The sequence below is a fragment of the Budorcas taxicolor genome, chromosome 9 (assembly GCF_023091745.1).
Source record: "Budorcas taxicolor isolate Tak-1 chromosome 9, Takin1.1, whole genome shotgun sequence".
Lineage (NCBI taxonomy): Eukaryota > Metazoa > Chordata > Mammalia > Artiodactyla > Bovidae > Budorcas > Budorcas taxicolor.
Window position 1 is genome coordinate 15,376,903 of NC_068918.1, and position 144,179 is coordinate 15,521,081.

General features: G+C 40.7%; 3 protein-coding genes and 1 pseudogene across 4 annotated transcripts in view; 3 read left to right on the forward strand and 1 right to left on the reverse strand.

Annotated features, from left to right (window-relative positions):
- C9H6orf58 (chromosome 9 C6orf58 homolog) overlaps positions 1–17,248 on the reverse strand; it is a 21,030-nt gene extending 3,782 nt beyond the window's left edge. The window contains exons 1-6 of the mRNA XM_052646089.1: positions 17,152–17,248; positions 8,280–8,522; positions 6,386–6,472; positions 4,417–4,601; positions 2,357–2,457; positions 1,835–2,073 (exon numbers count right to left, since the gene is read on the reverse strand). Coding sequence (XP_052502049.1) covers positions 1,835–2,073; positions 2,357–2,457; positions 4,417–4,601; positions 6,386–6,472; positions 8,280–8,522; positions 17,152–17,248 — 952 coding nt within the window. The remainder of the gene's footprint in view (positions 1–1,834; positions 2,074–2,356; positions 2,458–4,416; positions 4,602–6,385; positions 6,473–8,279; positions 8,523–17,151) is intronic.
- A 4,934-nt stretch (positions 17,249–22,182) lies between these two features.
- On the forward strand, positions 22,183–23,032 carry LOC128053571 (40S ribosomal protein SA-like; annotated as a pseudogene).
- A 6,589-nt stretch (positions 23,033–29,621) lies between these two features.
- Positions 29,622–73,558, forward strand: SOGA3 (SOGA family member 3). The gene is made up of 6 exons (XM_052645567.1): positions 29,622–30,725; positions 31,211–31,435; positions 33,213–33,371; positions 64,096–64,167; positions 70,643–71,824; positions 73,448–73,558. The coding sequence occupies exons 1-6, from the start codon at positions 29,622–29,624 to the stop codon at positions 73,556–73,558; spliced, it is 2,853 nt and encodes a 950-aa protein (XP_052501527.1).
- An 11,669-nt stretch (positions 73,559–85,227) lies between these two features.
- KIAA0408 (KIAA0408 ortholog) lies at positions 85,228–104,573 on the forward strand. 2 transcript variants are annotated; one of them, XM_052645568.1, is made up of 6 exons: positions 85,228–85,416; positions 91,811–92,065; positions 96,747–97,106; positions 97,195–97,274; positions 100,171–101,503; positions 103,769–104,573. In XM_052645568.1, the coding sequence occupies exons 2-6, from the start codon at positions 91,931–91,933 to the stop codon at positions 103,940–103,942; spliced, it is 2,082 nt and encodes a 693-aa protein (XP_052501528.1). In that variant the 5' UTR covers positions 85,228–85,416; positions 91,811–91,930; the 3' UTR covers positions 103,943–104,573. The 2 variants fall into 2 exon arrangements, with proteins under 2 accessions (XP_052501528.1, XP_052501529.1); XM_052645569.1 differs by lacking the exons at positions 85,228–85,416; positions 91,811–92,065 and adding an exon at positions 94,879–94,995.
- Positions 104,574–144,179: the final 39,606 nt, after the last annotated feature.

Sequence of the window (144,179 nt, forward strand, 5' to 3'; positions counted from 1 at the left end):
CTCATTTTTGAATATCACTATTTGCATTTTACTAATGCTTTGCTTTTAACATACCTGTTTTCCCTATTCTCTGCTCATTTGGAAATCCCAAGGCCTTTGGTGCTGTTACTGAATTTTACTGTCAGTGGGAATGTGAAGCACTGACAACAGTGGATAGATAGTAGTAAGTACCTTGTTACATGATATCTAAACAATTATGATATCAAGGTTTGTTTTTTTAATCATTAGTTTTCCATATTTAATCTCCAATTTTTTTTTTCTGGTGAAAGCCACTCAAAACCACATATTAAATTCAAAGCTAAATTTTGGTAAAATCAAATCTTGTCAAAATATTGCTGTATAGGCCTTCCCAGCTTTCAGGGACCTTCAGTTCTTGATTCAGTTCTTTACCCTTTAATCTCAGCAAGGAAGAGCCAGTTTATATGATCCAGGCCTAGAATACAATTACGCTATGTGATAATTTGACAGAGATGGCTGGGCACATCCTAAAACATATGCATCTCCTTTCATGGAGTAGATTGCCACACAAAACTGTTCTTCGGCAGCAATTTCATTCCTTCCCGCTGCTTGCATCCAAATATGGGATAATGTGACTAGGTCTTACCAGTAGAGTATGAGATGAAGTGAAGGAAGTGTCAAGACTTTCTCCAATACAGTAGCTTTCTGTTGGTGAGTTGTGAATCATGTAGAGGTTGAGGGTTGGAAGAGCTAGAGATGAAAGCATCTTCAGTCAGCATTGTATGAAGGAAAGCTGCCACTGACTGAGAACATTGCCCTGGAACCATTATTGGAGGATGCAAGAAGAGACTTCAGTTGCAGAAGCCCCTAAAAGGTTTGGGTTTGTTATTCTACCTAATGCAAATAAGATTTCAGAAACATATAGTTTAACGTTTACTTTGCTTTTATATCTTTTAAATCTTTCAGATTCATTTTGTTGTTGTTTTAAAAATACTAATATTGGGGGACTTCTGTGACAGTCCAGTGGTTAAGACTTTGCCTTCCAATGAACAGAGTGTGGGTTTGATCCCCAGTCGGGGAGGTAGGATCCCACATGCTTCATGGCCAAAACATAAAATAGAAGCAATATTGTAACACATTCAATAAAGACTTTAAAAATGGTCTGCTCGAAAAAAAAAAAAGCTTTAATTTTTTTTTAGTTTTTAAAAGTACTAATATCTTAATTACGTTTTAAGTTTGGTACACTGCATAAGTGCATGTCTGGAAAACGGGGATGATGTAGTAATTCAAACTTGCAATTACAGATTTCTTTTTTTCACTCTGCTAAGAAACTCTGCAACTGAGGGGCTAAAGCAGAATACTTCTGCTGTGACTAGTAAGGCTGCTGGGAGGGAACTCACGTAAGTCAGTTTGCTGGTTTTGTCATGGTAAGTTTTTCTTTTTTTCTAAATTTAAGAGTGACATTAAGCCTTTAAAAAAATACTGTTTAACAACAACAGAAAGAGTATATCTGGGCTTGTAGATGAAAGAAGTGCACGGGATAGTCTGGTAGCTTCATGGGTCAGGAAGGACCTGTATGGTCAGGGCCCGTAAGATGATGCTCTCTTTCTGTCTGGGCATTGCTTGCCCTGCTCCACACTGCTTTACCCTGTTTACATGCATGATTGCTGCCCCTTCCTAAGCTGAGAGTTTAAACAGTAACTACACGCATGATCAGCCCAACCCTCAGTTAATGACTGCTGTAGTCCTCGGGCCAGAATGGTTCTGGTTTCTTTAAGAGCATGTGTTATGACAACACATATCTCTGATCATCCTTATTTCTTCCTTGCTCTATTCAATGCAATATTGATTAAAGGTATTGTTTATCAGCCTTTACCTGTCACGCTATCCACTTCATGAAGAAGATTTAGACCAAGCAGGACTATGTTCTGAAGGCCAGTAAAGTCACTGATGAAGGGAGCTCTGTCCCCATCCACAAGCACTCTTGGTGGCAGGGCCTTCTGGAACTCAGATACCGTACTAAAGATTGTGGGAAAGCTGGCTGCAGCTAGATAGTCCAAAACCACGCACCAATCTTTCCCAAAACCTGCTTCTGGTTTAGAATAATATTCTAGCCTAAAAGACAAGCAGAAACATGGTACAGTTATCATTTGTTACTCAGAACGGCACCCTCGTCATTTTCTTAAAAAGATCACCTTCTGTTAACAAACTAAGAATGTAATTTTTAGTTTTAGAATGTGATGGCTTGAGTGCCTGCCTTAGATGATATAGGTAACTAATTCCCAAAGATTAAATATAATATTTAATAAGAAGACAGATATTAGGAAATAAAAAGGTATAGATAAGACCAAAAATTATTGGCCATAGTAAGTAGAGGTAACTTGGGATCCATGCTTACCTGTCTTCAAAAATTTTGTAACCGTCTTTCAAGCTTGAGACATGTGCCTCCCACAAGTACTTCAGTAAGTCCTCGAAGCTACTAGAAGGTGACTGCAAATGCTAAAGTAGAGGGGAGAAATGTATTCATGTTTGCTCAACTAGAAGTTTGTCCGCATTTCCAAAATTGGAAATAGCAATAGTCTAAATAGCACTAAATAGACTAAATAGCAATAGTCTACATCACAGGTGAATTTGGTTTCTATGGATTAATTTTCATAAGCCATGAGTGACAGACAATCTGTAAAAACTATAATAATGATTAGGAGCAGATTAGGAGCAGATTAAGAGTAATATTGTATGCATCTATAAGAGATGAACTGCATTCCCCCCCCCCAAGTCAGTATCATTTTTAATTTTTTATTGAACGATAATTACCTTACAGGATTTTGTTGTTTTCTATCAAACCCCAAGAGAACTTTATTTTTTATCAGCTGTTTTTCTGCTGCCATAGTTGAAATTACCACAAAAGTTTAAGAAAAGGTGGAAATTACAAGAATATATAACTTAATAAAATCTTTAAAAATGAACTAATAGTCTATAGAACTAGTAAAGATCTCTTTTTGCATTGATTTTGGTCCATGACTATGCTTAACCAATGTATTTTCATTTGGTCATTGAAAACGTGGTTTTGATTGTCACATAATAGTTTAGTTGTACCTATTTGTGACCACTTATCAAATCATTTGAAAGAAGTTAACTAACTATTCTAAAACCAACCCCATAATCATATTTCTCCCAAGTGTTATTGCTCACTTGATCTGAAGGTTCAATTTACCAGAATAATCTTTTCATTCAGTATGTGCGCTCGCATTTATGTATGGCTTGTTCAGAGTGAGATGAGTGGATAGACTTGCTGTTAACGCTATATTGCTGTTAATGCTCTATTGGTTCAAAGGATGTAAACGACATGTAATGCCTTGATGTCATGGAATGAAAATGAAAGAAAGTGAAAATGGTAGTCGCTCAGTCGTGTTCAACTCTTTACAACACCATGGACTGTAGCCTGCCAGGCTCCTCTGTCCATGGGATTCTCCAGGCAAGAATACTGGAGTGGGTAGCCATTCTCTTCTCCAGGGGATCTTCCTGACCCAGGGACAGAACCCATGTCTCTTGCATCACAGGCAGATTCTTTACTGTGAGCCACAAGGGAAGCCCATAAAGTAATGATATTAATATAACTTGCATAAAAACTTATATTTTTATACCATCTAATACACACAAAAACCTAAACAAAACATGACGCATATATGTGGAATCTAGAAAAATGGCACTGATGAACCTATTTTAAAGGCAGGAATAGAGGTGCAGGTGTAGAGAATGGGCTTGTAGACACAGCAGAGGATGGAGAGAGGGGGACAAATCGAGAGAACAACATTGGCATTGTTCACTATCGGGGGTAAAAATGCATAGTTAGTGGGAAACTGCTGTACCGCGCATAGGAGCTCAGCTCAGTGTGTTCCCTATCGAGTGTGAACATGCGTAGTCAGTGGGAAACTGCTGTACCGCGCAAGGAGCTCAGCTCAGTGCTCTGTAATGATCTGGAAGAGTGGAATCGGGGAGGGGAGGCTCCAGAGGAAGAGAATGTGTGCATAGCATGTGCATGTGTGTGAATGCTCACTTGTGTCCTTCTCTTTGTGACGCCATGGACTGTAGCCCGCCAGGCTCTGATAGAGGCTCCTTTGTCCATTGAATTCCCCAGGCAGTAATACTGGAGTGGGTTGCCATTTCCTCCTCCAGGGGATCTTCCCAGCCCAGGGACTGAATCCATGTCTCCTGTGTCTCCTGCATTGCAGTTAGATTCTTTACTCTCTGAGCCACCAGAGAAGCCTGTGTATGTATATATGAATGTGTGTATATATATGTGTGTATGTGTGTGTGTGTGTGTGTGCACATATGGCTGATTCACAGTGTTGTGCAGCATAAACTAACAGAACATTGTAAAGTAATTATATTCCAATAAAAAAAGAAATTCTCTTACCACCTCCTGAGAGATTAAATAATAAAACTTGAAAAAGGCACCTTGTAAAGGGCATTCCACTTCCTCATCGTCAAAGGAAAGGAGGACTGACAGCTAGAAACACTAAGACAAAACTTTGTCTGGTCCTTGGGTGGTGGCAAAAGCAGCACTTGATCTGATGATATCCCCATTATGCCAGAATCAACCGCAGCAAGGAAGGGCAGTGCACACAGAAAGTAATTCATATCTGTCAAAGAAGACACCTATCATTACCACAAGCACCGACAAATATGATAGAGGATATTTTTAAGTAATCTGTAAGCCTTTAAGCAAAAAGTCACAGATCCAGAAACATGAAAAAAAAAGTCACCGCAGAATATTGAAAATCTCCCTAAGGATCATATGCATAACTCTATCACGTTTCTGTTAATAACCCTACAATTAGAAATGAAGATGGGCTAAAATAGTTGAGCGCTGCTGCTGCTGCTGCCTCTCAGTGGTGTCTGACTCTGTGACCTTTTGGGCTGTAGCTGGCCAGGCTCCTCTGTCTGTGGGATTTCCCAGGCAAGAATCCATTTCCTTCTCCAGAGGATCTTCCCAACCCAGGGATCAAACCCATGCCTCCTGTTGTCTCTTGCACTGAGCCATCAGGGAAGCAAATAGTTGTCTACAACATTTTAACACACAAAAAGTAATTTTAATGAATTTGGTATCATTCATTTTTTCAAAGCATTATGTAAAAATGGAAGAAAGATATCTACTTGTGTGTAGAATGATACACTTCTGAGGTTTTACCATGAAATGTGACTTTTTTCTACATTATCTTCATATGCTTATAGTGTGGATATTTTGTATTTTATGTTTAATGTACAACCATGACATTGTGAAGGGCTTGTCTCACATTAAGTCTTTGAAGCAAAAATGTTGGCTAAGTGTTGGCAACAAATCTTTGGATAACTAAATTAACACAATTAAGATTTTTAAATTGCTCTCTAAATAGAACCTATACCAACAAATTTAGACATACCGATATAGTTGACTGTAAAACTTGTTGTACTGATTACCACTGGTGATGCAGAACACTTTTCATCATAGACGTGCATTTTGAATGCAGTCCTCCGCCCCAGGGTAGCAGGCTGATGTTCCAAACTATTGGAGTCTATGTGAGAAAAAAGAAGCCTAAATTCTAGATGTGTGGCCATGACAATTTCTGAGTCTTTGGAAAGATTCAATTAGGATCATACAAGAAAAACAAGTAAAGATGTATACGATGCATGTCACTCTGCTGATGCTGCTGCTAAGTTGCTTCAGTCGTGTCCGACTCTGTGCGACCCCGTAGACGGCGGCCCACCAGGCTCCTCCGTCCCTGGGATTCTCCAAGGCAAGAACGCTGGAGTGGGTTGCCATTTCCTTCTCCAGCATGTCACTCTAAGAAAGTGAAATTAACTGTGACTTTGTTTCTAATTAGTGGGAAATATCGCAAAGAAATTCTGTGTAAATTAATTTCACCACTAACACACAAGGTAAAACTAAGGAATTAGAAAATACCCTCTGATTATTTGACTATTAGATATCTGACAGAAGCCTTACATTACTAACTGATAGAATGATTTGTGATGCATTAATCTCTGATATTTTTACAAGTTTTCTAGTTAAATATATTTGAGCAAAATGAAGAAAGAAAAAGGTATTATTTTCGTGTTCTCTCCTTTTTTATCCTTCCTGGTCCTGGAGACTTCTCTGATTGGCGGGACCTCCCATCTATCACCAGAGCTGGTCATTCAAAACCCATTGTCCTTTGCAGTCCCTTGTTTCAGTCCCTGGGTAAAATATGTCCTAAGGAATCGTTATTGAAATTGTGGCCATTAAATCCTAGAATGTGACATAAAGGCCATGAGATACATGATGAAGTGGATTCATTTTTATGGAGCAATAGTGCTGTTTTTGTTTTGTGTCCGTCCCTAAGATTTTAACTTGAATTTTTTCTTTGGGGGAAGGTTATTAACCTATTTTGCTATTAAATGAACATACCAGCCCACCAACTGTCTACAGAGATGCACAAACGATCTCCAGATTCATAGCCACAGTCTGTCGTTCGGGTGGGATCAACCAATCTGCCTAGAAGAGAGAGGATACACAGGTTATTTACTATGCACATTTTGAAACTTGTTATAATCATCCCTTGCCTAATTCATTTTGTTTGCAAGCAAGCACAAACATTTATCTTCTCATGGCTTGTGTTTCTCTTCCTATCACTCTTTACCTTCACTTCCCATCTCAGGACCAATTTCTTTTCCTTCATCTAACATCACAACAACACTCCACTTCAGAATTATCTGTTTTGAATATTATTTGCTTTTGTATTTATTCTTTTTCCTAACCTGATTGTTATTGAACAATGATCATTAAAGAACTTGCTAATGCTATTCACCTGCATGAATATGAGAAGTGTGAACTTTCCTGATTGCTCTTCAGACTGCAAGGCACACACACACACACACACACACACACACACACACACTGCACCCAATCACATACACTTGTGACATGCTGTTGTTCTTTACCTTACTTTTCCATACTATTGAGATAAGAGTCGAATTTGTGCTGGTGGACCTAAATTGATATTTTTGAAAATTAGGTAGCTGTTTTCAATGTGCAGCCACTCCTGAGAACCACTGTTTTTGTTCATACTTTTATTCCCTAGTAGATTTCATTTCTTTTTTCCCCAGTGAAATTCGTTCACATTTCAAATTTCAATTCAGATCCTTTTTTTTTCTGATTACTCCATCTGACTCCACCGTGTCCCTTTGTTTTGCACTTAAACTTTTAACCAAGAGTTGTTATTTATTGCTCATTGTTTCCTTTCTGATATCTTTTCTGTTTTAATTGTGTTGTAAGCTCTTGGATGGCAAGGAAACTGTCTGAAACACTCCCACCCCACAGCTGCTTTTAGAAAATGCTGGAGACATATAAGCCCATTATTAGGTAAGTTTAGTCAGTCTTGATCATAATATGTAAGTGTAATGAAAGAATAAGAGAAACATTAATCTACCAGCCCATTCAGCCTTCATCTACTACTGGCCCCCAGGCCCCTGAGACTGGCATGCCTCCCATAGTGCTAATGATTTCTCCTAGATCTCCATCTTTTTGACTCTGGGAAAAGCCTGATAAAGAACTGGTTTGAGTCTCAAGACATCACCTGACAAAGGTGGGTGAACAGCCAACTTCAGTAGCTCCACCATGTGACTCCTCCTTAGATCTCAGATAAACTATAATCTTCTCCCTATATATATATATTTTTCATCAGAACAGAACAAATTTCCTTATCGGTAGTGTTATAGTATGGAGTGAAAGAGACACCACTCTCTTTCATAAGACTTTCTGTCAGCCAAACATCTTATAATTCAGGAATCTTTGGCCCAAACAAATCTGCCTACTAAACACTAGAATGTACTTTATTTTTGAAAAGAATCGGTCTTTTGCAGAGAAACATCCTCATGAACAAGGTCCCTTTCTTGCCTCTCTCCATCTACATGTATAGGTAATCATAGTTAGAACTTCAAGAAATTCGAAGTAATTGACATCATCTGTTTTAATGCATATCTTCTTGACTGTTTTGTTCATCATAGGGCTTAGAATAGAATCTGGCATCTAGTAGGAGTTCAAGTAGAATGCCCATATGTTGGAAATGAAGTCTTTTTGTGTTTGGCAACTACGCTCCATGTCCCACTGCAGTTTCAAATCAAAGCAGGCAACCCAGAAAGATTTATGGAGGAGAAAAAGTAGAAAACTAATGGTTATGAGGGGAAAAGAGGAAAAAGAAAGAAATTGATTTTCAAAAATTGGTTTATACAGAGTTCCATTTCCTGATTACCACATGGTTAGATTGGAAAAAATCATACGAGTAAAAACAAATCATTCTTACCTGTTATATACTGCCAGCTATGCTGCAAAGGTAATCCCCATAAAAAATTTTGTTCATTATCTGGTGCAAATCTTTCAAAATAACTGGCTGTCTTGTTCAGGAGGATTTTATACATGCCCATTCTCTTAAGGTATACCCAGGGATCAATAATGTACTTTCCATTCTCCATACTGTAGTCACTGAACTGACCAGGACTCTCATTCCACAGTGGGAGATACTGATCTGAGAGATTGAAAACTTCTGCTGAAGAAACAAAAATGCAACCAGTGAGCACACAGGCCAAAGGAGCAAGAAGAGACAGCATGCTGGAGCTGGGGTCTGAGATTATGGCAGGGCTTTTGTTGGAAAGTGCAGAAAGACGTCATGGTATTTCCTCATATCAGAGCGTATCACCTTTGTTCATTTCCTTGAGATGGTAGGAAAGTCTTACCAAGGAAAACAGGCTGCTTCCTCAGATATACAGAACAAACTAATGGACACTAGAAGAGAGAGGGGAGAAGAGCGGGGGACATTAAACTTGCATGAAATAAATAATCAGCAATATTACATAGCACATTTTTTACATACACATGCAAATATGGGCTTCCCCTGTGGCTCAATGGTAAAGAATCCGCCTGCAGTGCGAGAGCCCCAGGAGATGTGGGTTCAATCCCTGGGTTGGGTTAGCCCTCCTGCCTTGCATTCTTGCCCTTTTCCCTTGTTTACACAGTTTCTAATCTTACCTTCTCCCAGTGTCCTAAGAACAGCAGTTTGTTGCCATGCTATTCCCATATGCAGAGATTAGGGCTTCTCATAAAGGAACAAGAAATGCTGCTTCTTAAAGGGACAGAAGGGGCCAGAAGGAGTTTTGGCCCCCTCCTCCAGGAGCACTCCTGCCCACACCCTGCTTGCGTCATAGAAGAAATTCTCTCAGATCTACTGAGATACTGTCTCCTGGGTTCAGAGTGCTCAACATTCCCACCAAAGAAAATAACTCTCTACTTGCAGGTTGTGACCATATTTTTCAGTCGATAGCCCTCTTGCCTTGCATTCTTGCCCTTTCCTCATGTTTACACACTTTCCAATCTTACCTTGCTTCTATCACCAGTCAACCCACAACTGGGTATTGTTTTTGCTTTGGCTCCATCCCTTCATTCTTTCTGGAGTTATTTCTCCACTGATCTCCAGTAGCATATTGGGCACCTAATGACCTGGGGAGTTCCTCTTTCAGTATCCTATCATTTTGCCTTTTCATACTGTTCATGGGGTTCTCAAGGCAAGAACACTGAAGTGGTTTGCCATTCCCTTCTCCAGGGGACAATATTCTGTCAGACTTCTCCACCATGACCCGCCCATCTTGGGTGGCCCCACAGGCATGGCTTACTTTCATTGAGTTAGATAAGGCTGTGGTCCTAGTGTGATTAGATTGACTAGTTTTCTGTGATTATGGTTTCAGTGTGTCTGCCCTCTGATGCCCTCTTGCAACACCTACCATCTTACTTAGGTTTCTCTTACCTTGGACGTGGGGTATCTCTTCACGGCTGCTCCAGCAAAGCACAGCTACTGCTCCTTACCTTGGACGAGGGGTATCTCCTCACTGCCACCCCTCCTGACCTTGAATGTAGAGTAGCTCCTCTAGGCCCTCCTGTGCCCATGCAGCCTAGGAACCTAGAATGTCAGGTCCATGAATCAAGGCAAATTGGAAGTGGTCAAACAAGAGATGGCAAGAGTGAACGTCGACATTCTAGGAATCAGCGAACTAAAATGGACTGGAATGGGTGAATTTAACTCAGGTGACCATTATATCTACTACTGTGGGCAGGAATCCCTTAGAAGAAATGGAGTAGCCATGGTCAACAAAAGAGTCTGAAATGCAGTACTTGGATGCAATCTCAAAAATGACAGAATGATCTCTGTTCGTCTCCAAGGCAAACCACTCAATATCACAGTAAAATTCTATGCCCCAACCAGTAACGCTGAAGAAGCTGAAGTTGAACAGTTCTATGAAGACCTCCAAGACCTTTTAGAACTAACACACAAAAAGGATGTCCTTTTCATTATAGGGGACTGGAATGCAAAAGTAGGAAGTCAAGAAACACCTGGAGTAACAGGCAAATTTGGCCTTGGAGTACAGAATGAAGCAGGGCAAAGACTAATAGAGTTTTGCCAAAAGAATGCACTGGTCATAGCAAACACCCTCTTCCAACAACACAAGAGAAGACTCTACACATGGACGTCACCAGATGGTCAACACTGAAATCAGACTGATTATATTCTTTGCAGCCAAAGATGGAGAAGCTCTATACAGTCAGCAAAAACAAGACCGGGAGCTGACTGTGGCTCAGATCATGAACTCCTTATTGCCAAATTCAGACTCAAATTGAAGAAAGTAGGGAAAACCACTAGACCATTCAGGTATGACCTAAATCAAATCCCTTATGATTATACAGTGGAAGTGAGAAATAGATTTAAGGGCCTAGATCTGATAGATAGGGTGCCTGATGAACTATGGACTGAGGTTCATGACATTGTACAGGAGACAGGGATCAAGACCATCCCCATGGGAAAGAAATGCAAAAAAGCAAAATGGCTGACTAGAGAGGATTTACAAATAGCTGTGAAAAGAAGAGAAGCGAAGAGCAAAGAAGAAAACAAAAGATATAAGCATCTGAATGCAGAGTTTCAAAGAATAGCAAGAAGAGATAAGAAAGCCTTCCTCAGCGATCAACGCAAAGAAATAGAGGAAAACAACAGAGTGGGAAAGACTAGAGATCTCTTCAAGAAAATTAGAGATACCAAGGGAACATTTCATGCAAAGATGGGCTCGATAAAGGACAGAAATGGTCTGGACCTAACAGAAGCAGAAGATATTAAGAAGAGGTGGCAAGAATACACGGAAGAACTGAACAAAACAGATCTTCATGACCCAGATAGTCACGATGATATGATCACTAATCTAGAGCCAGACATTTTGGAATGTGAAGTCAAGTGGGCCCTAGAAAACATCACTACGAACAAAGCTATTGGAAGCGATGGAATTCCAGTGGAGCTCTTTCAAATCCTGAAAGATGATGCTGTGAAAGTGCTGCACTCAATATGCCAGCCAATTTGGAAAACTCAGCAGTGGCCACAGGACTGGAAAAGGTCAGTTTTCATTCCAATCCCAAAGAAAGGCAATGGAAAAAAATGCTCAAACTACCGCACAATGCACTCATCTCACACACTAGTAAAGTAATGCTCAAAATTCTCCAAGGCAGGCTTCAGCAATACATGAACTGTGAACTTCCAAATGTTCAAGCTGGTTTTCAAAAAGGCAGAGGAACCAGAGATCAAATTGCCAACATCCACTGGATCATCGAAAAAGCAAGAGAGTTCCAGAAAAACATCGATTTCTGCTTTATTGATTATGCCAAAGCCTTTGACTGTGTGGATCAGAATAAACTGTGGAAAATTCTGAAAGAGATGGGAATACCAGACCACCTGACCTGTCTCTTGAGAAACCTATATGCAGGTCGGGAAACAACAGTTAGAACTGGACATGGAACAACAGACTGGTTCCAAATAGGAAAAGGAGTGCGTCAAGGCTGTATACTGTCACCCTGCTTTTCATAAAGGAACAGGAGGAAAGGGACCAGAAGGAGTTTTGGCTCCCTCCTCTAGTAACACGACTGCCTACAACCTGCTTGCGTCATGGAAGAAATTTTCTCAAGACTCTTTGTGGTCTTCTCTGTAAGAAACAATATTAAACAATATTATTTCTTGCTGTCGTGCATGGCAGGTGAATGGGAAGAGGAACCTGAAAGGGGCTCCCAGGTATTTGACTTGGCCTGAGATACATGTGGGTACAGTCATCCAGTCATGGAGGAAAGGTTTAACTCTTTGAGACTCATCCTTGGAATGGCAGCCTCCTCCCCCTTTCCTCTTGAGCTTAAGTCTTTCTCCAGCTTCACTGTCTTTTGCCTTGAGATAACTACAATAACTCAGAATTCAATGCAACTCATCTTTGCATAAAGGTGGATTCATACTTTTATTGTCATTATACTATATATTGTCACACTGCTTACGATGTATGAGTACATCATACAAAATGCCAGGCTGGATGAAACATAAGCTGGAATCAAGGTTGCCAGAAGACATATCAATAACCTCAGATATGCAGAGGACACCACCCTTATGGCAGAAAGTGAAGAAGAACTAAAGAGTCTCTTGATGAAAGTGAAAGAGGAGAGTGAAAAAGTTCGCTTAAACTTCAACGTTCAGAAAACTAAGATCATGACATCCGGTCCTGTCAGGCGAGTGTATATGCCTTGGTTCTATCTCGTCACAACAAAGGTTTGGAGTGATGGACATTAAAGCCCTCGGCGTGTCACAGCTCTGAACTGAACTGACTGAACAAGCTGGAGTAACAGGTCTGTTTTTACCTGAGGCAAGGATAGAATTGTTGTAGTCAGGCATTCCGGGTGCAGATGGTGGAGTGCAGTTTATTACACGGGCGGCCCAAGGCAGAGTCTCCTCTTAGCCAAGGATCCTGATCAGTTTTTGTCAAAAGCTTATATACCCTAAGTGTAGGTACCCAAACCCACCTCCCCAAATTACCTGAAACTAGTCTGAACAAAGGAAAAGAAAGATACAATCTAAGTTAAGCCATGATTCGTATGCCTTAAGCCTAGGTAGTTAACAGTGGACAATTATCAATAGGCCTGTGGTCATACCCCAATAAGCATAATAGAATTTACGATTTTATTCGGTTACACAGACACTTAGGATATTCTTTTAGGTGATGGAGAGTCTTGGTACGAGCCCTGGGGCTCTTCCTTCTGGGGGGTCTGGTTTTCCAGTTGGTATGTCATTTCCATAGATACTGGGCATATAGCTCAAAGTCCACAGTCCAGCCCAAGATGGAGCGCTGCTTTTAAGATGAAGCCTGTTCTGTCTGCTTCCTCCTTCAGAATATTTCCACCTATCATGAAATCTAGTTGCCTGAAGAGAAGAAAATATCATGTTCAGGTGAGCTGTTTTCTCAGGATTTCTTTTCTTTTCCCCTTGTGCAGCGAACACATAGACACTAAAATCTTCTGAAAGGAAAGAGAGGTGTCTATTTTAATATTTAACCACCAGGGGGCTACAAATTATAAGGACTACAGAAGAGAAAAATAAAACATTCTTGGGCTAGGATTTAGTTTTCTAGCAATCTTGAATTGACAGGTAGGATATCTGCCTCATTTCCCCTCCCAGGAGCCAGTGGATCATGATAGTAAGATATGAATAGTAAGATATAAATATAAATACTTGAGATGAATGAGTTTTAAATTTTAGAACAGGAAGAAACATGGAAAAGTCATATAATCCAAAACACTGATTTTATTGGCTTAAGAAACTGAGGTCCAGTCCAGAGACATTGATTTGCCCCAAATCACATGTTGCATCAAAAATAGAAATAGGCCTTTCTGCAGGGGAGGAATGGAGACGCAGATGTGCGTCAAGTCTTCATATCAAGATTTTAATGACCTCATCAAGTAACTGGAGGGTCATAAATATTAGCCTGATTCCAGTGTTATAGAGCATGGTATGGTGAATTCTCTAAAGATATCCTGTGGTGAATTCCCTAAAGATATTCTAAAATTTCTTCTTACACATCTAACGCTCCAGGAACAAATTTATTGATTACCTGCACCATGAAATATCATTTCTGTAATAGAAGTTTAAGTCTATATTTAAAAAATTATCAACCGATGCTGAATTAATCTTAAAATAGTCAAGAGGTCAGTGTTTTTGTATAAGCTTTCCCTTTCCTAGAAATTGTACTGTAGTATGTAGAAATAATGAATGCTAGAATCATCCTGTTGTAAGTTTCACGTTTATAAAAGAAAGCAGCATGACTGATTGTATCAAAATAGTTGGTGGCACCAGAGTGGTCACAAAGAGGGGAACACGATGTGTCTGTTGAACAAGACGATATTCAATAGGTTATAAAGCGCCATCTCGTGGTCGTCTGGAGAGTTTAGCATTCAGGATCACGCTGTCCAACCAGCTCTGTCCCCTGCGTGAGGCTCCCTCTTCCCTCTTCTCGAAGCAAACTGTAGAGCAGCGCCTCTTCCGTCCTGTCCTTTCGGGATAAAAGGCCCCTAGGACTTGTATATACCTTTTACTTAATTCATAGTAGCAACAATTTGTTTCCCAGAAACAAGACTGTCTCCTGCAAACCTTGAAGTCTGGCTCATTTTATATTGCATTTGAGAATAAATGGCTATTTTCCACAAGAGGATTTATTCCAGGTTTTCTTTTTTTTTTTCAATTCAAAGTTATTGTCAACATCAGCACTAAGAAACTGGTCTAGTAAATATTAGTTGAAATGACCCTTTAGATGTGCACTGTTTTATGACTGGGCCCATAAAATACACACATTTCTGAATGTAAATCTATGTTTCTGGCTTATGATACCTTATTAAAAATAGACAGAACTTCCTCAGTTATTAATATCACAGTGAAATGTGAATAAAATTAAATTCTCTAGATGACCACTAGATGGTGCTATATAACCTACTGAATATCTTCTTGTGACCACCCCACCCCCACCCCACCCCGCCCCCCGCCCCCCATGGACTGCAGCACTCCAGGCCTCCCTGTCCCTCACCATCTCCCAGAGTTTGCCCAAGTTCATTTCCACTGAATTGGTGATGCCATCCAATCATCTTATCCTCCGTTGCCCTCTTCTGCCTTCAATCTTGCCCAGCTTCAGGGTCTTTTCCAATGAGTGGGCTCTTCGCATCAGGTGGCCAAAGTATTGTAGCTTCAGCTTCAGCATCCGTCTTTCCAATGAATACTCAGGGATGATGTCCTTTAGGATTGACTGGCTTGATCTCCTTGCTGTCCAAGAGACTCTCAAGAGTCTTCTCCAGCACCACAGTTCGAATACCATCTACCATCTTGTTTTTACTGCCCTCTGTTTCAGGCTTGTTCCAGATGGCTTTTTAATGATTGCAGGTCCAATTTGAATTAATATTTATTAATGATGTGTATAGATAGTGATCAAATAGTATTGCTATTAGTTGAATGATCTGGGACCAGTCAGCTAGCCTCCTTGTGCCTCAGTTTCCTCATCTATGAGATGAGCAGAAGGCTCCTTGCTCATGTAGGACCCCACGACATGGCCTCTTGGCCTTGGCAGAATACACCAAGGGTGAGCCTATGACCTAAAAGCAGTGACTCCAAATCCTTCTCTGTGCTTTTTTCAAAATAGAATTGGGAAAGCCAGCCAGGGCTTCCCTGAAGTGGGAGGATCACGATGTGGGATGCAAGTACCGGAGAAGAAGGGCGGGAGCTGGCCTGAAGTAGGAAAAACTGCCATTGATAAAGCAGAGACACAGAGATAAGAGGCCGAGAGAGTCCTGCAGGGCCCACGTCCCAAGGGTCGATGAGTCCAGTTGTTTTCTCACATTTGGCAACAGGATGTCCCTCCAATAAATACTCTTTTCTCGCCCCAGCTAGTTTGACTTGGGTTATCATCACTTTAACCAAAAGAATTCTTACTAATCCAGGGACTCACTCATTCTGTTCATTCAAATTAATATGGCCAACCAATTTAAGTCTCTACCCCATAATCCCTTCAAGTCTACCTCCCTTCGTATTTAATAATACCAAAAGAGGAAACAGCACAAAGACAGCAAAAGACAAAATAAGGGAAACAGTTTCAAGCTTGTGACTCATTAGAAGTAAGCTGAACCTTGAAAGGAAGTGCCTCCTCAGAAATGCTAAGCACTTTATAAATGGTTGTTACTTCTTACAACCATCACTTCAGTTCTAAAAATCTGGATGGCTCAGCCTTCCTAAACATTCCCCTGCTGGGCAGTTCATTATTTTTTGGATGGTAAGTAAGTGGCATAACTTTATTCTGGTCCTGATTCTACTCTTTAAAACTAATGGGATAAGCATATATTTCCCAGTACTTATATTCTCAGAAACTCAGGACTAAAGGAATCAGCAGAAGATAGTGCAGAATCTCAAGGCAATAAACCAGCGTAGACCTTGACCTCTCTTTCTCTCTTGCTCTCCCTTTTTCTCCTGCTTTCTCTGTCTCAGTAGAAACGTAGAATCTTGAGTTCTGTTATGCTATGTGCTGCCTATGAAAGCAGAATCCTAAGAGTCTGGGGGATAGGGACATGGAGAATCTGGCGACCCCTCTATTGTTCCATGGCTCTTTTAGACCCAGCAGGAACACACTCTAAATTAACCTGGAGAAGTAGAGAATCTCTCCTCTCCTGATTAGTATGCAGGTCAAATACAGCTGTCTGATGTGTGGAGGAGCAGTATAAAACATAAAAAATAAAAACATGCTTTATAGTCTTTTATGACTATAAAAAAGTTCATTTTCATTCATCCTCTACATCATTGCAATGAAGAGCATTATGGGAACAGAATGATTTTTTTAAAAAAATCTCAATAAATCATTACTCTTCCCCCATAATAGCAGTGTCATCTCTTCCAAACCTTCCCACCTTCTTTCTTGTTGAAAGTGGCCCAACAGTTTCCAGCTCTCGAAGATCACAGTATTATTTAGAATATCTGTGAAATGTCACTTCTCTCCACCCACGGTTGTTAATTCAGCCAATTCACATTTGTCCCTTTGGAATTTATTACTTTTCCTCCATTTCTGTAACTGTTTTTCCCGATGCAAAGAGCCAACTCATCTGAAAAGTCCCTGATGCTGGGAAAGATTGAAGGCAGAAGGAGAAGAGGGCATCAGAGGATGAGATGGTTGGATGGCATCACTGATGCAATGGACATGAACTTGAGCCAACGTCGAGAGATGATAGGGGACAGGGAGGCCTGGCGTGCTGCAGTCCATGGGGCCGCAGAGAGCTGGACATGACTGGGTGACTGAGCAAAAACTTACCTGTTTTCCTCAACCGGATTCCAATGATCTCAGATTGCATTAGACCAATCTGTGTTTTACTCTCTTTGTCTTCCTTGGATTTATCCTTTCTGACCATGGGCACCCTCTCTCTACTCTCTTCTGCAAGGATCCTTAGTGTGTCTCTGCTGCTTTTTCGATCAAAGCAAAACTGTTTTGACATCTGAAATCTTCACGAATACTTATTTACTTACACGTTTGTTTTTTTTTTTAATCTATTCAAAAAGTAAAAACATTTTTGAGTGCTTACAAAGATCTTTTGTCCTGGGTCCTAGAGCTAGAGAAGTGAAAAAAACGAAAGCTCTCCCGTCTTGGAGATTCGAGAGTGGGGAAGCAGACAGGAAAAATTCACTTGATGTGGAGTGTGTTAAGTGGAGATAAGTGCTATGAAGGTTCAAAAAAGTATGGTAAGGAGGGTGGAAATTGTTGACTGGGCACAAGCTTGTATAAAGAAATCAGAATACTGTGACAGTCAAAGTAGGTGACGTTTGAAAAACAACGAGGAGGTGTGGAGGTGCTTGAGGCAAATGGCAGTCTTAGGGTAGAGAGTTCTTAGCAGAAGGGAAACAGTGTTTCAAAAATCCCTAGTCCTGAGTGTGCAGGAAGCATTCGAGGAAAAAGCCAGACCAGGGTGTAAGGGTACAGCAAGGTGGAGACAGTAAGGGAGCCTCCTTGAACCATACGTGAAGCAGGGGCTGTGCCCTGGGAGAGCTGGCAAGCTGCTTTACGGGTTGAGCAGAAGAGCAGTGTGTTCTGGCTTGGAACTCTCACTCTAGTCTCCATGCGGACATTGCTACATAGGAGAGGAAGAGCAGGCGCAGGGCGATCCTCTCAGGGAAGTGGTCGTTTTCCTTTGGACTGTGTGTTAGTCACTCAGTCGTGTCTGACTCTCGTCAATGCCATGGGCTGTAGCCCACCAGGCTCCTCCGTCCGTGGGATTCTCCTCGCAAGAATACTGGAGTGGGTTGCCATTCCCTTCTCCAGGGGCTCTTCCTGACCCAGGGATGGAACCCCGGTCTCCTGCATTGCAGGTGGATTCTTTACCATCTGAGCCACCAGGAAAGCCCTTGGACTGTGGTAGTAGCAGTGAAAGTAGTGAGAAATGAATCTATTTGGAAATTATTTTGTATTCACGGCTGATAAGACTACCTGAATGCTTAAGCAGGCGTGCAGGGAGAAAAAAAGGAGTGAAGAATCTTGAATTAACTAACCAGAAAGTTGGAGTTATTATTAACTGGTCTTGAGAGTGCCTTGGACTGCAAGGAGATCCAACCAGTCCATTCTGAAGGAGATCAGCCCTGGGATTTCTTTGGAAGGAACGATGCTAAAGCTGAAACTCCAGTACTTTGGCCACCTCAGGCGAAGAGTTGACTCATTGGAAAAGACTCTGATGCTGGGAGGGATTGGGGGCAGGAGGAGAAGGGGGTGACAGAGGATGAGATGCCTGGATGGCATCACGGACTCTATGGCCGTGAGTCTGAGTGACCTCCGGGAGTTGGTGATGGACAGGGAGGCCTGGCGTGCTGCGATTCATGGGGTCGCAAAGAGTCGGACACGACTGAGCGACTAAACTGAACTGAACTGAACTGGAAAACTACTGAAGATACCCAACTACTCGTTAACAGAAAGATTCTACATCTTTCATTTCAAACTCTTCATGACCCCATGGACTGTAGTCTGCCAGGCTCCTCTGTCTAATGGATTTTCCAGGCAAGAATACTGGAGTGGATTGCCATTCCCTTCTCCAGGGGATCTCTCACCCAGGGATCCAACACAGGTCTCCTGTTTCTCCTTCATTGCCGGCGGTTCTTTACCCACTGAACCACTGAGGAAGCCTTTCCTTGCCTTAGGCTGTAGATTTCATTTCCTTTGCTTAAATCCCCCTTCTCTTTTGCAATATCCCCATTCAATTGAGAATATTTATGAAGTACTTATAATTTGCAAAACCCTGTTCTAAAAACTGGGAAGGATCTAAAATAGGTAAGATGTGGCCCCACATATGCCAAACAATCTCTATGAGAAGAATATTACATGCATTTGTGACAATAAAGCAATATAATACAAATGTGCATCTTTTTATGGCTAAATAATCATTTGTGAGCAAAGAATAGTGAATGGGTACAGAAACAGTGGAAATGTAACTGTGAACAAGACACGGCCCCTGTTCTTTATATGCTAAAAGTTCGATGAACGTCCAATGCAAAAAAAAGGAAAGAACGACACAGAATTAAGGCAAAAATAGATCACTGTCAACCAGGGGGATTCAATAAATGGGTCAAACCTGTAATTTTTTTCAAGGCCAGCTTGAATTTTATCCTTCCATGAGATTTTCCCTGACTAAATTACCTTCTGGTAAGTTTTCTTAACACCTACATAAAATCAGCACTCAGATTTTTGCTTAGGTTTATATTTTCTCAAAAGTATCCATTAGTTATACTATGGAACATAAACATGAGAGCAGGAACTTCATCTTCTTTAATTTCCTTTAAACTTTATAAACAATAAATATTGTTAAAAAATTAGAAAATATACAAATTACTCATACTATAAAAAAATCTTATATTACTGTAAAATGCTTTTGAAAGAGGAGTGTTGGAAGGGTAGGAGAGTCTTCCCGAAAGTCCAGAAAACTTCCTTTTTGAATATACATGTGTGTGTGTGTGTGTGTGTGTGTGTATTGCATCCCAAATAGGAATACATTAAATGCTGAAAGAATTAGTCAAATGCTTGTCCCCTAATTTTAGTTCGGAGACTTTACATCAGGCGACGGTACTATTTCCACATATTCTGAACAATTGCTGTCAATCATGATGTGTGATTTTCCTTTTATCAGGCAGTGCATGTTACTTTAATTTCCTTTTTCATATTTCTGATTTAAAGCACTATCACTTTGTGATAAAGATTAAAAGAAACAATGTATGGAAATACTATCAAGTTTGGAACATTCTGTAAAGGTAGCTTGTTTTTTAAACTTCTAATATCTGCTTTTATGCTAGTTCTGTCCATTCTTGGCAAGATGATTTTGGTCAAAATGGGGAATTTCATATAGAATGGCTGACACTAGCTTGTTATTTTGCTAACCTTTTTTTCACATTTCAGAGGTATATGTTAATGTGATGTGTGTGTGTGTTCTTTAAACAAAATACTCTTTAGGTTGTTTCAGATCCTCAGTGACACTCATAGTATGAAGTTTTCACCATTTAAAAGTGCTGAAGTTGATAAAACACAGTGAAAGAAGTCACTGCACAATGCTATTTTCACTTTGTCACGTGAAATAAAAAAGAAAAAGCAAAAAAACAAACAAAAAAAAACAGCCAAGGAAAAATCACTCAACTGAAGAAACTTGGTTTGCACACATAGTCTAGCTCAAAATCCATAAAATGTGGTGACTGTAATGGATAGTTTCAAGGAATGTTTTTTCACTTGTGTAACAATTTTGTATTCTTCATTTCTAAAAGAAATTCAAAAGGCTTTCATATTCTTCATTTTTATAAAAAAAGAAAAATAGTGTATGAAAAACAATTGATATTTACAATATCATTCAGCTACATGGCAGAGACAAAAATCAACTAATTATAGTTTTCATACATAGCAACAAATAATTGAAAATATAGTTGAGATATACTGCTTACAATTGAAACAAATATTTTGGAATACCTGAAAATAAGGCCAAAACACAAATACAAGATTATAACCACAACACAAAAGAAACATTGTTAAGGAACATTTAAAATAATTCAAATCAATGGGTAGATTACATTCCCATGCAAAAATACTCTAATATTACAAAGATATGAATTTTCCCAAGTAGATGTATAAAGTTAGATAATCAGTGCAGGATTTCCGGAAAGCATGATAAAAACTAAAGTTCACATGAGAGAAAAAAGGACATAAGGAAACAGAGAAGATTTAAATGAATAAAAGGGGACATGCCCTATCAGATGTCAATGTGGTCTATGAATTTTTTATAATTAAATTAGCATGTGTCAGCACAGGAATAGATCAATGAAAAGAGTGAGTAATGCAGAAGACACCATTATTATTGGAATATGGAATACTATTAAAAAAACAGTATGATTATTAAGAGCATGCGCTCTGAAGCTAGCATGGCTTGGTTCAAGTCTGAGTCTGACACTAAATTGTCACTTTGGGAAAATTATTTACTCTCACTGAACTTTGATAACCTAATGTATAAAATGGAGATAATAACAGTACCTACCTATTTTTAGGATTAAATTTTTAAATAATATAAATACTTGAAAAGTTGTACTGGCTTTCTAGGTGGCTGACTGGGTAAAGAATCCACCTACAATTCAGGAGACACCAGAGATGAGGGTCCGATCCCCAGGTTAGGAAGATTCCCTGGAGAAGGGAATGGCAACTCACTCTAGTATTCTTGCCTGAAGAATCCCAGGGACAGAGGAGCCTGGCGGGCTACAGTCCATGGGGTCACAAAGAGTTGGACACAACTGAAGCATCCTCATTAGCAATCAAAAGATATTATTTATAATTATAATCATCTCAGTAAGACAAAGAACAACTACTGCTATTGATTTTAAGCCAGTGGAGAAAGGATAACTGGTTACTTGCTGAAACCACACTTAAATAACTATGGCACATCGTTCATAAAAATTATTTCCAGATTTATTCAAAGCAGCTAATTTTTAAATTTCTAAAAATTATATTGAATTAAAACTATGCATGAAAACATATTATAACTTTGTAATGGGAAGACCTTTCTAAGCCCAAGTCTGCTGCTGCTGCTGCTAAGTCGCTTCAGTCGTGTCCAACTCGTAGCGACCCCATGGACTGCAGCCTACCAGGCTCCTCTGTCCATGGGATTTTCCAGGCAAGAGTACTGGAGTCGGGTGCCATCGCCTTCTCTGAAGCCAAAGTCTAACAGCTATAAGTATAATTATTGAAAAATGCATATGTGCTTTCCGTACCACCAAGGCAGGAGCTCATATAGCATTGTTCTGGATTCCCATCATAAATTAAAGGGAAACTTTCACAATGTCCGAAGTCTTTGATGTCCTGCAAATGAAGGAGAAGGATGCCCTCAAGTACCTTGCCGCAGGAACCCACTTAGGTGGCCCCAACCTTGACTTCCAGATGGAATGGTACATCTGCCAAAGGAAAGCTCATGGCATGTACATCATAAGTATGACGAGAACCTGGGAGAAGCTGCTGTTGGCCGCGCGTCATTGGTGCCATTGAAAACCCAGCTGATGTCAGTGTCACGTTCTCCAGGAATCCCGGGCAGTCGGCTGTGCTGGAGCCCACCGCCGCCACTGGAGCCACTCCTATTGCTGGCCGCTTTACTTCTGGGAACTCCACTAACCAGATCCAGGCAGCCTTCCGGGGGCCAAGACTTCTGGTGGTTACTGATCCCAGGGCTGGCCACTGGCCTCATACAGAAGCCTCTTACATGAACTTGTTTAGCATTGCTCTGTGTAACACAGACTCTCCCCTGTGCTGTGTGGACATCACCATTCTGTGCAACAAGGGAGCTCACTCAGTGGGTCTGATGTAGTGGAAATTCTGCACCTGCATGGCACCATCTCCTGTGAACACCCATTGAAGGTCATATCTGATCTCTGCTTCTACAAAAATCCTGAAGAGACTGACAAAGAAAAGCAGGAGGCAGCTGAGAAGGCTGTGACCAGGGAGGAATTTCCAGGTGACTGGACTGCCCTAGCTCCAAAGTTCACTGCTTCCTAAGCTAAGGTGATGGGCTGGTCTGAAGGTGTGTGGGTGCTTTCTGTGTCTATTCAGCTTTTCCCCACTCAAGCCTGTCAATGGAGACTGGTCTGCAGCTCCAATTGCTCAGACCACTGAATAGGTAGGAACAACCCTGGAGTAGTCTTAAGTTGCTCTTCCACAAACTCAAAATGGAAATAGGTTGACAGAAAATAAAGTTTCGTTAAAAAAAAAGAAAGAAAGAAAGAATAAGAAAAATATATCCACATATTAATTAAGAATTTTGTGCAAAACACCACAAAATCAGAGGGCAAAAGACAGTCTGGAGAAAATATTTACAAATAGAATATAGAAAAAGCTGTTCTAAAGTTTCACAGTGAAGTATGGGTTCAGCTCAGTTCAGTTCAGTCCCTTAGTCGTGTCTGACTCCTTGCGACCCCATGAATCACAGCACGCCAGGCCTCCCTGTCCATCACCAACTCCCGGAGTTCACCCAAACTCCTGTGCATCGAGTCAGTGATGCCAACTAGCTATCTCATCCTCTGCCGTCTCCTTCTCCTCCTGCCCCCAATCCCTCCCAGCATCAGGGTCTTTTCCAATGAGTCAGCTCTTTGCATGAGGTAGCCAAAGTATTGGAGTTTCAGCCTCAGCATCAGTCCTTCCAATGAACACCCAGGACTGATCTGCTTTAGAATGGACTGGTTGGATCTCTTTGCAGTCCAAGGGACTCTTAAGTCTTCTCCAACACCACAGTTCAAAGGCATCAATTCTTTGGCGCTCAACTTTCTTCACAGTCCAACTCTCACATCCATACATGACCACAGGAAAAACCATAGCCTCGACCAGATGGACCTTTGTTGGCAAAGTAATATCTCTGCTTTTTAATATGCTATCTAGGTTGGTCATAACTTTCCTTCCAAGGAATAAGCGTCTTTTAATTTCATGGCTGCAATCACCATCTGCAGTGATTTTGGAGCCTGTCTGACACTGTTTCCACTGTTTCCCCGTGTATTTCCCATAAAGTGATGGGACCAGATGCCATAATCTTAGTTTTCTGAATGTTGAGCTTTAAGTATGGGTTGCTGGAGAAGGCAATGGCACCCCACTCCAGTACTCTTGCCTGGAAAACCCCTGGACAGAGGAACCTGGAAGGCTGCAGTCCATGGGGTCACTGAGTGTCAGACACGACTGAGCGACTTCATGTTCACTTTTCACTTTCATGCATTGGAGAAGGAAATGGCAACCCACTCCAGTACTCTTGCCTGGAGAGCCGTCTATGGGGTTGCACAGAGTCGGACACTTCACTTCAGTCGTGTCTGACTCTGTGCAGCCCCATAGACTCTATCCTAAATTACTTTAGGATGCCTACTATACTCACATTGAAGTGAAGTGAAGTCGCTCAGTCGTGTCCAACTCTTTGTGACCCCATGGACTGTAGCCTACAACGCTCCTCTATCCATGGAATTTTCCAGGCAAGAGTACTGGAGTGGGTTGCCATCTCCTTCTCCAGGGGATCTTCCCAGTCTAGGGATTGAACCTGGGTCTCCCACATTGCAGGCAGACGCTTTACCATCTGAGCCACCAGGGATGAAGGAGGATTTAGGGTAGGAAGATAAAAAATTCTTCAAGGACTGATATATAAAAATTGAAAATTCTGAGCTATTAAACTAGTAAGATTAGGGAAAATTTAATAACTTAATTAAATTTATGTATATGTAATGTATGTAGAATTTAAATGTGTATAGAATCTTAAATGTATATAGAATTTACGTAATAACTACTAGACTTGTTAAAAATCTTCACTAAGATTATGAGTGAAAATGAAATGGTATTAAAATCAGATGCTTGATAATATTTTGGCTATAATGAGTGGCTAGACATTGAATTATCAAGAGTTGATATTCATGAACATTTACAGAAGTAGTACAACAGAAGTTTGGTATGCAATATGCAATTGCAAACTTACACAACAGCAAAAAACAAGAGTAAATAAAATACCTGTGGTAGAGTAGCAATTTCTGCCATTCACAAGTAGCAGCCTTATCCAGTATATGAATTAACCATAGTTTTTGGTCCTCATGTTAAGTCATAACATGTGTTCACTTGGTCAAGGAGATTGTAGAACAGACCTTATTGAGATGGCTGAAATTAGGCTAAACCAAAGTATAATGTAGTTTGTAACCTGCTTAGAGATTAAAAAGATAAATCATGATGTTTACAACCCAAAGAGTCTATGATTCATAAACTATTATCTGAAATGTAATTCAGATAACATGTTTTTTTACAGCATACATATGTCAGTAGTGATCAAGACAATGGCACATATCCAAGCTAAATTATTCTCCAAAAACAGAGGATGAATCTGAAAACATCAGCTTTTCTCTGTCACTAGCAAATAAAATAGCAAGCCAGATAAATTTCCAATTCAAAAGTTCCTTTTACGGCACATTTACATCAGTAAAGAAGCATCTTAAATACTGCTTGCACTTAATTTTTATTATTAGCTTTAAACCCTGAATTGCATAATACTATAGTATAAAATGACATGTTTAAGCACATTGGCTGTTTGATTTAAGATGCATGATAATCAATTCTTGATTTTTATTAGATGTTTTTAAAGTTACTAATTGCATTGAAATAAATAATATCGACGAAGGAAGAACTGAAATATAGATACCTAAACAGAGTACAAATTCTTCAAGAAGCAGGATGAGGTAGATTTTGTGTCCACAGACTATGTTTATAATATCATTATTTGATTTGTAAAGATTAATCTGAAAAATGTTTTTATCCATTTTAAATCAATCTTGGTATTTCTTAAGGAAATCATGCAAATTCCAAATAAATTGTGATTACATTTTACCTTGCTGTTTTCCCTTTATTTTTGGTATGTTAGTCAAAGTCTGAACTATTCATGGTAGATATCATAGACATCCCATTTCCACCTTCCAGAGGTATTTAATGGATTATATGGAAATCATCCCATTTCTCATCAACATGCTTGAGCCTACCCAAACAGTAACTATTTCTTGATTTTTCTTTGCAGACCCAGCACCTTGGACAGTACCGAGCATAAACCAGGCATTGATCTATTTTGGAGCAGATAAACAGATTCTGTGCTGATGCTATATTTGTCTTATATATTGCTGGAGATACTAATCACCAGGGCTTGAGCATCTTTATGTTTCACTGTAATGATACTGCTTGTATGCAAACCAGTCCTAAAATGTGTTATTTCGTTTTTAATGCAAGGTGTTACACTTGGAAAACAAAATGTTACACTAAAATTCATGTCAATATAAAAATTATTATTTCCAGATATCGATCCTCTTTTACATGCAAAACCAGAATATTAATGTTAGAGAAATTTAAAATAAAAATACTCTTTGTAAAGCAGCGCTTATTTTCATTCTCATCTTCAAGTTCACCAAGGAATTCCTAAGGGTAAGAAAGAGAACTTCCTACTTCCCTCCACCCACTTCACCCCACCAAAACAAACAAAAAAAGAAGGAAAAAGAGAATTTTCCAGTCTTATTTTTAAATACTGTTATTGTGCATCGTCAAGACATATATTCAGAAGACCCTCCCCCCGCTCCTTTAAACTCGTATCTTATAGTAAATACACTCTTGATGATTCTTGTTACCCACATGCACTACTATGAAGATTATGGACCACGGTAATTGTTCCTTGTGTTCACAGTGGACCCTGGAACTTAATAAAGGAAAGAAGAAAATGGAGCGAAGGCAAACCCGTTTGTAAGGGATCGCTGCAAACCGGTTTTTATTCGGTTTGTACTAAATGAGTCGAGGCGTAACAAGAACCCTTTGTCTGCGGGACGACGTATCTGGTGACCATTATCTCCTCGTGGAGACGACGTCTGAAGACTCCGCCCGGGCTGGGGGTGGGGAGGGTGCACCGCGTGGAGAGCTCAACCGAGAATTAAAGTGAGGGAACAAAGAGACCTCCCAGCTGCCGCCCGCCAGCGCCGCGCAGCTGCATCGAGAGATGCGGATCACACCCGGAAGGCTCTTGGAATCCGCCTCCCCGAGACCAGAGCTCAAGTAAATAATTGATGGCGATTGATCCGGCCCAGAACAAAGCTCTGCGGAAAACCAGCGCATCCGATTCCGAGTGGCTTTGGAAGCTTCTGCCAAGGAAGGGATATGCGAGTGCAGCGGGACCTCTGAGCGCCGCTCCGGGTCTTCCATCTCGGGCGTGGTTCCGGCCCTTTTTTGTCTGCCTGCCACCCGCCCCTCCGGCTTCTCTTCCCTTTTGAAAATAGCCTCTCTTTGGTTACTTCTGCCCTGTCCTCCCTTGCAATCCCGCCTCCTCCCCTGCCCAGGCCGGTGAGGTCAGCTCATGAATATCAGTGCACTTCCCGGGGAGCGTCTGGCACGGCGTGGTACCTCGCGGGTTCGCCGGCTCCGAGCCGCAGCTCCAGCACGGCCGCTGACGCCGGAGGAGTCATTCGCTCTCCCGGCCGCTGAGTCTCCGCGTTCACGCCATTGTTGGAGAAAGCGAGTGGGTGTGGAACTGGTGCGAACCGGCCCAGAGTGAAAGTGCTCAGCCAGTCGGTCGCATATACAACACTGCGAAGTGAAACTTTCCTCGTCTCCTGAAGACACAGTAATAAATCCTGAAGTCCCCAGAAGATCAGAAGGAAAGAGCTGTCGATTGACTTCAAAAAGCATCGCCTCTGCTAAGAAGTGAGCAGTTCTGGATTTTCTAAAGGGATGGGGATGAGATATGGGGTTGGATGGGTCAGTGGGCAGATAAAGCTTGAGAGTAAAATTGCTGGTCTAGGCCGTTGCTGGGGTGCTTGCTTGGCGATTTTCGTAAGGGAAGCCTCCAAGAGAGACAGCATCTTGTCACTTTGTGAGAACCACGTGACAGCAGCCAGGTACCTTTGATTGTGGGAGTCGAGTTCCTGGAACTCGAACTTCCTAACCTGGGTTAGAACTATATGGGGGTGAATTAAGCCTTCTCTGGTGGCTTTCAGCTTCGGAGTGGTTATGCCTAATTCAAAATAAAAATAAGGTTGGTTGGCAGTATAACTTATCTGGGTGATCCGCCTTAGTGTGACCTGCCAAATAGCTAGACCAGGTGTTCAGATATTCTGGGAGCACGTTGCTCTGGGAGAAGGTGTAGAAAATAAGTTGATGGACGACTGTTCCTTCACCCTCCCACCATCTTCTTTGTTCAGTGTTATTTTCCAAACCGAGTTGGAAGGAGATTCCTAAAAGAGAATGGGAAATGGAGGAGCTTTCCCAGTAATATTTCTTTATAAATTGAGGTATTACTACACATTGACTAAGTTATGGTACTTAGACAATATCAGGAATAATGTTAGTACAGTAACTAACAAATATCTTCTCTCATAATAGGAGCTTTTTTAAAAAAAAAAAAAACCAGAACTTTCTGCCTAGTCATGCCCTTTTCAGTGCTTTAGAGAGAAATTATATTTCTAAGGAAAAAGCACCTAATTGAATAGCTGAGCAAGCTGAATCAGTAGGGAGAAGAACCAGGAGGCAATGGGTTTTGAGTTGCTGTTTTCCAGATTTTAAAAGCCAGTAATGGATTTATCTTGAAAAAAACAAAACAAAACACCACTGTAGGAGTTAATTGTACCACAGTGAGGATGCACCAGGCTTCTTGGGTGTAGGGTCATTCTGTCTTAATTTGACTTCATGGAAAGGACTGGGCACTTTAAAAGTATAACTTTGCCTGTTAGGTGCCATCTGAGAAGATGCTTAATAATGAAAATGCTTTCTATCTAGCAATTACCTTTAAAACTAAAACGATTCACAAAACAATGAAATTTGGATAGGTGTAGAAAAGTTACCACTTGTAATTTAAGAAATTTTGCACATTCACAATAAATTATTCAAAAAGTATTTTAAATTTATTTCTCAAAGCTAAACATGAATAAAAGAAAAAAAATTCCTTTATGGCTGCTAATGATGAAAACATACAGATGATTTTAATGACGTATTTTCTTGAAACTGAATTTGATTTGAAGCCATTCATTATTTCTATTTTCTTTCAGTTCTAGTCTAAAGGAAGGAAAATGGGCGCATTTCTCTAATTAAAAGCAACAATAAGGGTTAGATCAGTTTGAGAAGAGTATTTACCCATAACAAATTTTCTCTGGGAAAACCTTTTTCATCGAATTGACATTTGAGAATATTAATTAAAACTTTCTCCACAAAACCAGGATTTGAAATGCAGATATGATAGTGAAGAAACCAAAGTTGAGAAATCAGGGTATTGACAATTCTAGCATATGGACATCTTTCCCTTCTGAAGCTTCTTCTTGACCTTATCTTCTTAAAAAGAAGAAGAAGAAGAAGAAGAAACAAAAAACATCCTTCCATCAATTCCTTTTGACTCCATGCTTGCCATAACCTGCTACCGTGAGAATGTTAGGTTCAGCAGCTTTCAGATCTTCGTTTTACCGCGGTAGAGTGGGGTGGTGATAGCGCCTCCCCGGGCGAAATGAGAATTGACAATTCTGCATCCTATTTGTAAAGTCAAGGCTTCTATAAAGCGCCTTTCAAATCTCATTTTCTAGGGCTTCCCCTGTTGAGGGGAATCAGCCTTTGCTCTGTAACAACGCAGATATGCTGTGTGCTTTCCTTCTTTTGTTTCCGTCTCAGATTAGAAAGGAAGGTTGGTGGCAGTGAAGAGGGAAGCGAATGATCTGGTGATGGACTATTGTAAATCACGCCCCTTAGATTCTTCCTAGACCGCCATGAGTCAGCCACCGACGGGGGGCGCTGCCCCTGTCACAGCCGCGGCTCCTGCCGCTACCGGTGCCACTGAGGCTCGCTTGCATCCGGAGGGCAGCAGCAGAAAGCAGCAGCGTGCTCAGTCACCCGCTAGACTGAGGGACAATTCTGTCCGACAGGCAACCTCGACCACCCGGGCCCCAGCAGGGGCTGGCACTAAACTCAATTCTAGTCGACAGCAGCAGCTGCAGCAGCAGCAGGGAAACAAGACCGGGAGCCGCTCAGCGCCTCCGGCCAGCGCCCGGGGAAGCGGAGGCGGAGCGGAGAAGGCCGCGCCCCCGGGGCCCAAGGGGGCGGCCTCGGGAGCTGTCCAGCCTGTAGCTGGTGCTGAAGCAGCCTTCGTGGCGACGGTGGCCCCGGTGGGTGTCAGGAGGCCTGGCCTGTCCGAGGAGCCGCTCCGGGAGCTAGAGCCCGCGTCCTCTAAACTCGGGGAACCCCCTCCGCTAGGGGAAGGAGGAGGAGGGGGTGGGGAAGGAGGAGGAGCCGTCAGTGGCTCCGGGGAAAGGGAGGGGGGCGCTCCACTGCCACCGCCGCCGCCCAGGGGCTGGCGAGGGAAAAGCGTCCGCGCTCAGCAGAGGGGCGGCAGCGGCGGGGAGGGGGCCTCCCCTTCGCTATCCTCCTCCTCCTCTGCGGGCAAAACCCCAGGCCCCGGCAGCAGAAATTCTGGGCTTGGCGTGGTGGCGGGTGGCGGCGGTGCTGGAGGGAGCTACTGGAAGGAAGGATGTCTGCAGTCTGAGCTCATCCAATTCCATCTGAAGAAAGAGCGGGCAGCGGCGGCGGCCGCGGCTCAGATGCACGCTAAGAACGGCGGCGGCGGCAGCAGCAGCCACCGCAGCTCTCCGGTCGCCGGCGCCCCTGCTGTTTGTGAGCCCCTGGCGGTCCCTCCCGCCTCCCCAATGGCGGCGGCGGCAGAGGGCCCCCAACAGAGCGCAGAGGGTAGCGCGAGCGGCGGGGGCATGCAGGCGGCTGCGCCCCCTTCGTCGCAGCCGCACCCGCAGCAGCTCCAGGAGCAGGAAGAAATGCAGGAGGAGATGGAGAAGCTGAGGGAGGAGAACGAGACTCTCAAGGTGAGTTGGGGCGGGAGGCGGGGGGAGGACCGGTTGGGGGAGGGGAGGCGTGGGCCTCGGAGGATTAGGGCGTGTCCTGGCAAAGTGAGAGGCGGCTAACCCTCTCTCACTTAAAGAAGAAGGGAAGGGGGACAGGCAACGAGAGGAGGGGGTTCCTAGGCCCTTTCCGGATCTCAGAGGGCTCGAGATCAGTAGCGTTAGGTTTTTATTTGGCTCCAAATCTGGGCCTTCGTTTCTCTCGTTATTATGGTCTGTTTCACTTTTTCATGGAGAGTACTCGAGTTAGGAGAGCGAGGGAAGGCCAAGGGCCCGTTTCCTTGGTTTCTTGTCGTTCGTTCAGCTCCGTGTCATCCCTGTCCCATGGAGAGGGGCCGCTAAAGCTGAGGATTTGGAGTTGGAATGGGGTGTACGTGCTGTGTGTCCGAGGGGTGGGATGGGGTGGTGGGGCGAGGCCAGTTTTGATCCGCGGCCTGTCCCCGCCTCAGAACGAGATCGATGAGCTGAGGACCGAGATGGACGAAATGAGGGACACTTTCTTCGAGGAGGACGCCTGTCAACTGCAGGAAATGCGCCACGAGTTGGAGAGAGCCAACAAAAACTGCCGGATCCTGCAGTACCGCCTCCGCAAAGCAGAGCGCAAGCGGCTCCGCTACGCGCAGACGGGCGAGATCGACGGCGAGCTGCTGCGCAGCCTGGAGCAAGACCTCAAGGTCTGCGGCGGGCGCGGGGGACGGGGCGGGGGTGGGGACGCGGATCCAGGGCTCTTTGCGTCGAAAGGCCTTCAGTGCGGAGAGGCCAAGAGCTTTAGGGAAGCGGGAGTTTTCGCAGCGCCTATGACAGCAATTCAAGGTCCGAGAAGGGGAGGAGGACGAACAGACAGGTGGATGTGAGAGTCCTGTGTGTACGAAAGGTCTTGCGGAGGGCGAGCTCGGGGTACTCTCCTGGGAAGGAACCGTGATTCTTACCGAGGTGGGAGGAGGGCGCCTCCCTCCCCAGCGGAACATGGGTGTGGCAGAGTGCCGGCTCGGGCCTGGATCTGGCTTCCAGAGAGCCTCCTCCGAGTGCAGGCCGAGTGGATGGATTCAGGCACCGGGAGCAGCGCGGTGAAGACTCCTCCGGGGGAGTTGAAGCCCAGAATAGGGACAGCTCCCGGGAAGATACTAGAGTGGAGATTTCTCTCTGAAAGCCGCCAGCCCTCCCCCGCATCCCCGCCTTCTTCCAGCCCTTCCTTTCTGTACTTAACCATTTCAGCCACTCCCAGAAAGCAACACTGTCTCGAGTGTGGTTCCTTTAGCAAAAGTAATGGGAGAGTGAGCTAAATGAAAGAACCTTGTTCTTAGTGAAGTAGCTCCTTCAGAATCTCTGCCAGTGGAGAAATTTCAGCTTGGAAACGAGAGTGTGGCGCAGGTGCTGTCTGTTCATTGGGTTTGGCTGTAGGCAGATTCATGGACAATGCAAATCAGATGTTATCTTGACTGTCTTGGACAACAAATGAAATGCTATTTCAGTTGTATTAGTTTCATCAAGATATCAAAACTGAATGTAATTATCTTTTTTTTAAGCTATGGGAAAACATTTTATGCAAGTTGTATTATTTCTTTTTCCTTTTTCTGACATTTGTGGAATGTCGGTCGTGCACCAGGCAGTATGGCAAGCCTTTTTCCGTATATTATTATTTCACTTAGTTCTCAAGGGAAAAAAAAACAAAACTGTAAGGTAGAGATTATTAATAACGTCATTTCATAGGTGACGAGATGACCCCTTTACAGAAGTTAAGCGCCCAGCCCCTAGCCCTGGAACTTGGCTAATAAGTGGTAAGCCTGGCTCCCTAATCTAGTCCAGGTTCACTGTCTGTGTCCTAAGTCACTGAACCAAACTACTTCACTTTTGTTCCAAACCCTAAAATTTCTGAGGTAATCTTTAAACAGGAGGCAAAAATGCACACACTATTTTTTTTTAAACTTAATCTCAAAGATTAAAATGTTTCATAAAACTAAACACCTAGAATGATAGGGTCAAAATTCAAGCCCCAGACTCTACTTGGAAAAATTTTATTTTCAAGTGTTTTAAAATAAGTGATAATGGGGGCACCTGGAACGAGAGGAGATTTGTGAAATTTCTCTACAGATAGTAAAACACGATTGAACATTTATAACCATGATATCATGCAGACATTAAGGGAACAGAGTGTAGAACCAGACTACCTGGCTGCTTGTGAGCTCTGTTACCTCGAGCATATTACTTTACCTCAATAAGCCTCAGTTTTCCTCATCTATAAAATAGGAATAATACTCAAACCTATTCTATGGGATTGTTGTGTGGTTAAATGGTTTATAGGTGTGAATGGTTCATATACAAAGCATCTGGAAGGATGCCTGGCATATGGTGGATACTATATACATATTGGCTCTAATACTTTTAATGTAACTAGTCCATTTATTGAATTGTGTTTAATTATATTTTACTGGTAAAAACACTTTAATTTAGGTTGCAAAGGATGTATCTGTGAGACTTCACCATGAACTGGAAAATGTGGAAGAAAAGCGAACAACGACAGAGGATGAAAATGAGAAACTGAGGCAACAGCTTATAGAAGTTGAGATAGCAAAGCAAGCATTACAGAATGAACTGGAAAAAATGAAGGAGGTTAGTAACTGATTATCTCATGTCATGTTGTGTATATTTAGCTCTCCATAGAGAGAGCCAAAGACCAATATGACTGTTAATTCCATTTTTATGATTGTAGGACAGTTTGTGGTTCTCACCCAATATAGTAACAGATACAAGCTTTCATACTAATAAATAAGTAGCAAAGAAATAATTCTGACCTCTGCCCTGCTTCTCACTTGACATATATGAACCGTGACTGATGCTTTCTTTGTGTGTGTCATCTAAATGGATGTTAGTGAAATAAATTACACAGCTATGCCAAACACAAAGGGTATCACAAGTATGAAGGGTTGAGCCTTCAGTTAGTTGAGGGGGAAGGGCTAATCCTGTGAGATTTCTACAGAGTTCGTAGAACCACAGACTTTTAGGATGAAAAAGACCATCAAGGCCATTCAATCTGATCTAATTATTGCCTGACTCCTCCTTATAACGCAGCCCCCAAATGGCCTAATACTTAGAGGACCACCAGCACCTAGCCCTTAAGATCTTCTCTGGTGGTTTAGTTGCTAAGTCGTGTCCAACCCTTGTAACCCCATGGACTGTAGCCTGCTAGGCAACTCTGTCCATGGGATTTTCCAGGCAGGAATACTGGAGTGGGTTTTCATTTCCTAATTTTGTCATAGCATAACTCTGTTTAAGATTTTCTTTCGAGTTGAAATTTATTTACTAGTAAGTTTAATACATTCATCTTAGTCCTTCTCGTTTAAGTAGAAGAATCAGAGTTCTCTTCCACATTAGCTGCTAGAAGATTCCTAGCGAGTTTCCCCTGAATCTTCTCAAAGAACACAATCAGTAATAAGAAAATAACTAGAGAGTAAAAGAAACAGAAAAGATGTATCAAGAAATAATTACCTTTGTGGTAAGTAACAATTTGAAATAAAATAGTATTCTTCCTTGAAAGCTTCCTGAAAACGTATGGTGCAACTTGTGAAAAGCATTATTGAAAATTAGCAAATACATATGTGGTTCTCTGAACATGTAAATGAAAATCCTGATCTTTCCATAGACTAATTGAGATATTGCACTTTCCATTGCTGTGCTTATCTCGAAGTGCTATAAAAATGTAACTACACCCAGGTAAGTGTGTTATTCGCTCAGTTGAGTCTGGGTCTTTGTGACCCCGTGGATGGTGACCCGTTGGGCTCCTCTGTCTGTGGAATTCTCTGAGTGGAAATGCTGAAGTGGGTGGTCATTCCCTTCTCCAGGCGATCTTCCTGACCCAGGGATCGAACCTGGGTCTCCCTCATTGCAGGCAGATTCTTTACCATCTGAGCCACCAGGGAGGCCCTGAGGGACCCAGAGTGAAGGAAAAATTGACATTCTTTTAACAATGTGCAGCTCATTCCCTAGATGTTTACAGTGAAATTCCTTTGGAATGTACATGGTGTGTAGTATCTTCCCAATAAAACTTCTCATTGAGCTTTTACTAGAATTTCTTTTAGACACAGAGGATGGATGGCAACGATTAAATAACATAGAACCTCCTTTCCAGATAAAACCAAGACTTTAAGAAAAGCCTTGTTTCAGGATTAAGACCCTTTAATTTTTCCTGCTCTGATATCATTCAAAGTGAGTTTTATTGGTGAGTGAATAGCTTCCATGAGGCAACCATTTTCCACACAGATCACCAACTCCCAGTTTCCTTAGCAGTGACCTCAACTTGGCTCCAGATTTAACTGTACATGTCTAACCTCAAGGGCAGCTTCTCCAGCAAAACCCAGGTTGTCCTTATTTTGCTTTCTAAAGCAATGCATGTATTGTAACTGGTTCATGATGATGGTGATTATTATATTAATAAAGCTATTGTTCCCTGGGGGAAATAAATGCAACTACAATGTAACAATGAAAATATCAGTAGTCAAGAATATGTGGCAGGAATTTGTAGAAAACTGTTTCAGTGGGATAAACTATTTTATGGTCAAAGTTTCTACTTATTTTACGTTCTCATGTAAATACTTTTAACATGACAAATTAGAGCAAAATCATTGTATTGATACGTGAGTTTTAGCTAATACCTGAGGGTGGCTTTGTGCTACAGTAGAGAAACTGGGAGCCACAGGGCTGTCTTCACTAATAACTAATTGGGTGACTTAAAAGTTGTCCAACTTCTATTTGCCTCAGTGCATTCAGTTGTAAAATGTTATTTTCAGTGATTTCAGTGAGTCTCAGCACCTTCTGCAGTGATCATGCCTTTTATTGTGAAATCTGGGACATTGCCATTTAATATTTTTTTCTAAATTTGAGAGATCAAATATTAACATAGGTATAAAGATGTTTCTTCGATAATAATATACAGTTGAAGTTTGTGAAAAATGGAAAGTTTGATTGCCAGGAAAATGGAAAGCTTGATTTTCTTACTTTTTAAATTAAGGAAGTAGCTGGGTCTGTCCTAACAGAATACTGCAGAGTGGCTTAAATATAGACATTTATTTTCTAAATAAATAGGTCCAAAAATCAAGGTGTTAGCAGGGCTGGTTTCTTCTGAGGGCTGTGAAAGAAGGGTCTATTCCAGGCCTCTCTCCTTGGCTCATAAATTGGATCTTCACGTAGACATGGCATTCACTTTGTCTGTGATCAAATTTCCCCTTGTTATTAGACACCAGTCAGAATAGATTAGGACCTATTGCAATGACTTTTTTAAGACTTGATTGTCTCAGTAAAGACCCTCTCCAAATAAGGTCAATTTCTGAGATACTTGCTTGGGCTAGGATTTCAACATGTAAATTGGGGCAAGGGGTACAGTCCAGCCCATAAGAGTAGCTATTTAATATCTTCTTAGTGACAAGCAAAAAGAAAGCTCATTGTTACATATATAAGGCTTCATTCCTTATTCAGACCTCACTTGCATTCTTCTGTATTCTTTATCTAGGCAATTAAAAATTTTCAAGTCAAAACAAACTTCACTAATTACAAGGGATGCAAAAGAAATGCCTTGTGATTTGGTATTATATGAATGTTTTTCAAGTGACTATCTGAAAAGTTGGGCTTAAGAATGGCATAAGAGCGTTCTGATTTTCATCCTGTGTCTGGGAAAGGGGAAGATTCCTGTAAACTGGCCATTAGCCAGAGAGATGGGACCTCTTCTGTCTTAAAAGTCAAAATAATCTTACTGCCAACAACAACAACAACAAAAGACAGAAACCTGGGGATATCCTCATTGTAAAAATGCGTTTCATTGATTCTGTTTCCCATACTTTTTTCTTATAACCATTTCTTCCTTCAGGATTCTAACTCTGAGTTGGGAAAATACTCTTGCTGCATTAGGCAGTGTGGGTGTATGTTCATGCCAAAAAGGAAATTCTCATGCACCTGGGAGGAATAAAAGCCAAACCCAACCTGAGTTCGATCCCTGGGTTGGGAACATCTCCTGGAGAAGAGAATGGCAACCCACATCAGTATTCTTGCCTGGAGAATCCCATGGACAGAGGAGCCTGGTGGGCTATAGTCCATGAGGTCGCAAAAAGTTGGGCACAACCAAGCAAGTAACACTTTCACTTTCATCAGGACATCAGCTTTTAAAGTAACCTTTTATTTTTAAAATGGGCTCTAAAATAGCATTCAGTTTAGGAATTTGAGTGGTGGTAGGGAAAAGAAATGGAAATAAAGAGGAAGGGAGAGAAAGCAGAAAAATATCTGAAGGATTCTAAATATTGTTCTAATGAGGAAATGAAAAATATTCTGGCAGGAAAGTTCTGTAGTCATATGAAGGTTAGCTGAGGTTGACCTTCATAATGTTCTAAAGTATCTAAAATAGAAAAAGTAGTTTTAAAATATGTTTAAAAATCAGAAATGTTTCATTAAAATAAGATTTTGTAATGATGATTTTGTTCGCGTCTCAAAAGATAAATATAAAAACTGAGGTGCAGTCATAACTGGCTCACTTTGTGCGGTAGAGGTCATGATTTTGGAGCTGACTTGTCCCCCATCTGATTGCAACAACTTCAGTTAATTATCTGCTTTTATGGGTGTAAAACAGAAACATTTTTCAAGTCCTTGGTGAGTGTTAATCACACAATTGTTATCCCTTTGTGGTGTCCTACCAGTGGAGTAAATAGAACCAGGCCAGGCTTTCCATTATGAAGAAAATGTACTAGTTATGGAGCAAAATCATAAAATGTCAAACAGAATATACTAGAGAGAAGCAGTCTTCCAACTCACAGAGTTTGGTTACTTGTATGGAGTCATATAGATGTTGAACAGCACAGCAGGGACCAATAGGCCATCTGCCAGAGTTTGCAAACCATTTACTGAGAGTTTAACTGGCTTTGAGGGTGTTGACCAATTCCTCTCGGGGTTGGTGGCTGTACAAGGTCCCATGCACCTGCTCACATCCATCTGCTTATCTTCTCCCTCTGAGAACACAGAGTAGGCACCAGGGGTTAAGAAGAGTTGAGTAGAGGCAGGATGGAGGTAATTAGCTGATTCTACTGCTACTCGTTGCCTGTATTGAAACAGCTGATGTTCTGCCAACTGCAAACAAGAGGGACCTCTCAGGATGCTGGCTTGAAATCTTAATTGCATTCTCATCGCAATTATAAAACATTGATAGCGACTGGCAATATGCTTTCTTGCAGTAGAAAAATGCCGTTACCTTTATGTAACTTACTAAAACTTTTTCTGTCTTTCAGCATCACAATCAGTGAGATAGAGGTTTTTTAAAAAGTTATTTTATGGAACCAACAATCAACCTTTGGAATTCTGGGTTGGGTTACTGCACCTATAGCATGAAAGGAGAATACAGAGGGGTCAGGGACTTCCCTGGTGGTCTAGTGGTTGAGACTCTGTGTTTCTGATGCAAGGGGTGCTGGTTCCATCCCTGGTCAGGGAAGTAAGATCCCACATGCCAAGCATTGTGGCAGGAAAGGAAAAAAAAAAAGAATATAGAGGAGGCTATTTACAGTATGGAGAAGGCTCTGTGAGGGGTGAGTCTCTACTTCAGTTACGTGAAGGTCATTGACCTTCATGAAGTCTTACTTCTGTAGAAACAACCTTGATTTTCAAAACTTTGAAAGCCCTGTGCTCTTCAGAATGAAGGGGTCTTCTCACGTCACCTCTAAAGTCTGGCATTTGGAGAAGCATTGGTGATAGATGTTTGAGAAATGAATGAACCAAGAGAAGTTCTTTAAAGACCTTTTGTCTTTGAACATAAAAAAGGAGAAAAAGAGTAAATAAGATGATAATGATGAGAATGTTTATTAGATCTTTTTAATTTCAGAATCTGTACTCTTTGAATTGTCTCATTCCCAATCCCAACACCAAAATCTTAAAATAAATTAATTTTCTTAACTTTTTCTGGCTGTTGCTCTGGGGAGCTCTTAACTGGCCTACAGCAATAGCACCATCTATCTTGGCACTTTTATTTTCTGTGCACTTGGTTAATATATCCTATCTGTTGCCATGAACTTTCACTTTAGAACACAACAATAATTAGAACTATAAATTTCAACAGTAGCGTCTTTTAAAAATTTTTATAGGGTACATAGAGGTTATAGCTGTTTACTCAGACTCTCTGTACAGACAGAACACTTTAATAAACAAATGCTTTTCCTGCATGTTTACAGTTACCTACTTATTTTCTTATATAAGATAAAGAACTGATGGTAACCACGTTTGGTTTTGATTGGGCATGTTTAAGTTATGAGGTGCAACAAGAAATTCTGAGTGATAAATCAGCAAAGAAACAGCCCTAAAGACGTTTAAGTGGGGAATTTCCTTGGCATCCAAGTTATTTCCCCCTGGTCCTGGTAGTTAACTTATGATCTGAAAAATGGAATAGTAGTCATTGACCTTTATGGTGAAATTGCCATCAATATTTTGAAATGCATCAATTAAATACATGACTGTAGTCTCATCTTCTCAGAGGCCTTAGTTTGTTGAGTAACAGAGGCAGGAATAAAAGAAACTAAAGTGAAAGCAAAGCATAATGTGGCATCTAAGCATAGGAAAGCTTGTCTTCAAGGTTACCAATCATTGGATTTGTAAAGATGTACTAATTTATGAATTGTAAGCTTTGTTGGATTTTTTTAAAAAATGAAATCACATTTGCAGTTGTCTGCACTTTGAAGTGATTCCCAAGGCTCATTTGGGTAAATGGCCCTTTTCTTTTACCCACATGCCAAGCTCTCAGTAAAAGCAAAGTGGTTCACAGATCAGAACATGCCTATTGGTGAAACATACTGATTTTTTATTATAAATTTCAAATTTATGTTTTTCTCCATGTCAGCAGTACACACCCTATATAATGGATCAGATTACAGTTCCTTTCTTGGCTGGAATTTCGAACTTTTTTTTTTTGAAACAGTAAGGCACTGAACAGATGATGAATTCTTAAATAATGGACGAAGCCTCTGCCCCTTGAGTACACATGCAGTTCCCAAGGCTTCGTAGGAATTGTTCAATAAATGTATGTTGAAACATTTATTGAACATTTCAATAAATGTATGTTCTGTTTGCTGATAAACCATATCCGTGGGAACTAAGTCTCTTCTCTGGACTCTGCCAGATTAACAGAGACTCTAGGGGCCTCCCTCATAGCTCTGTTGGTAAGGAATCCACCTGCAATGAAGGAGACCCTGGTTCGATTCCTGGGTGGGGAAGATCTGCTGAAGAAGGGACAGGCTACCCACTCCAGTATTCTTGGGCTTCCCTTGTGGCTTAGCTGGTAAAGAATCTGCCTGCAATGTGGGAGACCTGGGTTCAATCCCTGGGTTGGAAGGATCCCCTGGAGAAGGAAAAGGCTATGCACTCCAATATTCTGGCCTGGAGAATTCCATGGACTATACAGTCCATGGGGTTGCGAAGTCAGACACGACTGAGTGACTTTCACTGGGGCTCTAGACTGAACTTTGAGTGGCCTGAGCAGCTGACCTGTGTTTCAGTGCATTCATGGAAGCATGTTACCTACATAGTTAGTGAAGAGTAGCTTGCTTCCCTGACTTCTGTATCTAACCTACCTTAAAAAGGGATTTGAATGGTTCTCAGTCAATTGAGCGACACTGTTGTTGCTAAAGCTCAGGGCTGCTCATTGAAATGAACAGTTTAAAATTTTGGTCACAGAAGAATTCTGGGACCATGAAGGAAAACTTAATCCATAGATGTACACTATTAATCTAGGTTCAGTGGCAATCAAGGCAGAGGGAGAAATATTGGAAGAAATTCTCACCTAGCTCTGATCAGATATAAAGGCAACCCCAGGCCTCATGTGAGGCCTCTAGAGCAACCATGAAGAAAATCAATTCTAAACAGACTTTATATGTTGATGGATGGCAGCCAATGGCTGGATGAGCCTTTGTTACAATTGTCAGTTCTCATCTATGCAATCAATAAATAAGGAATTTAAATTTTGCTGAAAATAAAGTTAAGACATTTTGTCATTAGCTGTGAATTTTAGGGTGATTTATTTAAAATAAAAAACCTCATATGTCATGGAGTCTAGAAACTGGCTTTGCCTCATCACTCATTCCCTATGTTGCTGGTAAGTTGCTTCAGTCATGTGTGATTCTGTGCGACCCCATAGACGGCAGCCCACCAGGCTCCCCTGTCCCTGGGATTCTCCAGGCAAAAACACTGGAGTGGGTTGCCATTTCCTTCTCTAACTCATTCCCTATAAGGTTGAACAATAATTTGAAAGGTGTAGGCCTTAGTTTCTTTACTCATAAATGTAGAAATTAAACTGAATACTTTCAAGAAAAGTGTCATTTTCTCCTTGATAAAGTTATCCATCTCTGTGTTCGCTGAAAATTCTATTTGTAGTCAGGATGCCATTTCATTTCACTACTGTTATTTTATTACTGTAATTATTTTTTCATTTATACACTCAATAATATTTACTGACTAGTAATTTAGACCTGCTATAATGTGGCCCTGGGTCCAACCCCTGGGTTGGTAAGATCCCCTGGAGGAGGGCATGGCAACCCACTTCGGTAGTCTTGGCTGGAGAATCCCCAAAGACAGAGGAGCCTGGCGGGCTACAGTCCATGGGGTCGTAAAGAGTCAGACGTGACTGAGCGATTAAACACAGCACAGCACATAATGTGGCCACATAGATGCCCCTGGAGAAGGAAATGGCAACCCACTCCAGTATTCTTGCCTGGATAACTCCATGGACAGAGGCTCCCCTGCCTACAGGCTACAGTCCGTGGGGTTGCACAGAGTTGGACACGACTGAGTGACTAACACACTACACTTTATGGATGCCACAGAGGCTACCGAGATGCAGACATCAGAATGTTGCATTAAACTGGGAGTGTGCATTCACTGAGGGCTCTGCTGAAGGGTTTTAACCACAGGCACCTACAATGCTCTCTCTGGTTGTTGCTACTATTCAGCATCTAAGGAGCTGGTTTACTGTGGAAATCAGAACTGAAGACGCGATGTGAGGGGCTAAGAACAAGTGACGCTTTCTGAATAATCTGTTGTTCAGTCACTCAGTCCTGTCCGACTCTGTGATCCCATGAGCTGCAGCACACCAGGCTTTCCTGTCCTTCACCATCTCCCAGCGTTGGCTCAAACTCATCTCCATTGAGTCAATGATGCCACCCAACCTTCTCATCCTCTGTCACCCTTTTCTTCTCAGGGGTGCCCTCAGTCTTTCCCAGCATCAGGGTCTTTTCCAATGATTTGACCCTCTGCATCAGGTGGCCAGAGTATTGGAGCTTCAGCTTCAGCATCAGTCCTTCCAGTGAACATTCAGGGTTGATTTCCTTTAGGATGGACTGGTTTGATCTCCTTGCTGAGCCCCGCTCAGAGTATCCGGTAGTTTTAGTGCACCAGTGGGCTCAGGAGGCCACTAAGATGCCATGGTAACTAAAGAATTCACCATCTTTTCCAGTTAGTAATAAACCACAGTATTGAATGATAGCACCTAGATAGTCTGAGTTTTTAACTGTAATTCTCTGCAGTGAAATCTGCCCTGGAAGGCTGCCCAGTTCTCACCCTAAGGTGTGTAGTAGGAGTTAATGAGTGCTGGTCATTAGCTAAACATCCAAATGTTTGTTTTATGCTGTTATTGAAATAATATGAGACTTCTCTGATGCTTTTTGTTCTATTTATTTTTTTATTGAAAGATAATACAGAATTTTTTTGTTTTCTGTCGAATCTCAACATGAATCAGCCATAGGTGTATACATACGTCCCCTCCCTTTTGAACCTCTCTCCCCTCTCCCTCTCCACCCCACCCCTCTAGGTTGATACAGAGCCTCTGTTTGAGTTTCCAGAGCCATACAGCAAATTCCCATTGGCTATCCATTTTACATACGGTAATGTAAGTTTCCCTGTTACTCTTTCCATCTCACCCTCTCCTCCCTTCTCTTCCCATGTCTCTAAGTCTATTCTCTATGTCTTTTTCTCCATTGTTCCCCTGTAAATAAATTCTTCAGTACTATTTTTCTAGATTCCAAGTATGTGCATTAGAATATGATATTTATCTCTCTCTTTCTGATGCACTTCACTCTGTATAATAGGTCCTAGGTTCATCCACCTTATCAGAACTGACTCAAATGCATTCCTTCTTATGGCTGAGTAATATTCCACTGTGTTCATGTACCACAACTTCTTTATCCACTCATCTGTCGATGGACGTCTAGGTTGCTTCCATGTTCTAGCTGTTGTAAATAGTGCTGCAATGAACAATGGGATACATGTGTCTTTTTCCATTTTGGTTTCCTCGGGGTATACCCCTAGGAGTGGGATTGCTGGATCATATGGTGGTTTTATTATTAGTTTTTTAAGGAATCTCCATACCGTCTTCCATAGTGGTTGTATTAATTTACATTCCCACCAACAGTGCAAGGGTGTTCCCTTTTCTTCACACCCTCTCCAGCATTTATTGTTTGTAGACTTTTTGATGATGACCATTCTGACTGATGTGAGGTGATATCTCACTGTAGTTTTGATTTGCATTTCTCTAATAATGAGTGATGTTGAGCATCTTTTCACGTGTTTGCTAGCCATCTGTATGTCTTCTTTGGAGAAATGGCTGTTTAGGTCTTTTCTCCACTTTTTGATTGGGTTGTTTGTTTTTCTGGCATTGAGTTGTATGAGCTGCTTGTATATTTGGGGAATTAATCCTTTGTAAGTTGTTTCATTTGTGTTTATTTTTTCCTGTTCTGAGGGTTGTCTTTTCATCTTGCTTATAGTTTCCTTTGCTGTGTTCTCTGATGCTTTTTAAAGGTGAAAGTCTTTATGTTTCCAAGTGTGAAATAATTATTTTGAGATGGCTTGGCTTGTGTGTGTGTGTACGTGTGTGTTTGTGTGTGACAGACTAAAATCTCATGTAGAACCAGTCCTCATTTAACAATCTAGTCCATTCCTTACTCAGGGGTGTAGCTGTACCTGACTTCTCCTTGTGGTGCGTTAGGCTTTGGGATCTAAATTACCAACACTGTTCTCTACCACTGCCCTCTACCCATGGCCACCCTAGGCTGCCTGAGGATGGCTCTGCCTCTAGCAGCGGCATACAATGCATCTGTTCTCTGTCTCAGCCTTTTCTTTGAGCCTAGAATCCCCAAACTTTGATCTGACTTTAATTTAGCAAGTATTTTTAAACATTTACTGAGTGTGTGCATATAGTGTCTATAAGGGAATAACAGTTATTGTCACCATGAGAGTAGTCCCTGGACTCAAGTTAATTACTTTCTGATGGAAAAGATGGTCTTGAAGAGGTTTTATTTGACAGCAAAGTATTTGCATTCCTGTACTGAATACGTTTGGGCTTCCCAGGTGATGCTAGTGGTACAGAACCTGCCTTCTAACAGGCGACATAAGAGATGTGGGTTAACCCCTGGGTGGGGAAGATCCCCTGGAAGAGGGCACGGCAACCCACTCCAGCGTTCTTGCCTGGAGAATCCTCATGGGCAGAGGAGTCTGGCAGGCTACAGTCGATAGGGTCACAAAGAGTTGGACTCGGCTAAAGCGACTCGGCATGCACGCTGGTGTTCATTGTCTCGGTGGTGAGCACTGTGAAGACAGGCCCCCCCACCACCTCACCTAGCGTGATCACTGTCACACTCCGTCCAGCTCAATGCCTGGCTTGCAGTCAGTTAGACCCTGTGCTTCTGTAATATTGTAACAACTGACATTTCATATTTCACTTGCCTGTAACTTTTTCCTGCACCAGAGTGTTAATTCCCTGAGCGTAAGGACTGAGCCTGTCTTATTTCCCGCTGTATCCACAACAACCGGAAGTTGTTGACCACATTTGACAAGCAATAAATAATTTTTAATGAGCGGATGAATGGAAATTAGGAAAGGTGTTTCAGGCCCTCTTTTGCAGAGAGGACAGGAAACTGACTCAGAATCAGGGCTCTTTCTATGGTTGCTGAGATTGTGCGAACAAGATGAGAAGGAAGTAGATGACTAACTCCAGCGCCACCCCACTTCCGGTATTAGAGGTCTCTTGAGACTTTCCTGCCTCCTAGAAATTTCCAGGCCTCTACCTTGCTTCCTGAAAACCCCAATTATTCCCCAGAAGCAGCAAGTCTTCCCTGAAACAAGATTTCATTGGCTTCTTGGAAGGGGAGATGACGCTGACATCCTGGGCATCGAATCTGCAGTTGAACTTCCATGTTCTTTGGTGAGAAAGTGTGAACTGCAGGTTTAGAGAATGGAAGAAGACTGCAGATCCTTTCACTCTCAAAGACTGTCTAAATTTACTTTAAATGGTCAATGTTTGGGACATTCAACATTCAATTCAGCAGTTAATTTGGCCTGGGAGATGTGGAAAATCACCCCAGGGCTGCAGTTGTTCAATAGCCATCAGTGTTGGGTGCTAATTATAAGCCAGTCAATTTTGTGTATCATTGTGTTAACAGTTTCACTTTAGAGATGAACACTTAATGCTCAGAAAATAGGCCATGTCCACATCAGTCCATCTGCCTCCCAACCCATGTCTCCACTGGCCAGCCTGGCCTCAGTGCAGAGTCTCAGGCTGCCGCTTCCATCTTTTTCCTGACCCCACAAATGACCTGTCCTCTACAGGGACCTCAGTACTTCTGGAATCTTCAAGGTCTGCATCTCCAGCACACATTTAGGGAATGCTCTGGGCAAGCATTAAGAGAATACTTTCAAGATGTCTATAAGAAAAATCTCTTTTATCTCACAAAAAAGGGAATCTTTGAAGAAAAAAAAAACACTAAGAACATAAAGCTAGAAAAATGTTTTCAGGTCTGTTGATCCTGCCTGTTCTTTTTACAGGCTTAATCCCTGTGTTCTTTCAGGTAGATTTCTTAATGGCTGACTCTTGTCTAGTCACTAAGTCATGTCTGTTTTGCAACCCCATAGTCTATAGCACACCAAGCTCCTCTGTCCATGGGATTTCCCAGGCAAGAAGACTGGAGTGGGTTGCCGTTTCCTTCTCCAGGGGATCTTCTGAACCAGGTATCAAACCTGCGTCTCCTGAATTGGCAGGCAGATTCTTTACCACTGAGCTACCAGGAAAGCCCGACTGTCAGTTTAATCACTGAGAGTGATTTTCCTTTAATTTATTAAAGGAAATAATTTTATTTTCCTTTAATTTATTAAAGGAAATAATTAAAATAAATAATTTTAACTTATTAAAGGAAATAATAAAAAATATTAAAGGAAATAATTTATTAAAGGAAATATAAAGTGATTTTCCTTTATTTTCCTTTAATTTTTTAAAGGAAAATAAGTATGTTCCCTGTCCAATCTGTTCACAAGGATAACAGGAGATAACATGGAAAGTGCTTGAAAAACCGTCAGGTATGATGTAGACATCAGATTTTGTTGTTAATATATAATAATAATAATATCACATAGCTCTAGATTAGCTGATTAAGACAACTCCTAGGAAGAATTAAGTCCATGTAGTTGTAATTTTAGGTCTTTCTAGGACTCCAATTCTTTTATGTAGCCCTTTGAAACTCTTCTGCTTTCTCTTTTCCCATGAATGTCTGCTACTTTCTGAAGCTCCTAATGACATCTAACTTCACCATAAAACCATTCTGTCTGTCCCGAGGCAGGAAGCAGGAGGTATGTCCTTAGTCCTTGCTGCTTTGCCATCCATTAGCTCACATTTGCAAAGGTTTGGGGGGACCCACTTACAATGAGGCTGCCCTGCCTGCCCCTGCAGCCATCAACAGGGCTGACAGCACTCATCTGTCTGGATAAATGTTTCTCTCCTACCCCTGCTGCTCAATGAACATTATTCTTAAAGAGAAACACCTTAGCAGAGAGAAGAGGGCGCTTGTTTTCAAGCACAAGATACTTTTGATCGTTTTTGTAGCTTTTATTGACTCCACAGCTAAATTCTATGCTCTCTGAATTCAAGAACCATATTTCATTTAACTCACACATGCAGACTGTTAAACATGTAAAAGCTATCAATAAATGCACAGGCAAGGGAAGACGTGTTTAAGAAGACATTGACTGCTGTCAGAGGAGCCCAGCTTTAGCTCCTAAAATTAGAATTTACTCGGTTCCTTTGTTTTCCAGTACTTGTGTTACATTTGAGTAAATATAACATGCAGTTTCACTGTATATTAGGAAATGTTTTCCAAATTGAAAATTCAGTCATATCTTGAATATTTTATACTTGATTGCATTTTAATGGAAATGCAGCCACTTATATGATGTCTGTTCTAATTCCATTTTTATACTTCAGGGTCAGTTAAACTGATCTTTATCCAGATGGTAAACGACATTTGAAGATGACATTTAAAGATGTCATTTAGCTGCTCTCCTGACATTTTCCATTTTATACTTAAATATTTCACTTAATAAGGCCATTTATATTCAGCATGATTCAACTCAGAAGTGCTTAAAATTAAAAATTCAAGTGTTCTATATTCGTTGTCTGGCCAGCTCAGTTATTTCCAATTTGTCTAGCCAGTTAATCATAGTGGTAAATAAAATTAACTACATTATTTTTTCTTTCCTTCACAAAGTAAGCATTCTTCAATTGGCCAAGAGCCTTGACTAATAGTAGAAATAATTAGACAGCCCAACTGATTATTGCCTTCAAGTGCATAATGAGTGTCTAATATGTTGGTATGTGATTATATCCACTGCCTCTTTACACACGGAAGAAAGCATTTTCATAGAACTTCATGAAATGGTAGCCGTCTGCTTATATTTAGGAGAATCTGTTATATGGAAAGCATTGTCCTTCAAGGGTAAAATGCAATGATTGAATTTATTTATTTAGAGATATGGCTAAATTAGAATAATTATGTTCTATAATGATTCAGAAGATAACTTTTAAAAAATATACTTTAAAGATATTTTTAAAGACATTTTAAATTCTGCTAGTTTTTTTTCCTTTTATATCTGAGTATATATTTTCTTTTTAATACATGTATAAGTTTCAGTTTTCACTATTACCAAAACCAAGAATGGAACACAGAATTAAGAATTCTTTTACTTATTACAGTCCCTTGGATTATTTTCTGTGCTGTGCTTAGTCACTCAGTCATGTCCAGCTCTTTGTGACCCCATGGACTATAGCCCGCCAGGCTCCTCTGTCCATGGGGATTCTCTAGGCAAGAAGACTGGAGTGGGTTGCCATGCCCTCCTCCAGGGTAACTTACCAACCCAGGAACTGAACCAAGGTCTCTCCCATTGCAGGAGAATTCTTTACCATCTGAACCACCTACTGTCTCTATTTGTTAATTTACAATGGGATTATAGAATGAGATTACTATTATTCATTGTTGCAGTATCAAGTTTCAATTTAAAGAATATCTTTGCTTCCTGTATAGTCACAGAAACAATTCTGTATATTCAGTCTCAGTACTTATTGTCAATGATTTTAAACCACAACTTCTACGTTTCTGAGACCTCAATTGTGTGTCATCTTAAGTTGATTAGATAATGATCTTGACTTTTTTTTTCAAGGAAAGTTTGTAGATATTTTATTTTCTGAGACTTTGCACTTCTGAAAAATAGCATTTGCTTGACTTCACATAGGAATGGCAGAATGAAATTTTTAAGTCAAAATTTTTTTCCATGTTATGTGTGAATTTTTTTCACATTCATATTACATATTTTGTTCCATTAGCTTTTGTCATTTGTCTTGCAGTGGAGAAGTGTGAGATTGATCTTGATTTTGATTCCTTTGTGTATCAAACTACTTTCTCTCTGCATGTTTCTGGGTATTTTTTCTTTACCCTTTGTATCAATCAGTGTGCTTCAATAGGAGATAAAATTTGCCCTAGATGGCGCAAATGAATAGGATTACTCACAGCGGTGTGGGTAGGATTGAGGGAACATACTCTTAATTTGGGGCTTCCCCGATGGTTCAGTGGGTAAAGAATCCACCTGCAGTGTAGGAGATGCAAGAGACACGGGTGGGGAAGATCCCCTGGAGGAGGAAATGGCAACCCAGTCCAGCATTCTTACCTGGAGAATCCAATGGACAGAGAAGCCTGGCACGCTACAGTCCTTGGGGTTGCAGAGTCCAGCACAGCTGAGTGACTGAGCATGCACACATTCTTAATTAAAGCTGGCTAGGCATTCAGAGAAGACTAGCAACACTTGGAAACCATCAACACCTCTAGAGATAGGCTCATCAATGGGGGAGGGTTCCAATTTAACACCATCCTCACCAACGTTTATTTTCTATCTTTTTTGTGATAGCTATTTTATTAAACATTGAACATGAGATTTAGGTGTCTAAATTCATCTCTTTGCACATGGAGTTCCAATTGCACCCGCCCTGTTCATGGGAAAAACTATCCTCTACCTGTTGAAATGTCTTCGTCCCATACACTGTCATCTCTTTTTCTAATTTTGGTTTCTTTTTAAAAAGTGTTATCACTGAATATCAAATTTTCTTTTTCTATTCCATCATGGCTCAAGACACTGTGTAACTTTTCCGTAGTCCTTCTCACTGCCAGTACTCAGATCCAAAGTTGTGGTGCAACTTGATATGCACAACTCCAACCCAATTCCTGGCAGCTAGTAGACATTTCATTATTACAGAGTGGCCAGTACCAGAGTAAAGGAAGTAAGTGGACGTGTCAGTTGCTTGGTCATACCTGACTCTTTGCAACCCCATGGACTGCACTCCACCACCCTCCTCTGTCCATGCAGTTCTCCAGGAAAGAATGCTGGAGTGGGTGGGCAGACATCCCCTTCTTGAGAGGATTTTCCCTGGTGGCTCAGTGGTAAGGAATCCGCCTACAGTGCAAGAGCTGCAGGAGATGTGGGTTCGATCCTCGGGTCGGAAAGATCCCCTGGAGGAGGGCATGGCAACCCACTCTAGTATTCTTGCCTGAAGAATCCCATGGACAGAGGAGCCTGGTCGGTTACAGTCTATAGGATCTCAAAGAGCTGGACACAACTGAAGCGACTTAGCATGCACAGTAGACATTTGTCTTTTTGGCCTATTCCAAAAGAATATAAGAAATATAAATATTTTCACATTATTTCAACTGTATCTCTAGTAAATATCTATTATACTTGAATAAAAGAATATGTAGGCAGAACCCTCTTATAGCTATCAAGGAAAATACAGGTAATGAAAGAATAAAAATTGTTAATATCCTAGAGGAATAAACCCAAATTAATAATGAAACGTAATATGAATAAATGTGATCTTACCATTTGATTTTTTTAATTTCTACAAATACAAAAAAAGAGAGAAATATATTCATAGCTATTTACACAAAGAAAAGTTTAGGGAGTTAAGCTGACCATAAACTAGACATGAAATCATGTCATATGATGAAGAACTGGGTAGTACATGGGGCTTCCCTGGTGGTTCAGGCAGTAAAGAATCTGCCTGCAGTGCAGGAGGTCTGGGTTTGATCCCTGGGTCGGGAAGATCCCCTGGAGAAGGGAATGGCAACCCACTCTGGTGTTCTTGCCTGAAGAATCGCATGGCAGGCTGCAATCCATAGGGTCGCAAAGAGTCGGACATGACTGAGCAACTGACACACTTTGGGCAGTGTATGGCCTCCCAGGTGGCGCTAGTGGTAGAGAACCCACCTGCCAATGCAGGCGATATGAGACATGGTTCGATCCCAGGTCAGGAGAATTCCCTGAAAGAGGGCAAGGCAACCCACTCCAGTATTCTTGCCTGGAGAATCTCATGGACCCAGGAGCCTGACAGGCTACAGTTCGTAGGGTCTCCAAGAGTCAGACATGACTGAACTGACTTAACATGCGTGCATGAGCAATATATTCAGCCTAGAGAAGAAAACAGTTGAGATGTAATCACTTTCATCTAAGTGAAAGAATATAGTATAGAAGATAAAGTGGATTTATTTTTGAATTGCTTTAAATGATTTCTACTTTAAGTAGATTTGAGATAAAAATAAAGGTATTTTATCCATTAGAGTCCTTTGTGAAGGGATTGTATTGCCTTCTATAGAAGCAAACTACTAGAAAAGTACAGGCAGGGTCTAGGTTGAGTTTCTTGGGCTCCTTCCACATATGTGACCTTAGCGTTCCAGGGCAGACTTTGAACTTTTCTCTGTTACTAGGGATCAAACAGGTTATATGAATGAGTGAAGTTGTCTGTGGTAAGAGTGATGGGACTAATTGGATATTGTGTGTATGTCTCAATATTTGGTTCCAGCCCATGGTTGCCCCTCCATAATCAAGGCCCAACTTTACCACGTCTTCTAATTTTTCAACTGAAACTGGAAATCTTCATTTTTAAAATGGAAACCCTAACCCTAACCCTAACCTTTAAAATTTAGCAACTAATTCCAAAATTTTTAAAGCACAGTTGTGGGCTATCGCTTTTATAATCTGATCCAGGAATTACCCTAGAACCTTGCTTCTACTCCCCTGAAGTGCATTTCAGGACTTACTGAATACTGTAACCTTTGAAGTGCTTCCCAGGTGGCTCTGATGGTAAAGAATCTGCCTGCAATGCAGGAGACCTGGGTTCTATCCCTGGGTCAGTAAGATCCTCTGGAGGAGGGAATGGCAACCCATTTCAGTATTCTTGCCTGGAGAATTCCATGGACAGAGGAGCCTGGCTGGCTATAGTCCATGGGGTTGCAAAGAGTGGGACATGACTGAGTGACTAACCACAACACACACACTGACCTTTGACATTTTATCACGAAATATCTAAATGTGTGATTGTGTAAAGAACAATTTTAAAGCACCTATGCAATACCACCCTTAGCATCCTGTCATCTTAATGGTACTTCAAGCATGTTTCTTACAAGACTCTAAAGTGTATACAAAATGATGTTAAAATCAAACTACATTAAGTAGAAGCTGGTTGATACACAATATAAAAACTGAAAAAATTGTTATTTTAATTTACAAATGCTGGCTGCAATTTTTTTCTTTGCCCTATTAGAGAGAAAAGCCATAAGAAACTGCCTTCACTGCCCAGCTATAATTTTCTAAATGAATTTTAATTGCTAAATGCAGTGGTGCTTAGAACTCAATTCATTAACAAGAGCAATTTAGAAGGGAATATAAATCTCTGCATTTGCTGATGACTTTCATAGCTTAGTAATCATACATTTACAATGGATCAAGTATCTAAGACATAAAATAATTTTTTAATGATTATTATTTCAAAAGTCATTAACCAGGCTCTCAGGTTTGAAAAAAAGTCTCAAATGAGAAAGCTTCCAGTCCTGTATCTGTTTGATTGTGTGGGACTTTCTTAGGCCTTTTTAAGGTATACCTGTCCAAGTGTAATATGGGATATGTGTATCAGAGAATAATAATCAACACTATTATCATATTGACTTTGCTTTTTTAATGCAAGGTGATCTTGCTTTGGGATCAGTTTATTGCTGATTTAATAACTTGGAAGACCCTCTAAGAACCTATACCCTGCATCAAAAGAGGATTTCTTCAATGATGTATGAGATTTTAGTACCAGAAAATCTCTCACCAGTAGCCTTGAGCCCCTTGAAATGTCCTCAAGTAGCTTAGAGAATATAGACACTAATTCCCCCTAAGGACCTGGGAAATAGTTTGATCATATGATAAAAAGCACAATACAATGGAAGGCAGGCAATTACTGAGTCCAAACTTAACTTTTTAAAGGGATGTTTTTCACAGAGGTTTTATAAGCCCCCACTATTACAGTATTATCTCAAGTTTCCTCCCATTTCATTTCCTCCAGTTCTGTAGTAAGCACATCCCATTAATAAGAGAAACATTTGTTTTTCTTTTTTTTCCCTTCTGATAGTCCATGTTCCTTCAGATCTTCTGAATTTTCTGGAATTGAGTTCAGTATTTTGCTTTTCAAGTTTCTGCCTTACCTAAATTTCACTGTGCTAATTATGGAAAGTGGGTTTTAATCTAACAACATTTAAGCACTAATAACAAGGAATATGCTAGGAAGGGAGCAGAAGAGATCTAAAGTGCTGATGACTGGCAACAAAGAATGACTTTTATAAAAGGAAAGACACTATGCAAATCTAGAGCCATTCAAAGCCATGTGGCCCTGAAGAGATAACCCCGATTCCCATATAGGCAAAGGTTCAAATGTTTACCCTTTCATTGGTGGTCTGGTTTGATAGCATGTTCTACAAAGCTCATGCATTGATGTTCCTTGGCAATTAAGAATTTTTACTCCTTTATGGCCAATCTGACCTCTGCTGTAAATATCTACAGGAGCACAAAGGGAGAAGGATGAAGGAACCAAGGAAAAGAAAATTCACTGGATTATTTTATTAAAAAAACCAAACAATAGATAACTAATAGATAGCTATTGAGAACCTACTGCATAGCACAGGGATCTCTGTTCTGTGCTCTGTGGTGACCTCAACGGGAAGGAAATCTCAAAAAGAGGGAATACATGTATGCAAGTATGGATTATGCATAACTGATTCGCTTTTCTGTACAACAAAAACTAACACAACATTGTAAAGCAACTATACTCCAATAAAAATTTTAAAAATTAAAAGAAAACCTTAAAATAGCGAAGAATATGCATGACCCCACCTTCCTAGCTATTTCAATTTGGCTTTGGTTTGAAGTAGTTACCTGGGTTTGATCCCTGGGTTGGGAAGATCCCCTGGAGAAGAAAATGGCAACCCACTCCAGTATTCTTGCCTGGAGAAGCCCATGGATGGAGGAGCCTGGTGGGCTACAGTAGTCCACGGGGTCGCAAAGAGTCAGACACGACTGAGCGACTTCACTTTCACTTTCTTTCTTGAAGTAGTTAGAGCAGAAAGCTAACATTTCCAGCTTTTAAAAGGGTTTATTTAGGCATTCACTGGAGGTAAGGAAAAAATAAGTTTGGAAGCCTAATAACTCAGAAGATAGGAATGGGGCCTGGGCTTATGGGACAGAAGAAAATAAATAACCTTCCGACAGAAGAGGGTAGACTCATTCTTGCAGATGCGGAGCTCTGCCTCTATGACGTGCACTTCCTTATCCGCATACACCTCTCCACTGCGACCGGTACCTCTGATCATACTCAGATCACCATGTTCCCCAAGAATGAAAAATTCCATTTTTTATTTATTGTTTTTTTTTCTGGGAACAAATCTCAGCTTTAAATTGTTGATTAGCTTTCTTTCCCAAACCTTCCAAAGTTTTTTCTCAGAATATATCAATTTCTTTTTCTCTCTTCTCTCTTCTCTTCTTTCCTAAATTCTGGCCTTTGAAAATAGCAAGCAGTAGAAGTTTGGGAAAACTAGTCCTTAAAATTTGGAGAAGGAAATGGCAACCCACCCCAGTGTTCTTGCCTGGAGAATCCCAGGGACGCGGGAGCCTGGTGGGCTGCTGTCTACGGGGTCGCACAGAGTCGGACACGACTGAAGCGACTTAGCAGCAGCAGCTGCAGTCCTTAAAATACAATTGAGAATTTTCTCAGTACAGCTTTCCTTGAATTTTTTTATGTTTCAACTCTGTATATTGACTTAATTAGGACGTCTTGCAAGATTTCTTTTCTTGCCTTGCCTAAGAAGATGATAGAAACAAAAGGACAAATAAAAGCGACAGATATAAATTAGAAACCTGAATCCAGGGAAGCACTGTAAAGATATATACATCATTTCTTTAAAAAGAAGAATAAAAACTAAGTTCAAATAGAAGAAGTATTGCAAAAATATGCTGAGCCAGACCCTGTATTAAGCTTGACTGTTAGGATGAACTTTATTAGCATTTAACTTGTATCACACCTTTGGTGCTAATTAAACACCTTCTTTTATGAAAAGAAGCATCTTAAGAGAAGTATCTGCATTTTAAAACTGGAAGGTGAGCTTTTATGATAACTTATCTAAAACTCAGTTTTATTAAAAAAATATTTTATGGAATCAAAATACTGACACAAGTAGGGGGAAGGGAAGAACAAAGAAAGTATATTGAGTTTTATTTTTTCCTATGTTTTTTGACTCTCCCTTCAACATTTTTTCCTGGCTGCTTACATATGTCTTTTGCTTTTCTGGGGTTTGAATAAAGGATTTGTTTTTTTAAACTCAACTGAATCATTTTTCAATTTCAATGGTGAAAAACATTTGGTAAATGAAATAGCTTTTTATATGTAACATACTATCATAAAACTTAGCGGCATTAAACAACCATCATTTATTTGCCCAATTATTTTGCTCTGTATAGATTATTCTGGTCTCAGTTGGGTCTCCGAACATATTTGTGGTCAGCTGCCAGTCAGTTGGGAGGTTCTGCTTCTAGGAGTTGGCTGGATATTGACTAGGACCATAGGAAATAACTGGGCCACGTGACTCTTTCCATCTAGCACATTATCCCAGACTGTCATATGGGACAGCATGAAACCAACAGAAAATGAGCAGAAATGAGCAAGATCTCTTGAGGGTAGAGTCAGAATTAGCTTGTCCTCTTTTCTACCACATTTTACTCCTACTATATTTTATTGGTCAAAGCAGGTCACAAGGCCAATCTGGTTTGAACAGGTACAGAAAGACTCTGCCTCTTAAAGGGGACACATGCAAATGGGCTGTCTACTGGGAAGGGAAAAATACAGTCAGCTTTGTAAACGTTTTTACTATGGAAAGCCTTTATCACTAATAAAGTCTTAGATCTGATGTATAAGAGACACTGGTTGGAGCCCAAAGGTAGGTTCCTTTATGCCCATCATTTCCAGGTTATGTTTTGTAGAACCCTGGTGAATTATATTACATGGAAACCAACTTAGTTCGCATCAAAATTACCACATTGCTGTTTCCCCAAGGCTAGGGCAAGTGAAAGAGTCAGGAGAGTCATTAACTTGGTTCCTTGCATGACTGAGGGCAAAGGTCACTTAAGAAAGCAATTTGGGGACTTCCCTGGTCATCCAGGGGTTAAGACTCCATCCTTCCACTGCAGGGGTGTGCAGATTGGATCTCTGGTCTGGAACAAAGATCCTGCAGGGCATGCCACATTGCCCAAAAAAAAAAAAAAAAAAAGGAATTTGGAGAAGAGTGTCAAGACTCTGGGGACTTCCAGGGCCAGGGATAGAAGAGAAATTGTTGAAAAGGTGCTGATAAGTAGAAGCCATAAAGGCAGATAGGCCATTAAAGAGTGTTGGGACCAAATAATCTTTACAAAATGATTTTAAGACCTAGAATCTTAATTTATCACTCTGGAAAAATGAATTAGTAAAAAAAAATTTTTTTTAGAAGTATTAGAACAGAACAAAGGTGTATCATATGTCCCATTTTAAATACTTTTCAGCTCATACATATTTTTGCTCTTCAGTCTTTTGTTGAAAAAGTAGAGACATTTTGTTTTTCTAAGCTTTGATGTTTTTCCTTTTTTATTATTTATTTTTTGGCCATGCTGGGTCTTGGGTTTTTCTCTAGCTGCAGTGTGTGGCTTCTCCTGCTGTGGAGCACAGGCTCCAGGGCTTCAATATTTGGCACATGTGGGCTCAATAGTTGAGATTCCTGGGCTCTAGTGCACAGGCTCAATAGTTGTGGCACACAGGCTTAGTTGCTCCAAACATATGGGATCTTCCTGGACCAGGAATCAAACCTATGTCTCCTAGATTGACAGCTTCTTTATCACTGAGTGACTAGGGAAGTCCTGCTAAGCTTTAAATGGAATTTTTAAAGTGAACTTATTTTTATTATTTTGCTTTAACCTACCAGCTTCTTGGTAGTGTGTGTGCATGCTCAAGTGTCTAAGTTGTGTCTGACTCTTTGCGACCCCATGGACTGTAGCCCACCAGGCTCCTCTGTCCATGGGATTTCCCAGGCAAGAATATTGGAGTGGGTAGCCATTCCCTTCTCCAGGGGATCTTCCTGACCCAGGGACTGAACCCAACTCTCCTCCGTTACAGGTGGCTTCTTTACAGCTGAGCCACCAGGGAAGCCCCAGAAAGCTTAGGACCCTGACTCATTTGTTTAGGGGAGAGGGCGGAGGATGTGGTCTTGGGCAAGAGCTCTGGGTACTCCCACCTGCCTCTCCTCTGCCAGGTGTCAAGGATGCAATCAATGCAAGGGAGGGAGGAGGACTTCTCGTGACCCGAGCCACACCTGTTTTCCTCGTGAAAAATACCACAGGCTGGTTAGCTTGGTTAGCTTATAAAAAGCAGAAATTTATTTCTCACTGTCTGGGATGCTGGAAGTTCAAGATCAGGGTGGCAGCATGGCTGGGTGAGAACCCTCTTCCAGGTCACAGACCAGGATACTCACATGACTGAAGAGGCTCAAGAGCTCTGTGGGGTCTCTTTTCTGTCTGCATTTGGCTTTGTGCATGCTAAGTCACGTCCAGCCCTTTTGAGACCCCATGGACTGCAGCCCACCAGGCTCTTCTGTCCATGGAATTCTCCAGGCAAGAACACTGGAGTTGGTTGCCATTTTCTTCTCCAGGGGATCTTCCCAACCCAGGGATCGAACCCGGGTCTCTTGCATCTCCTGCATTAGCAGGCGGATTCTCTACCACTGAACTACCTGGGAAGCCCGAAGTCTTTTTAATAAGGGCACTCTTGAAGGCTCCACCTTCATGATCTGGGGACCTCCTAAAGGCCCCACCTCCTGTCACCACCATCTTAGGCTTTAGGATTTCAAGATAGGAATTTCGAGGAGACACAAACATTCAGACTGTAGAAGAGTCAGACTTCCTGCCGCTTTCAGTTTTCCTTAGATTTTAGTCAGAAATCCTCGTGCCTCACTTCCGATGTTGCCCTGAAGTCACAAGCATTTACAAGATGACTGTGAGAACGAATGGGTGTATATGTTCCTTTTGCCAACTCCTATGTTGAAAATAAATAGGAAAATACATTGCTCCTGTGTAATCTCTATAGACCAGTGCCCCAAACCCCTGGCAGCTGGAGCCCTGGTGTAATAGCATGCAGAAGGATATGCCCAGAAATAGTATAACTCTGTATTTTAATTCTTTTGGAGTAGCAGTGGGATGTAATGTATTTGTTCAGAGCAGAAGTTGTGAGCTGGATAATGTACATCCTGGCTCTAACACAAGCTGAGAGATTTATCTCTTGTTTGCCTCAGATGATGGTGGCAAATTCCTAAGATGGGTAAGATTAAATGAGTGGGAACATATCAAGTATTTGGAGAAGTATGTGGCACACATTTAGTGCTCCATAAATCCTATATTGGGTTTCCCTTGTGGCTCAGATGGTAAAGAATCTGCCTGCAATGCAAAAGGCCTGGGTTTAATCCCTGAAATAGGAAGATCCCCTAGAGAAGGGAATGACAACCCACTCTGGTATTCCTGCCGGGAAAACTCCATGGACAGAGCATCCCAAAGGTGGGCGGCAGTCCGTAGCGTCGCAAAGAGTAGGACACCACTGAGTAACTAACACACGCACAAATCCTATATTAATACACTTACGGTTTCCTTCTTAATTTAATTGCTATGCAAATGGACCTCTCTTTAATTTAAAAACATGAGATTTTTGTACATGTTTATGCATATAACATGTATAAAAATAGAATTTTAGACAAGTTCTTCTCTGTGTTTAATATCCTAAAAACACAAAGATGCCACATATTAAGAAATGACCCAAATTTTAATTGCTGAAGGAAGTCAGTCTCGAAACATTTTAGAACACAAGTCCAACTTATATAATTGCAATGCAAACAATTTTTGGTAAAACTCTCTAATTCTTGGCCTTGACATGGATAAAAAGAATTTCAGTCTTTTGGATAGCTGAGGATGGGAATGCAAGGAATTATGATGTGGAGAAGACATGATTTCAGTATATTTCTCTAGAGAGTCACCTGAAGTGCCTACTTTGAGAACCAATATGAGATTTAGCTCTAGCTTCCTGAACTGGTCCCCTTATAGAGGTTCCTAGATTTAGTCCATGAAGATGGGGAAGGATGATGGGGGGTGGAGGGAGGTAACAAAATGTTATCCTCATAGGAAAGAGACTGTTTAGACTTAACTTATTTTTCCAGCTTTCTCTACCCAAGCGAATCTCTTGTCTTTGTTTCACTGGACTCAGGAAGTTAATAAAAAACTTACTGGAATATGAAAAGATGGTCAAATATTTATTGAAAATTTAAATGTGCTACTTAAAGGTATGTGTGGCCCTAGACGTGCCTTAAAGGCAATATATTTTTATTCAGGGGGAAACCTTTACTCAGAATTCTATTTGAGTTTGACATCCCACTTGAGTGATATTTAAATAAAAGTAAAATAGAAAATGCCTCTTAGGAAAAGATGGGCTAGTTTCAGCATTTCTCCTATATTAATTCAGAGGGCTCATTTTAACATTGCCCACAGGATAAAGTGTGAATTTCTTACTTCCACATGCTGACCTCAATCCCTGAAGCATTGTACTTCAACTCTCCAGTGTCTCTACCTCCATCACTTCCTTTCAGAAGTCAGCAAATCTATAAAGCACATTTATTTCTCCACATCTTTGCCTTTGTTGCTCACTTGGTTTTATTTCTGTTGAAATGTCATGTATCCTTCAAATATCAGCCCTCTTGGATGATTTTCTCTGATTTCCCCAGATCTGGAATCATAGGGAATTCCCTGGAGGTCCAGTGGCCAAGGCTTTGTGCTTTTACTCCCAAGGGCCTAGGTTCAATCCCTGGCTGGGAACTAAGATCCTACAAGCTGAGCTATGCTTAGCTGCTCAGTTGGGTCTAACTTTTTGCGACCTCATGGACTGTAGCCTGCCAGGCTCCTCTGTCCATTGGATTCTCCAGGCAAGAACACTGGAGTGGGTTGCCATGCCTTTCTCCAGGGGATCTTCCCAACCCAGGGATCGAACCCAGGTCATTGCAGGTGGATTCTTTACCATCTGAGCCACCAGGGAAGCTGTACAAGCTGAGGGACACAGCCAAAAACAGGAAAAAAAAAAAAAAAAGAGAGAGAGAGAGAGAGAATCATAGCTGTTTTTTCCCTCTCTCCATCTTTTATTTGTTCTTCATTAATAAATGGAGTTAATTCTGTCTACTGATTTAGTTAATCATCTGCATTCTTTTTACCATCATAAATAGTTAGCCCTTTGGTGGGAGAGTGAAATATTTCCCAATCCTATTTGTATAGCCGTATATGAGGACTTCCCTGGTGGCTGAGATGGCAAAGTGTCTGTCAACAATGCGGGAGACCCGGGCTCAATCCCTGGGTTGGGAAGATCCCTGTATACGCTGTGCCTGCATGCACAGTCGCTTAGTTGTGTCCAGCTCTTTTCAACCCCATGGACTATAGCCTGCCAGGCTCCTCTATCCATGGCATTTTCCAGGCAAGAATACTGGAGTGGGTTGCCATTTCCTTCTCCAGTATATTAGGCTAGAAGTCAACAAATATTATATCTATGTAGTGAATAAAAAACAAAGACCTCCCCACTCCCCCCACCAAAAGTTCTCAGAACTAGAGCATGCTTTCCCTCATTTCCCTTGCATGTCATCCCTTTACTTTATGGGCATTTGGACTGCTTCCTTTGTGTCTTTGTATTTCTTCTATGACAGTCTGATTATGGACCCTCCTTTAAAAGACTAATAACTTGATTTAACAATTAAATTCAATTAACCTAATAATGTAATTTAATCATTAATTATTCTAATTTACTAACAAAATGTGATAAATTAATAATTAGACCTCTTAATTGTCCTAACTGACCTCAGGACAATAGTTTGACCTTCCTGAAATAAAATTGAAGCTTTCTTCAATGTCCTTCAAGATCTGATAGTAAATCCCATGTCACCCTCTCCTCACATTTTGTTACAGCCATCCCAAATATCTCTGTCCCAGCAATGGTCTTTCTACATGGAATGCTTTGTTCTTTCCTCTCCTCTCCATCTTCGGCTGTGTTGCTGCTACTGCTGCTAAGTCACTTCAGTCATGTCTGACTCTGTGCGACCCCACAGACGGCAGCCCACCAGGCTCCCCCGTCCCTGGGATTCTCCAGGCAGGAACACTGGAGTGGGTTGCCATTTCCTTCTCCAATGCATGAAAGTGAAAGGTGAAAATGAAGTCGCTCAGTCGTGTCTGACTCTTAGCGATGCCATGGACTGCAGCCTACCAGGCTCCTCCGTCCATGAGATTTTCCAGACAAGAGTACTGGAGTGGGGTGCCATGCTGTATTACTCCTCATCTACCAGAGTCAAGATAAGATTCTACTTCTTTCTGGAAATCATCTCTAGCTCCCCATTCCATCTCCAGCCCTAGGCTGGATTAAGCCTTTCTTCTTTGTGATCTAGTAAATAATAATAAAGATCAGAATCAAGCTTGCTGGAATCAAGATTTCTGGGAGAAACATCAACAACCTCGGATAATGCAGAGGATACCACTCTTATGGCAGAAAGTGAAAAGGAACTAAAGAGCCTCTTGATGAGACTGAAAGAGGAGAGGGAAAAAGCTGTCTTAAAACTCAACATTCAGAAAACTAAGATCATGGCATCTGGTCCCATCACTTCATGATGAACAGAAGGGGAAAAAGTGGAAGCAGTGACAGATTTTATTTTCTTGGGCTCCAAAATCACCATGGATGGTGATCACAGCCATGAAAATTAAAAGATGCTTGCTCCTTAGAAGGAAAGCTATGATAAAACCAGACAGCATATTAAAAAAGCAAAGACATCACTTTGCCGACAAAGGTCCATATAGTCAAACCTATGGTTTTTCTAGTGGTCATGTATGGAGGTGAGAGTTAGACCATAAAAAGGGCTGAGCACCAAAGAATTGATGCTTTTGAATTATAGTACTGGAGAAGACTCTTCAGAGTCCCCTGGGCTGCAAGGAGGTCAAACCAGTCAATATCAAAGGAAATCATCCCTGAATATTCACTGGAAGGACTGATGCTGAAGCTGAAGCTCCAGTACCTTGGCCACCTGATGCAAAGAGCTGACTCATTGGAAAAGGCCCTGATGCTAGGAAAGATTGAAGCTAAAGGAGAAGGGGGCAACAGATGATGAGATGGTTAGAGAGCATCACCAACTCAATGGACATGAGTTTGAGCAAACTCCAGGAGTTAGTGAAGGACAGGGAAGCCTGGGGTGCTGCAGTTCATGGAGTCACAAAGAGCTGAACACAACTTGGTGACTGAACAACAACAGCAACAAAAGATCCGAAAGACTTGGGTCAAGGCCTGATTTTGCTACTTACCACGCAGTGACTTTAGACTAGTACTTCTCAAACTTTATCATGCATCAGCATCACCTGGAGAGCTGGCTCAACCATGGCTCACTGGTCTCCATCTCTTGACTTTCTGATTCAGTAGCTCTGGGATGGGTCCTGAGAATTTACACATGTAACAAGTTTCCAAGTGACACTGATGATGTTACTGTGGGGACCATACTTGGAAAACCACTGCTTTAAATAATCTAGTTAACCTCTCTCAGCTTTATTTTTACCATCTATGTTCGCGCTAAGATGCTTCAGTCATGCAATGACTCTGGGTTGCACGACTCTGCAATCCTATGAACCATAGCCTCCCAGGCTCCTCTGTCCAGGGATTCTCCAGGCAAGAATACTGGAGTGGGCTGCTCTCCAGGGGATCTTCTCAACCCAGGGACTGAACCCATATCTCATAGTTTCATGCACTGGCAGGCAAGTTCTTTACCACTAGTGCCATCTGGGAAGCCCCTTATCATTTACAACTTAAAAAATTGTGTTTGATATGACTAGTACTCAATGCCAGTTAATATTGCTTCTGCATTATCATTGCTTTCACCACACTAGTAAATTGCAGACTGAACAGACCATTTGTCAAGTAAATCAGGAAAATCATAATGAGCCGAGACTGTGTTAGTGTTATTATTGTACCTTATAAAGTACATTAGTAAGCACTAGATAAACATAAAATGGAATAAATTCAAACTAAGAGCATTCCATAAATATTTAATAAAATGAACTTAGGCACATCTTCATAGATAGCCCCTATACAGATGGTTCCACGAGTCCCGAGTGATGGCTCACTGTATTCCTGGTTTTCTTGAGACAATTTTTGCTGCTTCATTCCTAAATCACTTTCGGTTATGGTGAATCAGTCCCCACAGCTTCTGAGAAAATTATACAAGCAACATGGAGAATTTCTGTAAAAGAGAAATAAGTAACCACGTAGACTATTCATTTGGCTCCGTAGTTACCGTTTTATACTGAATGAAAGCAGTTGCAGCCTGAACATATGCCTGTGTTTAGCACTGGAAATAGGTTAGAAATTAGCATGTGAGGAATTTAACTTGCAGTTCTTGGCAAATTCATGAAGCCTGTTCTTTTGAGAAACTGAGCCTGCCTTTACCGTCAGCCTGTACCGCCATCCTCCTCTTTGACCTCAGAATCTCATATTTCTCATTCACTCATTAGCTCAGCAAATATTTTGTTGCAACATCTGCTATGTGGCAACCATTATTCTCATGGTGGAGATGCCACACTGAGACAAAGTCCCTTCATTACAGAACCTAAAGCACGGCATTTGCCAGCTTGTACTAAATTGTTTGCGTTTGTATCTCTGTCTTCCTCGCCAGGTTGTGAACTTACTGATGGTGGGTACATTATATGTTTGATCCTTGTGTGTCCAGCTCAATATTTGGTACATGATAGATTTTCATACACATGGATTATTACTCATACAGAACGACTTTATTTTACTGGTGGTGAGAAATGGAAACGAGCACCAGAGATCAAACACTGCCGGTCTCAGAGGATTTGGCACTCAATGTGTATTTTTTTTCTGACCTGCAAAGTGTTGTTTGTGTGAATTTCAGTTAAGTAAAACGTGGAAGATTTTACATAACTATCCAAATCTCCAGCTTCTTTTGAAAAAGCCTACATTTCTAATTCTTTCTCATCATCCTGCTCCTTTAGAAAAAGCATGATGCCTCCATTTCAGTGTAACCCCTACCACTCCCAACTGTTTTACACATGTGTAAGTGTGGATATGAACATGTGTATCATGTTTGTTTACATGAGTGAGTGATTAGGAAAGAGTGAGATTCTTCAAATTCTACATAAATCCACCGAGAGTTGGTCTTGATAATCTTATAACAACCTTATGTCCAACCAGAAATAATACTTTCTTCTTTTTTTTTTCTTCAATGATGTACAATGATAACAAGGATTTGCTTTCATTTGCAATATAAGTATATTAAGTTATTGATCTAAATTCTCTCCAAGTTGCTTTCCTGCATTTTTAATAGTAGGTTTCCTATATTTCTCAGATCAACATGATAATTGCCAGCTATTCTTCTATTGTGATATATACTCCCGTCCAAAGTAAAATATATATGGCTTGGGTTTTTTCCCTCTCTTATGATTATTGAACTTTTTATTTGGCTTGGTTTTTTTTTTAATCATAAGAGATTAGAACTCTTAAAACTAAAATTGAATTTAATGTGTAGTTTATCAAACTAAACCTATTCATGCTTTGTTTCAGCTATCTTTAAAGAGAAGAGGAAGCAAAGATTTGCCAAAATCTGAAAAAAAGTCTCAGCAGACTCCCACAGAGGTATGTAGAAATAAAATTTCAACTAGTACATCAAACACCTCTAAATGTACATAATGATAAGCTGCATCTATATGTAGACATAATAACGAGACGTACTTGTGTAAAACAGAATTACGTTATGTGTATCCATTATGTAGCTGTAAATGCTGGAGGCAATATAAAACATTCAGTATCTTTGCTTAAAAAACTAGCACTAACATCCCTGTTACTATTGCTTTTGTATTGTAATCACATAGCAAAATGTCATTAGCCCTTTATGCATTGCTGCATTTAAGAACTATACCCATGGTGCTAATCTTGTTCACCCATAATTAATAAGGACATCAGAATAGCTGTTCCTATAGTATCAGGAGAGGAGAAAGAAAGGAATGTTGTAGGAAAGATGGCAGAGGGAAAAGAGAGACTCATCTTAGTTTTGGAGAGTCCCAGAATGAAGTAATTCTCTACCATGATTGGGAGAGCCAAGAAAAGAAATAAAGGAATAAAAATAAAACTTAAAACATGTCCTCAACATGGGCATGTTAAGAACCTTAGAAACACAGCCACAGTAAAGCCTAGCTTTTATGGTGAGCAGAGGTGCTGGTGGATGTAATAAAGGAGATTTTAAAACAGAAGACGAGATACTTAGGGGCAGCTATGACATTATGGGTCGCTAAAAATACTTGGCTAAATATTTATTTTTAAAGGTGTAAACTGGGATCTATAATACTATAGCATATGTATTTTTTTTCATTCTTACAAGGTATTTTCTCATTTGGTAATAATTTTAACTAAAGCCGTGTTTAAATATTCAAATTTGAAAAAGTTGATCTCACTCTTTTTTAAAAGCATAACATAGTAATTGTTGAGTTTCCTGTTCTCTCTCGCCCCTCTCTCTTCATTTTCCCCTTGGTACTGACATGAACATTTATAGGCCTCAGCAGTTCTAGAATGCCAAGTCTTCTACCAAAGTCATCTCCCTTTTGTAACTGTCTTGTGCATGCATGCTAAGTTGCTTAAGTCGTGTCCAGCTCTTTGCAAACCCGTGGACTATAGCCCACCAGGCTGCTCTGTCCATGGGATTTCCCTGGCAGGAATACTTGAGGAGGTAGCCATTCCCTCTTCCAGGGGGTCTTTCCCACCCAGGGATCAAACCCAGGTCTCCTGCATTGCAGGTGGATTCTTTACAATCTGTACCTGTCTCATCCTCCCTTAATAAGTTCATATATGTTCTGCAGCCACAACTCTCTAACTCTGTCTTGCCATAATTTTATCCATCAATTTTCTTCCCCAACCTCATTTAGGGAGAAAGTGCTTTATACTCCCTACTTTAAAGTCTCAAGTCAGCTTTAACCTACAGTTTATTTTTTTTAACTTATGTTTGAGCTATTCTTATACCTCCCATGTTAAAGTTTATTTATTCTTTTCACCCATATTCTCTAACCCAGGAATCCTTAAATGCTTGTTCCTGGCTCTGTGGACCCCTACTCCATGTGCATGTAGGCACTTTTCTCCAAAAGACACGTGCAGCTTTCGTTAGCTTTTCAGTGGGACCTGGGGCCTGCCTTGCAGGCAGGTTCTTTACCCTCTGAGCCGCCAGGGAAGCCCCCATACTGTAGCCAGGGACCATCTTATTCAGCTTGTGCTCATCAGTGTGTAATGTCCGGCACTCTGGAGTAGGATCAATACACACTTTTGAATACTTCCATGTACCCCTTTTCTAGATGAGCCATATGAAGTTGCCAACATGCTGTTGATTGTGACCTACACAAATGGCAATTTCATACGGTTCAACCTGCTCCTATTGGACAGCTTTGTGTTTTATTTCGTTCACTTTCCCTTATGTATTCCCCACATATTCCTCCAGCGGCACAGTGACTTTATATACTGAGAAATGGTCTTGCAGAGCAGTTAAAAACAGTAACTTTAGGACTGGGTTGCCTACATGGAAATCTCTGCCACAAACCAGCTACATGACCTTAGACAAGTTATTCTTTCTATGCCTGTGTTTCCTCATCCTTAAAATGGGGTCATAACAGAGAGTTGTTGCACAGATTAAATGAGTTGCTATTGTTCAATCACTCAGCTGTGTCCTACTCTTTGTGACCCCATGGACTATAGAGCACACCAGGCTTTCCTGTCCTTCGGTGTCTCCCGGAGTTTGCTCAAACTCAAGTCCATTGAGTTAGTGATGCCATCCAACCACCTCATTCTCTGTCATCCCCTTCTCCTCATGCCCTCAGTCTTTCCCAGCATCAAGGTCTTTTCCAATGAGTTAATTTATTAGAGTGCAGTTTAGCTCTAGAAATGGCTAAGGTAAAGCTAAGCTCAGCTCTCTTCTTTGGGCCCTCATCATCTTAGTGTTCCCCTTCCTCTTATGGTTGTATCTTCTTAAGAGTGAGTCTTTACCATACAAAAAAAAAAGAAGAGATAACTTGCTTTGCATCTCAAAGCATTGTAATGTTTCTTGACTGCCATTAGTTGTGGAAAATAGAAGCAAGCATCTCTGATCAGTTACATTTCAACCGGGCACTTTCCATACAATCTCTGATTAATGATTTCACATTTACGTATTGGATGTCCCTGCCCAGTTCCAAATGGTTACAGGATGAGGATACAAGGTACCTTGACATACAGGATTCTGACATACAGGATGCAAGGCACATTGACATACAGTGTTATGCCCAAGGTCCCAATCCCCAGAACTGAGAGAACAAGACATCCACAGCAATGCAAACGCAAAAAGGGAATTTATTGCTAGCTCGAGCCAGCGCCCAAGTTTCATCCAGCGCAGTGGAGTGGAGCAAGGGCCCCGAGCCCTGAATTACAGCAGTATTTATAGGTTTAAGACAAAGACAGGGAATTGGCAGGGGCGGATTGGTTGCAAGGGTTCCTTAGCATCTACTAATTGGCTAGATTTTCGCGCGCACCGGCTTTCTCAGGGGGTTTTCATCCTCGTCCTGATAAGCCTGAACCAGGCTACAGGGAGTATACTGATTGGTCAAGACCTGGCGCCGGCAGAGGATGATCTCAGCTCCTCCTTGGCAATAACTCAGCCCCGCTGTAAAGGAGACTTAGGCCTGCCTTGGCCCCCTGAAGCCTGTCATGGCGTCTGTTTGATCCTAACAACAGGATTCATGACGTTGCTACATGCAATACGTGTCCAACTCATAACATACTTTTAATGTTTTCATTCCTTTGGACAGGAGAGTTTACATATACACAAATGGGATATCCTCCTCTTTTATATTTGCTTGTCATTCTGTTCCAATCTATGACTTATATATTAAACTTTGTTGCTGCTTTAGTTAGATTCAAACTGCAGGATTATGTGAACTTTTTTTTTTTTTTAACTAGCAACTAAAGGCCTTCCATGCAGTCAAGGACTTTGACAGAACATGGAGCCTAGCTGGTTTCCCCATCTCACCTACTCTTACTTCCTGACAGAACCTAGTCTAGATAAAGGCATATTCGGCATGCATATTGTTGGTCACCTTTCTATTCAAGCATTATTTCTAATTCTTAGCTTTAATGACTTTGTCCTGCTCCGGGCTCCAACTTTTGATCATTTCTTTTCAGTCTCCCTTTCTTTTCTTCTCCCCTTTGATTGCCTCTGAAGCCACTGCAATAGCCTCAGCCATCACCTCTGTGCATCTCATCCTCATGTCCTCCTCTCTGGGCCCAAGCTGTCTCCAGGTCCAGGGCTGTAATCTTGCTAATTGTGGGCCTGAGATTCCTATTGATAGATGTTTCTACTGCGTATCCCTCTGCGGACACACCTCAAAGGCACCATTTTAATATACTTAAACCCATATTCTTCCCCTAAAAGCTGATCCTCTTTGTTCAGTCTCTGTTTCTGTTATTGGCAACACAATCCATCAAGACACCTAAGCTCAAAAACATCAGGGTTATCTTTGACTCTTCTGCTGATGTGATATTAGACACTGTGATATGTCCTTAGGCTTGTGCCTCAGATGGTAAAGAGTCCACCTGCAATGCAGAAGACCCGGGTTCAACACCTGGGTTGGGAAGATCCCCTGGAGGAAGGCTTGGCAATCCATTTCAATATTCTTGCCTGGAGACTCTTGTGGACAGAGGAGCCTGGGGGGTCTACAGTCCATGGGATCACATAGGGTCGGACATGACTGAGTGACTAACACACACAACATGTCCTTGGTTTCATTCTCACTGAATTAGTCCAGGGGACCCCCACACATAGTCTCTTGCAAGGCAGCTTCTTTCTTTCCTGGTGAAATGGATTCTCATATCTAATCTTCCTGTGACATATATTCTTAACCCCTTTCTCTCACTGTGCTCCTGGGGTTCTCTCATCTCTCTAGATTTCTCTCTTTTCTTGTGAACCCCTTCTAGAGGAAAGCATACAAGCCAACACATCTGATTTTGTTATTTTAACTCATCGTCCTCCTTTTTTCCTCTTGCACATCATTTCTAGAGGCATCATGTGCAGTGGAAAAACATGATTTTGAGAATCAGTCTGAATACCGATGTGCTCTGTCACATTAACTTGGCTCTTCTGTGAAGCTGCCCTATCTGTAAAGTAGATATTGTATATCACCTTCCTCGTGGGTCTAGTGTGAAGATGTAATGATATGAAGAATGTGACATTAAGGCTCTGCACACTCCGTAGCTCTCAGACCTTCATGCTCATTCTCATTAGTGGATGGGAGCATAAGAGCCCTGTGCCCTGCTCTGCCTCTCTTCCATCTGGAAAGCTCTGGCCTGTATTTACTGGGCATCCCTGGCAGAAGCTCGTTATTCTCCTCACCTTCACCTTCCGTGGTTGCTACATTTTTTTACCAGAATTCATCTCAAACATAGCTGACTCAGTGCTGGAAAAGAAGGGCATTTTTATTCCCATTTTTTGAAATGAAGCAACCAGAGTCCACCAAAGTCACAAGATATGCCCAAAGTGCCTGCTTAAAAGAGAATTTTGGGAAATCATCCTTGGGAAATACGTCCGTGAACATTATAATGTGCATTTATATTAGCTTTCAGAGAAAGAGTTGATTTCCATTTTTCTGTTTGTAATTTTCCATTTAGTTAATGATTAGGGTTTGAAGAGTGCCTACGAATGTGTGAGAAGAACTTCTATAGCAGCAGTCCCCAACCTTCTTGGCACCAGGGACCAGTTTTCATGAAAAGTGAAAGTGAAAGTCACTCGGTCGTGTCTGACTCTTTGCGACCCCATGGATTATACAGTCCATGAAATTCTCCAGGCCAGAATACTGCAGTGGGTAGCCTTTCCCTTCTCCAGGGGATCTTCTCAACCCAGGGGTCAAACCCAGGTCTCCCACATTGCAGGTGGATTCTTTACCATCTGAGTCATAAGGGAAGCCCAAGAATACTGGAGTGGGTAGCCTATCCCTTCTCCAGAGGATCTTCCTGACCCAGGAATCAAACCAGGTCTCCTGCATTGCAGGTGGATTCTTTACCAACTGAGCTATCAGAGAAACCAGTTTTCATGGAAGACAATTTTTTCCACAGACAAGGGCATAGTGGGCGAGGATGATTTCAGAATGATTCAAATGCATAACATCTATTGCACTTTATTTCTAGTATTATTACATCAGCTCCACCTCAGATAATCAAGCATTAGATGCCAGAGGTTGGGGACCCCTGTTCTGTAAGATCTACTCCATCATTCTTTCATCAGGCAGAACCAGTTCGAGCCATTTCAGACTTATGGGAATACATCCCATTTTAAAAGTGATCTAGGTGGAACCAGTTTCTTCTTGGATGGACCATTCCTGTGTTAAACTTTATCTATTTTAAAGGCTTTAAAAACAATTCTCCCTTGAATGAAGATGGAGGATAGATTATTTTCTGTATGGCTCTGTGACCATGTACCTAACTGAGCCTTAGTGTCAGAACTGAATTCAAATTTCACCTTGGTCCTCTGCTACTTAATAGCAGTGTAACCTTGAACAATTTGATGAACATCTTTAAACCAGTTGTTGTAATACCTACTCCTAAATTTACACATTAAATGAGGTCATATATGTTGAGAACTTCATAGACTCTGGCTAAGAGTCAGAGCTCAATAAATGGCAGGGAGTGCATACCAACCACATCTTCCTTCCAGGGAATGTTTTTCATCTTTACTACAGTCCGGGGAATTCAAACCCCACGAAAAACAAAACAAAGTGAACATTGTTGAAAATGACAGTCAAAACCAGCTGTATGCATTGGGAACATATAATTTCGTGAACAGTGATGACCACAGTTTTTCTCTTCTTATATTCCCTTCTCTTTTTGTTTTCAGGGTATAATGTTGTCCTGATCTTTTATTTGCCAAAGAATTTAAATGATTTGAAGAAAACATACACCATCTGTGTCTCTGTCTCTCCTTCTGTCTCATTAAATCTTAACTTGCAAGGAAAGGGAATGATTTCCGCAGGTGTCCCTTTCTGGTTGTTTTCTTTCTTTACATGAAAAATGAGCTCCTATCCCCTTCCTTTTCTTTTTCCCAATTGAGGAGGACAATGAAGATCTGAAATGCCAGTTGCAGTTCGTGAAGGAAGAAGCCGCTCTGATGAGAAAGAAAATGGCCAAGATCGACAAAGAAAAGGACAGATTCGAACACGAGCTCCAGAAGTACCGATCCTTTTACGGGGATCTGGACAGTCCTTTGCCCAAAGGAGAAGCCGGGGGTCCGCCCAGCACCAGAGAAGCCGAGCTCAAGCTGCGGCTGAGGCTGGTGGAGGAAGAAGCCAACATCCTGGGCAGAAAGATCGTGGAACTGGAAGTGGAGAACCGAGGCCTGAAGGCGGAACTGGACGACCTGCGGGGCGACGACTTCAACGGCTCGGCCAACCCCCTGATGAGGGAGCAGAGCGAATCCCTGTCGGAGCTGCGGCAGCACCTGCAGCTGGTGGAGGACGAGACGGAGCTGCTGCGCAGGAACGTGGCCGACCTGGAGGAGCAGAACAAGCGCATCACGGCGGAGCTCAACAAGTACAAATACAAGTCCGGGGGCCACGAGAGCGCGCGGCACCACGACAGCGCCAAGACCGAGGCCCTGCAGGAGGAGCTGAAGGCGGCGCGCCTGCAGATCAACGAGCTCAGCGGCAAGGTCATGCAGCTGCAGTACGAGAACCGCGTGCTCATGTCCAACATGCAGCGCTACGACCTGGCCTCGCACCTGGGCATCCGCGGCAGCCCGCGTGACAGCGACGCCGAGAGCGACGCGGGCAAAAAGGAGAGTGACGACGACTCGCGGCCGCCGCATCGCAAGCGAGAAGGGCCCATCGGCGGCGAGAGCGACTCGGAGGAGGTGCGCAACATCCGCTGCCTCACGCCCACCCGCTCCTTCTACCCCGCGCCGCCGCCGGGGCCCTGGCCCAAGAGCTTCTCCGACCGGCAGCAGATGAAGGACATCCGCTCGGAGGCCGAGCGCCTGGGCAAGACCATCGACCGCCTCATCGCCGACACCAGCACCATCATCACCGAGGCGCGCATCTACGTGGCCAACGGGGACCTGTTCGGACTCATGGACGAGGAGGACGACGGCAGCCGCATCCGCGAGCACGAGCTGCTCTACCGCATCAACGCGCAGATGAAGGCCTTCCGCAAGGAGCTGCAGACCTTCATCGACCGCCTCGAGGTGCCCAAGTCCAACGACGACGCCGGCGCCGAGGAGCCCATATCCGTGAGTCAGGTACAGTTCTGCCTATTGCGAGCCCCGGCGCTGGCGAGGCTGGTCCGCGGAGCCGCGGCCCCCGGAGGGGCGACTCCGCGCACCCACCTCCACGCCCCGCTTTAGGGAAACCCCAGCTCAGAGGCTCTCTGGGCTTGGAAGCTCCACGGCGCGATTGTTCTTCCACCCTGTCCTTCTTCAGGCCTGAGGTTTTCGTCATCCAATCGCTTACTAAGTTAATTGTTCCCTCTCTGGTCTGTTTCAGAGAGATATACCCACCTCTCCCTTCTCCCAGTTTTTGCGTAAAGATGGAAGGATTTCTAAGATACATTATTATTGAAGGTCGACATTTTCAGTATTAACTCTACTGATTCTAATAGATTTTGCCGTAGGAAGATCCCAAATAGAAATCTTCAATTGCTGGTCTGTGGTTTTTGAGCCAAGATTCAAATTAAGCTTAATGTATTTTTAAATCACTAAATGATCAGTATTGATGCATAACTACTGGTGGTGGTGGTGGTGGTTTCGTCGCTCAGTCATGTCCGACTCTATGTGACCCCATGGACTATAGCCCGCCTGGCTCCTCTGTCCATGGGATTTCCCAGGCAAGAATACTGGAGTGGGGTGCCACTTCCTTCTCCAGGGGATCTTCCCAATCCAGGGATCGAACCTGTGTCTCTTGCATTGGCAGGCGGATTCTTTACCGCTGAGCCACCAGGGAACCAGAGGTAAAGAGAGATGCTTTTGTGTCTGGAGCCCTCCCTACAAGAGGAGCAAATAAAAGCCACTGTTGTACCTACCACCAGTCAAAGTAACATGATATTTATTTCTAGAGAAAATCACTGTCTGTTCTATAGAAGACCCTCAGGCTGGGGAAGGAGTGTTACACTTTAGCCTCAAGGCAGCACTAATTCAGAGAAATAGTAATAACTATTCCCGCACAGGGAAAACCAGCATTTTTCCTTCATCCTAATTGTAGAGGCACATCTGATGAATTGGACTGATCTCCTCTAGCCAGGTATGGTGGCCAAAAACCAATGCATTTTGTCAGAGGTGACCACATAAAAGAGAGTTTACAAAGCAAACAGGCAGTACTACCCTTCTGGCAAGCCTGGTATCTTGTATCCATTGGAGAACCCACAGAAGAGCAACAGCTTGCATGGCTTTTAAGGCACGCAAGAGGTTTAAATCTAAAAATCAGTTTATACTCAGAAGCATGATATTAGATTAACTGCCTGTTAGTCACAACTAGAAAAATCCCAACCCTATCGCTTATTTATCTTGCATGCTGCTTTGCTTTGCTATTTAAAAATATAAAAAGTTTTATGATAAAACTTGTTGAATTTTGAAATGTTAATGATTTTTTCTCAATGTATTATATCAAATAGTTGGTTTTTAATTTCCTTGTTGCAGATTTTGAATACTTTGTGCATGTGTTTTTTCAATTATACTCTCAGAAAGAAATAGCAATCAGAGTAAGAGAACGTATGTATATAACAGTAGGCTTTCAGACTTTGTAAGTATATATGAGGGAGGGGTCTTTATTTTAAGTTGAATGGATATGTAGATTAGTTGATATAAACTTAAGTTTTAAAAATTATTATTAATTAATTCTTCTTTTTGTCTTTGCATTTACCTTCCCAGATGTTCCAGCCTATCATTTTACTTATTCTCATTCTTGTATTATTTTCATCACTTTCTTACACAACAATATTTAAACTTGTCTTCCTTTTTACACTGTTTTTTGTACTGTAAACCTTTCATCATTTACCATTCATTGTAGTATTTCAGTTTGTTTGTTTTGTTCACGCTTCAAGACAAGAAGTAAAAGAAGTATAATTTCTGTAGTAACCAATGCTATAAAAACACTGAAGACTGCTTATTTCTTTAAAAAGACGCATCTTCCCACTACCAAATTCAGTAAGAAGCCTGAGCATTAAATATTTCAGGTAAGGGTGTAAGTATGACTTCTCTTTTTATAAATCATTTTCATTTTTACTACTTTCTTTTACATTTTGATTTGTACTCTTCTTAAATCACTGTAAGAATGACTGTGAACATTTCCCAAGTCTCTCAATTATTTCTCAGTATTTGACTATTATGATGATTCACAATCTGGACATTCACAAGTTGGTCACATCTTAGAAAATGTATAGATTTATAAAATACTTTTGCTAAATTGTATTAGATTAACAAAATAACTTTGATAACCAATAAGTATCAACAAAAATTATGGTGAATAAATAAAATGTGACCATCACAGAAACTAAACAAGTCATTGTGATGCTGGTGGAGTCTTGTCTACGAGTTTGGAAGCATGAGAGTGGGTTATGCCTTAGTTCATTGAGAAAGGAATTATCTTTGTCCTCTGCATTTGACCAGTTTCAACCATTCTGACCAAACCAACCATATCTGTGTTTACTTATTACGTGCGTGTGTGTTCAGTCACTTCCGTCGTGTCCAACTCTTTGCGACTCCTGGAACTATAGCCTGCCAGGCTCCTCTGTCCATAGGATTCTCCAGGCAAGCACACTGGAGTGGGTTGCCATGCTCTCCTCTGGGGGATCTTCCCAACCCAGGGATCGAACCCACACGTCCTGCATCTCCTGAGTCAAAGGCGGATTCATGATTGCTGAGCCCCCAGGGAAACCTTTTTACCTGTTATACTTGAGCCTATGTTGCTAATCAAGTTTGTTGCCTGGCTTCCTGTCCTCTGTAATAGGTTACCATGTAGAACTGCTTCTGGAGCACGAAATACGCTACAAATGCAGTATGTAGAGTATTCTGAGTAGGGAAAAAATAGCCATTCTGTAGAATCTCATGAAGTCACAGTCCAAAGCCAGTAGCATAGTTCCAGTGGGAGTTTCTCTGTAGACAAATTTACTTTGGTGAATCTCTGCACTGCCCTTTCTCCTCCTACCTAAAGTGGTCTGGATAGGTTTCCTGTAGCCAAAAGGTCCTATGCCGTCCACCTCACTGGCAATTTACAGAGTAGAAAACTGGACTCAGTCATGCTGAGTCATGCTGACTGAGTGATTGAGAACACTTACTGAAGTCACCTACTTAGAAATACTGGTGAGTTGGTGGATAGATATGAAAATCTGTAACAAAATGAAGTATCTTGCCCCCTACATAAAGAATGATATATGGAAAATCTTTGCTCCAGTACAGAAGTTGGTGCGGGCCACAGTCTTTTGAGTCCTTGTCGCTCAGCACGTAAATTTCTCTTTCAGTGTTAATTTAGTAAAAAGAAAAACTACATAATAATTACAAATTGAGTTTATAATGTGCTTAGTTGCTCAGTTGTGTCCGACTCTTTGCGACCCCGTGGACTGTAGCCCCCCAGGCTCCTCTGTCCATGGAATTCTCCAGGCAAGAATACTGGAGTGGGTTGCCATGTCCTCCTGCAGGGGATCTTCCCAACCCAGGGACTGAACCCAGGTCTCCCGCATTGCAGGCAGACGCTTTAACCTCTGAGCCGTCAGGGATACCTACTCTTAATGTACCTGATTTTTAATTTAGTTTTAGTTTTTGCTTTGTTTTGGGGAAAAAAGAAACTGGGAGTGAGGAGTGGTTAACCAACAGTTAGAATCTGTCAGTACATACTTCCCAGCTTTTCATCTTAAGATTTCAAGTGGTTAGATAGAGCTTCATGACAAGAACAAATGAAATCGCATAAATGCTATAGTTAATCAATTATGCAAATGTTACTTTAAAAAATATTTCATCTCAAGGAAAGCAACCACTTTAAAAATCAAAAATTAATTAAAAATCAGAATTTGACTGTTAGAACCTTGAGTAACCCCCAGATTGCCATCTTGGGGGCTTCCCAGGTGGTTTAGATGGTAAAGAATCTGCCTGCAATGCAGGAGACCTGGGTTTAATCCCCAGATTGGGAAGATCCCCTGGAGAAGGGAATGGCTACCCACTTGAGTATTCTTGCCTGGAGAATCCCATGGACAGAGGAGTCTGCTGGGTTACAATCCATGGGGTCGTACTACTGAGCAACTTTCTCTTTTGCTATCTCAGAGGAATCATTTTGGCGATGAAAGTGGAACTGAAAGTAAATGTTTGAGGCGGAAATTTATATGAAATGCTTATTGCCTTTGGACTGGAATACAGTCAGCTAAGCAATGACTCTCTCATCTACCTATGACGCATTTGGTAGTTATTGGAGGTGTTTCAGGTTCCAGTCACAGTGACTGAAAGCTCTACTGGCATTGAGAGGAAAAGGGCCAGAACCTCAAATACGTGTCATTCCCAGATTCCTAGCTTTGTTCCTATGAGGAAGCATGGTGTGCGGTGCACTTGTTCACTTCAGAAATGTCATAGCTATTCAGTATCCTGTGTGGCTTTAAGAAACTGGCTTTGGAATTGAAATTATCTTTACCACGAGGAGAACCAAAAACTAAATATTTACATTACTGGTTTTCAATCCTAGCTGCACATCAGAGTTCCTGGCTTGTTTTTAGAATTGAGATGCTACTTCACATTAATTGAAATCCAATACATGAACCCAAGCAGATATATATATATGTTTTAACTCCCAAGAACCACTTCTTTAGATGTTTAAATTATTAAAATATGTATATAATGTATATACAACATATATACCAATGTCACAGCAAACTGTGTGATACTAGCTATATAGAATCATCAGTTGTCTGGATTTTAGTAGACCTTAAAATTCCACCCATTCAGTGAACATCTGTATCCTCTTTATAGAGCATGCCTACCTTTGTCTTATGGCCTTTGCCAGAAGACTGTAATGACAAAGCAACTCTGTTTCCATACTGGTAATAGTGTTAGAAAATTCCCCATTTCATTCAAACAGGTTTTTGAAAGAAACAAAGCTAGAGAAGACAAATCAGAATAATATGTGTCAGAAAGGAGAACCACGATGAATATTGTGTGTGTCAGGGTCACACACACACCTGGAGATAATGGTGCACGTGAACGCTGAATTAAAACCTCAAGATAATCCCCCCCAACACAGCATAACAAACCACCACTTTGTCGTTACACAATCATCTCTGCCACAAAGCTTCCCCATGTGATCCATAGAGAGGATATGGTGTCCCACAAATCCGCCAGGGATAACGGATGCCAACTGACTCTACCCTCCAAACCCAAAAGAGAAAGAATACATAAGAGATGTGAGCAAAAAGATAGAGCATGGATCCTTTGTTTATTTAACACACATTTTGAAGTATTGGCTGTGTTAAGTATAGAAGAAATTGAGGTTCAGTTTCTACATTTTCACAGCTTTCAACTGGCTGATTGACAAGGACAGAGATGTAGACAGCTAACTCTGACTTGTATTCTTACCGAAGTGCAAAAAACAGATTTATGGTTGCAATATATTCTTTATCGCATACCTGATCGCATGTTAGATTTCCCTAAGAGAACGCAGCAAAAGCCTGAGGCATTCTTGGATGGAAGAATACAGAAATCAGTGCAGGGTAGGCTTCCCACGTGGCGCTAGTGGTAAAGAACCCACCTGCCAATGCAGGAGACTCAAGGGATATGGGTTTGATCCCTGGGTTGGGAAGATTCCCCTAGAGGAGGGCATGGCAACCCACTCCAGTATTCTTGCCTGGAGAATCCCATGGACAGTGGAGCCTGGTGGGCTGCAGTCCATAAGAGTCAGACACAACTGAAGAGACTTAGCATGCGTGCAGGACATGTGTCAATATCCTGTGACCTGAACAAGAAAGGAGAGGCTAACCAAGGGGGGTCCAGGCTATCCAAAACATCAGCCTTGTCCTCAGATCTCTTGTGAAGCATTAAATTCTTCCTGGCAACAGTGTTATTAACCTTACCTGTGGATCCCTAAGCCATTGACTTTATAGAAGAATTTCATGAGAAATTTGAACTCCATCCAGGCTCTTCGCGTATGAACCCCAGTAAGAAAAAGATGGGGGGAAATAGGACTGACTTGGAGGCTCTTTCCGACTCTGCCTCACCCACTGAAGAACTGATGACCCAGTTTGTGCCTGTGTGTGCACACATCTTTATACATTGTGATCTACAATAGGAAATACATCCAGTGTCAGGGAAATCAGGCCTGACTCTATCTCAGGTCTCTGCTGGGGGCCAGTGATTGGAAGGTGGTTTCAGCAAATTGCCAACAGACGGAAGTTAACCTTGTCCCTTGCCTTCTTCTCCTTGGAACATGAGGCTGTTCTGTGAGCACCCAGGATCTAGGGTGGATGTCTTCCTTTCACTGCAGGATATAGTCATGGGAAGAAAAGTTAACAGAGATGACTCCCAAGACCTCAGAAAGGATGTCTACTATCTCGCTTCCCCACCCCTTTGATTCTGTTCCTTGCATGGTCTTTGTTGTATAAAGCTAGTTCTAAGAGAGGAACATCCAGGCTCCTTTGTTCATGAAGAAAACACAGTCCTCCAATTATTGAAACAGGGACTCTTCTCCTATTTGCACCTTTGAAGACTGTGCTATTTAAACATCACCCTGAAAATAAATTCAAATAAACAAAAATTCCATTGCTTGCACATTCTTGGGCGTAGGAAGGAGTGTCTTTGGTAATTTGGCTGAGATTTAAGAAAAAAAAGAATTCAGTTGGCTATTTTTAAGCAGAACAGGCTCAAACTCAAAACAAGGGAAAATTCAGTGCTGAGCCTGGAATGTGTATTGGCCTGCATTCCCTAGCCTTCATTTCATTCTGTGTGGTAGAGTGGGATACGATTATTTCCTCGGCTGCCAGTGAACTGTGGAATGTCAGTCTGGTCGCTAAGCCTTAACTCCAGATATTCATGTGGTGTTGGTAGCTATATTCTCATAGCTCATTTTCATCTGGCAGTCATGCTTCAGGTCAGATGCTCTGATGTAAAGTCAGGATTGAAAGTGAGAAAAGTTGACACTTTTAGGGACCATTTTCAAGTAGAGCACTGTTACAGCCTCGCTTGATCAGAGAATAGGACCAGCAAAGGCAACACTCAACTCTTAAACAAGGAAGAATCTCCACCTTTCACTTCCTGCTGTCAAACCAGGTGGTGTTGTCTCAAAGGACCTATTCTTATGTTATACCTCAGATGCTTCTGTTTAATAAGCTTAAATATGTTGACATTTCCTGATTATTTTATTTCATTGTTACAATTATAAAAGGTTTTTTAGTTCACACTTGTATGGGTTTCTCTATAGCTAAATAGGGTACCATCCACATCCAGCATCTGAAAATAAAATTGTAAGATTTTACGAATTCACAACATTTACCATGCGTGTGTGCTAACTCACTTCAGTTGTGGGACGCTGTGGATGGTAGCCTGCCAGGCTCCTCTGTCCATGAGATTCTCCATGCAAGAATACTGGAGTGGGTTGCTGTGCCCTCTGTGAGGGGATCTTCCCGGCCCAGGGATCAAACCCACGTCTCTTGTATCTCCTCTATTGGCAGCCAGGTTCTTTATCACTAGCGCCACCTGAGAAGCCCTAAAATTTACTATACACAGGCTTCCCTGGTAGCTCAGAAGTTAAAGCATCTGCCTGCAATGCAGGAGACCTGGGTTCGATCCCACGGTTGGGAAGATCCCCTGGAGAAGGAAATGGCAACCCACTCCAGTATTCTTGCCTGGAGAATCCCATGGACGGAGGAGCCTGGTGGGCTACAGTCCACAGGGTCGCAAAGAGTCAGACACGACTGAGCGACTTCAATTTCATATAATCAGTGGCGTTTAGCAGTTTGTGATCCTTTCAGAAAATATTCATGTAACGCTTTTGACTTGAGGATGAGAATATTTCTTTGAATGTTGTTGAAACCAAATTTCCTGTTGAGGGTTTTTCAAGTTCAGTTCGTAATATTTTACTTGTTTTGATTGTTTTCCTTTTAAATTACTGATGCATTATTAGATATGTTAAATAAATAATCTTAAGTTTCATCTTGTACCGAGATAAATGTCTCGTACCGCAGTAGAGGATCGGAAGTATGCCTGGGGGCCTCCCTTTCGGAACCTTCATCTCCAGACCCTTTAGCGTGGCCTCCTCAAGTCATGATGCCACATTTTCTTTGCACCTGGGTATCAAGACCTCTCGCATTAGCCCCTCAATATCAAGCACCACTCATTCAGTTCTTCTTTCTGATCTTCTGTCTGTCTCTCTTTCTGCTCTACAGCCGTTTCCCAGGCTCTTATCAAAGCTTTGACTGTTCCTTCCAGCCCTTTTTGTGTGTTAGCTGTTCTCCTTTTCTCTTAGATGGGTTTGTAATCATGGCAACTGAGTCATCTATTTTCCATTGGTGCCTCTTTATAGTTTCTAGTTCCTTGTTACAGTGCTCTGTGCTTCTAATAATCATCTTTCTTAAATCCTTTAGCATTTTTGTTACCTCCTTTTTGAACTAGGAGTCAAGTAGACTAGAGAGATGGGTTGTTCTTTTGGAGGATTTCTCGTATTCTTTTAATTGGTTCTCCTTTGCTGAACAAAGTTGTGACTAGCCAATAATCGCTTCCTCCGTCAATGGCATTTTATCAGACAGTTACTTAAAATGTAATGCTGTCACTTAACGGTGATAAATCTAACATTTCTGGTAGAAGATAAAGGTGGGGTGGAAATATCCTGGGGTGGGGCAGGGTGGGGAGAATACCAATTAATTCCTGTGTCCTGCAAGTTATTACACCCCCTCAATGGCCTCTTAGCCCTGCTCTGTCGCTGGAACTGCCTAACAGAAATGTCTCAGGGTGGCCCTCTTGTGGTGGACAGGCATTCCCAAGGCCCTCTTCTGGAATGAAATGAGAGGTAGCCCCAGAAGAGGCCCTGTGTCACTTAGCTTTTATTGTCATCACTATCAACATTATCATTATCTTCAGTATCAACATTTCCCAAGTCAAGACTCTGCAAATAAAATAGTGATATAAAAACAAATAATAATATAATAACAAAAAAATGTAATATAGTGAGATGCCAGAAACAAATTGGAAAATCGTCAGCAAGATCTGTCTCTAGTCCTAAATAACTAAACATGTTTTAAAAATGTTTTGTTTCTTCAAAATATAGACCAGTACTTAAAAAATAAAGCAGATAGTTTGAAACTCTTTCCTTTGAATATTTCTGTCATCTGGAAATGCCTGTACATAAACCCCATGACAGATTTGCTTGGCTAACATATTTGACATGTCGCCATCCCTCAGAGTAGAGGAGACAGCCAGCATCCCATGATTTTAAGGGAGAAACATTCAGCACTGGGAAAACAGCACATTAGCTGGAACATGACAATCTAAACATGTAACTCCATGGAAAATAAATCACCCCAAACAGATTCCAGTAAGTATTGACATCATATTTCTTTTACTAACACAAGAGTCTAGACTCTGTCATTTTATGACTCATATAACACAGGACCAAACTTGACAGAATCAGCTGTAGAACATTATAAAAATTAAGAAACCTGGGCCTCATCACTGGATGGTCTGGTACAAAAAGTCTCTGGAGGAGAGTTTTTAAAGTAATTCTTTGAGTGATTGCAGTGTACAGCAAGGTCTGAGAGTAATACTGAATGATGCTCCCGGTGGCAGAATGCTGTGGGGACTACCAAGAGAGGTGCTCCGTATTTATTCATTTGTTTCAAGGAATACTCAGAAAGTGGGTAGTCATGCTGCAGTTGCTATTGCAGGGATCTTCAGAGATGATGGAGCTGGTTGAGGACAAAGATTTGCTTTATTCTTGCAGTCCTCAGAATCCAACCCTACACCTGACCCAGAGTTGGTGCTCACAAATGTTCATTAAGTGGAATGTTAAGAGTACCCAAGACCTCTCCTTAAGAATGGAAGATTAAGATTCAAGAGAGTTCTGCTGAACAACTGAGATGTTTCATGAAGCACTTTATTTTTATTAAATAGATATAATTTGTTAAAATTTATAATTTTCAAATTAGCAGACTTTTTAAGCAGTTTTGGTTTCAGAAAAATGCAGAAAGTCCTAAGAGTTCCCATATAAAGCATTTTAAAAATTGCAAAGGGCAGATACTATACTGTAAGGAAGGATTATTTAAGATTTGGCACGTGTAATAGCTTCTAAATTTTAATATGCTATGAGTACAGTTTTTCAAAGTCATCCCTTCCAGTTTTTTCCATCTCTTTATAATAAAAATAGAAAAATAGTACCCCTTTAGCTGGCAAATATGTTTAAAGAGTAAAGGAAGAAGGGCATGAAAAACTATACAAGCAAGAAATCAAAAGCCACCCAATCTAATATATGGCCATAGCTGTTATAGCATAAAGAGATGAAATAAATAACCACTTTGTGGTGCTTCAAAATCATTCTTCAGTTAGAGAACTGTAAATGAAATGTGCAATATATGCTAAAGACAAAGTCGGTGCTTTAATCCCCAGGTTTTTTACGATCACTCAGTTAAAATTCTTTTGTCTTCATATTCTGACCAAGGACTTATATTATTGAACAATACAAACTTTTCAAGATAAATAGTTATAAAGATAAATACTGTCTTATATGACTCCTGCATCGTACTTGGAAGATGAAATATTAGTATTGACCCCCTCATTTGGACTTAGAAAAAATGAATTTAAGATTTGGTAAGGCTAGAAGTCAGTGTCTCACGCCCAAAACTCTTATCCCTGGGTGCTATTCCTTACCTTGAGCTCATTGGAATTTTAAACTTTGAGGCACTCCCCCAGGAATTAGCAGACCTGGATTCTGTTCCTGACATTGCTAGTAAATGGCTTTGTGACCCTGAGTAAATAACATCGAGGCCTCTTCCCTCAGCTGTAAAATGAGAAGCTTGACTGGACAGTTTCAGTTCTTTCTGGCTATAAAATTCTATAAGTCTGGAAACACTTCCTAGTGACATGTATGCTCTCAATATTCCTCTTTCCCCCTTTCCAAAATGTTTTAGTTTGTGGCTTAATATCATCATTTATACAGATCATTTCAAACCCTTTCCAGGATTTTCTGTTTTTCTTTCTTGACAGCAGCTTGTGTTTCTGCATTTACTTTAAGTATTATTATATGCATTTCTTTACATATTTGTTATATGTTGAAATAGGATTAGTATGACATCAGATACAAATGATTCTTCCAAATTCTCTCCAATGTATAGAGCAATAATTTGAGTCAGTTTCACATTTGAAGGTTTAAATATTTACATGGATTCAAAGTAACCTGTATTATGCAACAAACTGCACTTTTTCTATAAGGTTTTCAGCCATTATGACTCCTGCTTGAAAATGTCAGGAACTTCTAAATGTCTGAGTATTACTCTATGGCTGGGCATGCTGGCATCGGTCTTTAAAATCCATTTGTTTTGTGTATAAAAGAGCAGGAGCTTTTCTTAAAACAAACTTCCTTAAAATCTTTAGTGGGAAGGTTCAGAAATACCTGTGCTGAATATTTATTGCCTTTGTATACTGTCATCTAATTGTATTACTTCATTTCTTTAAGGTATGAAATAGAGCTTGGAAATATTAGCTAAGACACATAAAATTATACAACAGAGAAGGTTGGTAAATACTAGAATAAATGGTAGACTTGGGTGAAATTCCATCAGTTTTTCATCCCTCATTTTTTATTCTATATATAATTTAAGGTCAGCTTTACCATGACAAGATGCAGATGAAACAACTGTAAAAAATAATTACTGGAACATCCATCAAAAATGACATTGAAATAAGTACTATTGAGTGAAGTACCAGAGGAGAGAGCAATATAATTCTTTCTGTAATTAGCTACATATTATCTGAAGTTCTGATAGGGTGTGGAAAACTGTCTGAATTTGATTTATAAAAGACACATTGAAATTAAGAGGTCTGGAGTGACAGAGAGGGTAGGAGATACAATTTCATTAGAGAATTCTGTAGAGATGCCTTGGGGATATTCCTTTCCCCACAGCTCCCGCCTCCACCCCCATGCCAGGATCTTCCTTCTGTCCTGATAAGGATGGAGGCAGAATGAGCTAACGTTTCCTTGTACCTGGTACTGTAAGTCCTCCCCCCAACCCCCCATACTCTTAAAACATACTTACCAAGTAAATTATCCCTTTACAGAATTAACAAACTTGAAGTTCTCACAGATAAGTGGTAGCAGTAATTTGAAACCAATATCTCTGTGACAAAATTCCAGGGTCCTCAATTAGAGAATCCAGTTCTAAGACCTACTCCTCTGATGTAGTCAAGCTTCTGTGAATTTCAGCAAGATACTTGGCCTCTTTGAGCCCTGATTTTATCAGTAAAATTGGATTAATATCTACAGACACATTTTCTGCAAGAGTGAACTAAAATGAAGATACATCAACTATTAGAAGTACTTAGCACAGAGCTGTGCAGAGTTGTCTCTCCATGAATCATCACTATTATTACTATAACTACTATTGTTGTTAATTGCTTTTGAGATTATGATGCTGGGCTTTTAAAACATAGAGTATGATTTCATTTAATTGTCCTGCTGCTGCTGCTGCTGCTAAGTCGCTTCAGTCGTGTCCGACTCTGTGCAACCCTAGAGACGGCAGCCCACCAGGCTCCCCCGTCCTTGGGATTCTCCAGGCAAGAATACTGGAGTGGGTTGCCATTTCCCTCTCAAATGCATGAAGGTGAAAAGTGAAAGTGAAGTTGCTCAGTCATATCTGACTCTTAGCTACATATACTAAAGTCCTACTATAAGCAGGTTATACTTAGTAAACATTTTAGCTCCCCATGAACCATTTATCTGGAAGCAGGCAAAATACTGTGACAGTGAATATGTAGTGCCTTAAGGACCACACAGACTTTGGACTTGAGGATGAGCCCTTATTATTTAAAGTTTTATCTAGCATATTTGCTGAATTAGGCTGCAGCACGCCTTAATTGAAAACAAGTATCTCATTGTTTTTTTTTCCCTTCCCACAATAAATATCGTCCTTTCCCATGGTATCTAATTTCCTCTAGCAGAAAGACATCACCATCCCTATAGATATAGGCAGCAAGCTACCAATGAATCACAAAGAACAAGGAGGCTGGTCTTTATATGCCATTTCTACCTTATTTCAAGACAGAAGTTTGATACATCTTCACAAATCTTTTGAGATTACATATATGAAATTTCTGCCACATAAAACACCAACTTCCAAAGGCACCAAAAAGTGCAGTTCTGAAAGGGGGGAGAGAGGTAGGCAAGATGATTCTTGCCTGTAAACAAGGAGTTAACTTGTCCAAATAAGTGAAATCTAAAATTGGCCATTGTCATCGTGTGATATTAACACCAGCTCTTTTGGCAAGTTTAGAAACACTGGGCTCCCTTATAAAAGTTAAAAATGTCCTGGACCTGGAGTTGTTTACCCAGAGTAGGAGCTGCTCTACAGTTACAGAGCTCTGGTTGGAAGAGGTGACTCGAAGGCCGCCTCCGAGAAACTGACGTCACAGTAGTCTCAGCTGCTGCTGTGACACTGGGCTGAGCAGCTTTTTGATTTGTGAAAGTGGTAGAGGTTTCAAAGGGATTTGTCAGTACTTCTCTGTTGAATGGTGGGACTGATTTTACATTCCCATTTCATGCAAAGAAGCAAGATTCCCTGCTCCAAGACGCCAAAGACTTTTCACTCTAAAACAACCAGCTGTCCTCCCATTGCTAGTTTGACCGGTAGTTGGACCTCCATAGGATTTCTCCCCAGTGCAAAAAGGTATGTTTGTTTTCTGACAGTTTGAAAGCAAGTGAGTAATTGTGGCAAAATATAGAGAGGGGTTGCCGCTGACACGTTTACAGCTGTGGATACTGTTTAAGTGGAGGGTGATTTCAACATCTGCTTGATTCAGCATCCGTGCCTGGGTTTCAAAGCAGTGGGGCGGGGTGCGTAACGGATTTTACTGACTCGCAGGGAAGAAAGGGTTCAGCTGCCGTGAGTGGATTTCCTGACTCTGGACTGATGGTGCCATCCGCTCTGTGAGATGGTTTTTCAAACACTGCTTCTCAGAACTTTGAAGACCGCTTTCCCTGCTGTAGGATTTCACTAAATTTATTTATTTGAAAACTAGTTTCATTAGGATGAAGACTTTTTAACATTTACCGAGTGAAGTTCAGAGTCTTTGAAATTGTTGGCATTTGAAAATGGCAGGGAAAAATAAATCAGCGTGGTTTCATCCAAGATGATGATTTACTCACTGCATGAGGAGTGTTTCTGTAATTTGAGTTGAAGTGCATAACATTCATAATGGTTCATCTGCAGTTAGGAGGGGAGCTTAATCTATGGCTTCTACTGTTTAAGCTGGTTAAGTTTAGGCATCTGTTTATCCAAGCCAAATGTATTTTTCAAAGCTTTTATCAGTTAAGTAAAATCAGTGTGCCTGTAGGTTGGATATTTTCTAGGTTGAATATATAACTGAAGAGAGAACAAGAAGATAATGGAAAGGCAAAATTGATTTTTCAGAATTGTGTGTGGTAATATTCCTTTGACCCTATTGGAAGATAAAGAACATGCTGAAATAGCCAGTTTTAAAAATTCTCTTTTGCCTTGTAACAGAATCAAGTCATGGTTTTCTTTGGAAAGATGCCTTTGCCAGTGAACACTATGGGAGGAATAAGGTCTGTTAATCAGCTGAAATGTGGCAAGTGATTCCTGATAGCCTGGAGACAGGGCTGGAGAATCCTGGAAGCAAATGGTGTGTGACTTTGATGGGTTTAGACAAGGGAATTCCTGATTCCTCAAAGTTAAGGGGAAGCAAAGCGTCTCCAAGGCAAACGGTTGTTCTAGGAATTGTGTGATCGACAGTGCCTACTGTGCGCTGCATTCCTCTTGGAATGTGTAACCTCCTCCAAGTGAAAATGTTTCCATGATATGAAAAGTAGCATGTTTAGGGGAAGGGAATCAGAGAATAGGAGGCAAACTGTGAACACAACTTTCCAAAGGGAGAAGTTGCCCTGGAGTCTGTTCTCCTAACATTGTTTCATTTGTTTGGCTAAAATCCAGTTTTTAGTGGGAAGGTGAAGGTTGAAGTGGTAATGATGAAGGTGTAGTTAACAGTGGGGGCATCCCTCAGATGAAGAAGTGTTAACATGGCCTACATGAGCCTAACATGGGAAATGGAACTGATTTATTGTGAAATTCCTGCGTTGCTCCTAAATTTTGCTTCCTAGTAGGGCCGGAAGGTTAGCAGAACTTATTTTCCTCTCATCATCAAACTTATGCAACCCACTCACAACTCTTCTACAAATCTGGCTTCCGGCCTTGGGGAGGGAGAAGTGGGTTAAAATGGATTATGTAATGCTCACTTAGAGCTGTTGGGGGAAGAATGTGTGCATGACTGAGTAATGCAACTCCCTCTGATACTTTACATGTGCACGTACACACTTTTATTCTGAATGAAATTCTGGAGAGAGTGAAGTGAAATGGAGAGTCAAGGAGACCTGGGGAGGGGTGTAGGTAGCAGAAATTCTTCTTTCTCTCCCACGGAGATACCGGTATCTGTGGGTGAAAAAGAGTGACAGCTAGGAACAAAGAGAACTTTTATATTGGCCTCCGCAGAAAGCACTGAAACTGAGTTTTTGAATCGGTTGAGCCATTTTACCCCATAACTTTTCATTTCAGAACATTATGTCCCTACAGAATTGCCCTATTTAGTTGGATTTTTTTTTTAACATTTAGGGAGAATTATAACAAGAACAGTTTTATGTAAGATTCGTCTACTCAGATTTTGACTAACAATAAAAAAATTCCTAAATCTTTAACTTGCCTTCTGTTCTTAAAATACTTGAAAAACACTGAAGGCAAAGGAAAACCATTAAAAATATGAGTCCACACAATTACGCTTGCTTCTGTGAATTTTCTAATTAAATCAAAATCATAGTTTTATCTAGAGGAAGCTAGATTAAAGACAGAAGGGTGCAGGGGAAGACCAACAAACAAGAGAGGGAGAAAGGAGAGAGGAAGAAAGCAGCCCTTTATTGAGCACCCAGTAGGATCCAAAACAGTGCTAGGTGCTTGGATTAAGCGTTCTCTTTCTTGCATATTTAATCCTCACAAAATGCTTTGGACCCCACTTTATTTTTGGAGGAGAAAGCAATATATTCAGCTCTATTATATTTGACATTTATGACAAGACAAAGACAGTGAAAAGTACAATAAACCCACAGAAATTGACACAGACATTGCTCTATAGGAATTTTCTCTCAAAGGCTTGTTTTTGATCCATAACCACTGGGTTTTGTGGCACTAGATATGGTTCTAGTCTTGGAAAGGAGAAGCTCTGTAGATTGGTCCTTCTCTGTATTAAGTGATGAGTTCGGCTTTTTGCAATCAAGTGCAGGGTTCTGTCTGCTTCAGGAACACTACCTGGATTCATGTGTAGTCCTGTTACCAGGAGCAAGCCTGACTGAAGGTTTTCCTGGATGATGTTCTTCAAGTAGGTAAAACAGAAAAGGGTCTGTTGCCCTTTAACCCTGACTTGAAAGTGGTTCAAGAAGAATGTGAAATGAAAAATTGAAGCCACTTGCTACATAATTGTAGGAGACGCTTTATGATGATTTCTATACATTCACTGTTTAAAGACGGAATGAAACAGGGACCGTCATAGCACCTCTTTTCTAGTAGCTTGAAATTAGTCTGCTCTCTTTCTATAACTTGATTGGTTAAATTTGCGACTTTCTCTTGATATCTTAAACCATTCCACTACTCTTCCTAAGAAGTTTTAATGTTAAATGCCTGCTAGTCTGTAAGATAGTTTTAGCTCACAATTAATTACATATAGTAAAGCAGTCTGTATTCTCTGAAAATTAGCACTGTCTTCATTTCCTGTGAATTAGATGAACCTACAAGATTAGTAGGTAATCAAAATCAGTAACAGATTCACTAAGACAAAATTCCGTGTATTCTTTACTCTCTTCATTATGTTGTGTCTTCATCGACACATTATTTTGGGGCAGCTTCCATTTGTTATGGCATGCACCTCTGACCACTGTCTCATAGGGCTGGACGGTAGCAAAAGGAGGGAAGGGGGACAGAGAGGATGGAAAATGAGATTAGGAAAACTGGATAAAATGAGACACGGTAGTGTTTTTAACGGCTAAATCTGAAATTACTTCTTTTTCTTGGCTGAATTAGTCACAGTAGAGCACCAAAGAAGTAGGTAAGAATGATCAAAGTATCTGTAACAAATTTATTGAGAGAAGAATAACCATATAGGTTCTAACATTATTGGGGTGTTTTTTGAGGGTGGAGCCCTGCATATAGCAGATATCCTTTGACCCTTAATAGTCTATTATAATTCATTAATAGGTTGCAGCTCAAAAGTGTATGTTTGGCACCGTTTAGCACATGATATGCACATTCAGGACGGCATGACAAAAAAAAAATCAAATGTCTTCAATGTTTATATTTGGGATATGAAATATGAGGCCTTCTTCTATGACTGCAGACTGAGGCTTGCTGCCTGGTTTTGTGGGCTTCATTTGACAATGCCAGCACCCAGGCAGCTATGACTCTTGAGAATTAGCTCAAAAGTAGCATCATCTGCCACCTGGTAAGTTAAGGCACTTTGGTAATGGCCTAAAAAGTCGAAGAGTTAAAGACTTCTTTTAGGCGTGATTATCTTAGATGGAGATTTGAACATTTTAAGCATGCTTTTCTACCCATTAAAAATGTATCTGGCTTTACTAACAAAAATACTTTCAGTGGAAGTCAGCACAAGATTTTTTTTTTAAACAAGAAACAGGAAATTTTATCTTTCTCAAATCTCTTTTTATTCATGTCATTTAATCTTTATAATAACCCTGTGGATATCCCCCATTCTAATGTAAGTAAATAAATCTCAGAAATTTTAGGTGAGTTATAAAAGAGTTACCAATCAGGTATTTTAAAGTGCATCTTAAAATCCTGAGTACACATGCCCTAAATGCTAGAAATCTAATCATTTCAGTCAGTGCTTAGTATGATCAAAGATTTCCCTGCAAAGTGATCAAAACATTTTCATCAATACTCTAAATTCAGTATCAGAACATACATTCTGATATCTAGTCTAATCAGTTCAGTTCAGTTCAGTTCAGTCTCTCAGTCGTGTCTGACTCTTTGCGACCCCATGAATCGCAGCACGCCAGGCCTCCCTGTCCATCACCAACTCCTGGAGTTCACCCAAACTCAAGTGCATTGAGTCAGTGATGCCATCCAGCCAGCTCATCGTCTGTTGTCCCCTTCTCCTCCTGCCCTCAATCCCTCTGAGCATTAGAGTCTTTTCCAATGAGTCAACTCTTTTCATGAGGTGGCCAAAGTACTGGAGTTTCAGCTTTAGCATCAGTCCTTCCAAAGAACACCCAGGACTGATCTCCTTTAGAATGGAGTGGTTGGATCTTCTTTCTAAGGGACTCTCAAGAGTCTTCTCCAACACCACAGTTCAAAAGCATCAATACTTTGGTGCTCAGCCTTCTTCACAGTCCAACTTTCACATCCATACATGACCACTGGAAAAACCATGGACTTGACTAGACGGACCTTTGGTCTCTGCTTTTGAATATGCTGTCTAGGTTGGTCAGAACTTTCCTTCCAAGGAGTAAGCGTCTTAATTTCATGGCTGCAATCACCATCTGCAGTGATTTGGGAGCCCAGAAAAATAAAGTCTGACACTGTTTCCACTGTTTCCCCATCTATTTGCCATTAAGTGATGGGACCAGATGCCATGATCTTCGTTTTCTGAATGTTGAGCTTTAAGCCAACTTTTTCACTCTCCTCTTTCACTTTCATCAAGAGGCTTTTTAGCTCCTCTTCACTTTCTGCCATAAGGGTAGTGTCATCTGCATATCTGAGGTGATTGATATTTCTCCCGGCAATCTTGATTCCAGCTTGTGCTTCTTCCAGCCCAGCGTTTCTCATGATGTACTCGGCATAGAAGTTAAATAAGCAGGGTGACAATATACAGCCTTGACATACTCCTTTTCCTATTTGGAACCAGTCTGTTGTTCCATGTCCAGTTCTAACTGTTGCTTCCTGACCTGCATATAGGTTTCTCAAGAGGCAGGTCAGGTGGTCTGGTATTCCCATCTCTTTCAGAATTTTCCACAGTTTCTTGTGATCCACACAGTCAAAAGCTTTGGCATAGTCGATAAAGCAGAAATAGATGTTTTTCTGGAACTCTCTTGCTTTTTCCATGGTCCAGCGAATGTTGGCAATTTGATCTCTGGTTCCTCTGCCTTTTCTAAAACCAGCTTGAACATCGGGAAGTTCACGGTTCATGTATTGCTGAAGCCTGGCTTGGAGAATTTTGAGCATTACTTTACTAGCATGTGAGATGAGTGCAATTGTGCGGTAGTTTGAGCATTCTTTAGCATTGCCTTTCTTTGGGATTGGAATGAAAACTGACCTTTTCCAGTCCTGTGGCCACTGCTGGCTTTCCAAATTTGCTATTAGAAGGAAAAAAGAGCATGGATAAGTTCTAACATGGTTTTCAGAATAATTTTGCTGCTTTAGTATTTTACTTGATGAAATAAAATAATGGCAATATTTTTCCATGCTTTAGTTTGGTTTCTTGCTGATACTATCAGTCCCAGATTGACTACCAACACTGGGGTCTTATTGATATGGTAACTACATTTGCCACAAGATTGAACTCTTCAGTATAAAATGAAGACTGTAGCGCAGCACCATCTCAGGACTTTAAAAATCATAAAATTATATAATCTGGTTGCATCAGAACAGAAGGAGTAATTCTACTGCAGAAGAGTCTACTGCAGTTGTATAGCTGTGACTATCCAGTTGAATTTTATACTTCCACTCTTAAATTCATGAAAAATTCTATCTTTAGATTAGGCGGTTAGTTTAAGGAATACTTATATCTCACACATATATTTAACCATCCTGTCCACTGTAATTTTGCTGTCTGGTTTCAGAAAGAGGAAGAAAAAAACCTGGATGATACTTTTTGTTTGTTTGTTTTTGATTGTGCTAGTCTCTTCTTAAGCAGATATTTTTGTCATCTCGTCTTTTGAGTCCAATTTTCCTATGGTTTGTTTATGTCAGTGGCTCTTGACAATCTGATAAAATGTTTCCAGAAAGCACATGGATTTGGAACTCTCTCTTGTTATGTTTATATTAGGCTTTGTTTTAAAGGCAAGTGAGACTGCTTCAAATAAAACAGCTCCAAGCTTCCAAGAAACAGTTAAGAGAAGGCAGAGACGAACAGAAATACCCCTTCACTAACACTCACACGGTTGCCATGGACCTGCACAAGCAGTGCGAGAACACAGAGAGTAACTGGCACAAGGAACAAATGGAATTGCTGGACCAGTTTGACAATGAAAGAAAGGAATGGGAAAGTCAGTGGAAGATAATGCAGAAGAAGATAGAAGAGGTACGTGTTGATTGGTTTGAATACTTTGGAAACTTAAAACTCAGAATGAAAATCCTTTTGGTTTGTTTTGTATTGGAAACTGCTTTTACTTTCCAATTCTACCTGAAAGATACATGTCTCAGTGGTAATAGCATAACCTAACCCAGTGGTAGTGTAGGGACTGTACTTATTTTATAACTTTGCATGAAAACTCTAAAATATGTCAGTTTACTCTTTTCTGACTAAAATGCTGATGGTATCAAAAGTGAGGTATGTATTTTGCATGAGTTTTCAAATGCTGAGCTCAGTGTGAAAATAAAAGAAAAGCATAATTAGTGGAACATACCTTTAGAATATTACAATTGGGCATTAAAATAGATCTTTTCTGAGGTAATTTATGAATAACGTCTACTAAAGGGAATTATATACTTGATAATTCAGTATAACCAAAAGGAGTGTCGTATATCAAAAAGAAAATGACGGTGGACTGGCAAGGAGCACCACGTTTGCTGCTGCTGCTGCTAAGTCGCTTCAGTCGTGTCTGACTCTGTGCGACCCCAGAGACGGCAGCCCACCAGGCTCCCCCGTCCCTGGGATTCTCCAGGCAAGAACACTGGAGTGGGTTGCCATTTCCTTCTCCAATGCATGAAAGTGAAAAGTGAAAGTGAAGTCGCTCAGTCGTGTCCGACTCTTAGTGACCCCATGGATCACGTTCATTGGCACATTTATTAGAAAAGAGTTTATGAAAAATGACATGCCCAGAATCGGATACAAATAGTTTTATCCTATCAGCCTGTTGGACCTTGAATATTTCCTTTATTATCTGCATTGATGTATATTCAGGCTTGTTCCAACTGAAAATTATTTATACTTATCTTGCTTTCTTGTAACATCCCTGCTGTTGACTTACATGGTTTGTGCACATTGTCAAGACAGTTATTTTAACAGACTCCTTGGCCTTCATTCACAGGCAATCAAAGCTAATGCTTTGTTTATAGTGCAAATAATTTTCTTATTAACAGCCATGTAATTGGTTATGAATAAAATACAAATTGGCATGCTAAAAGGAAAAATAAAAAAAGGAATAGCCATTACTCTATTAGAGAATTCCATGGACAGGCCATGGGGTCGCAAAGAGTCAGACATGACCGAGTGACTAACACAAAGTCATTAGACTATTCTTGGAAAATCCAGCTGAGAAGTCAGGCATGTAGTAGATGATTGCAGATTGAAAGGAGAATTTACTTCATGTCCTTCTATAGTTTGGAAAATGCATTTTACTTCCTCTGTTAACTCCTCCACCCAGAGTTCAATTGGATCAAAAAGGAGATGGCTAAATCAGAGTCTACAACGCCAGTGTGAAACCTGAACATCAAGGTTTGGAAAATCCATTAAATAATAGTCTCAGATAATTCTAGCATCTGAGCAAACTAATTAAGGGAGTCAGGGTTAGTCTATCCAATTGTTTAAGCCACGTAGCTTAAGATGGTAGCTAAGATAGTCTGCTGTCTGGTTAAATTTGTTATTGTCAAATAATTATTCTGACAGCTCTGCAGATTCCATCTGTAGAAGATATGAGCCTTATCAATTAGCAGGCATTAAACATACTTGGAACTTAGGTGATAGTCCATAAAAATACTGACAGAAGAATTGGAATATTTCTTCTTTATCTTGGATAGTAGCTGTGGTGCTATTTATGTCATGATGCCTGCATTGTATAGCACCATACCTGAGAATACGTTTGAATAATGTGCTTACCCAGACTACCCGGCCAGAGAGGATGCTCTACAATACCTGAAGACTAGCGTTGTGTCCCCCTTGTCATAACAATATAGTTGTCCCTCAGTAGACACAGGAAATGGCTCCAGGAGACCCCATGGATACCAAAATTCATGGATATTCTCAAGTTCCTTATGTAAAATGGCAGAGTATGTATGTATTCTTTTCCAGTCCCAGTATTTGTACCTGTAATAATGTACCTTTAATATCTTCCTGCTTAGAAGCTACAAAGCTGGGTTAGAAAAGATTGGGCAAAACAGGAAATTGTCCTCACATGTCATAGAAAGTCAGGACAATATTGTTAACTAAAATTAAGTCTACTCTTGGAAAAATGTAAGATACCACAAGCCTGTGCATGTGTGCGTGCTAGTCACTTCAGTCATGTCCGACTCTCACGACCCTGTGGACTGTAGCTCACCAGGCTCCTCTGTCCATAAGATTCTCCAGGCAAGAATATGGAGTGCATTGCCGTGTCCTCCTCCAGGGGATCTTCCCGACCCAGGGATCGAACTTGTGTCTGTTATGTCTCCTGCATTGGCAGGCAGGTTCTTTACTAGTAGCACCACCCTAAGAGACTGTATTTCTCTCTTATTTATCACGAATTCTGTGTTTTAAATCAGACACAACTTATTAAGTCATGTGCTAGAAAATTTGACATTTTTAGGTGCATGCTTATAATTTCTGTGATTCCAAATAAATGTATCATTAGTGAGAGGATCAGTATTGGGTATTAAGATGCTAATGATTCTTTATTCAGCCACTATCCACAGTCATTGCATTTGCTGTTACAAAGTGAAGACGTAGATACTTGGATCTTTGAAACCTAGACTGATCCAGATAGTTACTCTTAACAGAGTTAATAGACAGCTGGGGATTTTTCTTTTTTTTTTTTTTGTCACTTTGCCATCTTTCCTGCCTGTGTCCTTTGTTTGAATGATCAGATACCCATTGAAAACAGCTGAGTACCAAGTAATAGATTTCCTTATGCAAAATAAATGGTTTCCCATCAATAATATAACGTTTTTTGTTTTTTCATACATCACCTAAGTCCCCAAGAGAATTTAAGATGTCAAATAGAATTCTGTGTAAATTAAAGTATTTCAGAACGAGACGAGAAGAGAAAGGTGAAATGAAGACAAGAGGAAGGATCCCTTGCAAAATGCATGCAGCAGGTCCGTCTTTCTAGCAAGTAACAAAAAATTATCAGATGCATATTTCTCAATATTCAGGAAACAAAAGCAGACTAATTTTCCAGAAATAGTACTTTGGTCCCTAATTTTACATTGAAGCAAATGTGTTTTCACCCATGACTCCTCTAAAAGAGGACAGTGCCACCAAGAACATCCTTAGATTTAGCCTGGTGCTCTTGAGGGTTGCTTCTTATTATGCCCCTCAAGGTCGGCCAAAATTATAATGCCCACAGCAGTTCAGTACAGATAATTTTACAGGAGCCAAAATGGTTGATTCATGATGGCAATTTGATGCTATCCTGACTTCATCCAGTGACAAATTTATGACTAGGGCAATAAATGCACTGCATATCCTTCAGGCATTAACTATATTCTAGTGCTTCTCTCTGAGATTTGCATAAATACTGAGCAGAAATTAATCTGTTATTATAGTCTTTGATCTCATCCAGATATAGGATGTGACTGTAAAATGTAGAGTCATTTGTTTTAAGTCTTTGGAATTTGACAAGCTTTCCCAGAACTCAAGCCTGAAGAGAAAGTCACTAATTACCTGCAGGTTAAACTAAATCCTCAGGAACTAATTTGGGGCAGTTAATAAACTAATAGATGATCAAAGCCTTAGAGTTCAATTGTATTACATAGGACAGGCTCACACTTGTTTTAATTAGAACAAAGGAAGAAACTTTTTTTGAATGTATATAGCCTTGGAAGTTAAAAAAAAAAAAAACAAGTCTGATAATTACCTACCCCTCACCCACGTAACTTCCTAAGGAAACATCTTTTGATGATGAAATAACTACTTAAGGGACAGAATGAGCTGAGTTACTATGTGAGATTGTCAGTCGTTTAGACAGTTCAATGTTGACTTACAAGTAGGATCATGTATTTTTAAAATATGGCCTTAATGTTGGTTAAATTAGAGCACATTGCCAGTAATTGGGAGAAGGCAATGGCAACCCATTCCAGTACTCTTGCCTGGAAGATCCCATGGATGGAGGAGCCTGGTAGGCTGCCGTCCATGGGGTCGCCAGGAGTTGGACATGACTGAACGACTTCACTTTCACTTTTCACTTTCATGCTCCCCCAGGGACGGGGGAGCCTGGCGGGCTGCCATCTATGGGGTCGCACAGTGTTGAACACAACTGAAGCAACTTAGCAGCAGCAGCAGCAGCCAGTAATTGATCGAGGTCCTTCCAATTTTGTTAACAGTGCTTCTGTATCATTATGACATCTATATATAAATGCAGGTTTCTGTCATTTTTGAATGAATTGATTTGTACTCAGAAAAATAGAAATTACCTTCTTTGCTCTACTACATGTAGTCTTTATGGTTCATCAAAAGTTGCTCCAGCTAATCCAGATTTTAGAAGCATGATTTGGAAGCATTAGCATTAGTGCCCTGGAGCAGTCTATGTATGCATGCGTGCTAAGTAGCTTAAGTCATGTCTGACCCTAGGGACGGTAGCTCACCAGGCTCCCCGTCCATGGGATTCTTTAGGCAAGAATACTAGAGTGGGTTGCCATTTCCTTCTCCAAGGAATCTTCCTGACTTAGGGATCAAACCCAAGTCTCTTATATTTCTGCAATGGCAAGTGGGTTCTTTACCATTAGTGCCACCTGGGAAGACCCACTATATAGTAATATAGCCAAGAGAACTCAGAACACTGTGTTTAGGATCAAAACTATTGAGAAAGTAGGTTAGGGGGAAATTTTTATCTTTGTTTTCCTTATAGCTCTGCCATGAAGTAAAGCGTCGGAGGAAAATCAACATGAGTGAACGTGCTAAGGTCATTGATTTTGATTGTGAGAAGGCCGTTGGAGATAAAATGGAATCTTCTGCAGATTACCCCAATTCAGGACAATGTAAATTTACAGGGATACATCCCAGGGACATTCTGGGAAAAAAAGATAAAACAGAGCAGAGTTTACTCAGGGAAAGAAATCAAGTGTGCAAGGAACAAAAAACAATCAAAAAATCAAAAGTAGGGTATATGGATTCTGAATCCAGAGACAACCATAAAGAACGTGGTGCCCGGCCTGACTGGAGGACTTCTGAGGCAGAGAACAAGAGCTGCTCTGGCACCCTCAACACAGTAAGTAAGACGGGATTGGCCTTGGACTGTTTCTAAAGAAATATTTACATTTCAAAGGGCTAACATGCTATTGCTTATATGTATAAAGGCTCTTGAAGAACTTGCCAAAGTTAGTGAAGAGTTATGCAACTTTCAAGAGGAAATTCGAAAGCGGTCTAACCACAGAAGGTAGGCTGGTACATCTATGATGATTTTTACGTTGAAAAATCAAGACGGATACTGTTTTAAGTTAATGAGTCCAAATTACCTTTCACATTTAACACTTTGTTAGCAAGAATTAGTAATGTTACTAAAATCTGCTATTTTAGGAGATAAAAGTTCAAATTGTACATTTCTTTGATCATTAATTCTTAAGGTAAATCTCCTGGTTTTCTTTATAGTTTGACTGTTAGGTGTACTTCACTTTTTATTGATGTTTAGCTTAGTTATGCTTGCCATTGTGCTCAGTCACTCAGTCGTGTCTGACTCTTTGCGACCCTAGGAACTGTATAGCCCACCAGGCTCCTCTGTCCATGGGATTCTCCAGGCAAGAATACTGGAGTGGGTTCCCACACCCTCCTCCAGGGGATCTTCCCGACCCAGGGATCAAACCTGTGTCTCCTGTGCCTTCTGTATTGGCAGGTGGATTCCTTCCCACTGAGCCACCTGGAAAACCCTAACACTCACCATAATAAACAGTAAATTAACAAGTGTATACAATGGCATTCTTTTTGTTTTGAGTATTTGGCCAGTGGAACAGTATGCTGGGTTAACCTAGTTGAATACATCTTTCAGTTCAGTTCAGTTCAGTTCAGTCGCTCAGTTATGTCTGACTCTTTGTGACCCCATGAATTGCAGCACGCCAGGCCTCCCTGTCCATCACCAGCTCCTGGAGTTCACTCAAACTCACGTTCATTGAGTCCGTGATGCCATCCAGCCATCTCATCCTCTGTCGTCCCCTTTTCCTCCTGCCCCCAATCTCTCCCAGCATCAGGGTCTTTTCCAATGAGTCAACTCTTTGCATGAGATGGCCAAAGTACTGGAGTTTCAGCTTTAGCATCATTCCTTCCAAAGAACACCCAGGGCTGATCTCCTTTAGAATGGACTGGTTGGATCTCCTTGCAGTCCAAGGGACTCTCAAGAGTCTTCTCCAACACCACAGTTCAAAAACATCAATTCTTGGTCGCTCAGCTTTCTTCACAGTCCAACTCTCACATCCATACATGGCTACTGGAAAAACCATAGCCTTGACTAGACTGACCTTTGTTGGCAAAGTAATGTCTCTACTTATCAATATGCTATCTAGGTTGGTCATAACTTTCCTTCCAAGGAGTAAGCGTCTTTTAATTTCATGGCTGCAGTCACCATCTGCAGTGATTTTGGAGCCCCCCAAAATAAAGTCTGACACTGTTTTCACTGTTTCCCCATCTATTTCCCATGAGGTTATGGGACCGGATGCCATGATCTTACTTTTCTGAATGTTGAGCCTTAAGTCAGCTTTTTCACTCTGCTCTTTCACTTTCATCAAGAGGCTTTTTAGTTCCTCTTCACTTTCTGCCAGAAGGGTGGTGTCATCTGCCTATCTGAGGTTATTGATATTTCTCCTGGCAATCTTGATTCCAGCTTGTGCTTCTTCCAGCCCTGTGTCAAATTTAACAATGTGGTGTTTTAATTTTATAATGATGTTCTGCTGAAATATTCTGAATTATTTATTTCTCTACATTTATTATGTATATAATGAAAGCATTCATAATTTTCAGACAACATACTGTAAATACATACACACATATGTATTTACACAATGCAGTAAAAATGCTGTTTCAGTTCAGAAATACCTATTTAATTCTAAGGGTACGTTTTAGCCAAATTGAAAAATAAATTGGATTCTCTGCAAGTTGAAATTGCTCTAAAATCACCACTTATCTCCTTGTGGGACAGCGTACTTCTCTTAGAAGCTATAGCAATATGAACCTTTATTTTTCTTTATTTCTTTGGAAGCTCAGAGAGAATTTTTGTACTGACTTACAACAGATTTTACTTACCCAACCATGTTTTATACATAATTTTGCCTTCCACTTTTCCCACTTAGCTTTTGCCTAGTAGGTATTCATCTGTGCTTTATTATAAGCTGTCTCATAATGGAAGTTAAATACATATAAATGTGGCTTCTATTATCAATATGATTAATTAATATTAATTTGTGAACCCACATTATTGCTACATTTAGGTTTTTATTTTGATAATTCAGAAAATTCTTACTTTCCAATTTGCTTTTACAAACCATCCCTGGTATAAAGTTCTCACTGTGACTTCATGGCCTTTAGAAAAAAAGCTCAAAATTCTTAATATGTAATTCACAGTTATTGCAATTTGACCTAGCATTTCTCTCTTATTTGTCAACATTCTTTCCCACTCTGTTTTATATTCCATCTATGCCAGATTACTCACTGTAGCTTGAGCAGCCACATGATTTTTACTGCAGCTTAAAAAGAAGAAAAATATGTCCTTTACTCATCAGAAAAAAAAAAAAAGCTCACTTTTCTTTCTTGTCTAAATAACACCTCCCATTTGGTATTGCTCATGTCTCTGTGCTTTGATTCAGATTTCTGGGATGAAATTGAATGTTATTTCATTAATTTCTTAGAATGTTATTTCAAATTCGAGAGGAGGAGATTGAGCTCAGACGACATTATGAATAGGAATTCAGTAGGCCAAGCTGACATGAGGAAATGGCAAGAGAAAACCTATGGAAATGGAAACACCAATAGGAGACACCCAAGAGACTACACAAAGTAGAGTCTGAGTGTAGGTGAAGTTTAAGGTAATAGAAGAAAATGAGAGACAGTTTAAAAGACAGTTTGGGTCAGACTATGTATGTAGTCTTGAATACAACACTGAGTGGTGGTCTTTATCCTATAGCAAAAGTGACTTGAAGTTTTGTACTAGGAAATTTATATAAAAATATTGTTTAAGGAAGTGGTGACTCCTTTTCCTATAACAGAATCCATTGTTTTAGGCCCAATATCTTTTAGGAGCTTATCATAAACAAAGACATCACTAATACAGCATGTTTTATAATTTTTAGGATGAAGTCAGATTCTTTTCTCCAGGAAGCACCAAATGTAACGAATACTCCTCATGGAGGTCACATGATCAACAACAGCCAGTGCATTCCTTCAACCAGTTTAGAAAACGAGAAGTGGAAAAACAGAAAAAACCTGAGCTGCACCAATGTTTTCCAGAACAATTCCAAGAAAAAAGATGGAGTTGATACAACCGATCTGAAAAGAAGTGAAACCCCACCAATTCCTCCTCCAAGAAGCACATCTCGAAATTTTCCCAGCTCATATTCTGCACAAGCCCACGAAAGTTGGAAGGAATGTTTAGACCACAGCAGCGGGGTGGCCCAAGAGGGTCAAGGTGAAAAAAACAGCCACCCTCATTTCCTTTGGAAGCATGCTGAGATGTCTCTGCTGGGTCTAAATGAAGGGAGGACTCTGAATGATGGTATCACGTGTCCTTCTTTGGCACCAGAAGCCAAAGTAGATAACAAGCCTTCATGTAATGAAAATGTTGGACTTAGCATGTGGTTGTGCAACACTGGGGTTTGTGCAAAAAATAGCCCCTCTACACTGTGGTTTCAGAAAGCCTGCTCTACTCCAGATAAGCCAAAATATGAAAAGGTAATTCCAGATCACTCTGCTAAATCTCCTCCTGATCTTCATATAAGCAATGACTGTAGCTCCTTAGTGTCACAGAGCAGCAGCCCACTGAGAAGTTTCAGTTATGGCTTTGAAAAGACTACTGGGAATGAAAAGCTGGCAAAAAAGACTGATGAATTTAACAGAATTGTATTTAGAACAGATAGAAATTGTCATGCTGTACAACAAAGTCAAAGCTGCTCAGAACGATCCGAAGATCTTCAGCGCTGTGAGACCTTAGCTGCGTGCACAGGCAGCGTCTCAGTCAGTGATGGTGTTTCTGACGTTCTGAAAGCCAGTGCCCCCATGCCTGTGCCCAGGGAAAATGTGCCTGATAATTCCACCAAAAACCCCACACCAGGCCAGTTCACACAAACACGGGAGCCCATAAGCCCTAGCAGTTACCGGAATATGCTTCATGAGCATGACTGGAGACCAAGTAGTTTGTCTGGCCGGCCAAGGTCCGCGGACCCCAGGTCAAATTACGGTGTGGTGGAAAAGCTGCTGAAAACCTATGAGACGTCTGCGGGGTCTGCATTGCAGAATTCTAGATGCTTCCAGGCCAACTGGACGAAATGTAGTTCTGATGTCAGTGGTGGAGCCACATTAGGTCAGCATTTAGAAAAGCTCCGCATAGAACAAGAGCTTGAGCACAAGACAGCAATGCATGGAGCACAGCACGTGAAGCAAGGGGCAGATCGGAAAAAGGCAACTGAGGTGAGAAAGCAATCTAACATATTTGGTGGAACTGCATCCATGTTTAGCAATGGCTCAGTGTTCAGTCGTTTGCCCATTCATATAAATAGAACATAGGCAAATGTTTCGACATCTTTTTAGTTCTTTGACCCTTCATTTGTGAATAAATATAAACCTTAGGATTGTAACTCAGCACGAACTTTTAAAAGTTTAGTTTTTAAGTCTGGGTTTGGTACATTACAGCTTTTATTTAAATTCTGAAATAGCAGAAAATATAATGTAATAAATGGGCTCAAGAAAAAAGTGATCAAATATTTGTTGTGTTTCTTTCTTGAAGAATATTCTGAATGTGAATTTGTTCATTTATAGAATTTTATCCTATTAAAGGGTTTATATATTTTAAAGTATATGGAAAGTATTTTAAAAATAACTTGTATTTTTCTGTTACTGGCTATGATTGGTTCAGTCATTTCCAGAATTTGATTTGTGTTCTTCCTCATGGGATTATTCGCATGAATATGAGTTTGGTTAAAAAAAAAACATCATTTAAAATAGTGCCTCATAAAGTTCTCTTATTGTGGAGCTAAAAGGCAGTATATGAAAAAAAAAATGATAGTATAGCATAAAAACTTTAAAGTCACTATTATAGGTATAATAATGCCTGGAAAATCCCATGGATGGAGGAGCCTGGTAGGCTGCAGTCCATGGGGTCGCTAAGAGTCGGACACGACTGAGCGACTTCACTTTCACTTTTCACGTTCATGCATTGGAGAAGGAAATGGCAACCCACTCCAGTATCCTTGCCTGGAGAATCCCGGGGACTGGGGAGCCTGGCGGGCTGCCGTCTATGGGGTCGCACAGAGTCGGACACGACTAAAGCGACTTAGCAGCAGCAGCAGCAGCAATGTGTGGAAATTGTCCCCCCAAAATGGATATTTAAATAAACTTACCTTTTTTATTACAGTGTGCTTGCAAAAGAGTGTAATCTTAGAGGGGAGAAAAGAGGTTGAAGAGATCTGTATTTACAATGAAGAGCTATCCATCAGTACCTTATACAGATAATTTATTAAAAGTTACAAGGTGGCATACTGTTATAATTAGGCAATACTTTGAAAATCCTAGTTTTACAAACCACAGTGTGTATGCAGCATAGTTTTAAAGGATGCTAGTTGCCTCCTTCTGGTGTGAGAAATTTTTATGTGGTTTTCAAGTCCTACAAAAATATCAGTTTACATCCAGTTGATCAGAAACTTTGTCTGTTTGCCCAAAGTGCAAATAACTATCCTGCTTTTGTATGAGTGCTGTTTAGTTGAGCCCATAAATACCTGTAAGGCTTCAGATGGAAGGGCATGGACGTGGAAGCATGTGTACAATAATCAGCCAAAAATTCTCATTAACAAATATTATTAAATATTTCCCATTTTTGCAATGATTGGAGATTTGAGAAGGGTCCTCTACTGTAGATCCTTAAGAGCAGTTCTTTTATTTGGGACACCCCTGGTGGTGTGGTTAAGAGTCCACCTTCCAATACAGGGGACATGGGTCTGATATCTGGTCAGAGAACTAAGATCTCACATGCCCAAGGGGCTACTAACCGCAAGCGCCACATCTAGAGAGATGCCTCACACATGGTAACTGAGAGCCCACTCAGCAACAAAAGATCCCACATGCCCCAATTAAGACCCAGCACAGCCAAAAGTAAATATTTTAAAAAAGAACAAAGTTCTATTTTAAAGTCTTTTAAAGATAATTTTGAAGCTTTTAAAAGATTGATAGTAAGAGTGGTTCTTAGTGAACAAAAAAAAAGATAGCATCAGACAAATCATTTGGTGATTTGTGTCCTTTTTGTTTATGATCTCTAAAAGTGTCAATAACTTGACATAAAATAACCAGACGCAAATTAATTCTTCTTTAAATTATTATCTTTAAAAAACTGAAATATCCTAACACTCCACTAAGGAAAATCTTTAGTTCCATCATATCAGCGTTACCTGACATAAACTTTGAGTTCTAACATAAGATTAACTTACATAGTTCTAAAAAGAAATCAGTTGTCTTAAAACGTAGTACAATGAGATCCACAAGATTAGCAAATGCCATATTCATATTCAAAGTGAGCTGTTTTGATTAAAACATCCCAGACCACAAATATTAGACAAAGAGTTTCTTTAATTTTTCTTGCTTGTAAACTTGGTAACACATTAATCCTACAGTTGGGATCCATAATATATTAAGCTCTTTGTTGGTTCCTGAATGGTGAGGTGAAAGTCTTCTTTTGTGTCTTAGGAATCCATGGCAGTGAAATCCTCACCCGGAAAAGGATTTTCCCGGCCTGCGAGACCAGCAAATCGCCGTCTCCCATCCAGATGGGCATCTAGATCTCCTTCAGCACCTCCTGCCTTGCGGAGAACTGCCCGCAGCTTCCCCATTCCTCTGCGATCAGAAGCATCGATGGTCTAAGCCTCTGGCCTGGATTGCTAGACTGCGAGAGTCCCGATTGCCAGACAGAGTGTTCCGAGTGTTTACAGCCACTTCTGTCTCTTCTGTACCTTTCAAGATTACTGGGACAATTTAAACCTTAACTTCCCATCAGTCTTCAGTGTTTTGAATCTATGGAGTAATTATCTTCCTCTATTTTGATTTCCTAGATCAGAATTTTTTAATGCCATCCTCATTAATTTGCCAATATGATTTAAGTCGAAACAGTGTACTATATTGTATATTCTGACTTTCTTGCAAGTGGCAGAAAGCAAGGTTATGTGCATGGCTATGTGTTTTGTAGGTGCATGTGTTGATACAGGAAATGTCAGTATGTATTTAGAGAAGTAAAACTTATGTGCTAGTGTTGACTTTGAAATTATAACGTATATACCTATATATTCTTTGTGTTTATTTAAAATTTTTTAAAACACACAGTATCATTTATATTTTTTGTACCTTTTAATGGGTATCCACTTAAGGCGTTTGAGGTACATATATTAACTAACCACTTCCTTGGCCCCAACTACATAGAAAACTAACTATACATATACCTAAGGTTAGTAGGTTTCTACAGCCAACTCAGTTCCTTAACCCATATAAGGATAGACTCATACCATTGATCTCCTCGTTTATTCTTTTAAATATTAATAAATAAAAAGTTTAAATAGGTTGAAACAGATCAGCCTTCTAAAACAAACGCAAAATGTCCACAGAAATTTTTATATATCATTCAGCAGTCTATTATGGCTTTCGCTGTATACTTGATCCTCAGAGCCAGCATAAGACTGCTTTATAAACAACATAACTAAACAACTAATTTATTTTGACAACTTCAGTAACAAACATACCTTAAATATGGTTTAAAAAGAAATTCAGTTAGGCTGAATCCTAATTTTGGCTAAATTTTAGTAAGCTTTTTTTCAGCATTTGGAGCAGTACATATTGTGAGAGGTAAGTTATTCACTTTTTCCTTTTTTAACCTTTTCCCTGAAATTAGTAGATAAGAGACTATTTCAAATTTTTATTAACAAAGAAAATCAGCAACGATATTTCATTGAGAGCTGAATTGTATTTCTTGTAGTGTGCTACATTCAAAAAGCCTTAAACTAACCTTTGGCATCCGTGGATAGCATAAGGGACAGAAACTTTTTTGGTGGTCACAATTTGCCAACAGTGAATATCCATATACTCAGAGCTGACAGAAATATGAACGTTGAGGTGCCCGAAATTCTACATGAATGATCTTAGAAGCAATTTTGCTGTCCACTGTCTCTGTATAAAGCCAACTACATTATTAGGTAGTAATTCTATTTAAGCTTTAAAGCTTAACGAATTCTTACTACAAAGATATTCAAAGAGCCATCTCCTTGTGATGCATTCTAACAATTTAGAAAAATTCACTTCACGCCATGATTTGAGGTACAGTAATTAAGTTTTGAATCCCAGACTGCCTTAAAGGCTCAAGACTGTTGCATGGTGATGGCCAGATCCATATTTTCCGATAAGAAGAGTTTCCAGGAGTTGAGCAGAATTAAACTTCTAGAACATGAGCTTGGAGCAGATGGTAAGAAAGGGCTACAGATCCCGTCTTTTAATTCTTGTTTGTTTCAGGAATATCCTTTTCCATAGGAAGACTGTAAGAGAAAAGTACCCTAGATATCAAGTGATGTCACTCATATAATATGCTTTTCATCTAAAAGGGAGAAGACACTGGGGAGGCGGGAGACTATGGCATAAGATGTTGAACCTGGTAGGAAGATCCTGCTGTGTAACAATGGAGCACAAGCCTGCCCAAGGGCTGTGCGACATAGCTCCTCCTCTCCTTCATTGTATCCCGGGTAGTCTGATGTGGGTCTGTGGTCCTAACTTGAATTACAAGTCAAATATTGAGAGTTGTTTTTTAATTCTTGGCCTCACCCCATAATTACTAAAAGAGAATTTCCAAAAAAAAAAGAGAGAATTTCCAGGGGTGGGGAGGGAATTTTGAGTCCTTAATAACACAGAACAAAATATTTGCTAATTAGGGAGATTTGGAAGCAGTGGCATTCATTGATACCCTAATGATGTGTATCATTGGATATTCATGTTACTTCTCTGGGACTTCCTTATCTGTAAATTAAAAGGGTGATATTGTCACACATCACAATTTTGTGCCACTTGTTCTAACCATCTGAATGAAACAGTGGGATACATTTTAACATCCTATGTTGACAAAAATCACAGAATATTAGAGCTGGAAAAAAAACTTAGCATCTACTCCAACTCCTTGATTGTAAAGTTGGAAAAACTAAAACAAATATTATTTGAATATTCTGTCTTCTCTTTTAAATATTTTATAATTTTTTATGGAAAAACCTATTAGTTAAATGGAAATTATCCTTGAAAATACATTTTTGATGTATTGTGACATTTAGCCAGTAGTTTTTCTACTTTGGATGGGCATTTTCTTCCCCCCAAACTTACCTTTATTATGCCATCATTACTGGATTTTAGGGGGTTAGAAACATTTCAGAGGCACTTGATTAGAAGTTTTCCCTGGCAGACTTTTGAAGGGAAAAAAATCTTATATTATTTCAATAGAGTTACCGACGTTGTAGATTGATCTCAGAAAGGAAGAAGAATGAGGCAGAGAAGAGTGTTTGAGTTTCTGTGCCTGTGTGCCTGTATGTGTGTATGTGTGTGTGTACACGTGCACAACCCTTGCCCATGCTCCCTATGTTGCTTTATGATCAAAGCCAAATACAAATGATGTTGTATAATTCACTTTATTAAAAATTATTCATAACTTTTATTTATTTTTACATAGACAATGACAATGACCACATATTATCATGCGCAAAACATGATTACTTCTACACAGAGGATTTAGCCAGTCTCCACGTCATCCTAAGAAAACATTTGGACCTAAAAACGAGAATCTGCTTTCCCATACAGACTTTTTAAAATGACTTTTAGTCACACTTGCTGACAAACAGCTACTCAATAATGAAATCTGTTTCAATCATTGGAAACTATCAAGTAAAATAGGTGTGGAAACACTTGGGGTGGCATGTGTATACATGAGGAAGAACATTTATATTTTCCTCTTTTACTGGTGAAGCTGCAGCTGAGAGCTAAACTCAAATATGTACACAGTTCAACCTAGCTTCTCCTAAAATATCTCAAGATGGTAGTCTAAAGACCAAGCCTGCTTGAGCTCCTGCACCCAGTCATATGCAAACACATCTAGTTTCTCATGTACTGACACCATTTTGTGTCTATTTATCTGCTTATTAAGTCTGATTAAGTTTGTTTTAAAAAGAAATACTCCTCTGAAATTTGCTCTTACCTTATGAAATCAGTTAAATTATTTTTAGACATACACAGATTTCTTGTTACTGTTTTAGTTGCTAAGTTGTGCCTGACTCTTTTTCAACCCCATGGACTGTAGCCCGCCACTCTCCTCTGTCCATGGGATTTCCCGGGCAAGAATGTTGGAGTGGGTTGTCATGTCCTTCCGCAGGGAGTCTTCCCAACCCAGGGATTGAAACTGCACATCCTGCTTAGCAAGTGGGTTCTTTACCACTGAGCCACCCGGAAAGCCCCACAGATTTCTAGTAGAGTGCTATTTTGCTTCAAACTCTGCGCATTTCTTAAGTAGCAAGTACTTAATCAGAGGGACTTCTCTGCCAGCTCAGCAGTAAAGAATCCATGTGCAATCCACATGCAGAAGCTGCAGGAGATGTGGGTTTGATCCCTGGGTTGGGAAAATCCCCTGGAGGAGGGCATGCAACCCACTCTAGTATTCTTGCCTGGAGAATCCCATGGACAGAGGAGCCTGGCAGGCTACAGTCCATAGGGTCGCAAAGAGTTGGACATGACTGAAGTGACTTAGTATGCATGCACCTTTATCAGAATCTAGACCCATGACCTTCATTTTCTTACAGCTCAGAAAATAAGCCTCTCCAGAAATGAGCTTCATAAAGTAAAAGAAAGCAAAGAAAAAAATTGCAGGAGGAGTTTTAAGGCAAGTGCCTAGCCAACATTTTTTATTGTGGGAATTCTTATCATAGAAAATAATCGTTGTCTCAGTGGGAAAAAAAATCATAAGACTTAAAATCTGATACCTATTACAATGATCTCATGAATCCAAAAGGTAAGATTGGCAACTTCTGGGAAGAAAAATGATTCTGTTTTTATGAATCTATGATGGAGTCTAGAAATGAGAGAAGAAGCTAGAGTAGGAAGGACCTTAGAAATCACACAGAGCCATCTCATGTGATTTTAAAAGACAGGCAAGGGTGGTGTGTGTAGACTGATAGTCTCTTCTTTCCACCTTCCTTTTACTGTCATCCAAAATTTTATCTACATAAACCCATAGATAAAATCAACCATATATATCTTCATATAATAGACCATAAGAGCAAAATTAGACACCCCAGAAACTGAATGTGACATTTTTCTTCAATAAAAAACAGAAATAGGCACAACATCAAAGAGTGAGATCATGTCTAGAAGAACTTAGAAAATGACTGTATATATGAAGTGGAAAAGCATAGGGAACACCCATATTGCATCTGGAAATAAAATATAGTCTCAGGGAAAAAGAAGTGCAGTGATATTATAACTAAAGAAGGTGAAGCTTATCCGCTGGATCATGGAAAAAGCAAGAGAGTTCCAGACAAACATCTATTTCTGCTTTATTGACTATGCCAAAGTCATAGTCTGTGACTGTGTGGATCTCAAGAAACTGTGGAAAATTCTGAAAGAGATGGGAATACCAGACCACCTAACCTGCCTCTTGAGAAATCTGTATGCAGGTCAAGAAGCAACAGTTAGAACTGGACATGGAGCAACAGACTTTTCTCCAACTAGGAAAAGGAGTACGTCAAGGCTGTATATTGTCACCCTGCTTATTTAACTTCTATGCAGAGTACATCATGAGAAACGCTGGAGTGGAAGAAACACAAGCTGGAATCAAGATTGCAGGGAGAAATACCAATCACCTCAGATATGCAGATGACACCACCCTTATGGCAGAAAGTGAAGAGGAGCTACAAAGCCTCTTGATGAAAGTGAAAGAGGACAGTGAAAAAGTTGGCTTAAAGCTCAACATTCAGAAAACAAAGATCATGGCATCCGGTCCCATCACTTCATGGGAAATAGATGGGGAAACAGTGGAAACAGTGTCAGACTTTATTTTTTTGGGCTCCCAAATCACTGCAGATGGTGACTGCAGCCATGAAATTAAAAGACGCTTACTCCTTGGAAGAAAAGTTATGACCAACCTAGATAGTATATTCCAAAGCAGAGACATTACTTTGCTGACTAAGGTCCTTCTAGTCAAGGCTATGGTTTTTCCTGTGGTCATGTATGGATGTGAGAGTTGGACTGTGAAGAAGGCTGAGCACCGAAGAATTGATGCTTTTGAGCTGTGGTGTTGGAGAAGACTCTTGAGGGTCCCTTGGACTGCAAGGAGATCCAACCAGTCCATTCTGAAGGAGATCAGCTCTCGGATTTCTTTGGAAGGAATGATGCTAAAGCTGAAACTCCAGTACTTTGGCCACCTCGTGCGAACAGTTGACTCATTGGAAAAGACTCTGATGCTGGGAGGGATTGGGGGCAGGAGGAGAAGGGGACGACAGAGGATGAGATAGCTGGATGGCATCACTGACTTGATGGAAGTGAGTCTGAGTGAACTCCAGGAGTTGGTGATGGACAGGGAGGCCTGGCATGCTGCGATTCATGGGGTTGCAAAGAGTCAGACACGACTGAGCGACTGAACTGAACTGAACTGAACTGAATCAGCTTCTCTGAGCTCTGTCCTGAATGGAAAGGAGGTGGGCTACATGGAGCAGAAGAAAAGATACTTGACAGTGAGAGTATCCATTGTTGATCCACTGCCATCCAGTTAAACAAACAAATAGGCCAGGGCCTGAGAACATGAAATTTCTGGCCATAGTCCTACTCCATTCTGTCTCTGGGGGAGGAAGTTCCCGCAGACTGTCTGTGCCCCACAGGTCTGTACCAAAGGGTCACACAGTTCCATCAGCTCACTTTTCCCACACTCACTCAAGTACCATTCTGATTCTCAAATTAACAACTTGTTTAGAGAAATAAGAGTATCAAGACCAGTGTTTTTCTTTTTTTTAAATATTTCCAGGAAGTTTTCTCTAATAGTAAAAAAAATAACTGCCCAAAGTCTCTGTCTGTAGAGAGATTTCTCCATCCTTGGCTGCAAAGAACATAATCTGATTTCAGTATTTACCATCTAGTGATGTCCATGTGTAGAGTCATCTCTTGTGTTGTCGGAATAGGTTGTTTGCTATGACCAGCATGTTCTCTTTACAAAACTAATCTGTTAGCCTTTGCCCTGCTGCATTTTGTAATCCAAGCCCAAACTTGCCTATTATTCCTACTTTTTTGCATTCCAGTCCTCTAGGATGAAAAGGACAATCTGTTTTTGATGTTAGTTCTAGGTGTTGCAGGTCTTCATAGAAGACCTACATAGAAGACCTTCATAGAAGACCTTCATAGAACTGGTCAGCGTTAGCTTCTTCAGCATCAGTGGTTGGGGCATAGACTTGAATTATTGTGATGTTGAATGGTTTGCCTTGGAAATGAACAGAGATCATTCTGTCATGTTTGAGATTGCGCTCAAGAACTGCAAGTACTCCTTTGTTGACTATGAGGACTACTCCATTTCTTCTAAGGGATTCTTACCCACAGTAGTAGATAAAATGGTCATCTCAATTAAATACACCCATTCTCATCCATTTTAGTTTGCTGATTCCTAAAGATGTTCATGTTCAATCTTGCCATCTCTTGTTGACCATGTCCAATTTACCTTGATTCATGGACCTAACATTCCAGGTTCCTTTGCAGTATTGATCTTTATAGCATCAGACTTGACTTTCACCACCAGACACACCCACAACAGCATCAATTCCACTTTGGCCCATCCACTTCATTCTTTCTGGAGCTACTAGTAATTGCCCTCCGCTCTTCCCTGGTAGCATGCTGGACACCTTCTGACCTGGGAGACTCATCTTTCAGTGTCCTCTCTTTTTGCCTTTTCATATTGTTCATGGGGTTCTCAAGGCAAGAATACTGGAGTGGTTTGCCATTCCTTCCTCCAGTGGACCATGTTTTGTCAGAACTCTTCACTATGACCCATCCGTCTTGGTGACCCTGCATTCATTGACTTACACAAGCCCCTTCGCTACAACAAGGCTTTGATCCATGAAGGGTGGTGTCTAAAATCATTTCATTTAGGGTAGCTGTAACTTGAAAATTTTTACAGTCCTTAAATAAGCCAGAATTTTGTTTGCTTTGTTCAGTTACTGTGCTAAGTGCTTAGGAAAGTGCCAGCAGAGAATAAGCTCAAAAAATATTTGTTCAATAAATTTTTAAAAAATTGTTGTTAACAGTTTAACAATAACAAAATGTTTTAATCATTTGTTATCAGGAAAATCAAAATAGGTTTTCCTCTCTGCTTTCTTATTTAATTACCACAGGCTGAAATTATTTATTTCCCAAAATTGAGCCAGCTGAATTTACTTTGTATAGTAATTTCTCTTCTTGATGGTATCACCATATTTTCAGCACTTAAAATGTACTTACAAATATAGATCATTTGTTTTCACTGTTTTGTAAACTTTATAAGGATAATCACTGGCATAAAATGACAAGAATACTACCAACGAGATAGTATTCTTGAATGTTTGAATTGACTGCTGGTAGAAATTTAAGTATCTTTTCGCTGAAAAGTCAGTGTGCTATGTGAAATATTGTAAGGCTCTCTTTTTTAGTGTCTGAGGAGAAACATAGTTGAAGGGCTTTTGTGAAGACAAAAAAATAACAGTATAGGAGTAAGTTTTACCACATGTCACTGAGTTTAAATTTCCAAAATTTCATGGTTGATGTCAGCTCTTCACAGCTCTCACATTTTAACTGCTGTCTTATGACACCCAGTGAAAGCTTTCAAAGATAATTCAATCTTAAAATGTTTTTGCTAAATAAGCCAACTTTGAGAACTACTGTTTGCCGTTAGATAAAGCAGTGATTCATCATGTTAACCCATATTTTAGCCATTTTTACAAGTTTTTAATTTTCCTCTTAAGTAGTTTTACTAAATTGAAAATCTTTTTTAAATTGTTATTTATTTATTTTTGGCTATGCTTGGTCTTGGTTGCTGTGCAGGGACTTTCTCTAGTTGCAGAGAGTGGGGCTACTCTCTTGTTACGGAGCACAGGCTCTAGAGTTCGTGGGCTTCAGTAGTTGCAGTAAGCGTATGCAGCATGTGAAATCTTCCTGGACTAGGATCAAACCCATGTTCCCTGCATTGGCAGGAGAATTCTTTAACCACTGGACCACCAGGGAGGGCCCTAATTTCATCAGCAGTTTTCTCTGCCTAAACCAGATTTCCAAACTCATTTCCCATTTCTTGATAAATTTATCTAAAAGATAAGCATCTAAATAATTATTTCTGTTAATTTTCAACAAAATTCAGCATTTATGTCCAGCCCACTAATCCACAAAGAAAAGCAAAAAACAAATTCTTTGAGAGGGGATATTATTGATGCACCACCCCAGGGCTGCTGATTCATGCAGAATATAAAAGGGTGACCCCTTGTTGACATCAATGTCAACATCATAGATTCATTTCTCTGCACTCATCAATGGGCATTTTCATTAATTAAAAAGAAATCTCATATATAGTTTAAAAATCATTTTCTGTAATTTCAATCTGTATAAATTAGGATGAAGATTTTTAAATTGCCAAATTATCAGTGCCCATGCTTTCCAATTTAAAATAAAGAGCAAGGTTAGGGTTCATCTTTCAATCGGTCATTCTAGAATATACTTCTTGTGTGTTATAATTATCAAACATCATTTAATAATTGTATCTCTTTCATCCTGTTGGGTTTTTTTTTAATCTCCAAACAGATATAATCATAACTATAGCATGGAGCTTCACCAAGATTGGGGTTATTTTCTTTAAACAGATTTTAATAATCAGGCAATTCTGTCTTTTCAATTGTGCTTTTCACTCCTAGCTAATATTTTTTTTCCTCTGTTGGTGCAACATTTTCTGCTCCTCTGAACAGTTTATTTTAATGTTAACCACAAGAACAGTGATGGTTTATGCAGTTATTCTCAGAGTTTTATCCACTGAAAGATATAAACAACTAGACTTTTGGCAGTTCCACCATATTATAGCTCATATTTCAAATATGCCTCTAAGTACATCTTACTATTTTTAGATGGAAGCTACCTAGTACCAGTTCAGTAGTAAAGAGAATGGTCTGTGACCTTTCCATCATCATTTCATTGGTAAAACTCACCTCTCTAACTTTTGCTGATTTCTAGAAGTACTAAGAAGTTTAAATTATCTGTTTTATTTTACTCAATATTCAGCTTGGGACCCAAACTTCCTTTTTAAATGACATAATATATTTCCTGAGGAAATACAATTTTAAAACTGTTGTTGTTGTTCAGTTGCTTCAGTTCAGTTCAGTTCAGTTCAGTCACTCAGTCGTGTCTGACTCTTTGCGACCCCATGAATCACAGCACGCCAGGCCTCCCTGTCCATCACCAACTCCCGGAGTTCACTCAGACTCACATCCATCGAGTCAGTGATGCCATCCAGCCATCTCATCCTCTGTCGTGCCCTTCTCCTCCTGCCCCCAATCCCTCCCAGCATCAAAGTCTTTTCCAATGAGTCAGCTCTTCACATGAGGTAGCCAAAGTACTGGAGTTTCAGCTTTAGCATCATTCCTTCCAAAGAAATCCCAGGGCTGATCTCCTTCAGAATGGACTGGTTGGATCTCCTTACAGTCCAAGGGACTCTCAAGAGTCTTCTCCAACACCACAGTTCAAAAGCATCAATTCTTCGGTGCTCAGCCTTCTTGCTTAGCCGTGTCCAACTCTTTGTGACCCCAAGGACTGCAGCACGCCTGGCTTCCCTGTCCTTCACCATCTCCCAGTTTGCTTAAATTCATGTCCATTGAGTCAGTGATGCCAACCATCCATTTCATCCTCTGTCACCCCCTTCTTTTCCTGCCTTCAATCTTTCCCAGCATCAGGGGCTTTTCAGAAAATGATAACACAACATGCAATGCAGCTTATTTTAAAATACTTATTCGCTATTGGCAGGAAGTATAACTTAGAAGGAATCAAGCACTTGTAAACAAAATACATAATCACATTAATTGTTAGAAACTCTTAAATTCCATTTTGCAATCAATGACTTTCTGTGGCATGCAATCTAAAGGTTAAAAACACTGATTCTTTCTTTTTCAATAGTGAAAGATGTGTATCAGTTTTCACAATCAATAGCCAGACAAAAAATAAAAGATGATCATAATTGCAAGCCATATTGGGAACATGATTAACTTAGCAATATAAAATAATTACATAGGATTTGGGGGGGGGGGTCAAGCAGAGTGATGTGGTAAGTGAAAGTGCATACATGGACATGTTTTCATCCACCCAGCCAGTTTATGTCTTTTGGTTGGTGCATTTAATCCATTTACATTTAAGGTAATTATCAATATAAATGATCTTATTACTGTTTTCTTAATTGTTTTGGGTTTATTTTCTATAGGTCTTTTCCTTCTCTCATGTTTCCTGCCTACAGAAGTTACTTTATTTATTGTAAACCTGCTTTGGTGGTAACTTTTGCTTGTCTGTAAAGCTCTTGATTTCTCCATCAAATCTGATTGAGAGTCTTGCTGGGTAGAGCATCCTTGGTTGTATGTTTTCCCCTCTCATCACTTTAGAGATATGATGCCATTCCCTTCTGTCTTGTAGAGTTTCTGTTGAGAAATCAGCTGATAGCTTAATGGGAGTTCCCTTGTATTTTATTTGTCATTTTTCCCTTGTTGATTTTAATATTTTATTTTTGTCTTTAATTTTTGTCAGTTTGATTACTATGTGTCTTGGCTAAAAACACTGACTCTTGCAACAACTGAATAATTACTCTAAAGACTGGCTGTACAGGTCTCTGAGGACACATGGGGAAATCCCATTTTTCAGCTTTTCCCATTTTTCAGCTGCTCTAGCAGCCAGTGCCATGAGCAATCTTAGCACACTGTTCTTCCTTTAGTAGCATGTTCACATTTATTTTGTGGGACCGCACTGTGGTTGACAGCACTTTATTCCCCAAAGCACAAGAGTAGTAAACTTTCCATTGTATCTAAAAAGGTTATGCTTTCTTGGCTGACATAAAAGCCACAAAACATTCACCAACAAAGAAAATCAGGTTATCTAATTTTCATTGGGTTGGCTTGTACCCAACACAGTTTTATACACTTTTTATTTTGAAGTAATAGTTGACTTATAGGAAGCTGAGAAAATACAGCTTCCCCTGATGATGACATCTTATAGAGGCTCTAGTGTAAAATCGAAACTAGGAAACTGACATTAGGACCTGCATTTTAAAACCTGTATTCATTTGTGTGTGTGTGTGTGTTTAGTTTTATTTACCTTTTTTCATGTACAAATTTGTATAATCACCACCGCAATCAAAATACATGTTTGTTGCACCATCACAAGACAATTCCTTTGTGCTGCCTCCTTGAATCTGTGTCTCCCTCCTCACTAAACCCATCCTTGTGCCCTGACAGCCACTAACTTGTTCTCTACCCATCTAGGTTTATTGTTTCAAGGAGGTTATATGAATGGAATTCATATAACTATTAATATTGTGGGGGTGAAAATCTAACTTTTTTCACTAAACATAATGTCCTTGGGGTCCATTTGGTTTGCTGCACATATCACTGTGTGTGTGTGTGTGTGTGTGCGTGTGTGTGTGTGTGTGTGTGCGCGCGCGCGCGCATGCGTGCATGCACTTGTGTCCAATTCTTTACAGCCCCATGGACCGAAACCCAAGAGGCTCCTCTGCCATGTAGCTTTCCATGCAAGAATACTGGATGCAGTGCCATTTCCTTCTCTAGGGGATCTTCCTGACCCAAGGATCAAAACTGTGTCTCTTGCATCTCCTGCATCGTAGGCGGATTCTTTACCACTAGTGCCACCTGGGAAAGGGTCAAAAGTTCCAAAGCTACTAGTGTAGTCTAGGAAATCTAGTGGCTTCATATCAGTAGTTTGTCCATCAGGGACCAGTCAGGGGGACAGAAACAATAAGAATCTAAACACATAAGAACGGGAAATTGATAACAAAGGGACAGACTATCTAGAGAAACAAACTGATGATGAGGGCTAAAGGAGCAAGAAGGAAGATTTAACACCTAGAGATTAGGAGCTGCTCATGTTCCCTAATGTTCCTAGCCTAGAACACCCACACTTAAAGCTGCACTGTTGGAAACTCCATCAGGGCTTGTTCTAGGATGCTACGTAAGGACCATTTCTGATAGAAAAATGCAGCTTCCATTTGGACTGTCAAGTTTAAAATCACCTCACCGTCACTATCATTACAACAACACTGGCAGTTATCACTGGGTGGGAGCTGGAAGCCGGAAGCTTCTCTTCCTTTATCATCCAGATCTCCTTCCAGTACCAAAGGGGCCTAGAAGATACAGTGTAGTCTCACAGCCCTCGTCATACACAGCAGAGTCTAAAAGGGAAGTGGGAAAGTCCAAAATATTTCTGCAGAACTTTATCTAAAATGAAACACTTGACTTAACATTAATGCCTTAAACAAAAGGAAAAATGATCAAAGATGGCACCTATTGGCCAACTTTTTGTTTTCTCCAGTATTTTAGAGCAAAATGAAATTATCACTAGTATGTAGCAGGATCGTTTACTTATGGATCTCAGTAAGATCAGCAAAGAGACTTTATAGGCTCAAATTGGTAGAGAGTACTACATGGAAATTTCAAACTTCTAGTAAGAGAATAAAGGAATTTATGGAGTTTTTTTCCCCAAAAATTGTACTTCAGATATTAACTTATTTTTGTGAAGAAGAACATGGAATACGTCTTTCACATAAAAATATTCAATCTGTTTTTAAAGGAAAGAAGATTAACAAATCACTGAGGATCATTCTTTAAACTACATTTTACATTTGTGCCCCAAGCAAGCACCTCTTACCCAGATCATCCTAAATCGATTTACAAAACCTGAAAATATATTAATTCACCTGGTATCTCTTCTCTAACTCTGAAATTTGCACTCTAGAATTGTTAGGGGAAGCACACTAACTGAAACCGCCCACCCTGGCCAGGCCCTTTAGTAACCATTCGGATGAGTTGTTTTATGACAGGAGATCCTGGTAAGGAATACGGAACTAATAAGCCATCACCAACCGGAAGAGTTCAGGAAAGGTCAAAAGGAGACATGGTGTGTCCATCCACTTCCCAGAATCCCTCTTGCTAGCATCCATCTTGGCTGGGCGATGTGTGCACTACCAGGAAAGACTCTGAATTAGAATGATTGGCCAAAGACCACCCGAAAACTAATCCCATCACCATAAAACCCAAGACTGCTAGCCACGTGGCAGAGCAGTTCTGGGTTCCCTTACCCTGCTGCTCTCCACCCGGGTGCCCTTTCCCAATAAAATCTCTTGCTTTGTCGGCACATTTGTCTCCTCGGACAACTCATTTCCGAGTGTTAGACGAGCCCAGTTTCGGGCCCTGAAAGGGGGTCCCCTTTCCTGCAACAGAATGTTCAGGATTATTCAACAAAACTTCCAAAATTATTTAAATCTTAAGTCCATTTCAAGAGAAGAAAAAATATGATACTGGAAAAACCTAATTGAAAATCTTGACCTTTTCAAATATTTCTTTTCCTTAACAGTTCTAATTTCTGAAATTTTATAAAGCACAAAGGGAAATTTTCAGAATGGAATGAAGAATGACTTTGATTTTCTGTTTTCTACTCTGGGGTCAGGGTCTATGCGCTTTAGGTTTCATAAACCACAATGAAAAGACAGATCTGATTCTAAATTACCTGACTGTTATGGTCCCCAGAGATCCAATCAGTCCATTCTGAAGGAGATCAGCCCTGGGATTTCTTTGGAAGGAATGATGCTGAAGCTGAAACTCCAGTACTTTGGCCACCTCATGCGAAGAGTTGACTCATTGGAAAAGACTCTGATGCTGGGAGGGATTGGGGGCAGGAGGAGAAGGGGACGACCCAGGATAAGATAGCTGGATGGCATCACGGACTCGATGGACGTGAGTCTGAGTGAACTCCGGGAGATGGTGATGGACAGGGAGGCCTGGCGTGCTGAGATTCATGGGGTCGCAAAGAGTCAGACACGACTGAGTGACTGAAATGAACTGAACTGAACTGAACTGAACTGATGGTCCCCCAATTCAGAAAGTACACATGCAATGAGGGCAAAGAAACACACAACATTAGCAACCAGAAGTAAAGTGAATGCTTTGGGAAAACATACAGTCAGGGAAAACAGCAAGGCAAAGCCATCCCGTTGCCCTGCATATCCTGTGTAGCTCTTTGCAGGGCTGTGGGGGCGTGTAGGGGGCAAGCTGAGGACGGAGAACAGGGAATGTCAGAGGAAGACCTCACCAGATACTACTGTTCTACATATTGATAGAGAAAGAGGGGTAGGAAATGGCCACTTGATTTTGACAATGTAACAAAGGGAGCTTCTTTTCACAATGTCATGGGACATTAAAAACAGGCTTGCTGGAAAAGGAGAGCCCCAAATTCAGGCACCACCATCAGCTTGTTCTTTCATCAGCCTCAGATGGGAGTCTAGCTAGCTACCAAAAGGGGGAGCAAATGAGCTACTGACACCAGCCATCTCAAGGTGTCTCTCATTATATTCGTGAACTATAGCAGTCAGGGGAAGGAGAAAGAAGAATTTAGAGAAGTTTAGAGGACTTAATAGCAAATACGCAGTTACTTACTCTTTTGACTGCAAGGAAAAGATTTTGCTGTATTGCAGAAGGCAATGGCAGCCCACCCCAGTACTCTTGCCTGGAAAATCCCATGGATGGAGGAGCCTGCTGGGCTGCAGTCCATGGGGTCTCTAAGAGTCGCACATGACTGAGCGACTTCACTTTCACTTTTCACTTTCCTGCATTGGAGAAGGAAATGGCAACCCACTCCAGTGTTCTTGCCTGGAGAATCCCAGGGATGGGGGAGCCTGGTGGGCTGCCATCTATGGGGTCGCACAGAGTTGAACACGACTGAAGTGACTTAGCAGCAGCAGCAGCAGCAGAGTGGGAAAAAATAGTGGGATTTCATTTGTGTATAGCAAAATACTTTTGTATTTTCTACTTAAAATTTTACAGAAACATATTTGTAAAGAGGAAACAAATTTTAAAATCTATAAACAAAATATGATTTCCTTGATTTACTCTTTCAAATGATGCTTATCTTCCAGTATCCTAATTGGAAAATTAATTTCCCTTAAAGAATAGGAGAAATCTTTTTATCTGATAAATAAGTCACTTTCTACTCATTTAAATTGTGTGTTTTCTGTTAGCTTCATTGTGTCTAATCTATCAACTTATTTTATATAATAGACTATAAAATTACCCTGACCTAGGTAAAGAAATTATCATCTGGAGGAAAATGGTTCCAATAAGCATATTTATGATGATCATACATGTGAGGTTTCTATATATAAAATTATAAATACATGATGCCCAGTTAAATTTGTACTTCAGATAAACAATAATCAGTTTATAATAACATTATTGGTTTATTCTACTCTGAATCGATTGTTAACACAAAGATAGATACATGATGATAAGTAGACAGAAGATAGAAAGATAAAATACAATATTCGGGATATCCTTACAGTAAAATATTTTTTGTTGTTTTCTGATTCTCAATAGAGAAAAGAAAGAAAAAAAGAAATATTTTGAAGGCAGAGCCCAGAGGAAGGCTAACCAGACTAACAATATATTGGTGGCTTTGAAAAGCAGAGGAGGTTTTAAGCCAATCTCCATGAGAGATAATGGAGCTCCTAGCTGCAACAATATATTAAATAGGTATTTCCCAGGCTTAACACCCTACAACATGCAGCTCAGAAGAAAATGGAACAGACAGTCAAAAGAATTCTTTTGACCTGGAAAAGTCGATCTAGAGTTAAGAACAGTTTATAGCTTAGAGCAGGATAAACAAATAAAGTGGTTATTAACTGATGGTTAACAAAAAAGATTAAGAAATCAATTACAAAAATAGAAGCTAATTATAAAAGAAAATATTTTCCCATTGTATTCATAATAATACTCATTATATAAAATTTGAAATCATTAGAGAAATATAATTAAAAACACAATGCTTTCCCAACCCAAAAAAGATAATAGAAAAAGACAGTACTTTTATTTTTGAATAAGCACTAAACCAGACTATAATGCACATCACAGGTAATCTGCTAGGAGACTGTAAAGATAGAAAGGAGTTTTATCCTCTTATATAACAAAGCTGATAGAGTCCATTGCATGCTAAGTTGCTTCAGTCATGTCCGACTCTTTGTGACCCTATGGACGGTAGCCCACCAGGCTCCTCTGCCCATGGGATTCTCCAGGCAAGAAAACTGAAGTGGGTTGCCATGCTCTTCTCCAGGGAATTTTCCCTACCCAAGGATAGAACCCACATCTCATCTATCTTCTGCATTGGCAGGCAGGTTCTTTACTGCTAGCTCCATCTGGGAAGCCCAACACATACCTATTTTCAAGATAATAATAACTAATCCTCAAGTGGGAGGATTGGACAGCATCATCAGTCATATAGAATTCATCCTAAATTCAGCTGGTAATTCAGTGACCATCTATGCTAGGTAACTGAACTAACCAAAGGGAAAACACCCTTTTCTTATTTTTATGACAGAAAGTAGTTTTATATATTGGAGTGAGGTGTCCATTCAAGTTAAGGCTCCTGTCCTCCCACAGAGACTGGGAGACTGTCTCCTTTAATGTTTGCATTGCCTTTTATGTGTGGTGGGGCCAGGGCCGGAGTAGGGATGGGGCAGAGGGGCTCAAACAAACATATCCTTCTCACAGCTCCGTAGGCTGTCCTGTGCTGTGCTTAGTTGCTTAGTCATGTCCAACTTTTTGTGACCCCCCCTAGACTGCAGCCCGCCAGACTCCTTTGTCCATGGGGATTCTCCAGGTAGGAATACTGGAGTGGGTTGCCATGCCCTCCTCCAGGGGATCTTCCCCACCCAGGGGTCGAACCCCGGTCTTACGCATTGCAGGTGGATTCTTTACCGCCTGAGCCACCAAGGAAGCCTGCTGCTGCTGCTGCTAAGTCGCTTCAGTCGTGTCCGACTCTGTGCGACCCCATAGATGGCAGCCCACCAGGCTCCCCGTCCCAGGGATTCTCCAGGCAAGAACACTGGAGAGGGTTGCCATTTCCTTCTCCAGTGCATGAAAGTGAAAAGTGAAAGTGAAGTCGCTCAGTCGTATCTGACTCTCAGCGACCCCATGGACTGCAGCCTTCCAGGCTCCTCCGTTCATGGGGTTTTCCAAGCAAGAGTACTGGAGAGAGGTGCCATTGCCTTCTGCTGCTGCTGCTAAGTCGGAAGTCCAAAATCAAGGCAAAGTGAACAGATTAGCTGTCTTGTGAGGATGTTTGCTAGGTGGCGCTAGTGGTAAAGAAAACGCCTGCCAGTGTATGAGACTAAGAGACACGGGTTTGATCCCTGGGTCGCGAAGATCCCATGAAGAGCATGACAACCCACTCCAGTATTCTTGCCTGGAGAATCCCATGGACAGAGGAGCCTGGAGGGCTACAGTCCATAGGGTCACAAAGAGTCAACAGGACTGGACTCACACTCACAAGGACGCTTCCTGGTTCATAGACTTCCAGGTTCATTCTGTCCACTGGGTCCTCATAGGGAAGAGTTTGATGTTTGCATTTCAAAGAGATAGTTCCCAGATCCTTAAGGGAAATGTTCCTGGTTCATGAAGCTGACAAAGGCCTATCTAGTTTCCAAAAGGGTTTACATATATTTCAAAAAGAGAGGAAGTACTCACAGCTATGGGGCTTCCAAGGTGACTCAGTGGTAAAGAACCTGCCTGCCATTGCAGGAGATGGGGGTTCCATCCCTGAGTCGGGAAGATCCTCTGGAGAAGGAAATGGCAACCCACTCCAGTATTCTTGCCTGGAGAATCCCATGGACAGAGGAGCCTGGGGTCGCAAAGAGTTGGACACAACTGAGCGACTTCGCTTTCACCTTTAGGAGCCTAATGAGAGGAAGATATCTTCCTATATTTTCAACAGGAAAAAAAATAGCCTCTTATTTTAAAATTGCATTTGCCCTTAAATGTTATGAGAAAAGTTAAGGCGATATCTACCTACACCTAGATATAATCCTATTAGCATTTTGTTATACTTTATACATTACTTTGTTTTTTATAATTTTAATTAAATAATATAAACCTAATTTTGTGTCTAAACTTTTTCTTTTAACATTATCCCATATTACAAATATCACTTTTAATGGTAATCTTTTAATTGTTGTGTTATGGTTCATTTCATACAGCAGTTAAAGCTTTTATTCCTTCATATTTACCATTAGTTCATTTTGAAAGATTGTCAGAAATAGAATTCTTAAATAAAACAAATGAGCCTTTTAAAGTTTTTGTTAGATGTCTCTGAGCTGCTAACAGTTGCTTTTCTAAGTAGCACAATTATGTCTTATTCAATAATTTTTCTTTTCCTAATTTTTCAAGTAATTGCACAGTTTCTATGATTTTTAAAAAGTGACTTGAACAATTCCCTTCTTCTTAGTTCAATTAAATACTCCAAAGCATTTAGAATTATTGGGAATCATGAAAAATAATATTCCTATTAGTTTGGTATTTCTAGGGAGAGCCCACGCTTTTTGCCCTCATTGGAAGCCATCACTTGACAGTGAGCCATCACGGACCAATCAGTAGCAGTTGCCAGAGAAGAAGGAATACTGGGTGAATCTCATGTTGCCTTTGACCAAGCTTTGAAGCTCTAATGAACACTTGTGATCATTGCATCCTCATATAGAAAAACAGATTGCTCAACTTCAAATTAATAACCAAAGCGTGTATTTAAAAATAATCTATTTGGCTGCATTACATACTTTCCTTGCTCTGCTGCAGGCTGTCCTGTTTACCCTAGAGACAAACTAATGTAAACACTGGAGACTCCACTGATTTGAGTCTCTGAAGCAGCCACTGAGGTCCTTTGATCAATGGATAAAAAGAAAAGAAAAAAAAAGGTCCCTAAAACGAAGCATCTTTTCTCTCTCTCCACCCCACCCTCAACTTTTCTTCTTTTGTCAGCTGTTTGAAAGATCTAATTAAAGCCACTGTGTTTTGATACACAGTCAGACCCCAACAGATTAAATTACAAGTCACCCTGAAGTCAGAGACTCAAGGCAGGGTCCTAGCTTTTAAAGCTAAAATGATGAATAACAGGTGACATTGGATCAAATTCAGCATTGGTTTTCTGGCAGAGAGATGAAAAGGAGGGATATATAATTTTTAAATTAACATACAGAACTTAGATCCTCTTTGTCACAATTCCATTTTAAATTACCTTATGTCCCTTGTAATTAACAACAGCAAAAAATTAAGCACTATCCTTACATATTACTAACCAACTAATAAGATACGTAACATGAGATATTCCAGAAGCATTTTATCACTGTATTAAATTCATCCCATAAATTGAGAAATATCTTTGTTTATATAGAATGGAAAAAGACTTAGCCAGGCATATACAGCATATACTATACAGCACTCTCAAGAATTTCAGGATGTAGATGGAGAAATACGATATTTATATATAAATGGTAACCACTATAACCATACATGGTATTGAACAGAAATTATGATATATCTAATATTTCTATGTTTATTAGAGTGTGCTAAGTTTGGCCTTCACTACAACTCTGAATTTGATATTTTCACCACCATTCAATGGATGAAGAAATTGGGATTTAGAGAGACAAGAAATTGCCCAAGATTTCACTTCTAGTAAGAGAGAAGATCTGACATCAAATTCACGATCTGGAGTACGCCAGGCAATTAAATGCCTAGAAAATCAAAATTGGAGCATAGCTTTATCAAAAGAGCAGTTATGACAGATGCTGGATTTAACGACGTAGGCACAGAGGTCATGTTAAGTGAAAGAGAAGTTTGTTGGCAAAGGCACACCAAACAGGAATCCTTGAGGCCTTTCCACTGGAATCTGGAGAACAGTGACTGAGCCAGCTTGTCTGAGGGGAGATTACAGGAGAGACCAAAATGATAAGGCTAAAATGTTTACACTTTATTAAGTAAACCAATGGGTACTAGAGAAAATTTTGAAACAAGACTGTGACATTTCATGTTTGAACAAAATGGCTGTTTTGGCTTCCATAACATACGTGAGTCAAAAATGTTTTTAATTTTTTTAAGAAATGACTTCTTTTTAAGAAATGACTCAAGCCTACCATATTAAGCCAGAACACATTGTTCAGACCACTAAACTTGGTGGTCTGAAGAACACGCCTGCCAATGCAGGATTCATAAGAGATGCAGGTTTGATCCCTGGATCGGGAAGATCCCCTGGATTACCACACAGCATCCCATTCCAGTATTCTTGCCTGGAGAATTCCATGGATGGAGGAGCTTGGTGGGCTATGGCTTATAGGGTCACAAAGAGCTGGACAGGACTGAAGTGACTGAGCAGGCACGCAAACTTGGCAAAAATGTTACAGGCGTCAACAATGTTAAAATCCTTTCACAGATATCCCTACTGTGCTTGATAGTAGCTAAAGGATAACAACGCATGTCAACTTTTTCTCTGCTGCAGTGCTCCAAAATTCTGACCATTTTTTGAATTACAAACTTAGGTCATTTTATTTCCAATCAGTCAGTTCAGTTCAGTCACTCAGTTGTGTCCGACTCTTTGCAACCCTGTGAATCGCAGCACGCCAGGCCTCCCTGTCCATCACCAACTCCTGGAGTTCATTCAGACTAATGACCATCGAGTCCATGATGCCATCCAGCCATCTCATCCTCCGTCGTCCCCTTCTTCTCCTGCCCCCAATCCCTCCCAGCATCAGAGTCTTTTCCAATGAGTCAACTCTTCGCATGAGGTGGCCAAAGTATTGAGTTTCAGCTTTAGCATCATTTCTTCCAAAGATCCTAGGGTTGATCTCTTTCAGAATGGACTGGTTGGATCTCCTTGCAGTCCAAGGGACTCTCAAGAGTCTTCTCCAACACCACAGTTCAAAAGCATCAATTCTTCGGCGCTCTGCCTTCTTCACAGTCCAACTCTCACATCCATACATGACCACAGGAAAAACCATAGCCTTGGCTAGACGGACCTTAGTCGGCAAAGTAATGTCTCTGCTTTTGAATATGCTATCTAGGTTGGTCATAACTTTTCTTCCAAGGAGTAAGAGTCTTTTAATTTCATGGCTGCAGTCACCATCTGCAGTGATTTTGGAGCCCAAAAAATAAAGTCTGACACTGTTTCCACTGTTTCCCTATCTATTTCCCATGAAGTGATAAATAGACTTTATTCTCAGGGACTTTGGAAATATCCTGAGGCAAAGTGTTGTTTCTCTAAAGTCTTGAGATACCAGGAAACTGGGAGGAAGCATGCCAGAGAGGAAGTGAAGGGCACAGTCGTAACATGGGTTTAGGTTAGACTTGAAGAGAGCCAAGAGATTCTGATCTAGAATTAGGGGACATTTGTTTGTGCTTCTTTTCCAGGTTAGAGCTGACTCACTTCCATCTTGCAATGGAATAAAGGTGTACACCACTAGTACTCTCTCCACCACAACTTTGCCACTCTTCTAAAACTCCTTGTCAGTGAAGCATCAGTTCAGTTCAGTTCAGTTGCTCAGTCGTGTCCGACTCTTTGCAACCCCATGAATCGCAGCACGCCAGGCCTCCCTGTCCATCACCATCTCCCGGAGTTCACTCAGACTCACATCCATCGAGTCCATGATGCCATCCAGCCATCTCATCCTGGATCATCCCCTTCTCCTCCTGCCCCCAATCTCTCCCAGCATCAGAGTCTTTTCCAATGAGTCAACTCTTCGCATGAGGTGGCCAAAGTACTGGAGCTTCAGCTTTAGCATCATTCCTTCCAAAGAAATCGGGTTGATCTTCAGAATGGACTGGTTGGATCTCCTTGCAGTCCAAGGGATCCTCAAGAGTCTTCTGCAACACCACAGTTCAAAAGCATCAATTCTTCGGCGCTCAGCCTTCTTCACAGTCCAACTCTCATAGGGAAAACCTGAGTCTGAAAAATTCACTAAAATTTTTCTTATGAATACTATACCAATTAATTTTATAACACTATATGGAAGCAAGACACATCCAGATGAATAAGATTAATTAGCATTCTGAAAATGTTCTCAATGCATAAATAAACTGGAGATAAAATGTGAAGCAGAATATTAGAAAGTTATTCTTTCACTTACTCCTTTTCTCCTACTCTCTGATTCCACATATCTTGATATTTTAAAAACATGCAAGATTTGTTTGTTCATATGTAGCTCTTGAATAGCTTGGTATAATGGATACCCACGGATTATGATTATAATTTATGGCATTAGAATTAAAAGACAGTTATCACTGCACCATAAATATGAGTCAACCTGTACTTTATTGAGCCTTTGCACACACCACCATTTCAGATATCATAGTCACTTGGATCTTTGATCTCAAGTGTTAAAACGTGGTTATAGAGAAAATATACATGCTTTGAAGCATTTCCTAAATTAGCAGTAAGTAAGCATAAAATAATACTGTAACAGCACAAATTAAATGCACACATGTAACACAGAATCAGGGTGGAAATGACAGAATAGGCAGATAGAGTAATAATTTTTCTGACCATAGATGGTGCCCATATCCCATCCAGCAGATGGAAATTTTTTTTCCAGCTTTTCATGATTTGCTAAACCCCATTCTATGACCTACAAAAAATAGGCCATCGTTGTTTAGTCCAATTAAAACCCTGATGACATGGCTTGTCCTCCTGAATAAAAAAACAAAAAGAAGGCTTCTAACAGTGTAATCCAAAATACTCAGGGGGATGAAGAAATTCCTCTAGATTCATAGAAATCCATAAGGTTAACAGTTACTTTAACTAGACAAAAGACCTAAAGCAATGTAATGCACAATCTTCCAAGAATAAAAGATCCCACTTATTTCATTCAACAAATGTTAATTGATCATCTTCACATATTAGGCATTGTTGTAGGTCTGGGTGAATAGAAGTTGACCAAATCCCTTCCTTTGGTGCTTACGGCCTATTGAAAGATGAAAGACCAAGAAAAAGCTTACAAAGGTAAGATTTTGAATGCCAGGTGGGGAGTAGGGTGTTGGAAAATGAACTAGAAAGAAGAGAGAATATGCGGGAATGGGCATTCAATTTAAATAGAGTGATTAGTGAGGGCTCATTGAGAAGAGGATGTTTGAGCCAGGATGATAAGAAGGTGGGCTTCTGAGGTGGTGTTAGTGGTAAAGAACTTGACTGCCCATCCAGGAGAAACAAATGACTTGATTCAGTCTGTGGGTGGGAAGATCCCCTAGAGGAGGGCAAGGCAACCCACTCCAGTATTCTTGCTTGGAGAATCCTGTGGACAGAGGAGCCTGATGAGCTATGGTCCATAAGGTTGCAAAGAGTCTGATACAACTGAAGTGAGTTTGTTCTTGTTGTTTACTCCCTCAGCTGTGTCTGACTCTTGCAATCCCATGGACTATAGCACACCTAACTCCTCTGCTCATGGGATTTCTCAAGCAAGAATACCGGAATGGGTTGCCATTTCCTCATCCAGGGGAATCTTTCTGACCCAGGGATCAAACTTGCAACTCCTGCATTGCAGACAGAGTCTTTACCCGCTGAGCCAAGGTGAGGGACTGAACTCTGTAGGTATCTGGGGGAAATACGCTCAGGTACTAGGATTAACAAGACCAAACATCCTGAGGCAGTGGGATATCTGGTGAGTGAAAGGTCCAGCCAGGAGGCCAGTGTGGCTGGAGAACGGGGAACAAGAGAGAGATAAATAGAAGAGACTGGAAAGGTCATGTGGAACTAGATTGTGTAAGGCTGGCAGAGATGTTTCAAGGGCTTAGAATTCCGCTCCAAGGAGAACAAAATTCCTTGCAGGGCTTTAAGCAAAGGAATAAGATATTATACATGTTTTAAAGGCATGGATCTGATGCCTTGTTGAGAATTTAAAAGAAAAATCCAAACAAATAGTTCTCCTTTACCTTAAAAACAGAGTCTGTAAAGTAGTATCTATCAATTGAAGAAAGAAATGCCTTGTCCTTTGTACAAAAATGTGGCTCCTTTTTTCTGGCATTTGGCAGAAAAATGGTCAGTTTGGAACTAATGTATCCACCCTGTCTAACCTGGGTTCTCCTGCCCAGTGGTACTCTCAGAGCAGCGAGCTGGCTGGAATTAGAGGCTTCCTGCCCACCCCGGGGGAATGAAGGAAGTCCGTGGGCCTTGGGGGCTATCATTGGCAAGTTTAACTTGAGCGACTTCTCTCCCTGCTCCTGCTCCTACTAAGATGAAGACCAGCTTCATCTCAAGAGGAAATAAACAGTATTTTTATGGATAAAAATAAAGTTTCTTTACTTCAATTACTTTCTCCCTGAAAAAAAATATACAGCATGCAAACTATCAGAGTAATACACAAGATCTCAAAGCTGACATCGGAGGCTTCATCACCAAAGCCCTGCTCTTTCTCAGGTTCTATTTTTTTTCTGAACGCAATGAGCTTTAGCCAACCCGAAGAGCTATTTTCTGTTTCTTTTCTCATGCTATTTCTGTTTCTTTGCTCATGTTATGTGTTCTGCCTGAAACACTTCCCTGACACCCATTTCTCCAGGTCCAAAATGAAGCTACAAAGTGGAAGGAGTGAGGACCCCTGGGTGAAATTGTTAAACTTTGACCCCAGGAACTTAAACTTCCTCAGCCTATTTCCTTATTTGCCTCACAGAGGATGTTATGTACCAATTAGATAACAGAAGTGAAAGTCTTTATAGATTATAAAATAAAAACATCACATTTATTTAGTCAATAAATACTGATATCTATTTCACTGAAGGAGACAGATTGAGGGGAATAGAGGGAAGGTGGGAAGATATTTAGGAATAAGAAAGCTCAGTGATAAGTGCTGCTCAAGGAGGCTCTCCTCCACTGCTCCTGGTCATACAGCGGAGGGAAAGTAGTCAGTCCCACCTCTAACATTCACCGGGTTTGGGACAAGAGCACAAAATGAGACCCATGTCACATACCTCATAACAAAAAAATTGCAAAATACCAGTAAAATTATGGTTTTCACACAACTTGAAAGTCTGAAAAACATCAGAGTTAGCTGAATTAATTGCTGTTACACAGATTCACTGTTCTATTTATAGACTGGTGTTGTAACAAGTAATAAAGACAAAGCTAGTTCATAAATAATCATGCATTCTATTAAATTTATTTTCATTGTCTTCATTTTGACAAAGCCACTAAATGAAGTTGCTATAAGTATAAAATGGGCTTCCCTGGTGGCTCGTCAGTTAAGAATCTGCCTACAATGCGGGAGACCTGGGTTGCATCCCTGGATTGGGAAGATCACCTGGAGGAGGACATAGTAACCCACTCCAGTATTCTTGCCTGGAGAATCCCCATGGACAGAGGAGCCTGGTAGGCTGCAGTCCATGGGGTCACAAAGAGCTGGACACGACTGAGTGACTAAGCACAGCACATAAGTATAAAATACACACAGAATTGAAAGACTTGCTACCCCTCGAAAGAAGGTAAAATAGCTCATGAATTTTTGTGTTGATTAAATATTGACATGATAATATTTTATAAGGATTGGATTAAGCAAAACATCATTGAACTTTAAAAAACCATATATAGCACATGTTGACTTTTATGTATTTTAGATAAAGCTAGGCACTGATCAGTCTCATGCTAATTTGGGATAAACCTTTCATTTTATTTCTGAGGCAGGGAAGATGATGAAACATTTTCGTGATCTCTGTTCTTTCAACTCTTTCCTTGAATAGACATAAGAAGAACACATCAAGAGTAAGGGCTGCAGCTCCAGAAGCTGACTTAGTCTAAGTCCAACTTTGGCCATGCTGTGCCCCAGGTCTCCCTACCTAGAGAGCAATTATGAGCCTGAGTATTACAAGAAGGGAAGGTGGGGGAGGACTCTGAAAAACACTGGCCTTGTGAACAGGAAGAATCTGCACACCTGGAGGGCTGCATGATCTCACAACTCCCAGAAAAACCCCCTTCCTCACAGAAACTTGAAATCTTTCTAAAGTCACAGGAGGAAAGGGACAGCATCCAAACTGTGTGTTGTGTGTGTTAGTCACTCAGTCATGACTGACTCTTTGTGAGCCCTGGGCTGCAGCCTGCCAGGCTCCTCTGTCCATGGAATTTTCCAGGCAAGAATACTGGACTGTGTTGCCATTCCCTTCTCCAGGGGATCTTCCCAACCCAGGGGTCAAACCTAAATCTTCCACATTGCGGGAAGATTCTTTGTTGTCTGAGCCACCAGGGAAGCGCAGCATCCAAACTACCTCCCATAAAACTGTATTTCATGTTTTATGTCAGTCAAATTGTATCTGTGAAATCAAGGACTTCAGAGCTCCCAGAAATAACCTTGAAAAGTACTTGTAAATGACTTACAGTCTGGCAGACGCATTCTGTACCTTTAAGCATGGCGTTGGTATGAATTATTACCTAGATAATTTAAATAAAAGCAGATTTAGGTAACTCTAGCTAGACATTTGTAAATATTTCCCATTTAATCTGGACTCTTTAGGTGTGGCAGTAACCCAGGGATTTAGAACATTCAAGATGTGTGTGCATAGGATAGGGTTTGGAGTTTGCTCACAGGGGCAGGGAATTGAATTTCTTCCCACCAGAAATGGAGAGTTGGAGAAAAGATGTGAGGTTGGCACATCCCATTGGACAGTCCAGGAAGAATGAAGAAAAATATTCAACGTGCACTTCTTAACATGACTTGGAGCAGAACAACAGGCCAGGAAGCCAAGCAGGCAAAGATGTGCCAGATAGACGAAGACAGAGAGGAAAAAGAGCCTGTTGATGTTGGGTAGCTAACCAGCTGCTGTCAGAGAATGTTGTTCATCCCAGTGGGATACAAAAAAACAATGTAACTGGTCTTCTAGCAGGTGGGGTACAGGTCTCCTCTTCCTGAGCTGTTTACTTCCATGTGTAGTTGGCTTTAGACAGGTAGAAAGGTAAGTGAGAGAAAAAGGATCAGCTCAGGAAGGACTGAAGTATCTCATTTAAACTGAGGTTAAATGTAATTTACCTTATTAATTAATTACATTATTAATTACATAAGTATACTAATTATATGTGGTTAATAATGATATCAGGGCTCAGATGGATATTAACTTAGAGAAAGGCAGGGCGAACTTCCTCCCTGAAATTCTTTTATGTTTTCGGATGTACATTTTACTGCCTGTAACCATCAGAGGCAGCCTGTTTGTGACTCTTCTTTCTGGAGGGCAGATATGCAGATGTACATTGAAGTTTACTTTTTTTCATTCTTTAGTCAACAAATATTCACTGGCCTTTTTCTTCTGGTTACAGCACAATGAAAAATGAAAACAGGAAACTTTCTAATCTTTTGACTCATATCTTTTTCTGATATAATTTTAAAATAATTTTTCTAATTAAACATTTCTCAAGAGGTGATGCTTGAATGAGCACTTTATAGACTTTGAACATGGAGAATAGTTACTTTAGTTTTTCTTCTAGTCCAACAATTTCTTCCAGTCCAGAACTGCTTTTCCAGCAATTTTGAAAACTGGAAAAACTTTTACTTACAAGATCATATCTGGGCAAAAGATACTTGATAATGATTAAACTGACTACAAGAGAGGATTGAGATTAAAAAGATAGGCCATTCTGCATATTATTAAAAGGAGGGCAGGGGACAAGCGCACCTGCCAGTCATTTTCAGTAAAGTATTTTGAATCTAAATTTCCCACATGCCTGAGACATAATTTTATCATTATAAAAGGTTATTTTTAATTAAAAAATATATATACCTTTTTATAGATTCACTGGTTTTCATTACATAAACAATAAAATCATACATTCAAAAATGTAAATAATTATACTAAAGTGCTACTGGTATGTGTGTTCATGTGATGAGATGCATTCTTCCCTCATTCTCCTGCTTTCTAACTTTTAGACTTTCTTCTATGATTTAAGTAACATATTAGGAGCCCCAAGGGAGGTGCTTCCCTGGCCACTCAGCGGTAAAGAATCCACCTGCAATGCAGGAGCCGCAGGAGACACAGGTTCAATCCCTGGATCAGGAAGATCCCCTGGAGGAGGGCACGGCAACCCACTCCAGTAATCCTGCCTGGAGAATCCCATGGTCAGAGGAGCCTGGAGGGCTACCATCCATAGGATTGCAAAGAGTCCTACAAGACTGAGCATGCACAGGAGGAGGGGGAGGTACTTGCACCTAGTCATGATATTCTCCTGGGAAAATCTCAGATCTATATCAATCTGTTGACTTCTTCTCTCATCTGCTGATCAAGCTGGAAGAAATTCTAAGCCTCTAAAGGTTAGTGTGTCTCCCCAAGGGGCTGCTGCTGCTGCTAAGTCACTTCAGTCGTGTTCGACTCTGTGCGACCCCACAGATGGCAGCCCACCAGGCTCCCCCGTCCCTGGGATTCTCCAGGCAAGAACACTGGAGTGTGTTGCCATTTCCTTCTCCAATGCATAAAAGTGAAAAATGAAAGTGAAGTCGCTCAGTCATGTCTGACTCTTAGCGACCCCATGGACTGCAGCCCACCAGGTTCCTCCATCCATGGGGTTTTCCAGGCAAGAGTACTGGAGTGGGGTGCCATTGCCTTCTCCGCCCCAAGGGGCTACTGTCAAGCTTATCAGGACCTCAGTGCCAACCACTTTTTTACTTCTCCCAAGCCTCTCTCTCCTTCTGCCTGAGGGTCATTTCAGTCCTACACTATCCCAAAACCCTCTGTTTCATATGCCCTCCTTGTTTTGAACAGTTTACCTTGTCTTATTTTTAACTGAAAGGAAAGAAAAATAGAGATCTGTCTGCACGAACTGTGTCAGCGTTCTTCACATACTCACATGACACCATCACTCCCTCCTCCTCTCAAAGATTGGCTCTTTCTCCTCCTGGGGTAACAACCTCTTTCAGTCTCTGCCCTATTCTAGACAACGGAGACAGTAGAGTTTATACTCTACTAGAAAGGTCGTTGTTGGCAATTCCAACCCTGAGGAAACCTGGGGTCATCTGTTCCCAGACATGAGCAGTACCTTCAGTAAACAGTCACTGGAGCAGAAAGGGCCTCAATGGTTACAACAGTTTCATGTTACTCCTTTATTGATTTAACAAATATGTCCACCAAACTGTTTACCATCAAGAGAGAGGACACATATTAAACCAGTAATTGCACGGATCATTAGTTAATTATATTCTATGAAATGCTCTGAAGGAAAGATACAGGATATTGACAGCATATAACTAGGGGACCTTGCATAAACTAGCACATTAAAAAAAGCCTTCCCTGAGAAAATGTCAGGGAATGGAGAGGTGGAGAATGAGTAGGAGTTTGTTAAGCAAACCAACAGGGAAAAGGCCTTCTAGGCAAAGTGATCATAAAGCCTCTCATGAAACTGGAAAGGCAGAAAGATTGAAAGTAGGTCGGGGTGGCTACAGTTTATTGACCAAGGACAAGAGAAGGTAAACAAGAAGTTTCATAGGTGTGCTGGGACCAGATCTTTGAGGAGCCTGGTCTTTCCTATGATCTTATCCTATGACTTGGGCTTCCATGGTGGCTCAGAGGGTGAAGAATCTGCCTGCAATGCAGGAGACCCAGATTCAATCCCTGGGTTGGGAAGATCGCCTGGAGAAGGAAACGGCTACCCACTCCAGGACTTTTTCCTGGAGAATTCCATGGACAGAAGAGCCTGGCAGACTAGAGTACATGGGGTTGCAAAGAGTTGGACACAACTGAGTGACTAACACTTTGACTTTCACTTTATCCTATGAGCAGTGGAAATGCACTGAAGGATTTAAATCAAGACTGACCTCATTTGCTTTGTTTTTAAAAGTTAATTTCAGATTTTTTGTTACCAACACCAACTAAAACACTGATTTAATTCATAAAAAAAACTCTAACAAATTACAGGAATGCATTCCTCTTGGCTTTCCTTTCTGGATATCTAAATCCCACTTCATTGAACACTCAGTTCACCATTACTTCCACAAAGTCTTCTTTGAGCATTTCAGGGCTGAGCTGTTTACAATTTTGTGAATTCTTAGAGCCATTGCAGCCTTGTTGTCCCCCTACCAGAATGTTAACTTCTGGAGGACAGGAATTACTATCTACTGTCTTCACCAATCTATCCCTATCACATAAAGCAGGACCTGGCCATGGCTGGTGTTCCACTCAGTTCAGTTCAGTTTAGTTCAGTTCAGTCACTCAGTCGTGTCTGACTCTTTGTGACCCCATAGACTGCAGCATACCAGGCTTTCCTGTCCATCCCCAAACCCCGGAGTTTACTCAAAATCATGTTCATTTAGTTGGTGATGCCATCCAACCATCTCATCCTCTGTCATCCGCTTCTCCTCCCGCCTTCAACCTTTCCCAGCATCAGGGTCTTTTGCAGTGAGTCAGTTCTTCACATCAGGTGGCCAAAGTATTGGAGTTTCAGCTTCAACATCAGTCCTTCCAATGAATATTCAGGACTGATTTCCTTTAGGATGGACTGGTTGGATTTCCTTGCCGTCCAAGGGACTTTCAAGAGTCTTCTCCAACACCACAGTTCAAAAGTTTCAATTCTTTGGTGCTCAGCTTTCTTTATAGTCCAACTCTCACATCCATACATGACCATTGGAAAAACTATAGCCTTGACTAGACGGACCTTGTTGGCAAAGTAATGTCTCTGCTTTTAATATGCTGTTTAGGTTGGTCATAACTTTTCTTCCAAGGAGAAAGTCTCTTTTAATTTCATGGCTGCAATCACCATCTGCAATGATTTTGGAGCCCCCCAAAATAAAGTCTGCCTCTGTTTCCACTATTTCCCCACTTATTTGCCATGAAGTGATGGGATGGATGCCATGATCTTAGTTTTCTGAATGTTGAGCTTTAAGCCAACTTTTTCACTCTCCTCTTTCACTTTCTTCAAGAGGCTCTTTAGTTCTTCTTCACTTTCTGGCATAAGGGTGGTGTCATCTGCATATCTGAGGTTACTGATATTTCTCCCAGCAATCTTGATTCCAGCTTGTGCTTCATCCAGCCCAGCATTTCTCATGAGGTACTCTGTATATAGGTTAAATAAGCAAGGTGACAATATACAGCCTTGATATACTCCTTTTCCTATTTGGAACCACTCTGTTGTTCCATGTCCAGTTCTAACTGTTGCTTCCTGACCTACATACAGCTTTGTCAAGAGGCAGGTCAGGTGCTCTGGTATTCCCATCTCTTTCAGAATTTTCCACAGTTTCTTGTGATCCACACAGTCAAAGGCTTTGGCATAGTCAATAAAACAGAAATAGATGTTTTTCTGGAACTTTCTTGCTTTTTTGATGATCCAGCGATGTTGGCAATTTGATCTCTGATTCTTCTGCCTTTTCTAAAACCAGCTTGAACATCAGGAAGTTCACGGTTCATGTATTGCTGAAGCCTTGCTTGGAGAATTTTGAGCATTACTTTAGTAGCATGTGAGATGAGTGCAATTGTGTGGTAGTTTGAGCATTCTTTGGCATTGCCTTTCTTTGGGATTGGAATGATAATTGGCCTTTTCCAGTCCCGTGGCCACTGCTGAGTCTTTCAGATTTGCTGGCATATTGATTGCAGCACTTTCACAGCATCATCTTTCAGGATTTGAAACAGCTCAGCTGGGAATTCCATCACCTCCACTAGCTTTGTTCATAGTGATGTTTCCTAAGGCCCACTTGACTTCACATTCCAGAATGTCTGGTTCTAGGTGAGTGATCACACCATTGTAATTATCTGGGTCATGAAGATCTTTTTTGTATAGTTCTTTTCTGTGTGTTCTTGCCACCTCTTCTTAATATCTTTTGCTTCTGTTAGGTCCATACCATTTCTGTCCTTTTTCGAGCCCATCTTTGCATGAAAAGTTCCCTTGGAATCTCTAATTTTCTTGAAGAGATCTCTAGTCTTTCCTGTTCTATTGTTTTCCTCTATGTCTTTGCACTGATCACTGACAAAGGCTATCTTATCTCTCCTTGCTGTTCTTTGGAACTCTGCATTCAAATGGGTATAGCTTTCCTTTTCTCCTTTGCTTTTCACTTCTCTTCTTTTCATAGCTATTTGTAAGGCCACCTCAGACAGCCATTTAGCATTTTTGCATTTATTTTTCTTGGGGATGATCTTGATACCTGTCTCCTGTGTAATGTCACAAACCTCCATCCATAGTTCATCAGGCACTCTATCAGATCTAGTCCCTTAAATCTATTTCTCACTTCCACTGTATAATCATAAGGGATTTGATTTAGGTCATACCTGAATGGTTTAGTGGTTTTCCCTATTTTCTTTTTTTTAAAATTTAAATTTATTTATTTTAATTGGAGGCTAACTACTTTACAATATTGTATTGGTTTTGCCATACATCAACATGAATCCACCACGGGTGTACACATGTTCCCAATCCTGAACCCCCCTCCCACTTCCCTCCCTGTACCATTTTTCTTCAATTTCAGTCTGAATTTGGCAATAAAGAGTTCATGATCTGAGCCACAGTCAGCTCCTGGTCTTGTTTTTGCTGACTGTATAGAGCTTCTCCATCTTTGGCTGCAAAGAATATAATCAATCTGCTTTTGGTATTGACCATCTGGTGATGTCCATGTGTAGAGTCTTCTCTTGTGTTGTTGGAAGAGGGTGTTTGCTATGACCAATGTATTCTCTTGGCAAAACTCTATTAGCCTTTGCCCTGCTTCATTCTGTACTCCAAGGCCAAATTTGCCTGTTACTCCAGGTATTTCTTGACTTCCTAGTTTTGCATTCCAGGCCTCTATAATGAAAAGGACATCTGTTTTGGGTATTAGTTCTAGAAGGGCTTGCAGGTCTTCACAAAACCGTTCAACTTCAGCTTTTTCAGCATTACTCATTGGGGCAGAGACTTGGATTACCATGATATTGAATGGTTTGCCTGGGAAATGGACAGAGATCATTCTGTCATTTTTGAGATTACATCCAAGTACTGTATTTCGGATTCTTGTATACTATGATGGCTACTCCATTTCTTCTAAGAGATTCTCACCCACAGTAGTAGATAAAATGGTCATCTCAGTTAAATTTACCCATTCCTGCCCGTTTTAGTTTGCTGATTCCTGAAATGTCAATGTTCACTCTTGCCATCTCCTGTTTGACCACTTCCAATTTGTCTTGATTCATGGACCTAACATTCCAGGTTCCTATGCAGTATTATTCTTTACAGCATCGGATCTTGTTTCCATATCCAGTCACATCCACAACTGGGTGTTGTTTTTGCTTTGGCTCTGTCTCTTCATTCTTTCTGGAGTTATTTCTCCACTGATCTCCAGTAGCATATTGGGCACCTACCAACCTTGGAGGTTCATCTTTCAGTGTCCTATCTTTTTGCCTTTTCTTACTGTTCATGGGGTTCTCAAGGCAAGAATGCTGAAGTGGTTTGCCATTCCCTTCTCCAGTGGAATTTTGTCAAGCGGCGGCTGCGCTGTCCTGGAACGAGTGGCTGTGAGGAGATACCCCATGTCCAAGGTCAGAGAAACCCCAGTAAGATGGTAGGTCATGGAACGGCTGTGAAGAGATACCCCATGCCCAAGGACAAAGGAGAAGCCCCAGCAAGATGGTAGGAGTGGCGAATTCACGTTTCAAGTTGGACCCCATTCCTGCCAGAGAAGTTCAAGGGCTTGGGCAGGCCTTGTGCACACTGGGACACAGGGACCCCACAGAGACTGGACAGAACTGTGTTTGAGTGTCTCCTGTGGAGGTATGGGTCAGCAGTGGACTGCCGCAGGGACAGGGGTTCTGGGTGCAGCAGACTTGAGTAAGTCATAAGCCCTCTTGGAGGAGGTCGCCATTGACCCCACTGTAGAGCTGCCAGAGCTTACTCAGGACTGGGAAGTAGACTCTTCGAGGGCACAGGGGGAACCTTGTGTATGCCAGGACCCAGGAGAGGGGAGCAGTGACCCCATGGGAGACTGACCCAGACTTGCCCATGAGTGTCCGAGAGTCTCCAGTGGAGGTGTGGATCGGTGGTGGCCTGCTGCAGGGCTATGTGCACTGAGTGTAGCATTGCATGCATGGGATCTTTTGGAGGAGGTCACCATTGTCTTCACTACCTCCACCATAGCTTGTAAATAGCAGGGAGGGAACACAACTCCACCCATCAACAGAAATTTGGATTAAAGATTTATTGAGCATGGCCCTGCCCATCAGAACAAGACCCAGTTTCCCCCTCGGTCAGTCTTTCCCATGAGGAAGCTTCCATAAGCCTCTTATCTTTCTCCATCTGAAGGTGAAAAAGTGAAAAGTGAACTTGCTCAGTCCTGTCCCACTCTTTGCGACCCCATGGACTGTAGCCTACCAGGCTCCTCCCTCCATGGGATTCTTCAGGCAAGAGTACTGGAGTGGGCTGCCATTTTTCTTCTCCAGGGGATCTTCCCAACCCAGGGATCAAACCCTGATCTCCTGCATTCCAGGCAGATGCGTTAACATCTGAGCCACCAAGAAAGCCCAAAAACCACAATCACAGAAAACTAACCAATCCAATCACATAGACCACAGCCTTGTCTAACTCAATGAAACTATGAGCCATGGCGTGTTGGGCCACCCAGGACGGATGGGTCATGGTGGAGAGTTTTGACAAAATGTGATCCACAAAATGTGGTATTCAGCTAGTAGTTGTTAAATGAAAGACTGTACTGCCCTCAGTAAGGTTTTGGGATTCAGAACTTGTTATATTCAGTTTTGAAGTAAGCTATATTAATTTCTTATTAAGTCTATTTGGGCTAGAAAAAAAATTCTGGCAAAATAAAAAAATACACATTTGTTTATGAAATATATGTTAACTTCATAAATATCCTGCTTCACATATCATTTATATATCCTATAGTAAATTATACATGGGCTTCCCAGGTGGCTCAGTGGCAAAGAACCCACCTGCCAATGCAGGAGACACAGGTTTGATTCCTGGATCAGGAAGATCCCCTGGAGAAGGAAATGGCAACCCACTCCAGTACTGTTGCTTGGGAAATCACATGGACAGCCTGGCAGGGACAAACCCTACAGTCCATGTTGTCACAAAGAGTCAAACCCAATTTAGTGATTGAGCATGCAAGCAAATCATACATATTATTAAATAAATATGTTTATGCAAAGCAGAACATTTTAAAAGATACAAACAGTATTGAAGAAAATGCTGAGCAATCAGATTCCAAGAAATAAAAGAACCAGGGTGTCTCTGGGAATCTCAACCACAGACACTCTCGATGGTCTTTCTAGGGCCCTGCCTTCTGTGTTTGTGTCACTTCACTTCAGACTGAGATTTTTAAGAGATGACAGCACAGTACGGAATACATGCATTGTTTACCCTTCACATCCTTTGAATTGGGATGAAGGAAGGAAAACTTCCTAAAAGAAAAGTGAGGTGCTATTAACAGGCACTGGAACAGCTGATAAGGGAGCATCTGCAATAAACCACACACAGCTGACCCTCCAAACCCACATCCTCTGATTCAATTAACCACAGATCAAAACTATTTAGAAAAAAACATTACAGAAGATTTCCAAAAGCAAAACTTTATACTGCCACATCCTGACAACTATTTAATCAGCATTTACATTCTATTATATATATATTATAGTATAGTAGTATTATATATTAATAATCAATTTAGAGGTGAATTAACATGTACAGAAGGATGCACAAAGGATATATGCAAATACTACATCACTTCATATAGGGTACTTGAGCTTCCTTGAATTTTAGTATCTGTGGGCAGGAGGGAGGGTGGTAGGTCCTAGAACCAATCCCCAATGGAAACAGAAGAATGACCGTGTTCACTTTACCATGATGCAGCGTCTCTTCCTTTAGTTCCTATACCTTCCAAGGTATAGGGCTTCCCAAGTGGTGCTAGTGGTAAAGAACTTGCCTGCCAGTGCTAGAAACATAATGAGACATGGGTTCAATCCTGGTCAGGAAGATCCCCTGGAGAAGGGCATGGCAACCCACTCCAGTTCTTGCCTGGAGAATCCCATGGACAGAGGAGCCTGGCAGCCTGCAGTCCATAGGGTCACAAAAAGTTGGACACAACTGAAGCGACTTAGCAGGTATGAAGAGCCTTCAGTTCCTGAAAACATAAAACACCATGGAACTATCATCTGAATTTGTATTAACAATTATAATCAATAATTTATTATTAATTATATTATAATTAATAATTTATCGTTATAATTAATAATTTATTTATAATTTATATTATTCATATTAAGATGTAGATTAATTCTAAAAATGACCACAGACTCTTTCTCTCCCTGAACCCAAGTCCTTGCAATCTGATTTTATAAGTCCTCCCATTATAGGTGAAATCTGTTTTGTCACCTTTGATTTGAGCATTTGCAAAGCAGACATGAGCAACAGAAGCTTGAGAAAAACTTGCACATTGGAGCTTGCCCATGTGAACAAGCACACATATTTAGTAAGGACAAGGATGATAAATTGCATAGAGAGCCATATCAGAGCAGCCTCCAGCCAACCTGACTTGACGGCAGACCCACATGATTAAGACCTGAAGACTCAGACCAGTGGAGCCCAAACAAAATTTCATGAGCCAAATAAATATTGCATGTGTGCTAAGTCACTTTAATCATGTCCGACTCTGTGCGGCCTTATGGACTGCTGCCCACCAGGCTCCTCTGTCCAAGAATTCTCCAGGCAAGAATACTGGAGTGGGTTGCCATTATCTTCCCAACCCAGGGATTGAGCCCAGGTCTCCTGCATTGCAGGCAGATTCTTTACCCTCAATAGTACTCTCAGAAAAACCCAAGAGCACTAATTTCAAAACTGTTTCTTTGTCTGTTACAAAATTTTATTCAAATGTGCATCCCATACTATATAAGTTGCATTACTTAAAGAGCTATGATAAGATCTCTATAACCTGCATACTGCCCTAAAGAAATGAATTGGGTCAGATTGCAATTTCATTGTTCAATAGAATCAGGGTCTATTACTCTATTCCAAAATTTACCCAATCTTTGTATTCTAATGCTACTTAACTTAATATACACTATTGCATGCTGAGAAGCAGAAAATCATGATTAAATCATGTGATAGAAAGATCACATTAAGAAAAACAACAGGTGGTGCTCCAAATTGTTTAAAAATCAGTGATGAAAGCCAATTTCAACAGTTGACAGTGGTGGCAGGTGCTAAGCTACATCACCAGAACTGTTGGGTGTACGAGCTAACGAGCCACAGATGTCCAGCAGACAAATGAAGACACCACAGTTGCTCCCATAATGTGAGCAATATATAACTGTATGGTTATCACCTTAGTCCTGTTAACATGCTCTAGAGGCCAAGGAAAGTATTCTAATCCAGCATGATATTCTCTGATTTACAAGTTCTATCAGAGATTTCTTAATGATTTTTTAAAATCATTGATTGAAATCATTGATTGAATCATTGGTTGATTTTTTTTTTAATCCACCATAGTGTGATGATATTTTAAAACGAGACTCACATTTGTTAAAAAGAGAGGATTTTAGTATTTTTCCTTAGTGGCAGAGCAAGCAATAATGAGGAATAGATCCAGAATGCCAGAGTAAATCTTTCATTTATGTTTTGAATGTTAAAAAGTAAAATGTTTTAAATGGCTCCATGTGGGCTAAATCAATTCAGTCGTGTCCTACTCCTTGCAACCCTATTGACCATGTCAGGCTCCTCTGTCCATAGGATTCTCCAGGCAAGAATACTGGAGTGAATTACCAGTCCCTTCTCCAGGGGATCTTCCTGACCCAGGGATTGAAACTGAGTCTCTTGTTTCCCTTGCATTGGCAGGTGGGTTCTTTATCACTAGCACCACGTGGGAAGCCCCAAATGGCTCCATGGAGCTGATAAAATATGAGTTAACTGATTGCAGAGCTGGGGTAAGGAAGGTACAAGATGAATATGGAACCCATTGTTGTACCAGAAATTAAGGATGAACTCATGAAAAAGGGAAAAAAATAGAATAGGGGCACAAATAAATCTACAGAGGCCAGCTTCTTAATATGCTAAGTTGGTCATAGTTTTTCTTCCAAGGAGCAAGCATCTTTTAATTTCATGGCTACAGTCACCATCTGCAGTGATTTTGAGCCCAAGAAAATAATCAATAGATGGATATGAAAGCAGGGGTTATGGAATGAGTTTGATAGGTTTGTTGAACAGCAGAATGGTTTCAACCCCTTGGATTGTTTATTAGTCTCAAGGAGGAAGTTAGTAAGAATATAGTGGAGAAACCAGACAACAAATTGACCAGTGATTGAAATTAACATCACCAAGGGGGGATTAGTGGACATCATGTGATTCTAGATATGACACTCTAAAAAGAACACAACATCACTTTCTTAGCATTCTGGCCAGGAAGGCATTACCTGAATATGTGGAAAAAAAAAAACCTCAGGCAAATAAATATTCAGGAATATTCTATGGAATAACTTTGCTATAGCCTTCAAAATATCATAGACTAGTGAAATATTTCATATGATAGAATACGGAGATGTGACAACTTCTTGAAATGTATGAGCCTAGACTAGTCTTGGTCTTGTACTGAAAGGAAAAAGACTGTATAAACATTATGAGAAAATTGTCCGAAGTGTAATACAAATTGTTGATTTGATAAAAATGTTATATCAATGCTAAATTTACTGAGTGTGATATTGTAGCAATATAAGCTATTCACATTTTTCTTATAACTTTTCTGTAATTTGGAACTATTTTAAAATAAAAGGTTAGAAAAAAGAAAACTATAAGAAATACATTATATTATTCTATTCCAATAACTCATAGTACTTCATAATAGATTACTACATGTAGATACATACATAGAAGAATACATATTTACACCACATTTACACCAAATTAGAAAACCAAGTTGGTAATATAAATCAGTTAACTTTTTAATATAATTAATAGATTTATTTCCCCCACCATGATCTAATTTATTTTTAATACGGGCATTGCAACTTTGTTCTGACCTATCCATCTGCATCCATTCTAATTTCAATTGTTTTAATAACTAGCATTTTAAGTGCAGTGGTAAAGAATCTGCCTGCCAAACTGGAGACCCAGGTTCAGTTCCTAAGTTGGGGGCGGGCAGTCCTAAGGTAGCAGAGGAATAGGACAGGGAGACCACTTTCTCCCCCACAAATTCATCAAAAGAACACTTGAACACTGAGTAAATTCCACAAAATAACTTCTGAATGCCAGTAGACGACCTCAGGCACCCAGAAAAGCAGCCCATTGTCTTCAAAAGGAGATGTTTTATCAATGGTGCTGTATAGATGGAGAAGTCTTGAGGCTACTGTAAAAATAAAACTGAAAACCAGAAGCAGGGGGCTTAAGTCCAAATCCTGAGAACACCAGAGAACTCCTGACTCCAGGGAACATTGATTGAGAGGAGCTCATCAAACGCCTCCATACCTACACTGAAACCAAGCACCACCCAAGGGCCAACAAGCTCCAGAGCAAGACATACCATGCAAAATCTCCAGCAACACAGGAACATAGCCTGAGCTTCAATATACAGGCTTCCCAAAGTCACTCCAAACCCACTGACATCTCATAACTCATGACTGGACACTTCATTGCACTCCAGAGAGAAGAAATCCAGCTCCACCCACCAGAACACCGACACAAGTTTCCCTAACCAGAAAACCTTGACAAGCCACTCGCACCATCCCACCCACAGCGAGGAAACTCCAAAATAAAGAGAACTCCACAAACTGCCAGAATACAGAAAGGCCACCCCAAACACAGCAATATAAACAAGATGAAGAGACAGAGGAATACCCAGCAGGTAAAGGAACAAGATAAATGCCCACCAAACCAAACAAAAGAGGAAGAGATAGGGAATCTACCTGATAAAGAATTCCAAATAATGATAGTGAAAATGATCCAAAATCTTGAAAACAAAATGGAATCACAGATAAATATCCTGGAAACAAGGATTGAGAAGATGCAAGAAAGCTTTAACAAGGACCTAGAAGAAACAAAAAAAGAGTCAATATATAATGAATAATGCAATAAATGAGATCAAAAACACTCTGGAGGGAACCAACAGTAGAAT

Coding starts and splice junctions, on each gene's coding strand:
- KIAA0408 (XM_052645568.1), top strand. CDS start 91,931: ATGGACCTGCACAAGCAGTGCGAGAACACAGAGAGTAACTGGCACAAG. Junction 97,275..100,170: donor AAGCGGTCTAACCACAGAAG/GTAGGCTGGTAC, acceptor TATAATTTTTAG/GATGAAGTCAGATTCTTTTC. Junction 101,504..103,768: donor ATCGGAAAAAGGCAACTGAG/GTGAGAAAGCAA, acceptor TTTGTGTCTTAG/GAATCCATGGCAGTGAAATC.
- SOGA3 (XM_052645567.1), top strand. CDS start 29,622: ATGAGTCAGCCACCGACGGGGGGCGCTGCCCCTGTCACAGCCGCGGCT. Junction 31,436..33,212: donor GCCTGGAGCAAGACCTCAAG/GTCTGCGGCGGG, acceptor ACTTTAATTTAG/GTTGCAAAGGATGTATCTGT. Junction 33,372..64,095: donor AACTGGAAAAAATGAAGGAG/GTTAGTAACTGA, acceptor GCTTTGTTTCAG/CTATCTTTAAAGAGAAGAGG.